Here is a 144,179-nt window from a genome sequence, read left to right as displayed (position 1 = left end):
CGATAACTCAGCCTGTTCAGGAATTTAATCCATGTTGACCTCCCCGCCCACTCCCCCCCACCCAGCCGTGTTCTGAGGGTGGGGTAAAGGTGGGGGTGCGTGAAAAGTTATGGACAGGATTTCTTCCGGGTTCATGTCTCCTTCGCCCGGGAGGTAGGAAGAGACCAGGGAGTGCACAATTAATCAATAGAAGCAAATACGTCCAGTGACTGCAGGAGTGATTTAAAAAAGTTACGGGTTCTGTCACTGAATAATACATTTGTAACAAAATGGATGAATTGCTAGCACAAATAGAAATGAAAATGTATGACATTATAGCCATTTCAGAAAAATATCTCCAAGAGAGGCAAAAATAGACATTGGACCACTGGAAAATGTGGCTGGAGAAGTAATAATAGGAAACAAAGAAATGGCAGACCAACTGAATAGTTACTTTGCATCAGTTTTCACAGTGGAAGACACCAGTGGGATACCAGAGCCCCAGAACCTGGGGTCAGAGGTGAGTGCAGTGATCATTACTAAGGAGAAGATGCTGGGGAAACTGAAAGATCTTAAGGTGGATAAGTCACCTGGACCAGATCGATTACACCCCAGGGTCCTAAAAGAGATAGCTGAGGAAATTATAGAGGCATTCGTGATGATCTTTCAGGAATAACTGGAGGCAGGAAGGGTCCCAGAGGACTGGAAAGTGGCTAATGTAACACCACTGTTTAAGAAGGGAGGGAGGCAGAAGACGGGAAATCATAGGCTGGTTAGCCTGACTTCGGTCATTGGTAAGATTTTACAGTGTGTTATTAAAGATGAGATCGCAAAGTACTTGGAGGTGCATGGTGAAATAGGACTGAGTCAGCATGGTTTTGTCAAAGGGAGGTCGTGTCTGACAAAACTGTTAGAGTTCATTGAGGAGGTAACAAGGAAGTTAGACAAAGGAGAACCAGTGGACGTGATTTATTTAGATTTCCTAAAGGCCTTTGACAATGTGCCGCATAGGAGACTGTTAATTAAGTTAAAAGCCCATGGTGTTAAGGGTAAGATCCTGGCATGAATAGACGATTAGCTGACTGGCAGAAGGCAGAGAATGGGGATAAAGGTATCTTTTTCAGGATGGCTACCGGTAAGTAACGGTGTGCCTCAGGGGTCTGTGCTGGGACCACAACTTTTCACAATATACATTAATGAACTGGAAGAAGGAACTTAAGGCACTGTTGCTAAGTTTGCAGATAATACAAAGATCTGTAGAGAAACAGGTATTCTTGAGGAAGCAAGGGGGCTGCAGGAGGACTTGGACAAGCTAGGAGAGTGGGCAATGAAATGGCAAATTAAATACAATGTGGAAAAATGTGAGGTTATGCACTTTAGAATGAGGAATTTAGGTATAGACTATTTTCTAAAAGGGGAAATGCTTAGGATATCAGAAGTACAAAGGCACTTGGGCATCCTTGTTCACGATTCTCTTATGGTTAATGCGCAGGTTCAGTTAGCAGTTAAGAAGACAAATGCAATGTTAGCATTCATGTCACGGGGGCTAGAATACAAGACCAGGGATGTACTTCTGAGACTGTATCAGGCTCTGGTCAGACCCCATTTGGAGTATTATGAGCAGTTTTGGGCTCCGTATCTAAGGAAGGATATGTTGGCCTTGGAAAGGGTCCAGAGGAGCTTCACAAGAATGATCCCTGGAATGAAGAACTTGGTGTATGAGGAACGCTTGAGGACTCTGGGTCTGTACTCATTGGAGTTTAGAAGGATGAGAGGGGATCGTATTGGAACTTACAAGATACTGCGAGGCCTGGATAGAGTGGACGTGGAGAGGATGTTTCCACTTGTAGGAAAAACTAGAACCAGAGGACACCATCTCAGACTAAAGGGGCGATCCTTTAAAACAGAGATCAGGAGGAATTTCTTCAGCCAGAGGGTGGTGAATCTGTGGAACTCTTTACCGCACAAGGCTATGGAGACCAATTCACTGAGTGTCTTTAAGACAGAGATAGATAGATTCTTGATCAATAAGGGGATCAATGGTTATGGGGAGAAGGCAGGAGAATGGGGATGAGAAATATCAGCCGTGATTGAATGGCAGAGCAGACTCGATGGGTCGAGTGGCCTAATTCTGCTCCTATGTCTTATGGTCTCATGGTCTTATGGCTGGTACCAGAATACTGAATGATACCTGACATTTTGAAAAGAGAGTAATCTAGCAAAATGTGATGGGGTAGCTGTGTTAATTATGAATGCTATTAGGACAGCAGTGAGAGTGAGAGCAAAATGTAAAATCAGAGCAGAAACAAGTAATAATGAAATAGGTCCTGTGTGGGTTTGGTTTACATTCCCATTCTTTACCCCCCCCCCCCCCCCCCCCCCACTCCCCAGCAGTTGTTATACTGTAGAACAGCACATACAGGAAGAGTGTGAGAAGAAAGACAACAATAATTATGGGTGATTTTAATCCACAGGTACGTGCCTACCAGGCTAATCAAACTACAAGATTACATAGGGTTTAATACGAACATAAGAACTGGGAGCAGGAGTAGGCCATCTGGCCCCTCGAGCCTGCTCCACCCTTCAATGAGATCATGGCTGATCTTTTGTGGACTCAGCTCGACTTTCCGGCCCAAACACCATAACCCTTAATCCCTTTATTCTTCAAAAAACGATCTATTTTTATCTTTAAAACATTTAATGAAGCAGCCTCAACTGCTTCACTGGGCAAGGAAGTCCATGGATTCACAACCCTTTGGGTGAAGAAGTTCCTCCTAAGCTCAGTCCTAAATCTACTTCCCCTTATATTGAGGCTATGCCCCCTAGTTCTGCTTTCACCCGCCAGTGGAAACAACCTGCCCGCTTCTATCCTATCTATTCCCTTCATAATATTATATGTTTCCATAAGATCCCCCCTCATCCTTCTAAATTCCAATGAGTACAGTCCCAGTCCACTCAACCTCTCCTCGTAATTCAACCCCTTCAGCTCTGGGATTAACCTAATGAATCTCCTCTGCACACCCTCCAGCGCCAGTATGTCCTTTCTCAGGTAAGGAGACCAAAACTGAACAGGTGTGGCCTCACTAATTACAGCACAACCTCCCTAGTCTTAAACTCCATCCCTCTAGCAATGAAGGACAAAATTCCATTCACCTTCTTAATCACCTGATGCACCTGTAAACCAACCTTTTGCGACTCATGCACTAGCACACCCAGGTCTTTCTGCACAGCAGTATGTTTTAATATTTTATCATTTAAATAATAATCCCTTTTGCTGTCATTCCTACCAAAATGGTAACCTCACATTTGTCAACATTGTATTCCATCTGCCAGACCCTAGCCCATTCACTTAGCCTATCCAAATCCCTCTGCAGACTTCCAGTATCCTCTGCACTTTTTGCTTTACCACTCATCTTAGTGTCTACTGCAAACTTGGACACATTGCCCTTGGTCCCCAACTCCAAATCATCTATGTAAATTGTGAACAATTGTGGGCCCAACACTGATCCCTGAGGGACACCACTAGCTACTGATTGCCAACCAGAGAAACGCCCATTAATCCCCACTCTTTGCTTTCTATTAATTAACCAGTCCTCTATCCATGCTGCTACTTTACCCTTAATGTCATGCATCTTTATCTTATGCAGCAACCTTATGTGTGGCACCTTGTCAAAGGCTTTCCGGAAATCCAGATATAAAACATCCATTGGCTCCCCGTTATCTACTGCACTGGTAATGTCCTCACAAAATTCCACTAAATTAGTTCGGCACGACCTGCCCTTTATGAACCCATGCTGCGTCTGCCCAATGGGACAATTTCCATCCAGATGCCTCGCTATTTCTTCCTTGACGATAGATTCCAGCATCTTCCCTACTACTGAAGTTGAGCTCACTGGCCTATAATTACTCGCTTTCTGCCGACCTCCTTTTTTAAACAGTGGTATCACGTTTGCTAATTTCCAATCCGCCGGGACCACCCCAGAGTCTAGTGAATTTTGGTAGAGTATGTATCTTATATTGTAACATTTAGGGTACGTATGAGGCATATGTGAATTAAAGGCAAACTATGATCAGACACACCAAACTACAAAATAGATGACAGATGCGACTAAAACAGATTCCATGGATTTCTCAACAACCCACTGAGATGGTTTTCACATTGTGAACCAACCAATCTCACTGAAGTTCCATCTTTCTCATGATCAGTTCAAGGGTCAAAGAGCAACAGAGTTCAGATTCAGTCAGTTTGAGCACATCAGCCAGCAAGTGGCACAGAGCCAGGAACAGGCGGAGGTTCCGTTAAGCTAAGTTAAAAGAAAGGAGGGAAGAAACAGGTTCCAAGTTAGAGAAAGATCTGTGAGGAGCAGACCTTAAGTAAAGAGGAGCAGTGGTGTTTTGATTGCCACAGGGAAATTTGAAAATGTGCTTGGAACTTCAACATGAGTGTTCAAGGTGGCTCACAGCGCACAAATGACCAAGGCGAGGATGTGTCTGTTTTCTCGGAGGTGCAGGATAGTTCCGAGCATTGTTCAGAGGGGCCAGCAAATCATACTCATGTTCTGGTTGTGTCCTAAGCTTGAAGGCTTCTGGGTCTCCTTCTTCAACACCATGTCAGAGATTTTTGATATCAACCTGGAGCCTTGTCCTCTTGTGGCCATTTCAGGGTTTTGGACACACCGGTGCTGCAGCGTGGGGTGAAGGCAGATGTCCTCGCCTTTGCCTCGTTGATATCCCGGAGGAGATGTCTGCTTGGGTGGAGATCTCCTACTCCAGCCAGTGCCTCAGCCTGGTTGGGTGACTTATGGAGTTCTTATATCTGGAGAAGGTCAATTACATTTGTCAGGGGTCGATAGAAGTGTTCTATTTTCGATGACAGCCATTCATTTCCGCTGTTAGTCTTTTTTTTTAGTTATTTGTTTGAAGGGCTTTGTGGAGTTGTTCAGCATTGATTACGTTATTTTTGAAATGTACCTCCATGCATTGGTGGTAAGGCGTGGTGTTATTTTGTCATAATGAAAAATTTCTTCTTTAAAAATATTTTTTCAAAAATACCGTTCAGAATTGTGTGTGTTTAACTGAGATTATCTCTCATTCTTCTAAACTCCAGAAAGTTTGGCCCAATTTGAAAAGTCTTTCATCATTGGAAAGCTGTCCAAACACAGAAGTGAATCCAGTGAACATTTGCTGCTTCACCTCCAGCAAAAGTATATCCTTCTTTATATGGACACCAAAACTGCACACAGTACTCCAGGTCTGGTCTCATCAAAGTCCTGTACAATTTATTAAGACTTTGTTGTTCTTGCATAAGATCGCTAGGCAACAAAAACAAATGTGCCATTTGCCCTTCCTCAGTGCTCGCTGTAGCTGCATGCCACCTTCCTGTGTTCCTTGTCTGAATTATTCTGAAAATCAAGATTTACAAAGTTGATGTCTTTTGTTGCAGAGAAAATACAATGACTCGACCGTAGTGTACTTCACTCATACACTCATGAGAAATCAGACAAAGACTCTTGTAGTAAAGGATTCAGTTCTATTACAAGCTATAGCTAGGGCTCCTGGCATTCCAAGTGGGACATCAGAGAAGTGCATATTTAATCAGAATACAGACAGTTATCCTTCAGGATTCAATTACAAGAAATTAGCATACACCAATAATTTGTTACTAGTTATGTATGTCCAATCACGACTATTGATTAAGGTTATATCATGATTAGTATGTCGAAGTAAATAACCAATCATATTTAAGGTCTGCATGCTTAATTAAACTATCCAATCATTACAAAGGCATGTATGTTGTCTTGAAATTAGAGATATCGGTAGTCCAATATCTGGGGTTCACCATCATTCATTTCCCTCCTTATTTCTATCAGCAGACATACTGGGGTCTTTACAATGGTACCTTGTTACACATCATAGAATAGACTTTGAATTGTAACATATGCAGTTTCTCTGCCTGATAACTGGTTTCTCACAGACGCATTGTGTCCCTGCAATATCTGTTATACTTGGCAATTCCATAGTCTGAATTGAAGAATTCAACTTCCCTCGTAAAGTGGTGGAACTGTCGGTTTTAAGATGGTTGTAGTATACTATCTAATATTTAAGGATGCCCAAATTGTGATCTTCACTCGCCAAAAAGCCTGCTGCAGATGCATCTCCATGATAGTATCAGTAGAAGCGACCACCTTGTGGAGACAAACTCCCATCTTTACATTGAAGATTGGTTCAATTGTGCACAAAAGAGCTGAATGCCAGAGGTGAGAGTGACTGTCCTTGAACCCACCCCTGTCAGCATCAACGGGGCCGAGGTGGAGATGGTTAGCAGTTTCAAATTCCTAGGGGTGCACATCTCCAAAAATCTGTCCTGGTCCACCCACGTCGACGCTACCACCAAGAAAGCACAACAGCGCCTGTACTTCCTCAGGAAACTAAGGAAATTCGGCATGTCCACATTAACCCTTACCAACTTTTACAGGTGCACCATAGAAAGCATCCTATCGGGCTGCATCACAGCCTGGTATGGTAACTGCTCGGCCCAGGACCGCAAGAAACTTCAGAGAGTCGTGAACACAGCCCAGTCCATCACACGAACCTGCCTCCCATCCATTGACTCCATCTACATCCCCCGCTGCCTGGGGAAAGCGGGCAGCTCACTCACTCTTCCAACTTCTTCCATTGGGCAGGAGATACAGTAGTCTGAGAACACGCACGAACAGACTCAAAAACAGCTTCTTCCCCACTGTCACCAGACTCCTAAATGACCCTCTTATGGACTAACCTCATTAACACTACACCCTGTATGCTTCATCCGATGTCAGTGCTTATGTAGTTACATTGTATATGTTGTGTTGCCCTATTATGTATTTTCTTTTATTCCCTTTTCTTTCCATGTATTTAATGATCTGTTGAACTGCTCGCAGAAAAATATTTTTCACTGTACCTCGGTACACGTGACAATAAACAAATCCAATCCAATCCAATCCAATTCAACATTTGACCGAATATGGCATCAAGAATCCCTAGCTAAACTGGAGTCAATGGAAAACAGGTGGGAAACTCTCAGCTTGTTGAAGTCCTATCTAGCATAAAGGAAGATGGTTGCGGCTGTCAAGGTCATTCATCTCAGCAACAGGACAGCACTGCAGGAGTTCCCCAGGGTATTGTCTGAGGCCCAACCATCTTCAGCTGCTTCATCAATGAACTCCCTTTTCATCACAAGGTCAAGAAGTGTGGAAGTTTGCAGATGACTGCACAATGTTCAGTGCCATTCGCGACTCCTCAGACAATGAAGCAGTCCATGTCCAAATGCAGCAAGACCTGGATAATATCCAGGCTTGGGCTGTCAAGTGGCAAGTTACATTTGCACCACACAAGTGCCAGGCAATCACGATCTCCTACAAGAGAGGATCTAACCATCGGCTCATGGCATTACCATTGCTGAATCCCCACAATCAGCATCCTGCGGGTTATCATTGACCAGGAACTGAGCTAGACTAGCCATACTAATACTGTGGCTACTAGGCTAGGAATACTACAGCGGGTAATTCATCTCCTGACCCACAAAGCCTGTCCACCATCTACAAGGCACAAGTCAGGAGTGTAATTGAACACACTTCACTTTCCTGGATGAGTACAGCTCCAACACTTAAGAAGCTCGACAACATCCAGGTTATTCAGGAACGGCCGCCTTCTCAACCTGACCTACGGTCACCTGGGACTATGATAGCGTTACCTTTCCTTGAAACATAGTCTATAGAAGTGGGTAAATATAAATTTTTGAACCTTTCAAAAAGAGCAGAGAGGGCACTGAGGACACAGGAACACAGTGAAGTTCAAAGCAGCAAGAATGCTGATGAAAAAAGGAGGAAACAAACACACACATGTTTCAAGTGAAATTACTGGCCGCAGAGCAATAAAAGGCAAAGGAAACTGAGTATGAGTCTGCAAGTTAATTACTGAGTGAGTAAAAATGGTTGCAGTAAATTTTCCAATCTGCCCCTCAGTGCATGCCTGCAATGCTGCAAAAACCCTCTAACAGTTTGACAATGTAAGATCCCATCACACAGACATCTGTATATTATTTAAAAAACAATTCAAAATATTCAACAGAAATACAATCCATTAAAATACAAAAAATCAGCAATAAACATCCACCTTGCCCTAATCGGAAGGTAATAATAGTATTAGATTAAAAGAAGAATTTTATAATGTTGCAAAGAATAGTAGTGAGAATGAGGATGGGGTGTTATGCAAACCAACAAAGTTGATCGAAAGAGGAAAATCGAATATGAAATAAACTATTCAAGCATACAAAAACAGATTATAAACTTTTAAAGTATTTAAGAAGGAGAGTAGCTGAAGTAAATGTCGGTTCCTCAAAGGCAGAAATGAAAACTTATGAGGAATAAGAAAATAGCTGAGAAGTGGAACAAATATTCACATCTGCCTTCACAGTAGAAGACACAAATGGCATGCCTGACATAGCGGGTGACAAAGGGGTTAATAAGAGAGAGGAGCACAGATCCAGGCTCCCGGGTTCAATTCCGGCCTCAGGTGACTGTCTGTGTGGAGTCTGCACCTTCTCCCCATGTCTGCGTGGGTTTCATCCGGGTGCTCCAGTTTCCTCCCACAGTCCAAAGATATGCAGGCTAGGTGGATTGGCCATGATAAATTGCCCTTTAGTGTCCAAAACGTTAGATTGGGTTACGGGGATAGGGTGGAGACGTGGGGTTATGTAAATGCTCTTTCCAAGGGCCAGTGCAGACACGGTGGGCCAAATGGCCTCCTTCTGCACAGTAAATGGGCAGCACGGTAGCATTGTGGATAGCACAAATGCTTCACAGCTCCAGGGTCCCAGGTTCAATTCCGGCTTGGGTCACTGTCTGTGCGGAGTCTGCACATCCTCCCCGTGTGTGCGTGGGTTTCCTCCGGGTGCTCCGGTTTCCTCCCACAGTCCAAAGATGTGCGGGTTAGGTGGATTAGCCATGCTAAATTGCCCATAGTGTCCAAAATTGCCCTTAGTGTAGGGTGGGGTTACTGGGTTATGGGGATAGGGTGGAGGTGTGGATCATGGGTAGGGGGCTCTTTCCAAGAGCCGGTGCAGACTCGATGGGCCGAATGGCCTCCTTCTGCACTGTAAATTCTATGATAAATTCTATAATAACAAAAGAGGAAAAGTAATAGAAAAGCTTAAACTTCACTCAAAGGGTTTTAAATCTTTGGAATTTTATATCCCAGAGCTGAATACATTTTAGGCAGATTTTTGACCTCTCAGGCAATTAAATGATGCAGGAACAAGGAGGGAAAATGGAATTGAAGCCCAATATCAGCCATTTAAGAGCGGAGCAAGTTTGACAGTCTGAGAGTCATATAGGGCAAAAAAGGCCCATCGAGTCTGCACCGACAATAACTACCTGTAATCTTTCACTAATCCCATTTAACAACACTTGTCCCAAACCCTTGAATGCCCATCCAAGTGTTTTTTAAAGGTTGTGAGGTTTCCAGCCTCCATTACCTTCCCAGGCAGTGCGTTCCAGATTCTCACCACCCTAAAGTGAAAACATTTTCTCCCAAATCCCCTTGGAATCTTCTGTCCCTCACCCTAACACTATACCCCCTTGTGAGTGACCACTCAACATGGGGGGGGGGAAACAGCTATTTCCTATTTATCCTGTCCAAACCCCTCATAATCGTGTACACCTCAATCATATCCCCCTCAACCTTCTCTTCTCTAAAGAAAACAGTCCAAGCCTATCCAGCCTCCCGTTATAGCTCAGATGCTCCATCCCAGGCAACATCCTTGTCAATCTCCTCTGTACCCACTCCAGTGCAATCACAGTGAGATGACCAGAGCTGCAAACAGTACTCCAGCTATAACCTAACAAACGTTCTGTACAGCTCCAACATAACCTCCATGCTCTCATATTCTATGCTATGACTGATAAAGGCAACTGTCCCATATGCCTTCTTAACTACCCTATTCATCTGCTCTGCCATCTTCAGGGATCTGTGAACCTGTTTCTTCGAGCTTCCTAATGTCCTAGCATTCATTACACACTCCCTGTCCTGTTTCTTCTACCAAAGTGCATCACCTCGCACTTATCAGCGTTAAATATCATCTCCAACTGCTCTGTCCATGTGACCACCTATCTACATCTTCCTGTAAGCTATGACCCTCCTCTTCACTGTTAACCACCCTGCCATTCTTGATGCTAATGTGGTCTATTCCTGCTCCTATTTCCTGTGTTCTTATTTAAAGGTCAACACTTCCCCAGGACATGATGGATATGCAAACATTCTAAAAGAGGTAAATGCATAATTACTGTTGCATTCCTTATAGTTTTCAAAATGTCTTGTTTCTAGAATGGACGCAGCAACTTTAAAGTGAGAAAATATAACATCATTATTGAGGAAAGGAGGGAGAGAGAAAGCAGGAATCTACACAACAGGTTTCTTGACACCAGTCATTGGGAAATGCTTGAATCTGTTATTAAGCAAATACTAATACTCCACTTAGCAAACCATGGAATGATGAGACAACACCAACATGCTTTTACGAAAAGAAAAGCATGTTAGACAAATTTATCATAGTGTTTTGATGATGTAGAATAGTGAATAAAGAGGAGACAGTGGATACTGGCATTTTCAAAAGCCATTCAATAAGATGCCACACAAAATGGGTGATACACAAGATAAAGGCTCATGAAATCGTTACTGTCTTCCTGCTGGTGGTCCCTTCTGCCTATTGACAGTTAATCGACCAGCTACCACTTAATTCCACTTGGAAACCTGCAAGTTCTGCAGATCATTTCAGTTCCCGGTTCCAGCACCATGGGCAGCACTGAGAAATTCATGCTTCAGAGCTCAAAGTTTGATTATCACTGGCTGCAAATGACCAGAAGGGGAGGTTTTTTTACAATGGGAAAATGATTGCGTGTGGCTTCCCCTTGGCCTGAGCCTGCCTGCAACCTTTCCCATGTAAATAAAACAGCAGGCAGGAAACCTTGGATACTTAGCACAATTTCTTTGTTTTAATTGCTGTGTTTATTCTTGTCAAATCTGTTAACCCATTTCAATTCTTGGGGAACTTCTCAGATAAAAACTAATTATTTCATTTACTTACTGAATTCATTCTTTCTTTTCTCAATTACTTTCTCAATATTAAACCAGTTCTAATCTCATGAATTTCAGAATTGAAGAGCGGAAAGAGACAGGTTTCGATCTTCACAGATTCAGATCAATTTCCAAGTTGAATTCTGGGAGCTAATTATTTAGATTCCCACAGATCCAGATGTAAACTGAGTTACATTATTAAATGATTTTGACCTCCATAAATGTTGACATGTTGGTAACGCTCAAAAAACTTGCCCCATACGTATTAAGAGCCTATCAGCATCTACACTTCAGCTCTGGTGAAAGCAACTTCACCCTGCGTTACTATGATTTTATATGTGATGTCATGTGACATCACCTCTGTTGTTATAATGTGGAGGTATAATGCGGTTTGTGGGTTGGGAGACCATATTACGGACTGCAAAATGTTTGATGCTGGTAAGGGTTCAGCACAGACCTTACTAACATTTGCAAATTAAGCTGTGGGATCAGCTGTAAAATTGGTTTTGCACCCCATTGGAGACATTGTCAGGTGCCTAAATATTGGTGTAAATCTGATGAATCAAATTACCTATTTCTGTGTTATTCGTTCTATGCAGTCATACCTAGCACAAAGGAAGATGGCTGTGGTTGTTGAAGGTCAACCAACTGAGTTCCGCAACATTGCTGCAGGAGTTTCTCAGATTGGTGTCCAAGGCTCAACCACCTTGAGCCGTTTCATCAATGACATCACATAATAATGTCAGGAGTGTGTATGGTTGCTGATTGCACAATATTCAGCAGCATTCGTTACTCCTCAGATACTGACTCAGCCTACGTCCATATGCAGCAGGATCCGAACAATATTCAGGTTTTGGCTGATATGTTTTAGGAAGCATTCACACCACTCAAGGGCCAGGCAATGACCATCTCCATCAAGAGAGGTTCGAACTATCACTCCTTGACAGTGAGTGACAAACCATCACTGAATCCCCCACTACCAACATCCTGGGGTTACCATTGAACAGACAATGAACCGGAGCAGCTAAAAATATACCGCGGCTACAAGAACAGATCAGAGGCTGAGAAAGTACAGAGAGCAACTTACATCCTGATATCTCAAAGCCTATCTCTCATCTACAAGGCTCAAGCCAGTTGTATGGTGGAAAGCTCTCCACTTTTCTGGATTTCCAGCAACACTCATGAAGCCCGACTCCCTCCAGGACAAAGCAGCCCCGCTTGAACGGCACCCCTTTCTCCACCTTTAAATATGCACTCCCTCCACCACCGATGCACAGTGGCAGCCACATGCACCATCTACAACACACACTGTGGCAACTCACCATGGCTCCTTCAATACCACCTTCCAAACCAGCGACCTCTACCACCTTGAAGGAAAAGGGAAAAAAACGCGTTGAAAGACCTCCAAGTGAAACTAGTGTTGAACAGTTTTGAACGAGAACATCGAGTGCTGGATTCTCCATTTCTGAGACTTTGCGCTAGATTCTCCGATTCTGTGACTATGTCCGCAGGATCCATCTGGTCTTACGACAAAAGAGCCGGTGCTGCCCCCGCACCGATCTATCCCCGGTGGAGGGCTGGCAGGTGCACAGTGTAAAGCCCCCGGCTTAACCTGCAAATACAGCCGCAGAATGGCTGGGTCCGTGGCCGCGCATGCACACGCTGTGTAGCATGGCACCGGCCGTGCGTGGACCCAGTCTGCAAAAAACTGGCCCCCTGTAACTCCCCTTGGCCCTCCTGGACCACTACCACCAGTCCCCCCAACCCCCGCTGCCAGCGGAATGGCTCTCCCCTGACTGACACAGTCCGCAGCCGCCACGCTCGGTCCCCGAACGTTGTGAGGGCACGCGCCCTACACCCAAGCCGTCGGGGACTCGGTCCATCGGGGGAGGAGCATCTAGAAGAGCCTCAGGTGATATCCTCGGGAATGTGGCATACTCCCCGAGTATGCCATTTTTGAGGGGGTGGAGCATTGCCCCGATTCCAGCGTAAACATGGATTCTCCGGCCGATCGTTGAACATGATTTCGGCGATCGGAGAATCCCACCCTAAGAATTGAAGCCAATCCAGACTTCGTGGACTTTCACCACAGAAACTCTGCCGCCACACCTTGATCGATTCTGTTACTATTAATGGGATGCCGCATGGAACACAATCAAAAATGGTGCGGAATAAGCCAGGACCGTGATTGACACTTGGGAGGCTGACAAGCTCCAGCTGCACATGTACAGTACACTCCCCACACACAGTCATCCCTGGAGTGCAAATTGAACCAGAAACGTCTGATTCAGACGAGAGTGTGGCAGAAACTGAGCAATACTAACTTGTAGTTTCCCGATGAAATGTATTAAATCTAAGTGCCTGGGAGTGTTATAGATGCAATGCAAACACGTAATTCAAATGGGAATTAGATCATGATCTGAAGAGGGAAAATGTGTAGGTTGGAAGTGGAGGCAGGGTGAGCTTCAGAGTGCCACTCGGGAAATTGCACACAGGCTCCCACAAACAATAGCCAACTCAGCTCTTTCAGTCATGTTGGTTGGGGATTAATGTTGGGTCGTGAATGTCGGCCCAGATGAGTCCCGAAGGTGGGCCGGCGTGGGTCCCGAAGGTCGGCTGGCGTGGGTCCCGAAGGTTGGCCTGTTGGCAAAACTGGGACCCGGAAAAAAAGTTTGAAAAACACTGGAATAGACCAATCCTGGATCCGCAGACTCTGCCACAGGTATGGCAGCTGGTGTTTGATGAGCTGGGTGGGTGGGACGCACTGGATTCTGGGCAGTTGACGCTTCGCCTCCGCGTGCTCCATGCTGTGACACTCAAGGTGATTGTCGTCTTTGCAGATACTTTTTGTCCAGCTTGTGCGTTCTAAGGCAAGCAATTCTCATGTGGTCAGTGAGTTGTTGCATTTATTTAGGGAGGCTTTCAGAGTGCCCTTGTAGCGTTTCCTCTGCCCTCCTAGTGATCACTTGCCATTGCAAAGCTCGGAGTAAAGCACTTATTTTTGGAGTCTTGAGTCAGGCATGTGGCCCACCCATTGCAGCTGGTCGAGCGTAACCAGTGCCTCGATACTGAGGATATTGGCCTGGTAAGAGGGCACTCACGTTGGTAGGACTATCCTGTTGCAAAGGCAACATTGGTGCTCTCTCCAAGAATTTGAGGTGTAGGTGTAGATTGTCCATGTTTCTGATGCATACATCGAGGATCATGACTGCTCTGTAGACTATGAGCTTGGTGCTGGATTTAGGCCTTAGTCTTTGAAGTCTCTGTTCCTATGGCGCCCAAAGACTGCACTGGTGCATTGGAGCTGATACTGGATTTCATCCTTGTGGTCTGCTGTCGCCGAGAGGTGACTCCTGAGGTATGGGAAATGATTCACATTGTCCAGAGGCTCACGGTGGATCTTAATGGTTGGGAGGCAGTTTCGTGTGACAGGAGTGGGCTGGTAGAGCGGGGGGAGTTGGCGTAACCCCGTTTTGCCGGGGTGGGGGGAGTTGGCGTGACCCCATTTTGCCGGGGCTGCAACTCATCAACAATAGAGGCAGGAAGAGACCTTTCATTGGCCGCTCAAGCAGCTCAATTGAGCTCTTGCAAGGTAGCTTGGTGGCGGGAAAATTTCAGGTATGCCTCCACCGCCCCCCCCCCCCCCCCCCCCGCACCACCCCCCCCCCCCCCCCCCCGCGCAAATGTGCATCCTTCCCGCCTCCTTATATCAAAGAACAAAGAAAGAACAAAGAAAAGTACAGCACCTGAACAGGCCCTTCGGCCCTCCAAGCCCGTGCCGACAATGCTGCCCGTCTAAACTACAATCTTCTACACTTCCTGGGTCCGTATCCCTCTATTCCCATCCTATTCATGCACTTGTCAAGAGCTCCCTTAAATGTCACTATCGTCCCTGCTTCCACCACCTCCTCCGGTAGCGAGTTCCAGGCACCCACTACCCTCTGTGTAAAAAACTTGCCTCATACGTCTACTCTAAACTTTGCCCCTCTCACCTTAAACCTATGCCCCCTAGTAATTGACCCCTCTACCCTGGGGAAAAGCCTCTGACTATCCACTCTGTCTATGCCCCTCATAATTTTGTAGACCTCTATCAGGTCGCCCCTCAACCTCCGTTGTTCCAGAGAAAATAAACCGAGTTTATTCAACCGCTCCTCATAGCGAATGCCCTCCATAACAGGCAACATGCTGGTAAATCTCTTCTGCACCCTCTCTAAAGCCTCCACATCCTTCTGGTAGTGTGGCGACCAGAATTGAACACTATACTCCAAGTGTGGCCTAACTAAGGTTCTATACAGCTGCAACATGACTTGCCAATTCTTATACTCAATGCCCCGGCCAATGAAGGCAAGCATGCCGTATGCCTTCTTGACTACCTTCTCCACCTGTGTTGCCCCTTTCAGTGACCTGTGGACCTGTACTCCTAGATCTCTTTGACTTTCAATACTCTTGAGGGTTCTACCATTCACTGTATATTCCTTACCTGCATTAGACCTTCCAAAATGCATTACCTCACATTTGTCCGGATTAAACTCCATCTGCCATCTCTCCGCCCAAGTCTCCAAACAATCTAAATCCTGCTGTATCCTCCTACAGTCCTCATCGCTATCCGCAATTCCACTAACTTTTGTGTCATCTGCAAACTTACTAATCAGACCAGTTACATTTTCCTCAAAATCATTTATATATACTACAAACAGCAAAGGTCCCAGCACTGATCCCTGCGGAACACCACCGGTCACAGCCCTCCAATTAGAAAAGCATCCTTCCATTGCTACTCTCTGCCTTCTATGACCTAGCCAGTTCTGTATCCACCTTGCCAGCTCACCCCTGATCCCGTGTGACTTCACCTTTTGTACTAGTCTACCATGAGGGACCTTGTCAAAGGCCTTACCGAAGTCTATATAGACAACATCCACTGCCCTACCTGCATCAATCATCTTTGTGACCTCCTCGAAAAACTCTATCAAGTTAGGGAGACATGACCTCCCCTTCACAAAACCATGCTGCCTCTCACTAATACGTCCATTTGCTTCCAAATGGGAGTAGATCCTGTCTCGAAGAATTCTCTCCAGTAATTTCCCTACCACTGAAGTAAGGCTCACCGGCCTGTAGTTCCCTGGATTATCCTTGCTACCCTTCTTAAACAGAGTAACAACATTGGCTATTCTCCAGTCCTCCGGGACATCACCTGAAGACAGGGAGGATCCAAAGATTTCTGTCAAGGCCTCAGCAATTTCCTCTCCAGCCTCCTTCAGTATTCTGGGGTAGATCCCATCAGGCCCTGGGGACTTATCTACCTTAATATTTTTTAAGACGCCCAACACCTCGGGCGAAATTCTCCGTTATCGGCGGAAACTCCGCCGATCGGCGCAAAAAACGGCGCAAATCCCACTTGCGTCACGTCATAAAAATGGGCCGATAGTCTGCGGCCCGAAATGGGCTAGCAGCGACGTAACGAGATCCGCGCTTGCGCAGTGGTTCACGCCGTGCAGCGTCATACGCGCTGCACGGCGTGACGGCTCATAAGGCCGCGCAGCTCCCCCCCACCCGACCGGAACAGCCGACCGCAACACCCAACTTGATGGCTGGCCGTCGCTCAGCCCCGAGGTTCGAGTCACGCGATGTGGAGGCGCTCCTGGATGCGGTGGAGCAGAGGAGGGACGCCCTGTATCCCGGGCACGGCCGCAGAGTTGCCCCACGCCACAGCCGGCGTCTGTGGAGGGAGGTGGCAGAGGCCGTCACCGCTGTGGCCCTAACACCACGGACAGGCACCCAGTGCCACAAGAAGGTGAACGACCTCGTCAGAGCAGGCAGGGTGAGCGTCCCCCATATCCCCTCTCCCCCAAATCCCCCCTCCCCCATATCCCCCCCTCCCCCATATCCCCCCTCCCCCATATCCCCCCTCCCCCATATCCCCCCCTCCCCCATATCCCCCCTCCCCCATATCCCCCCTCCCCCATATCCCCCATATCCCCCCTCCCCCATATCCCCCTCCCCCATATCCCCCTCCCCCATATCCCCCATATCCCCCCTCCCCCATATTCCCCCCTCCCCCATATCCCCCTCCCCCATATCCCCCCTCCCCCATATTCCCCATATCCCCCCCTCCCCCATATCCCCCCTCCCACATATCCCCCCCCATATCCCCCATATCCCCCCCTCCCCCATATCCCCCCTCCACCATATCCCCCATATTTCCCCCTCCCCCATATCCCCCCTCCCCCATATCCCCCATATCCCCCTCCCCCATATCCCCCCTCCCCCATATCCCCCCTCCCCCATATCCCCCATATTCCCCCCTCCCCCATATCCCCCCTCCCCCATATCCCCCCTCCCCCATATCCCCCCTCCCCCATATCCCCCATATCCCCCCTCCCCCATATCCCCCATATTCCCCCCTCCCCCATATCCCCCATATCCCCCCTCCCCCATATTCCCCATATCCCCCCCTCCCCCATATCCCCCCTCCCACATATCCCCCTCCCCATATCCCCCCTCCCCCATATCCCCCATATCCCCCTCCCCCATATCCCCCCTCCACCATATCCCCCATATTCCCCCCTCCCCATATCCTCCCTCCCCCATATCCCCAAGTGAATCCAGCCCTAACCTTAACCTCTGCAATGCACGCGCAACCGATGGCGTGCATTCATATACCTGCCTAACACTGTTGCCTTTTACCCCTGCCACCACCCCCCCCCCCCCCAGGAGAAGCGCGCACACAACAATAGGGAGCATGTGAGGACTGGAGGAGGGCCCGCTGATGAGAGGCCACTGACCGTACACGAGGAAAGGGCCCTGGAACTGGCTGGCGGACCTGAGGACCGGGAGGTTGCTGATGCAGAGGTCGGGGCCCCACGAGCAAGTGAGCCACCAACAGCCCGTCCCCATATCCCCCCTCCCCTATATCCCCCTCTCCCGTATCACCTGATCACTGCCTGATGTCTAACCATGCATGCTTCATTGTGTATCGCAGGACCAAACGTCCAGGCACCCATCCCCGCAGATGCAGACCGCCCGCAGGATGCCCCTCGGAAACCACGGGAGACGGAGAGACCCGCACCCTCCAGCATGCGACGCCCGCAGGATGCCCCTCGCACACCACGGGAGACGGAGAGACCCGCACCCTCCAGCATGCGACGCCCGCAGGATGCCCCTCGGAGACCACGGGAGACGGAGAGACCCGAACCCTCCAGCATGCGACGCCCGCAGGATGCCCCTCGGAGACCACGGGAGACGGAGAGACCCGAACCCTCCAGCATGCGACGCCCGCAGGATGCCCCTCGGAGACCACGGGAGACGGAGAGACCCGAACCCTCCAGCATGCGACGCCCGCAGGATGCCCCTCGGAGACCACGGGAGACGGAGAGACCCGAACCCTCCAGCATGCGACGCCCGCAGGATGCCCCTCGGAGACCACGGGAGACGGAGAGACCTGGAGCAACAGGGAGACGACACCCCCGTCACGTGCGGGAACGACCACCCAGCGATGAGGGGGGCAGCCACAGGCCCCCGTCACATCCGAGCCAGGACACCACTACCCAGGACACCACTATCCAGGACACCCCTACCCGGGACACCACTACCCAGGACACCCCTACCCGGGACACCACTACCCGGGACAGCACTACCCGGGACAGCACTACCCGGGACAGCACTACCCGGGACAGCACTACCCGGGACAGCACTACCCAGGACACCCCTACCCGGGAAGACGAAATACCGGACAGTGACTCAGAGTGGATGGGTGGAGACGAACCCCCACCCCAAAGTGCCATGGACTCAGAGTGGGATGAAGAGCACGACACAACGCCACTGCTGTCACCAACACCCTCCACCATCGCAGAAACACTCACCACGGTTGGGCACTTTAGTGATGAGGCGTCTGGTACACTCACTGGTGCGCACAACACAGCCGTCCCGGTACAGCAGGTGGAGGTAGGAGCAGCAGAGGGACCGGGCGTTCGGAGGGCAGCCCAGGCCAAGCGAACATCTGCCGCCCAGATGGATCCCGGGTTCCTGCAGTTACCACACCCACACATAGATCCGATGCAACCACCGACACGGAGACGAGCGAATAGGGTGACGGGTGGCTTGCGGCGGCTGCGGTCGCAGGTGGAGGAGTCCACCCGCGTCCAGGAGCTGGGAGTGGTCCCGGTCATGCGTGCCACCCAGGCTGACACCGCACGGGTGGCGTCCGCGGTGGAGGCAATGGGTGCGACGGTGTCAGACATGGGGAACGGTTTGCGAGGCCTGGGGCCTTCCGTGCAGGCGGCGTCTGTGGCCCAGGAAATGGCTGCCCTCTCACAGGAGGCCATGAGCCAGTGCCAGCGCCAGATGGCAGAGGCGCTCAACGCCATAGCCCAGTCTCAGCAGGCCATGGCCCAGTCTCAGCAGGCCATAGCCCAGTCTCTGCAGGCCATGGCCCAGTCTCTGCAGGCCATGGCCCAGTCTCAGCAGGCCATCGCTGAGGGCATCGGCGCCAGTGGCCATGTGCGAGCTGGCGTCGCACTGTCGCAGACAGGGTTCGACAACCCCCTGGGCTCCATGGCTGCAAACCTGCAGACCCCTGTCGATACCAGCACGGGCCTCCAGGACTGGCAGCGCCAGATGTCGGGGGCGCGTCGGATGGCCAGTCCGTTCGCATCCCCCACCCATGTAGGGGCCTGGGGGCCATCGGGCACCCCGAGGGAGGAGGAGGTGGTGTGGTCCGTCCCGGCTCCCTCTGTAGGGGAGGTCCCGGTACACCGCGACACCTCGGACTCCCCCCCTTCCGTCCCAGGTGCATCGGGTGGGCAACGGGCAGGACAGGCTGGCAGCTCGCCATCCCAGTCGCCCGGGCCGCAGCCTGGCCCATCTAGGCCAGGACGCCCCAGGAAACGGCCGCCAAAGGGATCCAGTGTCAGAGGGCAGGAATCACAGGAGTCCACCTCCAGTTCTGCTGTACCGTCTGGGGAACCACGTAGACGTAGTCAAAGGGCCCGTAAGGCCAAACAATTAGACACTGAGTAAGTTGGCACGGGTGCAGGGCACAGATGAGTTTTAGGCGCTAGGGCACGTGCATGAACTCCTTTGGTTATTAAAGTCAATGTTACACCTACCGAAGCTGCCTTTGTGCTCTGTCCAAAGTGTGCGGGGGTGTCATGTACGTTGAGCGCAAGTGTGTGTGTGAGGGGTGGTCTTACCTCAGCCCCAGGTGAGTCTGCCCCCTTCCCCCTGGGCCGCCATCAACATCCCCCGGGCAGAGGACGGGACCGTGTGCTGCAGTGTCACAGCCGCATGCAGGGATGGTCCGGGTGGATGGTGGTACTGTGGCCATGGGTCAGACATAGTCCAACGATGTAGAGCCAGGAGCTCATCGGAGGCGGGTTGTCATCATTCTCCATGGCCTGCGATAGACACGCGTCCACCCGCAACTGGGTGAGCCCGGCCCGTTGTGCCGCCGGTGGATCGGCAATTGGGAGTGGGGGGGTGGTGTGCATGCGGGTGGGGTGTGTGGGGTTGGGGAGGGGGGTGAGGGTGCTGGGTGGGTGGATGGGTGGGGGGTGTGGGTGGTCGGCTGTTGTCATGGTGTGCGGTCTGTGGCCATACTACCCGATTCCCACGCCCATCTAGTCAGTGAAGCGGGCGTCTATCAGTCTGTCCCGTGCCCGCTGGGCCAGCCGGTAACGGTGGACAGCCACCCGTCTGTGTCTACCCCGTCTGCCCTGACCATTGCCCCCATCCCCCTCATCTGGGGAGGACTGGGCCTCTTCCTGCTGCTCCTCCACTCCGCCCTCCTCTGCCTGCGGCACATCGCCCCTCTGCTGGGCTATGTTGTGCAGGACGCAGCACACCACAATGATGCGGCCGACCCTATCTGACCGATACTGGAGGGCGCCCCCAGAGAGGTCCAGGCACCTGAAACGCATCTTCAGCACGCCAAACCACCTCTCGATCACTCCCCTTGTCGCTACATGGGCATCATTGTAGCGGTTCTCCGCCTCATTGCGTGGCCTCCGTATAGGCGTCATCAGCCACGATCGCAATGGGTAGCCCCTGTCGCCCAGCAACCAGCCCGTCAGCCGGGGATGGCGTCCCTCGTACATGCCGGGGATGGATGACCGCGACAACACGAATGAGTCGTGTACACTGCCTGGGTGACGGGCGCAGACGTGCAGGATCATCATGCGGTGGTCGCAGACCACCCGTACGTTCATCGAATAGGTCCCCTTCCTATTAGTGAACACGGCCCTGTTATCTGCAGGTGGCCGCACGGCGACGTGCATCCCATCGATCGCGCCCTGGACCATGGGGAACCCGGCAATGGCAGAGAAGCCCACGGCCCGGGCATCTTGGCTGGCCCGGTCCACGGGGAAGCGGATGTAGCGGTGCGCCATGGCATAAAGGGCATCTGTCACTGCCCGGATGCACCGATGCACCGATGTCTGCGATATGCCGGACAGGTCCCCACTCGGTGCCTGGAATGACCCCGTTGCATAAAGGTTCAGGGCCACCGTAACCTTGACGGACACGGGGAGAGGGTGTCCCCCGCCAGTGCCACGCGGTGACAGGTGTGCCAGCAGGTGGCAGATGTGTGCCACGGTTTCCCGGCTCATCCGGAGTCTCCTCCTGCATTCCCGGTCCGTGAGGTCCTGGTATGACTGCCGGGGCCGGTACACACGGGGCGCCTGGTGCCTCCGTTGCCGTGGGGCCGCGACATCCTCCTCCCCCTCCTCGTCCTGTCGGTCAGGTGTCCCTCCAGCCTGGGCGGCTGCCGCCTGCCCCTCTGCGGCAGCCTGCGCTGCCTCTCTGGCACGCTCCTCCTCCTCCTCCTCCTCCTCCTCCTCCTCATCCAGGGCAACATAGACATGAGCGGCTGCCACCACGGCGGCCAACATCGCTGGATGATCTGAAAACATGACGACCTGGTGGGGGGGAGGGGAACGACGACATGTCATCATTGCCCATATCCCCTCCTCCCCCCAGCCAGGTGGCATGGACCGCATGGGTCCAACTGTTGGAGGCTGGCACCTGGCCAGGTGGACCAACTCATTTGCCCTCCCATCACCCACCCCGGCACGGACCCCCCCCCCCCCAACCTCCACCCCGGCACGGACCCCCTCCCCAACCCCCAACCTCCACCCCAGCACGGACCCCCTCCCCAACCTCCACCCCGGCACGGACCCCCTCCCCAACCTCCACCCCGGCACGGACCCCCTCCCCAACCCCCAACCTCCACCCCAGCACAGACCCCCCCCAACCTCCACCCCGGCACGGACCCCCTCCCCAACCCCCAACCTCCACCCCGGCACGGACCCCCTCCCCAACCCCCAACCTCCACCCCAGCACGGACCCCCCCCAACCTCCACCCCGGCACGGACACCCTCCGCAACCTCCACCCCGGCACGGACCCCCTCCCCAACCCCCAACCTCCACCCCAGCACGGACCCCCCCCAGCCTCCACCCCGGCACGGACCCCCTCCTCAACCCCCAACCTCCACCCCAGCACGGACCCCCCCCCAACCTCCACCCCGGCACGGAACCCCTCCCCAACCCCCAACCTCCACCCCGGCACGGACCCCCTCCCCAACCCCCAACCTCCACCCCAGCACGGACCCCCCCCCCCCAACCTCCACCCCGGCACGGACCCCCTCCCCAACCTCCACCCCGGCACGGACCCCCTCCCCAACCTCCACCCCGGCACGGACCCCCTCCCCAACCTCCACCCCGGCACGGACCCCCTCCCCAACCCCCAACCTCCACCCCAGCACGGACCCCCCCCCCAACCTCCACCCCGGCACGGACCCCCTCCCCAACCCTCAACCTCCACCCCGGCACGGACCCCCTCCCCAACCCCCAACCTCCACCCTAGCACGGACCCCCCCCAACCTCCACCCCGGCACGGACCCCCTCCCCAACCTCCACCCCGGCACGGACCCCCTCCCCAACCTCCACCCCGGCACGGACCCCCTCCCCAACCTCCACCCCGGCACGGACCCCCTCCCCAACTCCCAACCTCCACCCCAGCACGGACCCCCCCCCAACCTCCACCCCGGCACGGACCCCCTCCCCAACCCCCAACCTCCACCCCAGCACGGACACCCCCCAACCTCCACCCCGGCATGGAACCCCTCCCCAACCCCCAACCTCCACCCCGGCACGGACCCCCTCCCCAACCCCCAACCTCCACCCCAGCACGGACCCCCCCCCCAACCTCCACCCCGGCACGGACCCCCTCCCCAACCTCCACCCCGGCACGGACCCCCTCCCCAACCCCCAACCTCCACCCCAGCACGGACCCCCCCCCAACCTCCACCCCGGCACGGACCCCCTCCCCAACCCCCAACCTCCACCCCAGCACGGACCCCCCCCCCAACCTCCACCCCGGCACGGACCCCCTCCCCAACCTCCACCCCGGCACGGACCCCCTCCCCAACCCCCAACCTCCACCCCAGCACGGACCCCCCCCAACCTCCACCCCGGCACGGACCCCCTCCCCAACCTCCACCCCGGCACGGATCCCCTCCCCAACCTCCACCCCGGCACGGACCCCCTCCCCAACCCCCAACCTCCACCCCAGCACGGACCCCCCCCCCCAACCTCCACCCCGGCACGGACCCCCTCCACAACCCCCAACCTCCACCCCGGCACGGACCCCCTCCCGGCACTCCCCCGGAGCCCAGCCTACTCTAACCACCCCCCCCCCCCCCCCGCCGCACACACACACAAGCCGAGACACACCTCTCCTCAGGCAATCAGTCTGCGGCCACGCCATTTCCTGCCCAGAGCCAACCCCCCAGGCCGTCACTCACCTCCTCGCTGGTCGGCGTGAGCCTGGTGCACCGGGTCACGCCGATGAAAAGGAGGTTTGATTCACGTCGACGTGAACGGTCATCACGTCGACGGGACTTCGGCCCATCCGGAAGGGAGAATATCGGCAGGCCGAAAATCGGCTGCCTTGCGCAGACCTGTGACATTCTCCGCGGCAGCGGCGCCATTAACGCCCGCCGACTTTTCTCCCTTCGGAGACTTCGGCGGGGGCGGGGGCGGGATTCACGGCGGCCAACGGCCATTCTCCGACCCGGCGGGGGGTCGGAGAATGACGCCCCTCGTCTTTTTGGATCTCAATGTGATCCAGGCTATCTACACACACTTCTCCAGACTCAACATCTACCAATTCCTTCTCTTTGGTGAATACTGATGCAAAGTATTCATTTAGTACCTCGCCCATTTCCTCTGGCTCCACACATAGATTGCCTTGCCTATCCTTCAGTGGGCCAACCCTTTCCCTGGCTACCCTCTTGCTTTTTATGTACGTGTAAAAAGCCTTGGGATTTTCCTTAACCCTATTCGCCAATGACTTTTCGTGACCCCTTCTAGCCCTCCTGACTCCTTGCTTAAGTTCCTTCCTACTTTCCTTATATTCCACACAGGCTTCGTCTGTTCCCAGCCTTTTAGCCCTGACAAATGCCTCCTTTTTCTTTTTGACGAGGCCTACAATATCTCTCGTTATCCATGGTTCCCGAAAATTGCCGTCTTTATCCTTCTTCCTCACAGGAACATGCCGGTCCTGAATTCCTTTCAACTGACACTTGAAAGCCTCCCACATGTCAGATGTTGATTTGCCCTCAAACATCCGCCCCCAATCTAGGTTCTTCAGTTCCCGCCTAATATTGTTATAATTAGCCTTCCCCCAATTTAGCACATTCACCCTCGGACCACTCTTATCCTTGTCCACCAGCACTTTAAAACTTACTGAATTGTGGTCCCTGTTTCCGAAATGCTCCCCTACTGAAACTTCTACCACCTGGCCGGGCTCATTCCCCAATACCAGGTCCAGTACCGCCCCTTCCCTAGTTGGACTGTCTACATATTGTTTTAAGAAGCCCGCCTGGATGCTCCTTACAAACTCTGCCCCGTCTAAACCCCTGGCACGAAGTGAGTCCCAGTCAATATTGGGGAAGTTGAAGTCTCCCATCACCACAACCTTGTTGTTTTTGCTCTTTTCCAAAATCTGTCAACCTATCTGCTCCTCTATCTCCCACTGGCTGTTGGGAGGCCTGTAGTAAACCTCCAACATTGTGACTGCACCCTTCTTATTCCTGATCTCTACCCATATAGCCTCACTGCCCTCTGAGGTGTCCTCCCGTAGTACAGCTGTGATATTGCCCTTAGTGTTGGTTGGGGTTACTGGGTTAATGGGGATAGGGTGGAGGTGTTGACCTTGGGTAGGGTGCTCGTTCCAAGAGCTGGTGCAGACCCGATGAACCGAATGGCCTCCTTCTGCACTGTAAATTCTATGATAATCTATGATATCCTCCCTAACCAGTAGCGCAACTCCGCCAACCGTTTTGCATCCCCCTCTATCCCGCCTGAAACATCTAAATCCTGGAACGTTTAGCTGCCAATCCTGCCCTTCCCTCAACCAGGTCTCTGTAATGGCAACAACATCATAGTTCCAAGTATTTATCCAAGCTCTATGTTCATCTGCCTTACCCGTAATACTTCTTGCATTAAAACATATGCACTTCAGGCCACCAGCCCCGCTGTGTTCAGCAACTTCTCCCTGTCTGCTCTGCCTCAGAGCCACAGTCCCTATTCCCTAGTTCTCCCTCAATGCTCTCACCTTCTGACCTATTGCTCCCCTGCCCACCCCCCTGCCATACTAGTTTAAACCCTCCCGTGTGACACTAGCAAACCTCGCGGCCAGGATATTTTACGTCCACAGAAGCGCCTATCTGTGCCCCTGACTATAGAGTCCCCTATTACTATTGCTCCTCTGCGCTTTGACCCTCCCTTCTGAACATCAGAGTCAGCCGTGGTGCCACTGCTCTGGCTGCTGCTGTTTTCCCCTGATAGGCTATCCCCCCCAACAGTATCCAAAGGGGTATACCTGTTCGAGAGGGGTACAACCACAGGGGATTCCTGCACTCACTGCCTGCCCTTTCTGGTGGTCACCCATTTCTCTGCCTGCACCTTGGGTGTGACCACATTTATATAACTGCTATCTATGACGCTTTCCTCCACCTGCATGCTCCTAAGTGCATCCAATTGCTGCTGCAACCGAACCATGCGGTCTGTGAGGAGCTCCAGTTGGGTGCACTTTCTGCAGATGAGATCATCCGGGACGCTGAAAGCCTCCCGGACCTGCCACATCTCAGTCAGAGCACTGCACCCCTCTAACTGACATTCTATGGGCCACCTTTCCTCCCAGCCCATCTCCAGCTGCATGATAAAAGCCAGTGTAATGAGGTTACTTCCCACAATCAATTAAAATTTCTTGTCTTGTGAGTTCAATAAGCTTAGAGGAAAAACCTACCCAACAAGCAGTTACAAGGCATAAACACCCACAATGCATATCAAAGTGTTTTATTAGAATACAGGTTAAGAACGTGATTATGCGCATGCGCACCGATGAGCGGGCACAGATGCGCAGTGCGTCCGCATTTATTTTATTGTCGCGGCCGTCATTTTGAAGGCCGCTCGAAGCCGGGATTATCAAAAGCCGGCTGCTGCGGCTGTTGCGCGCGAATATGCGCAATTGGGAGCCCCGCAATGGACGGCTCCGCGACGCTCCCAACACCCGCCAGACTTTGAAAATGCCTGGTCTCTTCTGTCACTCCCCGCAATGGAAACAAGTCACCCTGGGCCCTGCCCAGGACAAGAGTCAACAGCGTCAGCCAATGAAATGGCGGTATCCATGGCTGACGTCAGACACACGCTACGCAGTCGGGTGGTGCGGTTGGGTATGGGAATGCTATGACCCCCTAGCCGGGGATCAGGGACTTTTTGCTTGCCCTCCGAAAAATGTGCCTCGTCGACAGCAGGTCTTGCTCAAAGAACCGGGGTGGTGTGACGGGAGAGAAGGTCTCATGCGCGGTGGACAATGAGTGCAGGAGTCCCGCATGCGCAGTGAGCATTGTGAACGTGAGAGGAACGCATGCGCAGTGAACATTGGGAACAACGTGAGAGGACCGCATGCGCATTGGGCAGTATGAGCGAAGAGAGAGTCGCATGCGCAGTGGGCAATGTGAGCGGAGAAGGTCGCATGCGCAGTGGATATTGTGAACGATGTGAGAAGACCGCATGCGCATTGGCAGTAAGCGATTGGCATGCGCAGTTTGGTCGGAGTCAGTAACAACATTAATACTATTTCAATGTAATACTAAATATTGCAGAACCGGGGACTGAACAAAGCTCTGGAATGCTGCACTTCTCTCTATAATCGCTCCAGTATATAGAACATAGAACATTACAGCGCAGTACAGGGCCTTTGGCCCTCGATGTTGCGCCGACCTGTGAAACCACTCTAAAGCCCATCTACACTATTTCCTTATCGTCCATATGTCTATCCAATGACCATTTGAATGCCCTTAGTGTTGGCGAGTCCACTACTGTTGCAGGCAGGGCATTCCACGTCCTTACTACTCTGAGAAAACCTACCTCTGACATCTGTCCTATATCTATCTCCCCTCAATTTAAAGTTATGTCCCCTCGTGCTAGACATCTCCATCCGAGGAAAAAGGCTCTCACTGTCCACCCTATCTAATCCTCTGATCATCTTGTATCTCCGAACCCTGAAAATAATTCTGTTATTGCAGCATTGAGGACTATCTGGAGGAATGTGTTGAATGTATCTCTTATTGCAATGTCAGGATCTGACTCTATTTAAGAGCCAATTACTGCGGATGCTGGAATCTGAAACAAAAACAGAAAATACTCGACAATCTCAACAGGTCTGACAGCATCTGTGGAGGAAGAACTCAAAACGTTAGCTCCCTTCTCTCTCCACACATGCTGTCAGATCTGCTGAGATTGTCCAGCATTTTCTGTTTTTGACTCTGTTCAATAATAATCTTTATTAGTGTCACAAGTAGGCTTACATTAACACTGCAATGAAGTTACTGTGAAAATCCCCTAGTCGCCAGTTTGGATACACTGAGGCAGAATTCAGAATGTCCAATTCACCTAACAAGCACGTATTTTGGGACTTGTGAAACCATTGCAAGCAGCTTGCTGTCCCGAGTACTTGTGGGAGGAAACCAGAGCACCCGGAGGAAACCCACGCAGACACGGGGAGAAAGTGCAGAGTCCGGACACACTGACCCAAGGCGGGAATTGAACCTGGGTCCCTGGTGCTGTGAAGCAACAGTGCGAACCACAGTCCTGCCGTGCCGCCCAGCCAGGAATGTACTGCGATCTATCGCATCTGTAATGCATGGAACACTCTGCTCAGCAGTTTCAGATATGAATGGTGCCCTTACTATATAGAATCCTGCAGTACTGAAATGGATCTTTTAAAAAATTGAATATTTGGGATGTGGATGTCGCTGGCTCGGCCAGCATTTACTGCTCATCCAAATTGCCCTTGAAAAGATCTGGACATGTTCCATAGAAGCTACTCTCAAATTTACCTCATCTGTGCTGTTTATTTTTCATTCTGTTTTTATTGTGTAGTTTTGTACTTTATTTAAATTGATTATAAAACTTACTTGTAGCCTGTCAGTGACAGGACTTGACATTAATAAACCATTACTATATTTAACCCAAACTTTCATTATTTTCTCCCTCTGTTTCTCTAACTTGTGGCGAAAAGAGCCTGAGATGTTCTATTTTCCGCGATGTTTATGCTCTCTCAATATCAGCCTTGTAAGTCTTTGTTTACACTTCTCTTTTTTTGTTTTATGTCGACCACAACATAAGAACATAAGAACTAGGAACAGGAGTAGGCCATCTGGCCCCTCGAGCCTGCTCCGCCATTTAATGAGATCATGGCTGATATTTGTGGACTCAGCTCCACTCTCCGGCCCGTACACCATATCCCCGAATCCCTTTATTCTTTAGACAACACTGCACTATGCGTGCACATGGTGTGCCGTTCTATTCAGAATATATAACAGTGGAACAGAACGTCTCTGCTTTGGAATTCTGTTCTCTGGAGATGAACTCCAGTGTTTGTCTTTCTTTTTTATGGCATTATTGCCCTGCGATGTTACTTTTAGTGGTTTGTGTCTTCAGCACGATGGCACAATGGGTAGCACTACTGCCTCAGAGCACCAGGTACCCGGGTTCATATTCCGCCCTTGGGTGGCTGTGTGGCGTTTACACTTTCTCCCCATGTCTGCGTGGGTGCTCCAGTTTCCTGCCGCAGTCCAAAGATGTGCAGGTGGGTTTATGAGGATAATGTGGGGGCTGAACCTAGGTAGGATGATCTTTCGAAGAGCCAAATGGTCTACTTCTGCACTGTAGGAATTCTATCATAGAATTTACAGTGCAGAGGGAGGCCATTCGGGCCATTGAGTCTGCACCGGCCCTTGGAAAGAGCACCCTACTTAAGCCCACACCTCCATCCTATCCCCGTAACCCAGTAACTCCACCTAACCTTTTTGGACACTAAGGACAATTTAGCATGGCAAATTCACCTAACCTGCACATCTTTGGACAGCGGGAGGAAAACGGAGCACCCGGACGGAACTCATGCAGACACGGAGAGAACGTGCAGACTCCGCACATGGCCCTAATAAAAGCATACTCCAATTCCTTTGCAACAACTGATAATGTTCTATTTGTTTTTCTAATTGCTTCTCTGATTCATATACAAGGATAATTCTGAACTGTACTGAATTCTCCCCTCAATTTAAAGCTATGTCCCCTCATGCTAAACATCACCATCCGAGGAAAAAGGCTCTATCCACCCTATCTAATCCTCTGATCATCTTGTATGCCTCAATTAAGTCACCTCTTAACCTTCTTCTCTCTAACGAAAACAGCCTCAAGTCTCTCAGCCTTCCCTCATAAGATCTTCCCTCCATACCAGGCAACATTCTGGTAAATCTCCTCTGCACCCTTTCCAATGCTTCCACATCCTTCCTATAATGCGGCGACCAGAAATGCACGCAATACTCCAAATGCGGCCGCACCAGAGTTTTGTACACCTGCAACATGACCTCATGGCTCCGAAACTCAATCTCTCTACCAATAAAAGCTAACACACCGTACACCTTCTTAACAATCCTCTCAACCTGGGTGGCAACTTTCAGGGATCTATGTACATGGACACCGAGATCTCTCTGCACATCCACACTACCAAGAATCTTACCATTAGCCCAGTACTCTGTCTTCCTGTTATTTCTTCAAAATGAATCACCTCACACTTTTCTGCATAAAACTCCATTTGCCACCTCTCAACCCAGCGCTGCAGCTTATCTATGTCCCTCTGTAACTTGTAACATCCTTCCGCACTGTCCACAACTCCACCGACTTTAGAGTCATCTGCAAATTTGCTCACCCATCCTTCTACGCCCACCTCCAGGTCATTTATATAAATGACAAACAGCGGTGGCCCCAAACAGATCCTTGTGGTACACCACTAGTAACTGGACTCCAGTCTGAACATTTCCCATCAACCACCACCCTTTGTCTTCTTCCAGCTAGCCAATTTCTGATCCAAACTGCTAAATCACCCTGAATCCCATGCCTCCATATTTTCTGCAGTAGCCTACCGTGGGGAACCTTATCAAACGCTTTACTGAAATCCATATACACCACATCAACTGCTTTATCCTCATCCTCCTGTTTGGTCACCTTCTCAAAGAACTCAATAAGGTTTGTGAGGCATGACCTACCCTTCACAAAACGGTGTTGACTATCTCGAATCAAATTATTCCTTTCCAGATGATCATACATCCTATCTCTTATAAATCTTTCCAAGACTTTGCCCACAACAGAAGTAAGGCTCACTGGTCTATAGGTACCCTCTACTCCCCTTCTTGAACAAGGGAACAACATTTGCTATCCTCCAGTCTTCTGGCACTATTTCTGTAGACAAAGGTGACTTAAAGATCAAAGCCAAAGGCTCAGCAATCTCCTCCCTAGCTTCCCAGAGAATCCGGGATAAATCCCATCCGGCCCAGGGGACTTATCTATTTTCACACTTTCCAGAATTGCTAACACCTCCTCCTTATGAACCTCAAGCCCTTCTAGTCTGGTAGCCTGAATCTCAGTATTCTCCTCGACAATATTTTCTTATTCCTGTGTGAATACTGACGAAAAATATTCATTTAGCACCTCTCCTATCTCCTCGGACTCCATGCACAACTTCCCACTACTGTCCTTGACTGGCCCTACTCTTACCCTAGTCATTCTTTTATTCCTGACATATCTATAGAAAGCTTTAGGGTTATCCTTGATCCTACCTGCCAAAGACTTCGCATGTCCCCTCCTGGTTCTTCTTAGCTCTCTCTTTAGGTCCTTCCTAGCTAACTTGTAGCTCTCGAGCGCCCTAACTGAACCTTCATGTCTCATCTTTACATAAGCCTCCTTCTTCCTCTTGACAAGTGTTTCGACTGCTTTAGTAAACCATGGTTCCCTCGCTCGACCACTTCCTCCATGCCTGACAGGTACATACATATCAAGGACACGCAGTAGCTGTTCCTTGAACAAGCTCCACATTTCTATTGTGCCCATCCCCTGCAGTTTTCCTCTCCATCTGATGCATCCTAAGTCTTGCCTCATCGCATCATAATTGCCTTTCCCCCAGATATAGCTCTTGCCCTGCGGTATATACCTATCCCTTTCCATCACTAAAGTAAACGTAATCGAATTGTTGTCACTATCACCAAAGTGCTCACGTACCTCCAAATCTAACACCTGTCCTGGTTCATTACCCAGTACCAAATCCAATATGGCCTCGTCTCTCATTGGCCTATCTACATACTGTGTTGCAGCTGTATAGAACCTTAGTTAGGCCACACTTGGAGTATAGTGTTCAATTCTGGTCGCCACACTACCAGAAGGATGTGGAGGCTTTAGAGAGGGTGCAGAAGAGATTTACCAGAATGTTGCCTGGTATGGAGGGCATAAGCTATGAGGAGCGATTGAATAAACTCGGTTTGTTCTCACTGGAACGAAGGAGGTTGAGGGGCGACCTGATAGAGGTATACAAAATTATGAGGGGCATAGACAGAGTGGATAGTCAGAGGCTTTTCCCCAGGGTAGAGGGGTCAATTACTAGGGGGCATAGGTTTAAGGTGAGAGGGGCAAAGTTTAGAGTAGATGTACGAGGCAAGTTTTTTACGCAGAGGGTAGTGGGTGCCTGGAACTCACTACCGGAGGAGGTAGTGGAGGCAGGGACGATAGGGACATTTAAGGGGCATCTTGACAAATATATGAATAGGATGGGAATAGAAGGATACGGACCCAGGAAGTGTAGAAGATTGTAGTTTAGTCGGGCAGTATGGTCGGCACGGGCTTGGAGGGCCGAAGGGCCTGTTCCTGTGCTGTACATTTCTTTGTTCTTTGTTCTTTGAAATCCTCCTGCACACATTGGACAAAAACAGACCCATCTAATGTCTCGAACTACAGTGTTTCCAGTCAATATTTGGAAAGTTAAAATCCCCCATAACAACTACCCTGTTGCTTTCGCTCCTATCCAGAATCATATTTGCAATCCTTTCCTCTACATCTCTGGAACTTTTCGGAGGCCTATAGAAAATCCCTAACAGGGTGACCTCTCCTTTCCTGTTTCTAACCTCAGCCCATACTACCTCAGTAGACGAGTCCTCATCAAACATCCTTTCTGCCACCGTAATACTGCCCTTGACTAACAATGCCACCCCTCCCCCTCATTTACCACCTCCCTGAGCTTACTGAAATATCTAAACTCTGCACCTGCAACAACCAGTCCTGTCCCTGCTCTATCCATGTCTCCGAAATGGCCACAACATCGAAGTCGCAGGTACTAACCCATGCCGCCACAAGTTCACCCACCTAATTCCGGATGCTCCTGGCATTGAAGAAGACACACTTTAAACCACCTTCCTGCCTGCCGGTACACTCCTGCAACTTTGAAACCTTACTCATGACCTCACTACTCTCAACCTTCTGTATACTGGAGCTACAATTCAGGTTCCCAATCCCCTGCTGAACTAGTTTAAACCCTCCCGAAGAGCATTAGCCAATCCCCCCCCCCCCCCAAAGGATATTGGTATCCCTCTGGTCCAGGTGTAGACCATCCCGTTTGTAGAGGTGCCACTGACTCCAGAATGAGTCCTAATTATCCAGAAAACTGAAACCCTCCCTCCTGCACCATCCCTGTAGCCATGTGTTCAACTCTTCTCTCTCCTTATTCCTCGTCTCGCTAGCACGTGGCACGGGTAACAACCCAGACTTAATAACTCTGTTTGTCCTAGATCTAAGTTTCCACCCTAGCTCCCTGAATTCCTGCCTTACATCCCTATCCCTTTTCCTACACTCCCTCACAATCCCCTCAATTCCCAACAATCACTTCATTCATTGAATTATCCCATCTTACTGTACAGAATGTGCCATTTGGGTCATCACGCCTGCATTGCATCATAGAATTCCTACAGTGCAGAAGGAAGCCATTTTCCACCTTGCATCTGCACCGACCCTCTGAAGGAGCACCTTATCTAGGCCCACTCCTCGACCCTATAATCCCACCTAACCTGTACATCTTTGGACACTAAAGTGCAATTTAGCATGGCCAACTCACCTAACCTGTACTTCTTTGGACAGTGGGAGGAAACCGGAGCACCTGGATGAAACCCACGCAGACATGGGGAGAACGTGCAAACTACCCACAGTCACCCAAGGTCAGAATTGAACCCGGATCCCTGGCTCTGTGAGGCAGCAGTGCTATTTACTGTGCCATCGTGCTCTTTGAAAATAACAGGGATTTTAGTTCCACACTCCTACTTTTTCTCCCTAAGCTTTCAAACACACTCACTTTGAATACATGATCAATTGCTATTTTAAAGTTCCTATGGAATATGATTTCACCACATTTTCAGCTAGTGCATCAAATTCTTAATCATGAAGAAATTTCTTCTCATTACCCAGTTATTTTGCCAATTATTTTTAATCTCTGGCTTTTGGTCGTCAACCCGAAGCCAAAGTTTGTCATTCTCACAGGGAAAGAGTGCAAAGTCAGAAAGGAAATGGGTGACCACCACACAGAGTAAAAACATTCGGCAGATAGTTCAGGAAACCTGTGGGTCCCTCTCCAATAGATTTTCTATTTGGTTACTCCTGGGGGAGATTGATTCTCAGGGGAATGCAGCAAGAGCCAGGCTTGTGGGAGCTGGTTTAGGAGCTGGTTTAGCTCAGTACTAAATCGCTGGCTTTGAAAGCAGACCAAGGCAGGCCAGCAACACGGTTCAATTCCCATACCAGCCTCCCCGAACAGGCGCTGGAATGTGGTGACTAGGGGCTTTTCACAGCAACTTCATTTGAAGCCTACTTGTGACAATGAACAATTTTCATTTCAAATTACTTCATGGTAGCAGTGGTTCACACACCTGCCTCAGTTAAGAGGCATCCAGGTTCAAGTACAGCCTTGGGTGACTGTGTGGAGTTTGCATATTCTCCCCATGTCAGCATGGGTTTCCACCTACAGCTAAAGATGTGCAGGTTAGGTGGAGTAACAGGGATAGGGCCCGGGAGTAGGCCTAGGTAGGGTGCTCTTTTCTTGACAGAAATCTTTGGATCCTCGCTGTCTTCAGGGGATGTCCCGGAGGACTGGAGAATAGCCAATGTTGTTCCTCTGTTTAAGAAGGGTGGCAGGGATAATCCCGGGAACTACAGGCCGGTGAGCCTTACTTCAGTGGTAGGGAAATTACTGGAGAGAATTCTTCGAGACAGGATCTACTCCCATTTGGAAGCAAATGGACGTATTAGTGAGAGGCAGCACGGTTTTGTGAAGGGGAGGTCGTGTCTCACTAACTTGATAGAGTTTTTCGAGGAGGTCACTAAGATGATTGATGCAGGTAGGGCAGTAGATGTTGTCTATATGGACTTCAGTAAGGCCTTTGATAAGGTCCCTCATGGTAGACTAGTACAAAAGGTGAAGTCACACGGGATCAGGGGTGAACTGGCAAGGTGGATACAGAACTGGCTAGGCCATAGAAGGCAGAGGGTAGCAATGGAAGGATGCTTTTCTAATTGGAGGGCTGTGACCAGTGGTGTTCCACAGGGATCAGTGCTGGGACCTTTGCTTTTTGTAGTATATATAAATGATTTGGAGGAAAATGTAACTCGTCTGATTAGTAAGTTTGCAGACGACACAAAGGTTGGTGGAATTGCGGATAGCGATGAGGACTGTCTGAGGATACAGCAGGATTTAGATTGTCTGGAGACTTGGGCGGAGAGATGGCAGATGGAGTTTAACCTGGACAAATGTGAGGTAATGCATTTTGGAAGGGCTAATGCAGGTAGGGAATATACAGTGAATGGTAGAACCCTCAAGAGTATTGAAAGTCAAAGAGATCTAGGAGTACAGGTCCACAGATCACTGAAAGGGGCTACACAGGTGGAGAAGGTAGTCAAGAAGGCATACGGCATGCTTGCCTTCATTGGCCGGGGCATTGAGTATAAGAATTGGCAAGTCATGTTGCAGCTGTATAGAACCTTAGTTAGGCCACACTTGGAGTATAGTGTTCAATTCTGGTCGCCACACTACCAGAAGGATGTGGAGGCTTTAGAGAGGGTGCAGAAGAGATTTACCAGAATGTTGCCTGGTATGGAGGGCATAAGCTATGAGGAGCGATTGAATAAACTCGGTTTGTTCTCACTGGAACGAAGGAGGTTGAGGGGCGACCTGATAGAGGTATACAAAATTATGAGGGGCATAGACAGAGTGGATAGTCAGAGGCTTTTCCCCAGGGTAGAGGGGTCAATTACTAGGGGGCATAGGTTTAAGGTGAGAGGGGCAAAGTTTAGAGTAGATGTACGAGGCAAGTTTTTTACGCAGAGGGTAGTGGGTGCCTGGAACTCACTACCGGAGGAGGTAGTGGAAGCAGGGACGATAGGGACATTTAAGGGGCATCTTGACAAATATATGAATAGGATGGGAATAGAAGGATACGGACCCAGGAAGTGTAGAAGATTGTAGTTTAGTCGGGCAGTATGGTCGGCACGGGCTTGGAGGGCCGAAGGGCCTGTTCCTGTGCTGTACATTTCTTTGTTCTTTGTTCTTTGTTCTTTGTGGTACAAGTGGCTCAGCTACACAGGAGAGGTTTGCGGGGGAGGAGGAGAAAAAGAGTGGAAGAGCAATAGTGTTCGGGGATTCTATCGTAAGGGGAACAGATAGATGTCTCTGTGGCCACAGACGTGACAACAGAATAGAATGAACCCAGGGTCAAGGATGCCACTGAGTGGCTGCAGGGTATTCTGAAGGGGGGTGAGGAGGTGAAATGCCAGAATTTGTGGTCTACATCGGTAGCACCAAGATGGGTAAAAAGAAAGCTGGAATCCATGAATCCCAACAGTGTAGTAGGAGGCCACTCAGCCCATCGAGTCTCCAATGACTGAAACAGCCCAGCCCCCGCCCTATCTCAGTAACCCCACCTAAACTGTACATCTTTGGACACTAAGGGGCAATTTAGCTTGGCCAATCCACCTAACCTGCACATCTTTGGACTGCGGAAGGAAACCGAAGCACCCAGAGGAAACCCATGCAGACACAGGGAGAGCATGGAAACTCCACACAAACAATCACCCAAGGCCAGAATTGAACTCTGGTGCTGTGAGAGAGCAGTGCTAACCACTGTGCCACCGTGCCTCCCAGGATGAGTTGCTCAAAGCAGAATGTGGGGAGCTTGGAAAGAAATTAAAAAGCAGGGCCTCAAAAGTAGTAGGAACATAGGAACAGGAGTAGGCCAGTCAGCCCATCTTTGGACAGCGGGAGGAAACCGGAGCACCCGGAGGGAACCCATGCAGACACGGAGAGAACGTGCAGACTCCGCACGTGGTCCTAATAAAAGCATACTCCAATTCCTTTGCAACAACTGATAATGTTCTATTTGTTTTCCTAATTGCTTCTCTGATTCATATACAAGGATCATTCTGAACTGTAATTGTTTTTAAATAGTCTCCTTTTCAATTTTTTTTTGCTAGTTGGATAAATCCACGTTTCTCTGCATTATATTCTGCCAGGTTCTTGTGTGCTCAATCTCTTTTCATCATTGTGGCTTACTATCCCATCTTGGTTTTGCATTGTCAGCAAACTTGAATGCATATAAGTCATAAAATCATGTATCATTTACAGCTATTTTGACCTTTGTGGCTGTGCTGGTCCTATGAAGGAGCATTTCACCTAGTGCCTTTATCTTCTCCCTCCCCCCCCTCCCCATTAGCCTTTCAAGGAAGTCTTGTGGCATATTGGTAGCGCCCCTACGTCCGGACCAGAAGCTCCGGGTACAAGTGCACTGCCAGGACTTACTGGTCATGAAGGAACCTCCATAACAAAACTGAATGGATTTTAAACAGTTCAGGAATCCTTCCACCACTACCGCCCTATTCCCCAAAAGGAAAATCAGTGTGGATGTAAAGGTACGTTTAAAATAAAGCCTTGCAGTTTTTGTTGTTTTTTAAATAATGATTCAGTTCCCTTTGAAAGCGTCAGGTAACCCTGTTTGCATCAGACTGCCAGACAGTGCATTCCAGATTCAAATAAGTGGCTGCGTGAAAAAGCTTTTCCTCATGTTGTCATTGCTTTTTTCGTTTTTCAGTTCCCTTAAGTCTGAGCCCACTGGTTCTTGTTCCTTCGACCAATGGGAACAGTTTCTCCCTATTTGTCCTGTCCACATTCCTCATGATTTTGAATACCATCATCAAATATCCTCTTAAACTTCCCTTGTCCAAGAAAAACAGTCCCCACTTCACCAATCTTACTATGTAACTGAAGTTCCTCATCCCTGGAAACATTTTGTTGAATCTTGTCTTTATTTTTTAATAAACATTTTATTGAATCTTACTATGTAACTTAAGTTCCTCATCCCTGGAAACATTTTGTTGAATCTTTTCTTTATTTTTTAATAAACATTTTATTGAGGTATTTTTGGTATAGTAACAACAACAAAATAAACAATATACATGAAACCATAAACATAGTGCAAAAGTCATTTACCTCTCGTACAGGTCCCACCTTTATTGACCCCCTACTCTAATCTAAACTACTCCCCCCCCCCCCCCCCCCCCCCCCGTCTGCTGGCGATTAATTTCCTGCAAAGTAGTCGACGAACGGTTGCCACCTCCGGGTGATCCGTAACAGTGACCCTCTTAAGGCAAACTTGATTTTCTCCAAACAGAGAAAGCTAGCCATGTCCGATAGCCAGGACTCCGAATTCGGGGGCTTTAAGTCCCTCCATGATAATAGTATCCGTCTCCGGGCTACCGGGGAAGCAAAGGCCAGAACGTCTGCCTCTTTCTCCTCCTGGATTTCCAGGTCTTCTGACACCCCGAAAATCGCCACCTCTGGACTCAGCGCCACCCTTGTTTTTAACACCGTGGACATGACGTCCGCAAACCCCTGCCAAAATCCCCTAAGCTTTGGATATGTCCAAAACATGTGGACATGGTTCGCCGGTCCTCCCGCACATTTTGCGCACCTGTCCTCCACCCCAAAGAATTTGCTCATCTGGGACACTGTCATTGTTGAATCTTTTCTGATATGTTTTCATTTCCAGTGAGAGATAGAAGGGCAGATATGTCAGCAAATCTCTGAGAATTGGAAGAAAAATTGGATATTAATAGTAGGGGATTGTAACTTCCCCAATATTAACTGGGATAGTCAAAGTGTCACAGGCTTCGAGGGGGCGGAATTCTTAAAATGCACCCAGGAGAGCCTTTTATGCCAATACATACAAAGTCCGACAAGGAAGAGGGCGGTGTTGAATCTAGTTTTGGGGAATGAAGCCGGGCAAGTGGATGACGTTTCAGTGGGGGAACATTTTGGAAACAGTGACCATAACTCAGTAACATTTAAGGTAATTACGGAAAGGGACAAAGATAGATCGGAAATTATGGTTCTTAATTGGAGGAGGGCCAATTAAAAAAAAAAAATTTTTTTTAGAGTATCCAATTATTTATTTTTCCAATTAAGAGGCAATTTAGCATGGTCAATCCACCTAACCTGCACATCTTTGGGTTGTGGGTGTGAAACCCACATAGATATGGGGAGAATGTGCAAACTCCACACGGACAATGACCCAAGGCCGGGATTCGAACCTGGGTCCTCAGCGCACCAGTCCCAGTCTTAACCCCTGTGCCACATGCCGCACTGAAGAGGGCCAATTTTAATACAATATGATAGGATGTCCAAAGTTAACTGGGAGCAGCTACTTGTAGGCCAATCTACATCAGAGCAGTGGGATTCATCCAAAAAGGAAATAGAGTACAGGGCCAATATGTTCCCCTGATAGTGAAGGGTGGGAGCAAAAGTCCAGAGAACCCTGGATGCCAAGGGTTTCCTATCAGGGTTGGATAAGGAAAAAAAGGAGGCTTGTGGCAGATACCGAGGGCTCAAAACAGCAGAAGCTCTAGAAGAATATAGAAAGTGCAGGGGATTATTTAAGAAATAAATTAGGGAGCGAAGTGGGGTGTGTGAAAAAGCATTGGCAGGTAAAATAAAGGAAAGTCCAAAGGTGTTTTAGAAGTATATTAAGGTTGAGCAGGTTAAGAGTAGGGCCCATTGGGGACCAACATGGCAATTCGTGTGTGGAACAGGAAGATATTGGTAAAGTTTTAAATGAGTATTTTGCACATGTTCACTATGGAGAAGGATGATGTCAGCATAGAAATCAGGGAGGCGCATTGTGATTTACTTGAATGACTTAACATTGAGAGGGAGGAGGTATTAACAGCTTTAGTGGGCCTAAAAGTGGATAAATCCCTGGGGCCAGATGAGATGTAACCCAGGTTGCTGTGGGAGGCATGGAAGGAGATTGCAGTGGCTCTGACAAACATTTTCAATTTTTTTCTGGCCACAGGAGGAGTTCCAGAGGACTGGAGGACAGCTAATATGGTGCCATTATTCAACAAGGGAAGTAGGGACAAACCAGGAAATTACAGGCAAGTGAGTGTCACTTCAGTGGTAGGGAGACAACTGGAAAAAAAATCGGAAGACAGAATTATTTTGCACTTGGAGAGTCAAGGATAGTCAGCATGGTTTTCTCAAGGGTAGATCATATTTTACAAATTTGATTGAAATTTTTGAGGTGAGTAGGTGTGTAGATAAGGATAGTATGGTTGATGCACACTACATGAACTTTAGTGTGGATTTTGACAAGGTCCCGCATGGGAGGCTGGTGAAGAAGGTAAGAGCACATGAGATCCAGGGCAATTTGGCAAACTGGATCCAAAACTGGCTTAATGGTAGGAGGCAGAAGGTGATGGTTGAAGGTTGTTTTTGACTGTGAGTGGTGTTCTGCAGGGATCGGTGCTGGGTCCCTTGTTGTTTGTAATGTACATTAATGATCTGGATGTGAATGTAGGAGGTACGATAAGTAAGTTCGCAGATGAGATAAAAATTGGTGGTGTAAATAGTGAGGAGCAAGGCCTCAGATTACAGGATGATATAGATGGGCAGAAGAGTGGAAAATGTAATTTAACCATGAAAAGATGTAATGCATTTTGGGAGGACTGGCAAGGGAATATACAAGGCTGAGGAGGGTTCGGATTGAGGTGAATAAAATTATGAGGGTCAGAAAGGGTGGATAGGAAGATACTTTTCCTCTTGTGGTGGAGTCAATAACCAGGGACTTAGATTGAAAGTAATGGGCAGGAGGTTTAGAGGAGATGTGAAGAAATACTAGGGGGAAGGGTATTCGAGACAGCAAGCTGCTTGAAACGGTTTCCCAAAAAGCACATTGGGTTTTGTTTGGTTTTGTGATCTAAGAATAATTCTGATGATATTTTAATGGTGATGTGTTTTGTGGGACGCAGTGGTTGAAAGTTGAATGTTTCAGAGTCTTTGGGAAGATACCAGTCGGGCTTTCTCCTTTGAGTCCCAAATACAAATTCAGCACCACGTGGCGATTGGTCAACCTCTGTTCACCTGTTACTTGAACTGAATTTGAGTCGTTCCCCCAGTGCTTGTGAAGTCACAGCTCAAAGTCAGGTGAATTTTACAGAACTGATTTTACACAATTAGTCTTTCAGGATGCAGTCATACTGAAAAACAGCATCTGTGCACATCAGCTTGAGCAACACTCCGATGCCAAGCTTTGTAATATAAATTGGAGATTATGACCCAAACTGACTTTGAAGCACAGCTGAATGAGACTCTATTCTCTCAGGTGTCTTAGCTCTCAGGTGAACCGTGACTCCAGCTTCAGGTATTGCTTCACACATAACCTACAATTACAGCACCGGTTTAGCTCAGTTGGCTAGACAGCTGGTTCATGATGCAGAGCGAGGCCAACAGCATGGTTTTAATTCCCATACCAGCTGAGGTTATTCATGAAGGCCCTGCCTTATCTTGCCCCTCGCCTGAAGTGTGGTGATCCTCAGGTTATAAATCACCACCAGTTAGCTCTCTCCATGAAAAGGGGAAACATCCTTTGGTCATCTGGGACTGTGGCAACTTTGCCTTACATTTGGAGTGTGAGTAAAGCCCTTGGATTGTCTCCAAGAGCTGTTCAGTAATAACAATAAATGCTGATTTGAGCCCGGTGTCAACAGTGTTGGGGCTTTGTGGTACTGGAGAACCAGAAAGGTGATTATTAATTCCCATGTTCTGTGTGTTCAGTTAGCAAGATGGAGATTGTCCAGATACTCTGGGACTAAGACCCAAAATGGATATGATGAAAGAAACTGAATTATTGGTAGATGATCACCGTGGATCAGTGGAGACTCCAGGATCCAGACCAGCTGAGAATCTTGGACCCAGTCAGCAAGGGGTTGTCTCTGGAAGGAAGAGCCTTTCAGTGTTTTGTCTGTGAGAAGAGCTTCAAGTAGCCTCATCTTTTGAAAATGCACCTTCTCATTCATACTGGAGAGAAGCCATTTGAATGCAAACAATGTAAAAAAAAGATATAAGAAAGCCAGTTATTTAACAGTGCATCAACAATATCACATAAGACAAAAACCATTTGAGTGTATAGAGTGTAAGAAGCAATTTTGCACAACTCGTGGTCTGAAAACGCATCAGCGAACTCACACTGGGGAGAAGCCATTTGAGTGCATAGTGTGTAAGAAATGGTTTGGACAATCCGCTAACTTAAAGCATCATCAGTGAACTCACACTGGCGAGAAACCCTTTGAATGTTTAGTATGTAAAAAGTGTTTCAGCAAATCCAGTAACTTAATCCAACATGAACGATATCACACTGGAGAGAAGTCATTCGAGTGCACTGCCTGTAAAAGACAATTTTATATATCTGACCAATTAACACAGCATTACCAAACTCACACCGGAAAGAAACCATTTGAGTGCAGAGTGTGTGGAAAGCATTTTTATTCTTCGGGCTGCTTGAACAGGCATCGACGAATTCACACTGGTCAGAAATCACCATAATGTTTATTCTCTGCACAGGAGAGTGACTTGGTCAGAAATTTGTTGAATGTAATGGATTAGGTTGGAGATTCTGGAATCTCTTGCATTAATTATTCTCTAAACTGTTTTCTCCCTGTGATGTAAGCATTTTGATAGTCACAATTGGTTCCTTTCCTGCAGTGACTCTCCCCAGAACGGGATCCAGGACAAACATTTCCCCTGGTGATAATTGTATAAATGTTACATGTATACAGATGGAGAGCATTGATTTGATAATTACTAGGGCACAGATAAACATAGAACATACAGAACATACAGTGCAGAAGGAGGCCATTCAGCCCATCGAGTCTACACCAACCCACTTAAGCCCTCACTTCCACCCTATCCCCATAATCCAATAACCCCTCCTAACCTTTTTGGTCACTAAGGACAATTTATCATGGCCAATCCACCTAACCTGCACGTCTTTGGACTGTGGGAGGAAACCGGAGCCCGCAGACACGGGGAGAACGTGCAGACTCCGCACAGACAGTGATTCTGGGACCCTGGTGATGTGATGCCACAGTGCTAACCACTTGCGCTACCATGCTGCCCAATAAAGACATACTTACGACTCTGCTGTTGGGTTGTAGATTCAGAAGCTATATTGTTGTAAGATTTTGCTTTGTGAACAAATGCAAAACAGAATAAAAATGACTTCTGGTCTCCTCCTTCACCAACTGGCTGTCGGGACTGTAGCACCTGGTCTGTGCTCCTGTCGCTCACTATGTCCAGGATGAGTTCCAGAATTTATCAATGAAAAGTACAGCACAGGAACGAGGCCCTTTCGGCTCTCCAACCCTGCACCGACCATGCTGCCCATCTAACCTAAACCCTTCTACACTTCCGGGGTCCGTGTCCTTCTGTTCCCATCCTATTCATGTATTTGTCAAGACGCCCCTTAAATGTCACGATCCTACCTGCTTCCACTACCAACAGCAGCGAGTTCCAGGCACCATACGGAAATCTTCATATTGTCTGTAGTCCAAAAGGCAAAGGCAGAATCCATCTGGTCCCACAATGAACGAAGCATTGCTGGATCTACTGCTGTAAAATGAGGTGGACCAAGTCGGTCTGTGGGGAAACATTTGGGTAAGAGTGATAATTGTATCATACAGTTTAGATTAGTGACTGAGAAGAGCATGGAACAATCCAAAGTCGGCAGAAAGTCCTGGGGTTGTTCTCCTTAGCAGGGAAGGCAAAGAGATGATTTAACTGAAGTGTTTGAAACTATGAATAGTTTAGACAAAATAAATGAAAATCAATTACCTCCAATGGTGAGAAACGTAACTAGTGCACACAGATTCAAGCATATTTGCAAAAGAATCATAAACAGCAAGTGCGGCCAGGATTTGGAATGTGATGCCTGGTAGGATGGTGAATGCAGATTCACTAATAGCCTTCAAAAGACAAGTTGAATAAGCATTTAAGAGAAAACAAAATTGTAGTGAAAGAGCGCGAGCAGAGCGGCGGAGACACATTGAAAGAGCGGGAGGAGAGCGGCGGAGACTCAGTGAAAGAGCGCGAGGAGAGCGGAGGGGACACAGTGAAAGAGCGCGAGGAGAGCGGCGGAGACTCAGTGAAAGAGCGTGAGGAGAGCGGTGGGGACACAGTGAAAGAGGGCTAGGAGAGCGGCAGGGACACAGTGAAAGAGCGCGAGGAGAGCGGCAGGGACACAGTGAAAGAGCACGAGGAGAGGGGCGGGGGCACAGGATAAAAGCGCGAGGAGAGCGGCGGAGACACAGTGAAAGAGCGCGAGGAGAGTGGCGGAGACACAGTGAAAGAGCGCGAGGAGAGCGGCGGGGACACAGTGAAAGAGCGCGAGGAGAGCGGCGGAGACTCAGTGAAAGAGCGCGAGGAGAGCGGCGGGGACACAGTGAAACAGCATGAGGAGAGCGGCAGGAACACAGTGAAAGAGCACGAAGAGAGCGGCGGGGGCACAGGATAAAAGTGCGAGGAGAGTGGCGGAGACTCAGTGAAAGAGCGCAAGGAGAGCGGTGGGGACACAGGATAAAAGAGCACGAGGCGAGCGGCAGAGACTCAGTGAAAGAGCACGAGGAGAGCAGCGGAGACTCAGTGAAAGAGCGCGAGGAGAGCGGCGGAGACACAGTGAAAGAATGCGAGGAGAGTGGCGGGGACACAGTGAAAGAGCGCGAGGAGAGCGGCGGAGACACAGTGAAAGAGCGCGAGGAGAGCGGCGGGGACACAGGATAAAAGAGCGCGAGGAGAGCGGCGGTGACTCAGTGAAAGAGCGCGAGGAGAGCGGCGGGGACACAGTGAAAGAGTGCGAGGAGAGCGGTGGGGACACAGGATAAAAAAGCGTGATGAGAGCGGCGGGGACACAGCTGCCGGAGAAGCGGCCTTCAGATTTTCGGCGGGACCAGTGGCCAGGGGTCTGTCGGGAAGGTAAATTTACCTCTTTAAAAACTTACGTTGAAGAGTGACATCACAGCATAGCAGTGACCTGATTGGCTGGTGAGGAAAGTTCTCCAATTAGCAGTAGCTGGGAGAAATTTAACTCTTCGTGTGTTGGTAAGTATTGTGATTGTTAAGTAAAATCTTTAATCCTTTCACTTATTCATTATTTGATATTATATTTGTAATCAGTTAAGGTAAAGTGTAAAAATGGCAGGGGATCCCAGACCCATGTTATGCTCCTCTTGCTCAATGTGGGAGTTCCGGGACCCGGTCGATACCCCTGACACCTTCATGTGCGGGAAGAGTGTCCAGCTGCAGCTCCTGTTAGACCGCATTATGGCTCTGGAGCTGCGGATGGACTCACTTTGGAGCATTCGCGATGCTGAGGAGGTCGTGGATAGCACGTTCAGTGAGTTGGTCATACCGCAGATTAGGATTGGTGAGGGAGACAGGGAATGGGTGACCAGAAGGCAGAGAAAGAGCAGGAAGGCAGTGCAGGTGCCCACATGCGGTGATCTCCCTCCAAAACAGGTATACCGTTTTGGATACTGTTGGGGGAGATGACTCACCAGGGGAGGGCAGTAGTAGCCAGGTTCATGGCACCGTGGCTGGCTCTGCTGCACAGAAGGGCGGGAAAAAGACTGGCAGGGCTATAGTCATAGGGGATTCAATCGTAAGGGGAGTAGACAGGCGTTTCTGTGGTCGGAAACGAGACTCCCGAATGGTATGTTGCCTCCCGGGTGCACGGGTCAGGGATGTCTCAGATCGGCTGCAGGACATACTGAAGGGGGAGGGTGAACAGCCAGTTGTCGTGGTGCATATAGGCACCAACGATATAGGTAAAACTGGGTGAGGTCCTACAATCAGAATTTAGGGAGTTTGGAGATAAGTTAAAAAGTAGGACCTCAAAGGTAGTAATCTCAGGATTGCTACCAGTGCCACAAGACAGTCAGAGTAGAAATTCAAGAATAGTCAGAATGAATACGTGGCTTGAGAGACGGTGCAGGAGGGAGGGGTTCAGATTTTTGGGACATTGGAACCGGTTCTGGGGGCGGTGGGACCATTACAAATCGGATGGTCTACACCTATGCAGGACTGGAACCAATGTCCGAGGGGGTGCTTTTGCAAACACTGTTGGGAAGGTTTTTAAATAATGTGGCAGGGGGATGGGAACCAGATTAGGAAGTTAGAGGTCAGTAAAGAGGCAGCAACTAAAGCCAGTAAGGTACCAGAAAATAAACTCAATGTGACTAAGGGGAAGAGTAGACAGGGAAGAGATGATGAATGCAAAGGGACAGGTGGTCTGAGGTGCATTTGTTTTAATGCGAGAAGTGTAGCAGGTAAGGCAGATGAACTTAGGACTTGGATTAGTACCTGGGAATATGATGTTATTGATATTACTAAGACTTGGTTGAGGGAAGGGCAAGACTGGCAACTAAATATCCCAGGGTATAGATGCTTCAGGAGGGATAGAGAGGGAGGTAAAAGGGGTGGAGGAGTTGCATTACTGGTCAGAGATGATATCACAGCTGTGATTAATGAGGGGACAATGGAGGATTCGAGCACTGAGGCAATATGGGTAGAGCTAAGAAATAGGAAGGGTGCATTAACATTGTTGGGACTTTACTACAGGCCTCCCAAAAGCGAGCGTGAAGTAGAGGTACAAATATGTAGACAGATTATCGAAAAATATAGGAGGAATAGGGTGGTCGTGATGGGAGATTTTAACTTCACCAACATTGAATGGGACTCATGTAGCGTTGGAGGCGTAGATGGAGCAGAATTTGTAAATTCCCCAACTCGGGAAGGGGCCATACTGGACCTCGTATTGGGGAATGATCCCGGCCAGCTGGTTGAAGTTTCAGTCGGTGATTACTTTGGGAATAGCGATTTAAGTTTTAGAATACTCATGGACAAAGATGAGAGTGGTCCTAAAGGAAGAGTGCTAAATTGGGGAAAGGCCAAGTATAACAAAATTCGGCAGGAGCTAGGGAATGAGGATTGGGAGTTGTTGTTTGAGGGTAAATCCACATTTGAAATGTGGGAGTCTTTTAAGGAAAGGTTGATTAGAGTGCAGGACAGACATGTCCCTGTGAAAATGAGTGATAGAAATGGCAAGATTAGGGAACCATGGATGACGGGTGGAATTGTGAGACTAGCTAAGATGAAAAAGGAAGCATACATAAGATCTAGGCGACTTCAAACTGATGAAGCTTTGGAGGAACATCGGGAAAGTAGGACAAATCTCAAACGTGCAATAAAGAGGGCTAAAAGGGGTCATGAAATACCTTTGGCAAACAGGGTTAAGGAAAATCCCAAAGCCTTTTATTCGTATATAAGGAGCAAGAGGGTAACTACAGAAAGGACTGGCCCACTCAAAGACAAAAGAGGGAATTTATGCGTGGCATCATTAACAAGATGAAATGGGTGAGATTCTGAATGAGTAGTTTGCATTGGTATTCACCAAGGAGAGGGACATGACGGATGTTGAGGCTAGGGATGGATGTTTAAATACTCTAGGTCAAGTCAGCATAAGGAAGGGGGAAGTGTTGGGATTTCTAAAAGGCATTAAGGTGGACAAGTCCCCAGGTCCAGATGGGATCTGTCCCAGGTTACTGAGGGAAGCGAGGGACGAAATAGCTGGGGCCTTAAGAGATATCTTTGCAGCATCCTTGAGCACGGGTGAGGTCCCGGAGGAATGGAGAATTGCTAATGTTGTCCCTTTGTTTAAGAAGGGTAGCAGGGATAATCCATGGAATTATAGACCTGTTAGTTTGACGTCAGCGGTAGGCAAACTGTTGGAGAAGATACTGAGGGATAGGATCTATTCACATTTGGAAGAAAATAGACATCAGTGATAGGCAGCATGGTTTTGTGCCGGGAAGGTCATGTCTTACAAACCTAATAGAATTCTTTGAGGAAGTGACAAAGTTAATTGATGAGGGAAGGGCTGTAGATGTCATATACATGGACTTCAGTAAGGCGTTTGATAAAGTTTCCCATGGCAGGTTGATGGAAAAAGTGAAGTCGTATGGGGTTCAGGGTGTACTAGCTAGATGGATGAAGAATTGGCTGGGCAACAGGAGACAGAATGTAGTGGTGGAAGGGAGTGTCTCAAAATGGAGAAAAGTGACTCGTGGTGTTCCACAGGGATCCGTGCTCGGACCATTGTTGTTTGTGATATACATAAATCATCTGGACGAAGGTATAGGTGGTCTGATTAGCAAGTTTGCAGATGATACTAAGATTGGTGGAGTTGCAGATAGCGAGGAGGACTGTCAGAGAATACAGCAAAATATAGATAGATTGGAGAGTTGGGCAGAGAAATGGCAGATGGAGTTCAATCCAGGCAAATGCGAGGTGATGCATTTTGGAAGATCTAATTCAAGAGCGGACTATATGGTCAATGGAAGAGTCCTGGGGAAAATTGATGTACAGAGAGATCTGGGAGTTGAGGTCCATTGTACCCTGAAGGTGACAACGCAGGTCGATAGAGTGGTCAAGAAGGCATACAGCATGCTTGCCTTCACCGGACGAGGTATTGAGTACAAGAGTCGGCAGGTCATGTTACAGTTGTATAGAACTTTGGTTAGGCCACATTTGGAATACTGCGTGCAGTTCTGGTCGGCACACTACCAGAAGGATGTGGATGCTTTAGAGAGGGTGCAGAGGAGGTTCACCAGGATGTTACCTGGTAAGGAGGGTGCTAGCTATGAAGAAAGATTGAGTAGATTAGGATTGTTTTCGTTGGAAAGAAGGAGGTTGAGGGGGGACCTGATTGAGGTCTACAAAATTGAGAGGTATGTACAGGGTGGATAGCAACAAGCTTTTACCAAGAGTGGGGGTGTCAATTACAAGGGGGTCACGATTTCAAGGTGAGAGGGGGAAAGTTTAAGGGATATGTGCGTAGAAAGTTTTTTACGCAGAGTGTGTTGGGTGCCTGGAATGCTTTGCCAGCGGAGGTGATAGAGGTGGGCACGATAGCATCATTCAAGATGCATCTGGACAGATATATGAACGGACGGGGAACAGGGGGAAGTAGATCCTTGGAAAGTAGGCGACAGGTTTAGATAAAGGATCTGGATCGGCTTAATTTGCTTTGTTCTTTGTAGGGATATGGGGAAAGTGCAAGGGAACAGACTGGATTGCTCTTTGAAAGAGCAGGTGCAGACTTGATGGGCCGAATGCCTCCTTCTGTCCTGTGATAATGATTGAGACTCTGACTCTATAATATCCAGATGCACTGAGGGGAAGATTGTTCTCATGACTCATAGATTATCATAGAATTTACAGTGCAGAAGGAGGCCATTCGGCCCATCGAGTCTGCAACGGCTCTTGGAAAGAGCACCCTACCCAAGCCCACACCTCCACCATAACCCAGTAACCCAACCCAACACTAAGGGCAATTTTGGACACTAAGGGCAATCTAGCATGGCCAATCCACCTAACCTGCACATCTTTGGACTGTGGGAGGAAACCGGAGCACCCGGAGGAAACCCACGCACACACGGGGAGGATGTGCAGACTCCGCACAGACAGTGACCCAAGCCGGAATCGAACCTGGGACCCTGGAGCTGTGAAGCAATTGTGCTATCCACAATGCTACCGTGCTGCCCGTCTGGAAGAGACAAAAAAAAACATTCAGCCACGAGAGCACCTGCTGAGAATAGTCCAGATAACCTAAAATACTTTTACCTGTATCCTGTGGTGCCATTTTATCAGTGAAAAGATAACACTGTTTGATTTTCTACTTTCCAGGACAATCAAGAATGGGCAGTAAACATCGGCCTAGCCAGCGAAGCTCACATTCACTGAATGAACAGGAAAAAAACCACCCTTATTAAAATACACCTCTATCTTAGCCAGAATCTGATCACTCACTCCTGGTACCTGCCTGTGTATTTCCTCAACATGTACAATCAACACTGCCTCCCGTAGTTGAATACTGGTTGTACACTGGGAGCCATATTATTCAGCCTGTCACTGCCTCAAAATGTGTTATATCCCTATACTTGAGGCGACATTCACCCAGCCCAGATTACAACTTTGATCAGGGATACCTTTCAATCATCATTTTTTCCTGATTTCTGTCATCTCTAAACTAGAAAGAGCGCAGAAAAGATTTACTAGGATGTTGCCGGGACTTGATGGTTTGAGTTATAAGGAGAGGCTGGATAGACTGGGACTTTTTTCCCTGGAGCGTAGGAGGCTTAGGGGTGATCTTATAGAGGTCTATAAAATAATGAGGGGCATAGATAAGGTAGATAGTCAACATCTTTTCCCAAAGGTAGGGGAGTCTAAAACTAGAGGGCATAGGTTTAAGGTGAGAGGGGAGAGATTCAGAAGGGCCCAGAGGGGCAATTTCTTCACTCAGAGGGTAGTGAGTGTCTGGAATGGGCTGCCAGAGGTAGTAGTAGAAGCGGGTACAATTGTGTCTTTCAAAAAGCATTTAGATGGTTACATGGGTAAGATGGGTATAGAGGGTTATGGGCCAAGTGCGGGCAACTGGGACTAGCTTAATGGTAAAAAACTGGGCGGCATGGACTGGTTGGGCCGAAGGGCCTGTTTCTATGCTGTAAACTTCTATGATTCTATGATTCTATGATCTCCTCACCCAAAGTGGTTTTAACAGTGCTACTTTCTCTCTCCACCTTTCCGGATTCCTGTGCCCACTACAGAATGTGAATTATTTTGGCTTACACTCAAAATCGTGGTAGGGCGGCAAGGTTGCAGTGGTTAGCCCTGTTGCTTCTCGGTGCCAGGGTCGCAGGTTCGATTCCCGCTTGGGTAACTGTGCGGAGTCTGCACGTTCTCCCCGAGTCTGCGTGTGTTTCCCCTGGGTGCTGCGGTTTCCTCCCACAAGTCCCCAAAGATGTTCTTTAAAGAGGCTGGTTTAGCACAGTGGGCTAAACAGCTGGCTTGTAATGCAGAACAAGGCCAGCAGTGTGGGTTCAATTCCCGTACCGGCTCCCCGAACAGGCATCAGAATGTGGCGTCTGGGGGCTGTAGCTAACTTTTGGTTGGTTCAATTGGTTCTGTTTTATAACCTTTGCTCTCGAGTCACCAGGTATCTTTATGATACCGCCACGAGGTTCAAGTTCAAGTAATGGTCAATAACTCAATACACCGATTAGTAAGATTCAAATCAAAGCCCATTTATTATACACAGTAATCGCTACTCATGCACAAATTTTACTTCTAAGCTACTTCTACAACTGACAGGCCTATACTTAGCTTCGGACTGGCCCACCAGGTCAGGGGAACAAATGGCCTTTCGTTCGGGTTCTGAGTCTGCGGGATTCGAAGTTCATACAATCATAGAATTTACAGTGCAGAAGGAGGCCATTTGGCCCATTGAGTCTGCACCGGCTCTTGGAAAGAGCACCCTACCCAAGGTCAACACCTCCACCCTATCTCCACAACCCAGCAACCCCACCCAACACTAAGGTCAATTTTGGACACTAAGGGCAATTTATCATGGCCAATCCACCTAACCTGCACATCTTTGGACTGTGGGATGAAACCGGAGCACCCGGAGGAAACCCACGCACACACGGGGAGGATATGCAGACTCCGCACAGACAATAACCCAAGCCGGAATTGAACATGGAACCCTGGAGCTGTGAAGCAATTGTGCTATCCACAATGCTACCATTGGTACGGATTGGTAGCTAGGAGCACCTATCTCGTAGCGAGCGTTGACTTAAGACTTAGGGATATCGGCGGCAGTTGAACCGGTCACTGTCGAGAGTTGGTTTGCGTTGTTGAGTGACCCGGTCAAGAAGAACGATTTGAACTTGAGGGCTTAACTTTATAGTCCCCAGGGGCTTCCTGCCTTTCGGGGCGGACCCTGTACCTGGTTCTAGGTGATTGGACTTCGTTCCAATCACTTGGTTCGATTTCTCCAATACTGGAGTGGTTCCCTGATCGATGGGCGGTCTTGAGGTGTCCGTTAACCTCTTTTGTGTAGGCTTCTGCTGGCGCCAGGGAGTCTGGCTTTGCTTTGTTTATCCCAAATGTTGCGATTGTTCCCGGGGATTGCTTATTAGTATGTAGATGGCTGCTACGTTATTATGCAGATGGCTGCTTGTATCGATGCTGTCTGGGCTTTTGCAGAGTTTAATACACAGTAACTTGCACCTGCTGGCTTCTGCCTGTGTTGGCTGAATTTCCCTTCAGCCTTTGCTGTTCTCCATTTTAAATCGGGACTTGGCCAACTCAGTTGTCTACACACCCTCCTTGTGATCCTAACGCGAAGCGTGAAGGATCTATTAACTGCGTTGTTTTTCATTCCCTGACCCGGTGAGCACTCTTCTATGGCCTCTACACTGACCATAACTATGCAAAAAATTTTCACTGACAATTCTAAGGGGCGCTATGTCAAACAGGGACATGCATTACAAAACAAGAAAATCGGAACCTCTAACTATCCTTAAACATACACTCACTTAAACATTTAATCACACTAACTTCCTAAACCATACAAACAAAATCATAGCAGTATTATACACATTTTTCTGGCTTGGCAGCCAAGCTCAGGATTGTACAATTGCTCTTGAACATTTCTTTATTTACAACAAATCGCAAAAAATGCTCTTTATTATAGATTGTGGGGGTCGGATGTCTGGTCATATCCGAAGATAGGGGATCTGATCCTATATACCGGGGTGCGAGCGCGGTAGGCTCGCCTTCTCCATTTTCTCAGACAAATAGTCTGCACGATGCAGCAGAGTATCGCCAACACCAATAGGGATTCTATCATGTAGGACAGGGAGTACCAGGTTATAAACCTGTCACATCAAGATGGTGTGGTGTTGCTTGTAACTGGGCTCTGGGTACTGTGGGAAAGTGAATCATTAACAGCTGGGGAGTTGAAGTCAGGGGGTTCGTGTTCGCGCGCAACCAAATGTCCATTATAACGATAAGCAACACAGAGGATGTCCTCATGGTTCTTCTTCTTTCACTTCTCTTCTCTTCTCTGGTCCTGGAGCTTCTGGAGTTCTGTGTGATCAAGCATAGTGTCTGTTACTACCTTGTTTTAATATCTCGTACGATAGCCTGTCTGTCCTTTAGTGCCAATTACTCCCTTTATAATTGGTCACTATGTGTGACTCCCTCATTTTCTTTTTCAAAAACCGAATTTCAGGACAAGACACATTTACAAATAATGAACCAGTGCGAGCCCTCTCGCAGGCTGTGCGGTTTACCATCCAAATGTTTGAGGATGTAAATAGCATAAGGTTGGCAACCTAAGGGTTACCTGCAACAAAACAAAACTTTTTGAACCAAAAATTTCCGAAATGAGGTGCGTATGGCCGCGACGGGTAAGAGTTGGACGGAGTCCCCGGGTAGGACGGCGACCAATGTCATGTGTTCCCTACCCGAGCGTAGCTGACCAGAGGGGAGTTCCCAGGCAGGGCGGGTCCCAATGCCGTTTCTCCACTGCCTGAGCAATCGACAAGAACGGGCAAGAAATCTAGTCATCGTGGGGAGTTGCTGTATTGGTTCTTCCTTCGAACCAGAAGGGCAGTTACGAACGGGGGTCTGTGTATCTGTCGACGAGTTCCTCTGAACTGGCGTCTGGAACATTACCAAGTCTCTGCGGGCAAGTTCTCAGAGGTTTCGGCTGAAAGGGCGTGGGGCTGTGGAAATTTTTTTTCCCCGGTCTGACATACAACATTTAACAGTACAAGTACAAACAACATCAAACATGCTGCAGGTTCCATCAGAAAGGACACCGTTTCTCCCAAGCGGTTCCTTTTAAAACATCATCTGGACACCTCAGTTATCGGTTGCAAACAGGTTCGCAAAGGGGTTCTCGTTTTGGGAGTCAGACTCAAAGTCGTCATCTTGTCCCGGATGCCAAATTCTCGAGTGTATCAGGGCGGATAGGGCTGCATGGTGTGATTTTGGATCGCTCTCGTCGTTCCGGACGAGTCTGTACGAATTATCTCGGTGCCAATAGGTGGTGTCTAGTTCTGTGGGGATGGAATCGGGGTCGTCATTGTAGGTCGGTGGTCGGTGGTGGGGTTTGTTTAGGAAAGTGATCGTGAAGGGATCACTCGAATCGTGGTCAGATTCGCTGGGTGTGGGTCCTGGTTGCATGGGGATAGTAGGAGGCGTGCTGTGGCTATCGTCCGAGTCACAGTCACTGTCTCTGCTGCTGCAGTCTGTGGGCATTCCGGGGCGGAGTCTATAGTTCGGGGGTGGAGTCGGGGTTGAGTCCGTGGCTGGGCTGGACGTGTTGGGGGAGGGTAGAGTTACGTTGGCTGTGGGTGGGGTGTGGTCTGCTGCGTCGAGCATGACGTGGTGTGAGTGGTTAGACTGTGTTCCATATGCCTTCAGCTGGTTGATATGGAACCACGCAGTCTTTCCATTGGGATACTTTATCTTGTAGACGGAAGGGCTTACTTTGTCCGTAATGGAGTACGGATATTTAGGTGACAGGAATGTGATGAGGTTGTATACGGAGAGCATGACTTGCTGTCCTTCACTGAACTCAGACGCATGCACTGTCTTATCGAAACAGGCCTTGCTCTGTTTCTTTCTTGTGCCCAATTTCACTGCGGCTGCTAGCTGAGCCGTTTTAACATTCGCCACTAATTGTTCCACTGCTTTCTCGTGTGTGAGGGCCGTCACTTCGGGGCTGGTGAAATCAAAACCTAATAAAAATTCTGTGCCTTTCATGGGGCGTCCGGTCATGAGGGTGTGTGGGGTGTAACCTGTAGAAGTTGAAACTGAATATTTTTCGTCAGTATTCACTCAGGAAAAAGATAATGTTGTGGAGGAGAATGCTGAGCTCCAGGTAAATAGATTAGATGGCATTGAGGTACGTAGGGAAGAGGTGTTGGCAATTCTGGACAGGCTGAAAATAGATAAGTCCCCGGGACCTGATGGGATTTATCCTAGGATTCTCTGGGAGGCCAGGGAAGAGATTGCTGGACCATTGGCTTTGATTTTTATGTCATCATTGGCTACAGGAATAGTGCCAGAGGACTGGAGGATAGCAAATGTGGTCCCTTTGTTCAAAAAGGGGAGCAGAGACAACCCCGGCAACTATAGACCGGTGAGCCTCACGTCTGTAGTGGGTAAAGTCTTGGAGGGGATTATAAGAGACAAGATTTATAATCATCTAGATAGGAATAATATGATCAGGGATAGTCAGCATGGCTTTGTGAAGGGTAGGTCATGCCTCACAAACCTTATCGAGTTCTTTGAGAAGGTGACTGAACAGGTAGACGAGGGTAGAGCAGTTGATGTGGTGTATATGGATTTCAGCAAAGCGTTTGATAAGGTTCCCCACGGTAGGCTATTGCAGAAAATACGGAGGCTGGGGATTGAGGGTGATTTAGAGATGTGGATCAGAAATTGGCTAGCTGAAAGAAGACAGAGGGTGGTGGTTGATGGGAAATGTTCAGAATGGAGTTCAGTCACAAGTGGAGTACCACAAGGATCTGTTCTGGGGCCGTTGCTGTTTGTCATTTTTATCAATGACCTAGAGGAAGGCGCAGAAGGGTGGGTGAGTAAATTTGCAGACGATACTAAAGTCGGTGGTGTTGTCGATAGTGTGGAAGGAAGTAGCAGGTTACAGAGGCATATAGATAAGCTGCAGAGCTGGGCTGAGAGGTGGCAAATGGAGTTTAATGTAGAGAAGTGTGAGGTGATTCACTTTGGAAGGAATAACAGGAATGTAGAATATTTGGCTAATGGAAAAGTTCTTGAAAGTGTGGATGAGCAGAGGGATCTAGGTGTCCATGTACATAGATCCCTGAAAGTTGCCACCCAGGTTGATAGGGTGGTGAAGAAGGCCTATGGAGTGTTGGCCTTTATTGGTAGAGGGATTGAGTTCCGGAGTCAGGAGGTCATGTTGCAGCTGTACAGAACTCTGGTACGGCCGCATTTTGAGTATTGCGTACAGTTCTGGTCACCGCATTATAGGAAGGACGTGGAGGCTTTGGAGCGGGTGCAGAGGAGATTTACCAGGATGTTGCCTGGTATGGAGGGAAAATCTTATGAGGAAAGGCTGATGGACTCGAGGTTGTTTTTGTTGGAGAGAAGAAGGTTAAGAGGAGACTTAATAGAGGCATACAAAATGATTAGGGGGTTGGATAGGGTGGACAGTGAGAGCCTTCTCCCGCGGATGGAAATGGCTGGCACGAGGGGACATAACTTTAAACTGAGGGGTAATAGATATAGGACAGAGGTCAGAGGTAGGTTCTTTACGCAAAGAGTAGTGAGGCCGTGGAATGCCCTACCTGCTACAGTAGTGAACTCGCCAACATTGAGGGCATTTAAAAGTTTATTGGATAAACATATGGATGATAATGGTATAGTGTAGGTTAGATGGCTTTTGTTTCGGTGCAACATTGTGGGCCGAAGGGCCTGTACTGCGCTGTATTGTTCTATGTTCTATGTTCTATGTATTTCGCAAAAACATCAGCGCAAAAGGGAGGACTGAGTCCCAAGAGGTGTTGTTTTGCTGGACAGGAAATTCGGGATTTTTACGGGAAATTTACGGGATAGGAATTCCGTAAGGCTGTTGCAGACATAGAGGCTGTCCGAATATATGTCTGCTGGGCTGGGGAACGAATCTGGGTGTTCCACTATGTATGCGATGGCCGCAAGTTCTGCTTCCTGCGCGCCTAAGTGTCCTGGAAGTTTTATTGCTATTTCTTCTAGGGCGCGTCCCTGTGCGTCCTCGAAATAAATACCGCATCCTGTTATGCGCTTCCCTTCTAATATTGTGGAAGATCCATCCACATATATCCTAATGGGTTCGCACGTGTCTGTGTGCTTGGGGCTCTGGGTTGAACTACCTATCTTTCTGGGGGGTGTTTTCGCAATAAAGGGGCCTGTGTTGTGGTGTGGATAGATAATTTCACATTCATGTGGTGTTCCGGGGTACTGTAGGTTGTCGGCTAAAAAGGTGTGGGTCTTTGCCCTTTTAACAGTGATGTCCCGTCCCTGCAAAAGAAGGGTCCATCTAGCTGCTCTAATCTGACTAACTGTACCGTCCTTGAGTCGTCCGTCCAGTAAAAGTTGGGTGGGGGTGTGTTCTGTGAGGATTGTGATGGGGTTCAGTCCGGTGATGTATGAAAAATACTGTACTGCCCAAAATACTGTGAGCAGGTGCCTCTCACAGGCTGAAAATCCCTGCTCCACAGCATCTAAAACTCTGGGGGCGTAAGCCACGGACCTTAATTGTTCGTGCCATTCCTGAAGGAGCACGGCCGAAAGGGTGCGGTCTGTGCTTGCTACCTCTATCGCATAGGGGGAAAGCAGGTCTGGAACTTGTAGTGCGGGGGCTGCTATGAGTGCCTGTTTTAAAGAGTCCACAGCATCCGTATGCTGCGGAAGCGATTCCCAGGGGGCTCCTTTCTTTAGGAGGTCTGAGAGGGGCGCTGCCTTGCTGGCAAAACCGTCCATGTGGTTTCGGCAGTAGCCAACCAGTACTAAAAACGGCCGGAGGAAGGGGAAGGGGCAATTTAGCAATCGAGTCAATCCTTTTATGCTCGATCTCGCGTTTACCGTGCGTGATAATTGTACCCAAATATATCACTTTGTGTTCCAAAATCTGGGCCTTTTTGGGGTTAACTTTACAACCAATTGAATGTAAGAGTTCCAGGAGTTCGGACAGAAGCTCGATGTGCTCTTCCTTGGTGTCTGTCTGCAGTAGTCGGTCGTCTATGTACTGGACCAGACATTCGGGGCGAGAATATTTGGCTAAACCATTCGCCAGCTGTCGGTGGAAAATGGTGTGGGAGTTGTGGAATCCTTGAGGCAGGCATGTCCACGTGTACTGCTGGTTTTTAAAGGTGAAGGCAAATTTGTACTGGCACGCCTCAGCCAATGGAATGGACCAGAATCCATTACTGATATCCAAAACTGTAAAGTATCGTGAATTGAGTCCCTGCTTAAGTCTTGGGACTTGTGGCTACTGTGGGGGCTGCTGCGGGGGTGATTTTGTTGCGTTCCCGGTAATCGATCGTCAGTCGCCATGATCCATCGGGCTTTCTCACTGGCCAAATCGGGGCATTATTAGTGGAGGCTACTGATCTAAGTACGCCCTGCTCTAATAAGTTGTCTATTACCTTTGAGATTTCTCCCTCTGCCTCTTGGGGAAATCCATACTGTTTTTGGGGTCTAGGGTCAGGTCCTGTGATTTGTACTGAACCAGTCGTCCGGCCACAGTCATGTTTGTGGGTCGCGAATGCTGTCCTGTTCTTTTGCAGAACTGCCCTAACCTGCTTGTCCGTGCTAAGCGTGGTCGGGATAAACCAAAATTCGCCTACTGCGCTAATTTTGTTTGCATATGCATCTATGTTGAGCGTTGCGGGGGCTCTTGCAGATTTTGCCATTCTCCAGACACACTCGTTGACTGGATCAAATGATAGGTTGTGGGAATTCATAAAGTCAATTCCCAAAATGTGTTCTGCTGTGTGGGGTAGATCGACTAAGACAACGGGGTGCTTGGTGGTGATGTTGCCGATTTGAATAGTACAGGGGCTGTGACGTGTCCCTGCTGTGAGTGGCCTGTAAAGCCGCTGAAGGTGATGGTGGCTGTAGTGGGCCACGTGTCCTTTTGGAACATGGTGGAGGAATTTATTGTGGTGCGGGACCCTCCTGTGTCCCAGAGAAACTCGATGGGCTGTCCCCATATCTTTGCTGCAACTACCGGTCGTCCGGACCTATCCCAAAGGGTGTCACAGACCCAACTGGGGGAGCCCGAACACCGTCAGTCCGTTCCGTTCAGGTCCGTCTGATCTGAACGGGTGCTCACACTATGTATGGGCTCTGTCTTATTCTTACTTACAGTGCCCGTCTGCTGGGCTCTCTGTGGCTTTTGTGGGGCATTGCACTCTCGTGCAAAGTGTCCCAACTGTCCACAGTTGTAACACTCCTGTGACTTTTGTGGGGGGCTGTTCTTTCCTTCATTTACCCATGCGGGTCCTGGTGTGATTTAACTGCTTGTATGTCTGCTTCTGCCTGCTTTTCTTCGGCATTTTTAACTGCGGGTTTGTTCTGTACAGACTGCTCCCAAGTGCGGGACAATCTTTTTACGACCCATTTCTCGTTATGAGCCTCCTCTGAGGGATCATAATTTGTTCAAGCTTTTTGTCCTGTTTCTGTGGCATGGGAGATCAGGGTGCGGGTCCATTTGGCCATGTTGTCTGGGGACAAATTGGTGCGGTCTAAGTCTCCAAAAACTGCTGCAAAATGGATCCACAGGTGTCCAGCAAACGCTGTGGGGTGCTCGGTTTTCTTTTGCCTGCATTTATTGAGTCCATCTAAGGGGTCACCCCTGTTATACCCAATCGCGTCTAGGACAGACAAGACTGGTGTGCATTTCTGCAAGGGTGTCTCCTCCTACATTCTGTGGGTCGGGAAGGGCTGCTACGACTGGAGGGTCTAGACTCAAATCTGTGAGCTTTACGTGCTCAAGCTCATCCAGGCCGTACATGGTCGCCTGCTGCTTTACTCTGGCAAAGTGGCGGGGGTCTGAGGTGGGGAGGAATGGTGTGATTTTCTCGCACGCGTCCCATAATTGGGTCACTGTTAAGGGGGTGGTGTGCAGAAATTCTGTGTTGTCCGATGTGGCTGTGCGGTGGGTGGTTACAGGGTTCATTGGAGCCTGAACTATCTGCTCTATGGGGGGTTGGGGCACTTTCCTCTTTTGGGGCTTTCCCTGCGCACATGTTCCCTGAACATATCTCTGCGCTGTCTCATTTAACTCTTCCCAATCAGGGCCATATTCCTCATCTAATTTTGCTCTGAAGGTTTCCTGGAATCCCTTTTGAACTGAAAGCAGAGATTACAGTTGTGCAATCTGCTTCCGGCACCTTGCGTGGTCTAGTGAGCTTTGTCTTTGCTCCGTGATGGCAGCATGGAGTGCTCTTAACGCTGCCTTCAGGTCACTACACTGCCTCTGCAATGCTTGTACCAGCTTCTCGGTTTCTTGTCGTACCAGGACTGCACGTTGCATGTCCTGATAGGCCTTTTCATACTGGGACTGGAAGCTTCTTAAGTGCGCCAGACAAGACTGGTGTGCCCGCTTGGCATCATCCACCTCTCCGTCTTTTGTTGCCAACGTCCTCCTCAACTCTACGTTCTCTCTCTACCTCACTAACATCAGCCTTGCTCATTCGATGTATGCCTTCTATCTCTTTCTGGAGCGTCCTAACGACCTCCTCTGTGCCTCGCAATTGTGCCAAGCAGGACACGATTGCCATCGGCTGGCGAGCTTTTCCTAAGCTGTTCTTGTGAATCTCACTCAGGTTCTCCCACCAAGGAAGTCCTATACTCCCGGGACCTGTTTCCTCTTTGCTACAGAATTCGCTCCAAAGGGGCCATCCTTTCCCTTTGAGATACTTCCTGATTTCTTCTTCCCATACGGGACATTGTCCTACTCTACTGCTTCTGGTTGCTGCGACCGCAAATTCCTCTGGGTTCATGAGGCGTTGCATTGCCTGAATTGCCATCTTTCCTATCTGAATGCTTCTTTAAATTTGGAACAAGGGGGACTAAGGCGGTGCTGTAAATACGGGTACGGCTTTCGCTAATTTCCGAAATACAAACTCCTGACAGTTTTGTCGCAACAAAAATCTATCAGTATTACCTTATCGCCCTGTTAGTTACGCATGCACACACACTTCCGAATTATGAGGATTGATCAGAACTGCTTGAACACTTGTGGTTTTCTATTCCCAATTGGATCTCTAATTCAGATTTTTGGGTTCTCCCGGAGTGGTTAAGCCACTTCGAGATCCGGTCCCGTCAGATTGTCGCCAGTAATATGTTGCTAACCTTTGGTTGGTTCAATTGGCTCGGTTTTATAACCTTTGCTCTCGAGTCGCCAGGTATCTTTATACCGCCACGAGGTTCAAGTTCAAGTAATGATCAATAACTCAACACACCAATTAGTAAGATTCAAATCAAAGCACATTTATTATACACAGTAATCGCTACTCATGCACAAATTCTACTTCTAAGCTACTTCTACAACTGACAGGCCTATACTTAGCTTTGGACTGGCCCACCAGGTCAGGGGAACAAATGGCCTTTCGTTTGGGTTCTGAGTCTGCGGGATTCGAAGTTGGTATGGATTGGTAGCTAGGACTGCCGATCTCGTAGCGAGCGTTGACTTAAGACTTACGGGATATCGGCGGCTTTGAACCAGTCACTGTCGAGGGTTGGTTCGCGTTGTTGAGTGACCCGGTCAAGAAGAACGATTTGAACTTGGGGGCTTAACTTTATAGTCCCCAGGGGCTTCCCGCCTTTCGGGGCGGACCCTGTGCCTGATTCTAGGTGATTGGACTTTGTTCCAATCGCTTGGTTCGATATCCCCAATACTGGAGTGGTTCCCTGATTGATGGGTGGTCTTGAGGTGTCCGTTAACTTCTGTTGTGTTGGCTCCTGCTGGCGCCGGAGAGTCTGGCTTGGCTTTGTTTATCCCAAACGTTGCGATTGTTCCCGGGGATTGCTTATTAGTATGTAGGTGGCTGCTACATTATTATGCAGATGGCTGCTTGTATCAATGCTGTCTGGGCTTTTGCAGAGTTTAATACACAGTAACTGGCACCTGCTGGTTTCTGCCTGTGTTGGCTGAATTTCCATTCAGTCTTTGCTGTTCTCCATTTTAAATTGGGACTTGGCCAACTCAGGTGGCTATAGGGCTTTTCACAGTAACTTCATTGAAGCCTGCTTGTGACAATGAGCGATTATTATTATTATTGTGAGGTGAATTGGACATTCTGAATTCTCCCTCTGTGTACCCGAACAGGCGCCCGAGTGTGGCGACGAGATGCTTTTCAGAGTAACTTCATTGTAGTGTTAATGTAAGCCTACTTGTGACACTAATAAAAAAAAAATTAAGTGTACCCGAACAGGTGCCAGAGTATGGCAACTATATGCTTTTCACAGTAACTTCATTGTATTGTTAATGTAAGCCTACTTGTGAAAACAATAACGATTATTATTAAGTATTATTTTTTTTATTGCTTGATCTTTGTATTCTGCTCAATTGCCTTGATCTATCACCTGTGACATATCGAAACACGAAAGAATTGTTCAACAGTATTTTTGCAATCGTTAATGAAGTACTGTGAGGAGTAACTTTGACCACTTAGAAACATACATAAAAAATAGAAGCAGAAGGATGTCATCCAGCCCTCTGAGCATTATGATAATGGCTGATTGGACGGCATGGTGGTTAGCGCTGCTGCTTCACGGTGCCAAGGACCCGGGTTCGATCCTGACCCCGGGTCACTGTCCGTGTGGAGTTTGCACATTCTCCCTGTGTCTGCGTGGATCTCACCCCCACAACCCAAAGGTGTGCAGGGTAGGTGGATTGGCCACTCTAAATTGCCCCTTATTTGGAAACATTTTAATAAAAAGATAATGACTGATCAAGTTCAATACCCTGATCCCTCCTGCCTCCATATCCCTTTAGCCCCAAAAGCTACATCTAATTCCTTCTTGAAATTACACATTTTTGCGTCAACTATCTGTGGTAGTAAATTCCACAGATTCACCACTCTCTGGGTGAAGAAATATCTCCTTACCTCAGTCCTAAAAGGTCCCTTATGCTCGAACTATGACCCCCTGGTTCTGGACCACCCCACCATCGGGAACATTCTTTCTGAATCTACCCTACCTAATCCTGTTAAGAGTTTTGTAAATTTCTATGAGATCCTTCATGAAAGATTTGAAGTACTGTGAGGAATAACTTTCACCAATTTCTTGAAAGGTTTGACAGCAAAAAATATTTATTTGACCATACCATTGGAGGCAGTTTTCCTGTGTAGTTCGTCTGCAATGGTTCCCAAGGTCCAATCGGGGATTGACTAAGGAATAAAGCAGTCTCCCTTCAGAAGGGAGGATTACTGTGTCCAGGAGAGACAATTGTCAAGGCCTTGACTGAGTCCACCTTGTCTCAGTTTTGAGATGCACAGGAGAATCTTGTGAACTTAAACGACCAGCTGAATGTACATTATGGACTGCACAAATCAGTTCTTGATGCAGAGCGTTTGGAGCCACAAACATTTAGGGGTTCAATGATCAGTCTGGGTGAAAGACAGCATTTTCGAGATGAAGTGACAATGGGACAGTTTTCAGTGATGGTCTAGCCCAGCTGCAACAGACCGTTACACATGTGCATCATAGATTCAGAGGTGCGACTGCTGCCAACTTAGCCACAGCTGACCCAGAGCTCACTATTAACTGCCCATGTTTAATTCTAAATCCTCTGATTGTATCATCTGGGAGATGGTGTGCTGGTAATGTGATTGGATGAATAATCTAAAGGACCAAGCTACTACCCTGGGGACATGGGTTTGAATTGCACCATTGCAGCTGGTAGAATTCAAATACAATTAGTAAACAATTCAATTGATTAATACAAAATCTGGAATTAGAAGCTATTCTTCGTGAATGAAATCATTATCGATTATCATTAAAACTCGTGTGGTTCAATAATGTCCTTATTGGGAAGGAAATGTGCTATCCATATCTGGTCTTGCCTACATGTGACTCAAGACCCGCGAAAATGTAATAAGGGTGTAACTGCCTTCAAAATTGGCCTGGCAATTAGAGGCAATTAGTTAAGGCAACAAGTGCTGGCCTTGCCAATGACGCTCATATCCTATGACAAAATAAAATAAAGCTTGGCTGCGGTGATCGGTCACTAACGCCACAAAAGGACTTGTGGGAGGAAACCGGTACACCCGGAGGAAACCCACGCAGACATGGGGTAAACATGCAGACTCCACACAGACAATGACGCAAGCCGGGAATCGAACCTGGCACCCTGGCACTGTGAAGCAGTAGTGCTAACCACTGTGCTACTGTGCAGCCCTCGTTTCCAATGTCACCACTGGAGACGACTGGGGTCTTTCTGATCAACAAACTCCACGGTCCTCTGAAGTTGCAACATGTTACTGAGCAACACCGACTATTCATTTTTCAAAATTACATTGTGATAGCCCAGCTGGACTGCAATCTCCCAGTCTGACCCCTACAATCAGCCCAGCCCCAGAACCCACTGCTTCAACCTTGACCGTTCTCAAAAACCCTTGGAGATCTAATTGTTTCCATTTGTGAAATGCCTCTGTTCATTGTTAGTGGCAATGCATCATTTATATGATAAGAATGTGCACTATGTTCAGAAAAAAAATCTACATTCCATATCACCTGTAAAAAGTCAGTCTCAGGAAGTGCAAATAGAAAGTTAAGATATGCTGGTACTAAAAGGTTCCTCATAGAAATTATTGAATTTGCTTGAAAAACAAAATAATCAGAAAACTAAAGTAGAAATAAGTTTGCGAGGCTACATAAACATCTTTTATTGAAAATAACATGAAAATGTGACAATATTGATATATTTTTACATTACCTTTATTTCTAATGAAGGGTACAGAATAAAAACACTAATTTAGAAAGAACTGGTTTAAATTGTGTTCTTTTGAAAAGCTATGCTGCTGCAGAGATAAACTTTTGAAACACAGGCTTTTCATTATAGTGGGAATCATGTAACGGCTCGAAGAACATCAAAGATACACTAAAATCAAAGCTTGGGGTAAAAGGTGCACACACCATTGAAGGTCCACAGGATTGGTTGAGAAAACAGTGAATAAGGAACATGGAATCCTGAGTTTTTTAAACAGAGACATGGGGCTGGATTCTCCGCCCCCCCTACGTCGAAACTGTGTTCGCCGATGGGGCGGAGAATCCGTTTCCACGCACGAAATCGGGACCGGTGCCCCCCCCCCCGCCAAAATCGGCGTACTTGGGGAGTACGCCGCGCTGGGTATCCACCGCCTCAAGCCATTGCCTGAGGCCCGTCCCGCTATTCTCCGTCCCTCACTGGCTGAATTCCTGACGGTGTGGTTTTAACGTGGTCCTGCCATTCGGGAACCTTGCGTGGCAGCTGCGGACTCAGTCCGGGGCCACCTCAGTTGGAGGAGGGCTGATCGGCGAGCAGGGGTGGCTTCATTCGGGACTGGGGGCTATGTCCGCGGGTGGTCCAGGGCGGGCAAGCGACCGATGCGGGGCACCATTTCGGCATTCGTGGTCCGCCGGCTGAGTCCGCCATGGAGTACGGCGCAGCTGCTGGAGGCCGCCACCGTGCGCATGCACGACCTTTAACCCGGAAGTGCGGGGGTCCGTATTGACAGCTAGAGCTGAGAGCTCCACAAAAGATGCCTGCTAGCCCCCTGCAAGATGGTGAATCTGTGGCCTTTTGACGCCAGTTTTCCTGGCATAAAAACCATAGTTTTCACGATGGCGTGGAGACATAATCCCAAAAACGGAGGATCCAGCCCCTGGAGTACAAAAGCAAGCAATGTATAATGAACCTTTATAAAACACTTATTGACCTTCCCTGGACTATTATGTCCAATTCCAGGACTGACACTTTAGGATGTGAAAGCATTGGTCGAGGATTGAAGAAAAGATTCAGAAAAGTGGTTGCGGGATTGAGGGACCTCAGTTATGTAGATTGATTGGAGAATCTCAGGCTGTTCTCCTTTGAGAAGGAAAGGCTGGGACTTCCGGTTGCGGCTATGCGGAGCTAAGCCGCACATTTCGGCGGCTCCCGCTAGAATGGACTTTTGGGCTCTCCTGAGGAGCCCCAACGGCAATTTTTTGAAGACTTCCCGTGTGGGAAGGTGAGAGCAAGGTCTCCCTTCCATAGTATATAGAGTGGACCAGAAGCGGAGCGGTAAAAAAAACGGTTTTGGAGCAGCGAAAGAAGCGAGGGAGAAAAAACAAGATGGCGGAGGGCGGAGATCGAGCGGCATGGGGACCGGAGCAGCAGGCGTTTCTCAGGCGCTGCGTGGAGGAGCTTAAGAAAGAGGTGCTGGTGCCACTGCTGATGGTGATCGAGGGGCTAAAGGTGACACAGAAGGCCCACGAGGTAGAGATCTGGGTGGTGCGGGAAAAAGCCGCAGAGAACGAGGACGAGATCTTGGGCCTGGCGGTGAAGATGGAGGCGCACGAGGCGCTGCACAAGAGGTGGGCAGAAAGATTCGAAGACCTGGAGAACAGGTCGAGGAGGAAGAATCTTCGGATTCTGGGTCTCCCTGAAGGGGTGGAGGGGGCCGATGTCTGGGCATATGTGAGCACGGTGCTCAATTCGCTGATGGGTGCGGAGGCCTCTCCGAGTCCCCTGGAGCTAGATGGGGCTCATCGGGTCCTGGCGAGGAGACCCAAGGCCAACGAGCCGCCAAGGGCGGTAGTGGTGAGGTTTCATCGTTTCGTGGACAGAGAGTGTGTCTTGAGATGGGCCAAGAAAGAGCGGAGCAGCAGGTGGGAGAATACGGTGATCCGAATCTATCAGGACTGGAGTACGGAGGTGGCGAAGAAGAGAGCTGGTTTTAATTGGGCCAAGGCAGTGCTGCATAGGAAGGGGGTGAGATTCGGAATGCTGCAGTGTGATGAACTGTTACTGCCTTATCATCATGTAAGGTGATGTCCCCTTTAAGACCAGGCTTGGAACCCTGGGGACTCCGCCTCTGGCTCCGCCCATCTGGGAGCCATACATAAAGGCTTGCCTCATGGTCTGTATAGCAGTCAGCTCTCGTCCAAATCTGTAGCATAGTTATTAGCCTAATAAAGCCTTCTTTACAGCTTAATCTCTAGCATCATTATTGAGGGTACCTCATGCAGTCAGCGCGATTGTGGGTCACATTTCAAGATCGACACCACTACTTTGAAACGCCTGAAGAGGCTTGGACCTTTATACAATCCGAAAGGTTGTACTCAAACTGAGGGTCTGTGGTCGTGGGGGGATGTCGGTTGTATATAGGGTTTTAACTATGCGTAAGGAATGTTCTACGGGTTATGAGGAGGCTGTGAGAGAATGTGGGCGTCGGTGCTGGAGGGAGGGGAGGCCCGGGGATGGGGGAATTGGGATAAGGCCGCAACAGGAGCTGCGCCAGAGGGGGCGGGGCTGGCTCAGGAAAGCGCGGGCTTTTTCCCACGCTCGGGAGGGGGGAGGGGGGGATGGAGGAGTGCGCACTGATTGCTGGGGAGGAGGAGGAGGAGGGATTTCCACACCGGGGGGGGGGGTCAATGGGATGGCGGGGGAGGCCGGGGTCAGCAGGAGTCAGCTGACTTACGGGAGTGTTATGGGGGGAGCAAAAGAGCTAGATAAGGATCTAGCGGGGGGAGGGGGAAGGGGGGGGGGAAATAGGGTTGCTGCTGCATTGGCCGAGGGGGAACTGGAAGCTGAAGAGGTGGTCGGGGCGGGGTTCCCCCATCTGGGGGACTGGAGGGTGCGGGAGGCGCGGGCACGGGACTGGCCTAGAAAAGGAGATGGCTAGTCGGCAGACGGGTGGGGGTGGGGGGGAAGCCCCCCAATCCGGCTGATAACGTGGAATGTGAGGGGCCTGAATGGGCCGGTTAAGAGGGCCCGAGTGTTCGCGCACTTAAAGGGACTCAAGGTTGACGTGGTCATGCTTCAAGAGACACATTTGAAGGTGGCAGACCAGGTCAGGTTAAGAAAGGGATGGGTAGGACAGGTATTCCAGTCGGGGCTGGATGCGAAGAATAGACGGGTGGCAATACTGGTGGGGAAGTGGGTGTCGTTTGAGGCCAAGAATATAGTAGTGGACAATGGAGGTCGGTACGTGATGGTGAGTGGTAGGCTGCAGGGGGCGTGGGTGGTATTGGTAAACGTATACCCCTGAACTGGGATGATGCTGGATTTATGAAGCGTATGTTGGGGCGCATTCCGGACCTGGAGGTAGGAAGCTTGATAATGGGAGGGGATTTCAACACTGTTTTGGACCCAGCATTTGATCGTTCCAGATCTAGGACGGGGTAGAGGCCGGCTGCGGCCAAGGTGCTTAGGGGGTTTATGGACCAGATGGGGGGAGTAGATCCATGGAGATTTGCTAGGCCCCTGGCCAGGAAAATTTCTTTTTTTTCTCATGTACACAAAGCCTACTCCCGGATAGATTTTTTTGTCTTGAGCAGGGCGCTGATCCCGAAAGTGGAGGGAATGGAGTACTCGGCCGTAGCCATCTCAGCCCACGCCCCGCACTGGGTGGAACTGGAGTTGGGAGAGGAGAGGGACCAACGTCCGCTGTGGTGTCTGGATGTGCGATTACTGGCAGATGAGGAGGTGTGCGGGAGGGCACGGGGATGCATTGAACAGTATTTGGAGGCCAACGACAACGGGGAGGTCCAGGTGGGGGTAGTGTGGGAGGTGCTGAAGGCGGTGGTCAGGGGAGAGTTAATCTCCATCAGGGCTCACAGGGAGAAGAGAGAGGGCAGGGAAAGGGAGAGGTTAGTGGGGGAGATCCTAAGGGTGGACAGGAGATATGCAGAGGCCCCTGAAGAGGGATTACTTAGGGAGAGGCGAAGTCTCCAGACGGAATTCGACCTGTTGACCACAGGGAAGGCAGAGGCACAGTGGAGGAAAGCACAGGGGGCGACGTACGAGTATGGGGAGAAGGCGAGCCAGATGTTGGCACACCAGCTCCGTAAGAGGATGATCCGCAGCGAGGGAGATAGGTGGAGTCAAGGATGGCAGGGGAACTACGGTACGGAGTGCGGTGAAAGTAAATGAGGCATTTAAGGCCTTTTATGAGGAGCTGTACAGATCTCAGCCCCCAGCGGGGGAAGAGGGGATGCGTCGATTTCTGGATCAACTGAGGTTCCCAAGGGTGGAGGAGCAGGAGGTGACTGGTTTGGGGGCGCCAATTGGGTTGGAGGAGGTGGTTAAAGGACTGGGGAGCATGCAGGCAGAGAAGGCCCCGGGACCAGATGGGTTCCCAGTTGAGTTTTACAGGACGTATGCGGACTTGTTAGCCCCGTTGCTGGTGAGGACTTTCAATGAGGCAAGGGAGGGGGGGACCCTGCCCCCGACAATGTCCGGGGCGCTGATTTCTCTGACCCTGAAGCGGACAAGGACCCACTGCAATGTGAGTCGTATAGGCTGATTTCGCTCCTTAATGTGGATGCTAAGTTGCTGGCAAAAGTGCTGGCTGCGAAGATTGAGGACTGTGTCCCGGGGGTGATTCACGAGGACCAGACGGGATTTGTAAAGGGCAGGCAGCTAAATACCAATGTGCGGAGGCTCCGAAATGTGATTATGATGCCATCGGTGGAGGGAGAGGCGGAGATAGTGGCAGCTATGGATGCGGAGAAGGCCTTTGACCGAGTGGAGTGGGAGTATCTCTGGGAAGTGTTGCGGAGGTTTGGGTTTGGGGAGGGGTTTATCAGTTGGGTTAAGCTCCTATATAGAGCCCCGGTGGCGAGTGTGGTTACGAATCGGCGGAGGTCGGAGTATTTCCGACTGTATCGAGGGACGAGGCAGGGGTGCCCCCTGTCCCCCCTGTTGTTTGCATTAGCAATTCAGCCTTTGGCCATGGCATTAAGGAAGTCCAGGAAATGGAAGGGGGTGGTCCGAGGCCGAGAGGAGCATCGGATGTCGCTGTATGCGGACGACCTGTTGCTGTATGTGGCAGATCCAGTGGAGGGGATGGTGGAGGTCATGCAGATCCTAAGGGAGTTTGGGGATTTCTCGGGCTATAAGCTCAATGTAGGGAAAAGTGAGCTCTTCATGGTACATCCAGGGGACCAGGGAAGAGGGATAGACGACCTACCGGTGAGGAGGGCGGAAAGGAGCTTTCGGTACTTGGGGATCCAGGTAGCTAGGAGTTGGGGTGCCCTGCACAAACTTAATTTGACGCGGTTGGTGGAGCAGATGGCGGAGGATTTCAAACGATGGGATGTGTTGCCGCTCTCGCTAGCGGGCAGGGTACAGCCGATTAAAATGATGGTCCTCCTGAGGTTTCTTGTTGTGTTCCAGTGCCTTCCTATTATGATTACCAAGGCCTTTTTTAAACGGGTAGGCAGAAGCATCATGGGCTTTGTGTGGGCAAACAAGACCCCGAGGGTAAGGAGGGGGTTTCTGGAGCGTAGTAGGGACAGAGGAGGGCTGGCGTTGCCGAATCTGGGTGGCTACTATTGGGCAGGCAATGTGGCGATGATCCATAAGTGGGTAATAGAGGGAGAGGGGGCGGCATGGAAGAGGTTGGAGATGGCGTCCTACAAAGGAACGAGCCTGAGTGCGCTGGTGACGGCACTGCTGCCGCTCTCGCCGACAAGGCGAGTCCGGTGGTAGCGGCAACGCTAAGGATCTGGGGGCAGTGGAGACGACATAGGGGTGAGATGGGAGCATCGGTGTGGTCCCCGATCAGAGATAACCATCGGTTTGTCCCAGGAAGGATGGACAGGGGGTTTCAGAGCTGGCATCGGGCAGGGATCAGAAGGATGGGGGATCTGTTTATAGATGGGACGTTTGCGAGCCTAGGGGCGCTGGAGGAGAAGTTTGGGATACCCCCGGGGAATGAGTTCAGGTACATGCAGGTGAGGGCGTTTGTGAGGCGGCAGGTGAGGGAATTCCCACTGCTCCCGGCACAGGGGATTCAGGACAGGGTGATTTTGGGTGCATGGGTTGGAGAAGGCAAGGTTTCGGCGATATATCAGGAGATGAAAGAAGAGGAGGAGGCCTCGGTAGAGGAGCTGAAGGGCAAATGGGAGGAGGAGTTGGGGGAGGAGATTGAAGAGGGTCTGTGGGCTGATGGGTTAATTCCTCTTCCTCCTGAGAAGGGTTAATTCCTCTTCCTCCTGTGCCAGGCTTAGCCTGATACAGTTTCAGGTTATCCACAGAGCGCATATGACAGGGGCGAGGCTGAGTAGGTTCTTTGGGGTGGAGGACAGATGTGGGAGGTGCTCAGGAAGCCCGGCGAATCATGCCCATATGTTCTGGTCGTGCCCGGCACTGGATGGGTTCTGGAGGGGTTTCGCGAGGACTATGTCTAAGGTGGTGAAAGTCCAGGTCAAGCCAAGTTGGGGGCTGGCACTATTTTTGGTGGCAGACGAGCCGGGAGTGCAGGAGGCGAAAGCGGCCGGTATTCTGGCCTTTGCGTTCCTGGTAGCCCGGCGGAGGATCTTGCTATTATGGAAAGAAGCGAAGCCCCCCAGTGTGGAAGCCTGGATAAAAGACATGGCAGGGTTCATCAAGTTAGAGAGGATAAAGTTTGCCTTGAGAGGGTCTGCGCAGGGGTTCTACAGGCGGTGGCAACCGTTCCTAGACTATCTCGCGGAGCTCTAGGAGATCGGTCAGCAGCAGCAACCCAGGGAGGGAGGGGAGGGGAGGGGGGGGGGGGGGTGTCTATTTCAGGGGGAGTATATGGGTGGGCGGGGAAGAGGGTTTTCCTAGGGGCACTTGAAAAAGGAAAAACATAAACATATGGGAGAGTCAATATGTGCGGGAGGAACCCAATGTACAAGATCTGTATTATGTTGGACTGATATGTTTATGTTATGTTCTGTTCCTTCCCTTTTTCTTTTATGTTACGGGTGGGGGGGGGGGGGGGGGGGGTTTAAATGGTTCAAAATTTTTGTTGGAAACTTTGAACAAACATATTTTTTTAAAAAAGAGAAGGAAAGGCTGAGAGCAGATTTGTTGGAGGTGTCAAAAGTCATGAATGGTCTGAATGCTGTAGGTAGGGAGAAACTGTTCTCACTGGCAGCAATCAGAACCAGAGGTTCCCTATTTAATGTGAGCGGCAAAAGAACCAAGATGACACAAGGAAGAATCTTTTTTAACCAACAAGTGGTTACAATCTGGAGTGCACTACCTGAGAATATGGTCGAGGAAGATTCAGGCATGGCTTTCGAAAGGGTATTGGAAAACTATATGAAGAGAAAGAAATAGCAGGGCTATGAGGAAAAGCGGGATGAGCTCTTGCAGGGAGTAGGGACAGACTTGAAGGACCAAATAGCCTCCTTCTCTGTTGTCATAATTCTATGTCTCTGCTCCTGTTTTTAGATGTTTCTCATTTTCAGATAATCCTGTGGATTCTGTTTGAATTCATTACTACCTTGCAAACTGTGGTTTGGGTATGTTTAACATTATCTAAACAGGGGCTGTTTAGCACAGGGCTAAATTGCTGGCTTTGAAAGCAGACCAAGGCAGGCCAGCAGCATGGTTCGATTCCCGTAACAGCCTCCCCGAACAAGCGCCGGAACAGGCGACTAGGGGCTTTTCATAGTAACTTCATTTGAAGCCGACTTGTGACAATAAGTGAAATGATTTTCATTTCATCTCATTTCATCTGTGGACATTTGGAATCTGCTTATTTCAGGTCAATGTTTTCTGTCTTCTTCAGGTTTACTTATGCAAATCTTTGGCAACTAAACAGATTAAGACACTTATCTTGATGAAAAAGTAACTAGGTGATATGAATGAAAGAAGTTATGTTTGAGTAGAGGTGCTAATTCCGAAGAGATTATTATATTTTTCCCCCACTTAAGGGGCAATTTAGCATGGCCAATCCACCTACCCTGCACATCTTTGGGTTCTGGGGGTGAGACCCACACAAACACGGGGAGAATGTGCAAACTTTACACGACAGTGACCCGGGAACGGGATCAAACCCGGGTCCTCTACGCCGTGAGGTAGCAGTGCTATCTACTGCACCACCGTACCGCTTGAGAATTCTGAAGAGATGCTGAGGACAAATGCTATCAGCCTTATAACAGAACACCAAACATCCAGGGCTACATGAACTCAGCTACCACGCCAAATTCATTCCCCACTGCTGCTGATTTGGGGGCCCCCGAGTCACTGAGAACCAGTCCTGTCTGAAAGAGCAAATTCAATCACCTCTTCCCATTTAGCAGGAATATTTAAATAAAACCTAACAACAAAGAGAACATAAAATGATAATTTTCAATATCAATTTTATTGACTGCATTTTTTGAAATTTGGAAATCAAAGTATGTACAAAAAAAACTGATTGGTGAAATGCAACACTGGGCCACTGTTGTAATATTAAGATTTCTTGTCAATCATTCACTACTGTAGTTCCCAGAAAGCTGAGTTGGCAGAGCTGAAACTCTCCTTCAGAGTCTCTCCTTCAATATATATGAAGGTCGAATGTTTTTCTGCCTAGGCGTGCGATTTATGAGTTTTTATTTGGCAACTTTCAAGGACAGGCCAAGTGTCTAGTTGGCAGAATTGAATAAATTGAGAGTGGCTTGCATCTGGTACACTGTGCAATGACACTGCAGTCACCCAGAAACTGTAAATCATGTGTGTTTATGAAGGTCAGTTTCATTTGGCATGAAGGAACTGAGGTTAAAGAATTTTTCTTCTTGTCAGTATTTAATATTCACACCAGAGGCAGAAGATCTCTGAAAGGCAACAAAGGTCTTTTGTGTACAGAGCAGTTGTAACCAGCACAATGAGACTTTGACTGTGTATCAGCGCTGGACAATCCCACCAGCAATGCCTCCACCGCATTCTCCAGGTACAATGGAAGTACTGCCAAATAAATGCTAGCGTCCCTCTTGAAGGAAGTTCCATGAACAAAATCCATGCAAAGTCAACTACTTTTAAGATGTGGAGATGCCGGTGTTGGACTGGAGTGAGCACAGTAAGAAGTCTTACAACACCAGGTTAAAGTCCAACAGGCTTGTTTCAAATCATTAGCTTTCAGAGCATTGCTCCTTCCTCAGGTGAATGAAGAGGTGGGTTCCAGAAACATATATATGGACATATATATGGAATGTGTTCAAAGTATCGTATTGCATCTTTGACTTTGTCTGTATATATGTTTCTGGAACACACCTCTTCATTCACCCGAGGAAGGACCAGTGCTCCGAAAGCTAGTCACTACTTTTAAGGCTGACATTAAGACTGAAAAGCATCTCCCTCCCTCCAGGTTTTGTTTGCTCAACTCTCAAATGGCCAGCATTCCAGGGAAGGACAAAGAAAACAGTACAAAGACTCTCTAAAGTTCTTGAAAAGTGCAGCAGAATTGACATTAATGATTGGGAGGAGGGGAGGAGCTTGCCACAAATTACTGAAAATGATGACAACTTCTACATAATGCTTCGAGTCCAAATGCTTTTGTGATGAGACAGAAGTGGCAAAGAAAGAAAGAAAAAGCACATTCTGCACTCCAGTATCTCTTGGGACATTTAGCCCAATGTGCAGAAAGACCTGCAAGCTGAGAATCAGCATGTTCACTCACATGAAGACCCATGGCAGAACCTCACGACCCCGAGTAGACATTATTCTCAAATCAATAGACAACCACCGCCACCAAGCAATGGTGGAAGTTCTGGGGATGGATTTAACTGCAGCTGGAAGGCAAAACCAGCAAGAGCAGATTGGCATTCCGATGTTCATCCTCCCAAACACAAAGGAACAGAAAATTGGTGAGATGGGGAGCTAAAAGACATCTCCATTTTCCAGGAAAATGAACAGAATCCTGCTACTTCCCAACACAGACAGTAACCCCCACTAAAAAAATTAAAATCTGACTGGGCACAACATGGAGCCAGAACCTCTATCACGCATTGACAACGTAAGGTGAATTCCACCATCAATAGGCTCAGTTTTCAGCTTTGCCTTGCATTGCAGTCACACCTGAAAGCAGGAGGGGTAAACGTACCACTCATTGATGCCATAACCACAGTTATGATAATGCTGACCATGGTCCACTACACATCACTTGAGTTAGGCCCATTTAAAATGGAAGTTTGTGGGATTGTTTGTCTTGCGCATTATTGAATAATAGTTTCAATTTGTGTATTGAACTCTCTGACCAGCATTAGGTGATCCAGAGGGAAGGCCAGTAATGGTTTCCACTGAAGCAGTGGGAGTTACGATGTAAACCCAGCTTTGGACACTGCCATTCAGCTGCACACCTGAAATCAACTCCAAACTTTCCCTTTGCCAAAGTTCTGAACACAAATCCAGACCGCCATCAATATCAGCTACATATTCTTTCTGATGTAGCATCAAAATCACCTCACTACCAGAGGAGACTGTTTGTAATCAAATAGTCTAGCAGTGTCAATATCATCTTCCTGGAATTTGTGACATATTTCAATTTGTAAGTGACAAACCTGCTGCTGCAACACAACTGAGCATGAACACAAAGGTTGGAAAAATCCAAGCCAATCTAATCCAGTAAATTCAACAGTATCTTTCCAGTGGGAATTCACACATTCACCCAATGTGTCAAGTTGAGTTTCCTATATAGTACAATTCTCAGTTTCTCCAGTGTGAATCTGCTAGTGTTGCATCAAATGAATGGGTGTGTGAAAATGTTCTGAAAACTTAAATGGTTCCTCTCCGGCCTGAATTCATTCATGAAATGTCAATGAACTAGATTGACTCGGGTGCATTTTACACACTGCACTCAAACGCTTTCTCCCCAGTGTGAGTTCGCTGATATACAGTCAGATCACGTGATGTGAAAAAACGCTTCTTACACTATGTACAAGTGAACAGTTTCTCTCCCGTGTGAAGCCGCTGATGCCGCATCAAGTGACCCGATGTGTAAAATGTCTTTGCACAGGCAGAGCATTGGAATGGTTTCTCCCCAGTGTGAATTCTCTGATGAACTAACAATGTGTTGGATTGGGCAAAGCTCTTTTTACATACCGAACATTGAAATGGTTTCTCTCCAGTGTGGTTTCGCTGGTGCAACTTCAGGTGCCTGGCTAAACAAAATCGTTTTTTACAAACCGAGCATTCAAACGGTTTCTCTCCAGTGTGAATCCTCTCGTGTTGTAACAAGTTGCTGGATGTGTAAAACCGCTTTTTACATTCTGTACACTCAAATGGCTTATCTCCTGTGTGAGTTCGTTGATGTACCGTCAAGTGACTGGATGTGTAAAACTGCATTTTACAAACTGCACAGGTGAATGGCTTCTCTCCAGTGTGAATTCGTTGATGCACTCTTAGGTCATTGGATGTGCAGAACTGTTTTGTACACACAGTGCATTTGAATGGTTTCTGTCTGGTGTGAATTCTCTTATGTACGGTCAGGCCACTGGATGCACTGAATCTTTTTTTACACACTGGACATTCAAATGGTTTTTCTCCTGTATGAATTCGTTGATGGATTTTCAATACACTGCACAAGGAGAACCGCTTTTGACACACAGAGCATGCAAATGGTTTCTCCCCAGTATGAATGCGTTGGTGCTGGATCAGGTCACTGGATGTGTAAAATCGTTTATTGCACACGGTACACTCAAATGGTTTCTCTCCAGTGTGAATGCGCTCATGCCTTTTTAAGCGGCTTGCCCACCTGAAGCTGCTCCCACACACCTGACATTGAAAACCTCCAACTTCCTCATCGGATAATCCCTGATGGCTGGGTCCAGGCATCTCTGCTGTTCCAGGTGTAGGAATCTCTGCTGTTCCAGGTGTAGGAATCTCTGCTGTTCCAGAGCCAAGATAATCATTCACTCCCACTTCTGTTTCTTTCCATGCCATGTCGATTTAGTCCGAGAGTATTTGAACAATTTTCGACTTGCAAAACTGCACAAAAAACACATGAATGAGCGAACATCCAATGGGTTCCCCTCAGTTACAGTATCCAGGGGCAGGCACCCTTTCCAGCCCTATCCCTCTCCCAGGCCAGCCCAGAGCACTAAACCAGCCAGGTAACAATAACAGAGCAACAAGACTTAACTGCAGCTTTGTCCCAGTCCCAGGTCCCGGCACACTCACTCCCCAGATCCTGTTTGCCTTCAGCACCGTGTCTCATCCCGGATCCACATCACGGGAATGTGATCAACACAAAAGGAACTCTTTGCCCACTCTGCACGGAGCCTCACATTCTTGCTCACCGTTGCACCCATCAGCGAAGCGAGTCCGGTCTGCGGCGGTAAAGCGGCCGATCCCCGAGCTTCACCGTGCCCGAGGCCAGGGCCCGATACAACTTGAAGCCTCGGAATCAACAACAAAATTAACCGCACACAAAGAACTCCTTCCGAATTCAATAGTCCACACACGGCATCAAATCAGCATCGACTCGGCAGCTGAAAGGCTGAAAGCACCGATTGCCACATCAACACCCACTGTGACATTACAAGCAGCCATTGTTACATTACCAACACCCACTGTTACATCACCAGCAATCAGTGACATCACCAGCACCCATTGTTACATCACTAGCGCCCATTGTTATTACCAACATCTACTGTTACATTACCAACACCCACTGTTACATCACCAGCACACACAGTTACATCACCAGCACACACTGACACATCACCAGCAATCAGTGACATCACCAGCACCCATTGTGACATAACCAGCACCCACTGTGACATCACGAACAGCCATTGTTACATCACTAGCACCTATTGTTACTACACCAGCGCCCATGGTACATCATCAGCACCCACTGTGACATCACCAACACCAGCTTTTAACATCATTAACACCCATTGTTACATCATCAACAGCCACTGTGATATCACCAGCATCCACTGCGACATAATTAACACCAATTGTTACATCACTAGCACCTACTGTGACATTATCAGCACCCACTGTCATATCATCAGCACCCATGTTACATCATCAGTACCCATGTTACATCATCAGCGCACATGTTACATCATCAGCACCCACTGTTACATCATGAGCATCCACTATTACATCGTGAACACCTATTGTTACATAATCAGAAACCAATTTTACATCAGGAGTACCCACTATTACATCTTGTGTACCCATTGTTACATTGTGACATCACCAGCACCCATTGTTACAACATCAACACCCACTGTGACTTCACCAGCACCCATTGTTACAATACCTGCGCTCACTGGGACACCATCAGCACTCACTGTGAGATCACCCACACCTAATGCGACATTATCAGCACCCATTGTTACATCACAAGCATCCATTGTGACATAGAACCATAGATTTACTACAGGGCATAAGGAGGCCATTTGTCTCAAAGAGTCTACACCGACTCTCTGAAAGAGTACACTACCTAGGCTCACTCTCGCAGCCTATCCCTGTAAACCTGTAACCCCACCTAACCCGCACATCACTGAAACACTAAGGGGCAATTTAGCATGGCCAATCCACCTAACCTGCATACCTTTTGACTGTGGAAGGAAACTGGAGCACCCTGAGGAAACCCACGCAAACACAGGGAGTAAGTGCAAATTCCACACATATCGTCAACTAAGAGCTGAATTGATCCTGGGTCCCTGGCGCTGTGAGGCAGCAGTGCTAACCACAATGCTACCGAGCTGCCTGCATCGCCAGTATCCACTGTGATATCACTTGCACCCATTGTTACATCACCAGCAATCAGTGACATCACTAGCACCCTTACATCACCAGCATCCATTGTTACATCACTAGCACCCATTGTTACATTACCAGCACCCATTGTTACATTACCAACACCCCTTGTTACATCACCAGCAACCATTGTTACATCACGAGCACCCATTGTTACATTATAAACACCCACTGTTACATCACCAGCACCCATTGTTACATCACTAGCACCCATTGTTACATTACCAACACCCACTGTTACATCACCAGCACAGACAGTTACATCACCAGCACACACTAACACATCACCAGCAATCAGTGACATCACCAGCACTCACTGTGCCATCACCAGCACCCTTGTTACATCTCTGTTCCTTGGTGTCAGGCCGCAGCATAATCCAGCACTCACAAGTCGGGATGTCATATATGCTGGGCTGAAGATTCCATTCCGAAGAACTCATCGTCGGGGTCTTCACGGTACAACATCTCTAGTTGCGGTTCGGATTTGTTACTGGGGTAGCCATCTCCCAAGATGAAATCTTCGTCTGAGTCGTAGTCTACAAGGACCATATCATCTTCTAGGGCGGTGCTAACTGCTTGTTCCCGGGTGTTGTGAAAGATATTTTCAACTGCTGGTGTAAGTTCGGGCATTGTTCTGTCTTTCGAGGCACGAAAATGGGGTTTTGCAGCTTTAAATTTATTTTTGTTCATTTTCGTGCATTTCCCTTTTAAGTGGGCGTGGTCCTGGTCATCTGACATGATGACACGCATGACGTCATGCGTAGGACTCGATTGCATTTGCGCATACCAAGTTTCCTGTACTGTGCCCTCTTTTCGCAATTGAGCATGTGCGGCTCCTTTCTCAAGATGGCTGCCGCTCAGAACCTCCGTCTTTCTCCGATTCAACCCTGCCTCCGCCTCGTGGTGAGTGTTCGCACCATTTTTACAGATTTTGTTTTCTAAATGATGATTCTGTGTTTGTAGAGACTCAAAGTACTGATTTTGTTTTTGTTCATAAGCAAGGCATTTTTGTATAGTGATTTCTAGAGTTAGATACTTATTTTATGAAAGTTCTTCCCTCAAATTTGTATCAGATAGTCCAGAAATTAATTGATTCATTATCACAGTGTCTCTGAAATCAGCATACTCACAGCCTTGTGGTATTAACTGAGATTTGTAATAAAATCAGATATGGGCCTTCCGTTTCTCTGACAAGAGTTAAATCTTTCCAGCATCTCACCAGACTGACTGTTACAGCGTTGAGCAATTTTTTGGAGTATGACGTCTACTTTGGTGTTGTCATCACCTTCTAAGTAATTATAGATTTCTCTAGCTTCATGCCCTCCTGTTGAGAGTAGTAGGACTATTTTTGTTGCGTCAGAGACAATGCTTAAATCATTAACTATGATAAATATTTGGAACAGCTGTTCAAACATTTTCCAGTTATAACTTAAATTACCAGTTGTTTCCAACTGCCACAGAGTTCCAACAAGTTCCATCGAATCAGTTAGTCGTCGAGGATCCATTTGCGGTGAAGTCTTCTCTTATCAGGTTTAAATTTTTCTTCTCTTGCTGGTGTCTAGCTAACTTTCTGAAATCACTCCAGGTATCATGTTATTCTCTAAGTCTGAATAAAGATTGTAGACTTCCAGTTAACACAAATACTTTATTCAGTAGGTTTGTTCTGTTTCCAGAGCTTAACTAGATATAATACAGTAAGAGGTATGACCAGTGAAGCTAAGGTAAACTGCCTATGCTGAGCTGTCTCTGTCAGCTGCTGCTCACTAACCCTGTGCTTCTGAAAGATGGGCTGGACCCTTTACAACCGTCTCTGATGCTGCCCTCTAGTGATGCTGTGGCTGTTACATCTGTCTGGTGTAGTCCCTGGTGTATGTGCAGATGTATGTAGAGATGTACAGATCACTACAACCTGCACCCATTGTTACATCGCCAACACTCATTGTTACATTACCAGCACCCATTGGTACATCACCAACACCCATTGTTACATCATCAGCACCCATTGTTACATCACCAACACCCACTGTTACATCACCAGCACCCATTTTGATATCCATTGGTCGAAAAGATGCAACATCTGGAGGCAGAGGTTCCTGAATGAGAAAAGAAAAAGGAGTTAAAATAAAACAGGAAGGTTTGTTTGTGAAAATTGTAAGATACACAGTAAAGTAGAAAAAAAGCAAAATTGATGTGGATGCTGGAAATCTGAAATTAAAACTGAAAATTCTGGATAAACTCAGCAGGTCTGACAGCATCTTTGGAGAGAGAAACAGAGTTAACATTTAGGATCTAAATGATCGTTCTACAGAAATAGAAAACCAGGCAGAATATAAAGTATGGATATGTGGAAAGATTAATGTGTAACTTCAAATTAATGCAAACATCTGTATGAGGTGTTAAAAATTTTAATAGAGGACATTTTACTGTGACAGATTTCCATTTGCCCTCGCTATAGTTGTGACCTCACCAGTGCCCACTCAGTGCTTCATATTCTTCTTTATCTTTCATTGTCTAGTGCTACTTTTAGGTATGTCCCCAGGATGCACATAAGAGGTGGAGGCAGCCTGGTGCTTTCCGCACCCTGTGACGTTTGATGCCCATGGCGAACAACCTTTGATGGGTCTGGTGCCAGCCGAGTTACTGTTATTGGTAGCATCACTGTGCCACCCTGTTCTGCCTGCTGTACTTGAGATGCGCCGGTGTCAGGAGGGAGAGATTTGGAAGAACTGGAGACCGCCGTTGTCTCCTTGATGACCGTCCCTGGGTAGGCCTCCAGCACTCTTTCCTCCCTGACGGTGCCCTTAGGACCCAGGGGTTTCCAAGGAATCGTGGGCGTCCAGAGGCCTCCATTCATCGAGCGCTGCCAGTCCTGGAAGCTCCTCATTGTCTGCACCATGGTGTTAACACCCTCAGCGATGGGTCTCAGTGACTGGTGTTGCTCGTTGCTCTTGTTTCTTAATTTGGCTCTGTTTAATTACGTTTGCTCAAGAGTCGCCAGGTATCTTCCGATACCGCCACAAGGTTCAAAACGAATATTGATCAAAGACTCGATACACCAGTTAGTCAGTTCAAACTCAATGCTCATTTATTCACACACACAGTCAAATATACTCATGCATAAAACTCTACAACCTAAACTATCACTACTACTAAAAGCCTATCCTTAGCTTTCAGTGCCCACTCAGTCAGAGGAACAATGGCTGTTGCTTGGTTCTGAGGCTGCTGGGTTGAGCTGTTTACAGGATAGCAACGAGGAGCGTCTATCTCGTAGCGTGCGTTGACATGGAACTTACTTGGTCTGGAGCAGCTTTGGCAGGTCCCTCCTTGCTGAGCGCCAAGGCCAAGAGAGCAATTCTCTCTTGGAGAATCCTTTTTATACCCAAAAGGGGCTTTGCGCGCTTTTGGGCGGGCCTTGAACTTGGCCCCAATTAATTGGGCCGTTTCCCAATCGTTCTTATCGATTTTCCTCCAATAGAGGGGTGGGTTCCCTGGTTGCTGGGCGTGTCCTAGGTGGCCGTTGGTTTGCTTTGTTTTAGTCTCTGGCGCCAGGGTATCTGACTTAGCATTGTTTACCTAAATGTTGCCTTTTTGTTACCGGGAATGGCTCATTAGTATGTAGATGGTTCTGCAGTCTTGGTCCTGTCTGGGAGCTATAGCTCCAATCAACAGACAAACCTTGCACCTGCTTGCTTTCTTGGTTTTGTCCAATTTGCCCTGCATTCTTTGCAAAGTGTCCATTTTGTAATCGGGACATGGCCATCCCAGATGGCTACACTGGACCATGCTCCGCAGAGCCTCGGCAATGTCACCTGTGCCTGGGACACATCCCTCAGCGACTGGGACATAATGTTGAGGCCCTCAGCCATGGTCGCCACAAGTTAAGCCATGCCTTGGACACCACCACTCAAGATACGGACGTCGTCATTCTAGCAGTATTGGCCTCGATGCCATGCATTGTCGCCACCATCTCCTGTACCTGAAGCTTTTAGGACTCCTCCAATCAGCCTTGCAGTTGCTGGAATGTCAGTGAGACCACTTCCTGAACCTCCCAGCCGTGTCCATCATCTACATCAGCTCTGTGAGAACTTTGTCCAGAGGCTCGGCATCTTGCTGGGACTCAGCTGTGTCCTGGGATCCAGAAGACTTCTGACTGCTGTCTCCCCTGGATGTTCCTGCCTCCACCTCATATGTATCAGCAACTTTGTGGTGCTCACCAGATTACCGTGCGGAGCTCCCTCGCCGGGGACAGCGGTGGTCAGGGTCCAAGTAGGTGGCGCTGGCAGGTCAGGCGTGGGGCGCGGGACGGGGGTTAGGGTGGCGTTAGGGACTCGAAAAACCCCCTCCTCTCCGTGGGGAGTGTTGGCCGGGACCCAAAGCGGTAGCGCCGGCGGCGGGTCATACGTGGGCTGCGGGAAGGGGGGTTGGGGAGCGTAGGCGGCGTGCAGGGCTCCCAGTTCTCCCGGGACCACGGTGGTCGCGACCCAGAGCGGCTGCGCCTGCGGGGCGTCCGGGAGGGGGGGTAGGGGGTTTGCCGCGACGGGTACGTACGGGGCCCAATGGCCTGCCGCGCGGTCGGGGCCGTAGGCGTGGGTATTACGCGCGGCTACGTCTAGGGAGGCTGCTAGGGCCCGTGCCTCTGAGAGTCCTAGCGACTCTTTTTCTAGAAGTCTTTGGCGGATTTGGGGGGATTGAATACCTGCCACAAAAGTGTCGCGCATTAACATGTCCGTGTGTTCATTTGCGTTCACCGACGGGCAGCTGCAGGCTCGTCCCAAAATCAGCAGCGCGGCGTAGAACTCGTCCATCGATTCTCCGGGAGCTTGCCGTCTCGTCGCGAGCTGGTAGCGAGCGTAGATTTGGTTAACTGGGCGAACGTAGAGACTTCTCAGTGCCGTCTGGAAATCGTCGGTGTCTTCAATGAGGGTGAAAATCTCCGTGCTCACCCTCGAGTGCAGGACCTGCAGTTTTTGTTCGTCTGAGACTCGGCCGGTGGTCGTCCTGATGTAGGCCTCGAAGCAAGTCTGCCAGTGTTTGAAGGCTGCTGCCGCATTCACTGCGTGGGGGCTGATCCTCAGGCATTCTGGAATGATCCTGAGCTCCATAGTCCTTTTTAGACACGCTTAATAAATTGTAGCGCACAAAGACTCCATGAGACGAATATAGTGAAGTCGATGAGGCTTTATTAAGCGTGTCTGTTCCCCAGCAGCCCGATAGTAAACTGGCATGCGGGGGAAGACACCGGCTTCTTATACTTCGCCTTCAGGGCGGAGCTTGAGGTCAACGGCCAACCAGGACCCGGGATCTGTCAGCCAATGACATTAGGGCTTCCAGTCCCACATGACCCCCAATACATACTACCACAGTGCCCCAGACGCCTGTCCACTAATGTTGCACACCGAGTTGTCTGTCTCTGTGCTGGTGGAAGGTGCATGAGACACTTGTGATGTCTCGCTGGTGTTCTCCTCAGAGCTCTCCTTCAGTTCTCTCTTGGCTGTAGGGCAGGGAGTGGGAAGTACGACTCCGGGTGGCACGGCCTCATCAGACGGTGATCCTCAAGACAATGGGCATGTAATCAGTGAGAAGGATGGATCATTTTGTCTGACATGAACAACTCACTTGAGACAGGTCATCTGGATGAAGGGGCAGAGGATCCTAACCTCTCTGGTGCAGGCCAACGTCACCATGAGTGTCTGCTCTTTCCTCAGGAACCCCCCCCCCCCCCACCCCCCCCACCCCTGCCCCCCGATTTCCAGGGCCCGTTCCTCATTAGTGGTTAGGACTCAAAATCCTGGGATTCCTCTGCCCATCTTGACTTTTTCCCATTTATCTCCCACGGGGACAAATAAAGAGCATTGTGAGCTGCTCACTTGATGGCTCGGGGGGTCTATTGCAGGGTACATGTGTGGACACCATATGAGGGCATCAAGAGATTGTGCTGGTGGGTGCCCGAGATTTCTGAGGAACAAGGTTGAAGATCGGATGTTGGGAGAGTGCGAGGTACCAGCCAGTGGATTGATGGGGGCAGGCAGAACTGGTGCCAGGAGAGAGGTGGTATCTTATCAGTGCAGCTCATTGGAGAACATTGGTCTTCTTCTGACATTGGACCCCAGTTCTACTTGTCATGATGCCCGCACTGACAGCTGCTGCCACTGCCTCCCTGGTGGCAGTGCTCACCCTGCTGCTGCTCCTCCAACCCACACGGGGGAACAGGGTGTCCGACTCTCACCTACAGCATCGAGAAGACTTGTGAGGTCAGCATCCCCAAAGAGAGGAATAGGTCTGCGCTTTGCCAAGCTTGTGTTTTGACTGGGAGTGAGTGGTGGAGGAGCACTTAAAAAGAGTTCCCCCTTGTAAGCGGTGAGCAGCTGATGTGCGAGTCGGACAAATCAGATGGCCAGGGAGCCAGTAATGTTGAGAAACTCGTGGGGGTTTATTTTTGTCAGTATATGCTGTTGAATACGGGCCATGATCTCGGCAATGCAAAATTCCCCACTAAATGTGCCCAAAACCAGATTTTAACTTTGGACCGCTGAATCCAAGGAGTCTCATTTTCCTTATTTTGCAACCCACTATTCCACAGATCACCCTCAACCATTTCCATCACCTCCAGTTTGATGCCACGATCAAACACATCTCCTTTGCCATCAACGTTCAGGAGTCTGAAGGACCTGTTCCCTGCACAATTCCGTGGTCCACTCCACAATCTTACCAACAGACTTCCCACATTTCCATGTGCAGCATTTACAATACCTGCTCTTTTACGTCCTCTCTTCTCAACTTCTGGGTCCAAAGAACCATTCCAGGTCAAACAGTGATTCATCTGTAATTCCTTCAATTTAGCATACTGTGCTCATGATGCAGTCTACTATGCACTGGGAGGGGCAAACACAGATTGGGTGATTGCTTTGCATAATACCTCCATTCATTCTGCAAGCATTACAGAATCACAGAATAATACAGTGCAGAAAAGGTCCTTTGGTTCATCAAGTTGGCACCGATGCATGGAAAACACCTGACCTAATGCCATTTCCCAGCACTTGGCCCATAGCCTTGAATGATATGATGTGCTAAGTGCTTATCCAGGTACTTTTAAAAGGATGTGAGGCAACCCGCCTCGACCACCCTCCCAGGCAGTGCATTCCAGACCACCATCACACTCTGGGTAAAAATGCTTTTCCTCAAATCTGCCCTAAACCTCCTGCCCCTCACCTGGAACTTGTGTCCCCTCGTGACTGACCCTTCAAGTCGTACAGCTACTCCCTAGTCACCCTGTCCCTGCCTCTCATAATCTTGTACATGTCGATCAAGTCACCCCTTAGCCTTCTCTGCTCCAGCAAAAACATCTTAAACCTACCTAACCTCTCTTCATAACTTAAATATTCCACCCCCTGGGCAGCACGGTAACAAAGTGGTTTGCAGTGTTGCTTCACAGCTCCAGGGTCCCAGTTTCAATTCCCGGCTTGGATCACTGCCTGTGCGGAGTCTGCACGTTTTCCTCATGTTTGTGTGGGTTTCCTCAGGGTGCTCCGGTTTTCTCCCATCGTCCAAAGATCTGCAGGTTAGTTGGATTGGCGATGCTAAATTGCCCCTTAGTGTCCAAAAAGGTTAGGTGGGGTTACTGGGTTACGGGGACAGGGTGGAGGTGTGGGCTTAAGTAGGGTGCTCTTTCCAAGGGCTGGTGCAGACTCGATGGGCTGAATGGCCTCCTTCTGCACTGTAAATTCTATGATTCTATGATCCCAGACAACATCCTGATGAACCTCCGCGTTGGAAAACAGCGCGGGAGCTGAGGGAGCCGGGACTCTGAAAACAGCGCGGGAGCTGAGTGAGCCGGGACTCTGAAAACAGCGCGAGAGGTGAGTGAGCCTGGACTCTGAAAACAGCGCGGGAGCTGAGTGAGCCGGGACTTTGAAAACAGCGCGGGAGCTGAGTGAGCCGGGACTTTGAAAACAGCGCGGGAGCTGAGGGAGCCGGGACTTTGAAAACAGCGCGGGAGCTGAGTGAGCCGGGACTTTGAAAACAGCGCGGGAGCTGAGTGAGCCGGGACTCTGAAAACAGCGCGGGAGCTGAGGGAGCCGGGACTCTGAAAAACAGCGCGGGAGCTGAGTGAGCCGGGACTTTGAAAACAGCGCGGGAGCTGAGTGAGCCGGGACTTTGAAAACAGCGCGGGAGCTGAGTGAGCCGGGACTTTGAAAACAGCGCGGGAGCTGAGTGAGCCGGGACTTTGAAAACAGCGCGGGAGCTGAGTGAGCCGGGACTTTGAAAACAGCGCGAGAGCTGAGTGAACCGGGACTCTGAAAACAGCGCGGGAGCTGAGTGAGCCGGGACTCTGAAAACAGCGCGAGAGGTGAGTGAGCCGGGACTTTGAAAACAGCGCGGGAGCTGAGGGAGCCGGGACTTTGAAAACAGCGCGGGAGCTGAGTGAGCCGGGACAGTGAAAACAGCGCGGGAGCTGAGGGAGCCGGGACTTTGAAAACAGCGCGGGAGCTGAGGGAGCCAGGACTCTGAAAACAGCGCGAGAGGTGAGTGAGCCAGGACTCTGAAAACAGCGCGGGAGCTGAGTGAGCCGGGACTTTGAAAACAGCGCGGGAGCTGAGTGAGCCGGGACAGTGAAAACAGCGCGGGAGATTTAAAAAGCGTGGGAGCTGAGGGAGCCAGGACTCTGAAAACAGCGCGGTAGCTGAGTGAGCCGGGACTCTGAAAACAGCGCGAGAGGTGAGTGAGCCAGGACTCTGAAAACAGCGCGGGAGCTGAGGGAGCCAGGACTCTGAAAACAGCGCGGGAGCTGAGTGAGCCGGGACTCTGAAAACAGCGCGGGAGCTGAGGGCGCCAGGACTCTGAAAACAGCGCGGGAGCTGAGTGAGCCGGGACTCTGAAAACAGCGCGAGAGGTGAGTGAGCCAGGACTCTGAAAACAGCGCGGGAGCTGAGTGAGCCGGGACTCTGAAAACAGCGCGGGAGCTGAGTGAGCCGGGACTCTGAAAAAAGCGCGGGAGCTGAGTGAGCCGGGACTTTGAAAACAGCGCGGGAGCTGAGGGAGCCGGGACTCTGAAAACAGCGCGGGAGGTGAGTGAGCCGGGACAGTGAAAACAGCGCGGGAGCTGAGGGAGCCTGGACTCTGAAAACAGCGCGGGAGCCGGGACTCTGAAAACAGCGTGGGAGCTGAGTGAGCCGGGACTCTGAAAACAGCGCGGGAGCTGAGTGAGCCGGGACTTTGAAAACAGCGCGGGAGCTGAATGAGCCGGGACTTTGAAAACAGCGCGGGAGCTGAGTGAGCCGGGACTTTGAAAACAGCGCGGGAGCTGAGTGAGCCGGGACTTTGAAAACAGCGCGGGAGCTGAGTGAGCCGGGACAGTGAAAACAGCGCGGGAGATTTAGAAAGCGCGGGAGCTGAGGGAGCCAGGACTCTGAAAACAGCGCGAGAGCTGAGTGAGCCGGGACTTTGAAAACAGCGCGGGAGCTGAGTGAGCCGGGACAGTGAAAACAGCGCGGGAGATTTAAAAAGCGCGGGAGCTGCGAGTCGGAGCGGAGATTTTAAAAGATCACGGCCTAGTTTCGGGAGCCGTTCGGAGGAGGAGGAGCAGTCTCCGTCAAGGAGAGAACCTGAGAACATCTAAGACACTCAGAGGGTAAGAAGGTAAGTAAGTGATTTTTACTCATTTTTAATTTTATACCTTTTTCAAATTGTGTGTGTCGAGGGAAACTGAAGTGACATCACAGAAAAGCTGTGGCCTGAGTGGCTGGTTGGGAATCTACACTAAATTAAAAAAATTAAGCATTGGTAACTAATTAAACATAATTACTTAATTATAATTTGGAGGGATATCTAAGCCAGAGATCGGAGAGTACTATATTTAGCTTTCGCATTTCTATTAGAAATCTAGTGCTAGGAAACAGATAGTTAACAGTAACTTTGAAATTTAAAAAAATATATATATTTTTTTAAAATTGTTAATTTTAATTTTAATTAATTGACGCAATGTCAGTTAGAGGGGTGCAGTGCTCTAACTGTGCGATGTGGCAGGTCCGGGAGGCTTCCAGCGTCCCGGATGGCTTCATCTGCAGAAAGTGCACCCAACTGGAGCTCCTCACAGACCGCATGGTTCGGTTGGAGCAGCAATTGGATGCACTTAGGAGCATGCAGGTGGTGGAAAGCGTCATAGATCGCAGTTATGTAAATGTGGTCACACCCAAGGTGCAGGCAGAGAAATGGGTGACCACCAGAAAGGGCAGGCAGTCAGTGCAGGAATCCCCTGTAGTTGTCCCCCTCTCGAACAGGTATACCCCTTTGGATACTGTCGGGGGGGATAGCCTATCAGGGGAAAACAGCAGCAGCCAGAGCAGTGGCACCACGGCTGATGTTAAGAAGGGAGGGTCAAAGCGCAGAAGAGTAATAGTAATAGGGGACTCTACAGTCAGGGGCACAGATAGGCGCTTCTGTAGACGTGAAAGAGACTCCAGGATGGTATGTTGCCTCCCTGGCGCCAGGGTCCAGGATGTCTCCGAACGGGTAGAGGGCATCCTGAAGGGGGAGGGCAAACAGGCAGAGGTCGTTGTACATATTGGTACTAACGACATAGGCAGGAAGGGGGCATGAGGTCCTGCAGCAGGAGTTCAGGGAGCTAGGCAGAAAGTTAAAAGACAGGACCTCGAGGGTTGTAATTTTGGGATTACTCCCTGTGCCACGTGCCAGTGAGGCTAGAAATAGGAAGATAGAGCAGCTAAACACGTGGCTAAATAGCTGGTGTAGGAGGGAGGGTTTCCGTTATCTGGACCACTGGGAGCTCTTCAGGGGCAGGTGTGACCTGTATAAGAAGGACGGGTTGCATCTAAACCTGAGAGGCATAAATATCCTGGCCGCGAGGTTTGCTCGTGTCACACGGGAGGGTTTAAACTAGTATGGCAGGGGGGTGGGCACGGGAGCAATAGGTCAGAAGGTGAGAGCATTGAGGGAGAACTAGGGAATAAGGACAGTGTGGCTCTGAGGCAGAGCAGACAGGGAGAAGTTGCTGAACACAGCGGGTCTGGTGGCCTGAAGTGCATATGTTTTAATGCAAGAAGTATTACGGGTAAGGCAGATGGACTTAGAGCTTGGATTAGTACTTGGAACTATGATGTTGTTGCCATTACAGAGACCTGGTTGAGGGAAGGGCAGGATTGGCAGCTAAACGTTCCAGGATTTAGATGTTTCAGGCGGGATAGAGGGGGATGTAAAAGGGGAGGCGGAGTTGCGCTACTGGTCCGGGAGAATATCACAGCTGTACTGCGGGAGGACACCTCAGAGGGCAGTGAGGCTATATGGGTAGAGATCACGAATAAGAAGGGTGCAGTCACAATGTTGGGGGTTTACTACAGGCCTCCCAACAGCCAGTGGGAGATAGAGGAGCAGATAGGTAGACAGATTTTGGAAAAGAGTAAAAACAACAGGGTTGTGGTGATGGGAGACTTCAACTTCCCCAATATTGACTGGGACTCACTTAGTGCCAGGGGCTCAGACGGGGCGGAGTTTGTAAGGAGCATCCAGGAGGGCTTCTTAAAACAATATGTAGACAGTCCAACTAGGGAAGGGGCGGTACTGGACCTGGTATTGGGGAATGAGCCCGGCCAGGTGGTAGATGTTTCAGTAGGGGAGCATTTCGGTAACAGTGACCACAATTCAGTAAGTTTCAAAGTACTGGTGGACAAGGATAAGAGTGGTCCTAGGATGAATGTGCTAAATTGGGGGAAGGCTAATTATAACAATATTAGGCGGGAACTGAAGCACATAGATTGGGGGCGGATGTTGGAGGGCAAATCAACATCTGACATGTGGGAGGCTTTCAAGTGGCAGTTGAAAGGAATTCAGGACCGGCATGTTCCTGTGAGGAAGAAGGATAAATATGGCAATTTTCGGGAACCTTGGATGACGAGAGATATTGTAGGCCTCGTCAAAAAGAAAAAGGAGGCATTTGTCAGGGCTAAAAGGCTGGGAACAGACGAAGCCTGCGTGGAATATAAGGAAAGTAGGAAGGAACTTAAGCAAGGAGTCAGGAGGGCTAGAAGGGGTCACGAAAAGTCATTGGCAAATAGGGTTAAGGAAAATCCCAAGGCTTTTTACACGTACATAAAAAGCAAGAGGGTAGCCAGGGAAAGGGTTGGCCCACTGAAGGATAGGCAAGGGAATCTATGTGTGGAGCCAGAGGAAATGGGCGAGGTACTAAATGAATACTTTGGTAGATGTTGAGTCTGGAGAAGGGTGTGTCGATAGCCTGGGTCACATTGAGATCCAAAAAGACGAGGTGTTGGGTGTCTTAAAAAATATTAAGGTAGATAAGTCCCCAGGGCCTGATGGGATCTTCCCCAGAATACTGAAGGAGGCTGGAGGGGAAATTGCTGAGGCCTTGACAGAAATCTTTGGATCCTCGCTGTCTTCAGGGGATGTCCCGGAGGACTGGAGAATAGCCAATGTTGTTCCTCTGTTTAAGAAGGGTAGCAAGGATAATCCCGGGAACTACAGGCCGGTGAGCCTTACTTCAGTGGTAGGGAAATTACTGGAGAGAATTCTTCGAGACAGGATCTACTCCCATTTGGAAGCAAATGGACGTATTAGTGAGAGGCAGCACTGTTTTGTGAAGGGAAGGTCGTGTCTCACTAACTTGATAGAGTTTTTCGAGGAGGTCACTAAGATGATTGATGCAGGTAGGGCAGTGGATGTTGTCTATATGGACTTCAGTAAGGCCTTTGACAAGGTCCCTCATGGTAGACTAGTACAAACGGTGAAGTCACACGGGATCAGGGGTGAGCTGGCAAGGTGGATACAGAACTGGCTAGGTCATAGAAGGCAGAGAGTAGCAATGGAAGGATGCTTTTCTAATTGGAGGGCTGTGACCAGTGGTGTTCCACAGGGATCAGTGCTGGGACCTTTGCTCTTTGTAGTATATATAAATGATTTGGAGGAAAATGTAACTGGTCTGATTAGTAAGTTTGCAGACGACACAAAGGTTGGTGGAATTGCGGATAGCAATGAGGACTGTCGGAGGATACAGCAGGATTTAGATTGTTTGGAGACTTGGGCGGAGAGATGGCAGATGGAGTTTAATCCGGACAATTGTGAGGTAATGCATTTTGGAAGGTCTAATACAGGTAGGGAATATACAGTGAATGGTAGAACCCTCAAGAGTATTGAAAGTCAAAGAGATTTACGAGTACAGGTCCACAGGTCATTGAAAGGGGCAACACAGGTGGAGAAGGTAGTCAAGAAGGCATACGGCATGCTTGCCTTCATTGGCCGGGGCATTGAGTATAAGAATTGGCAAGTCATGTTGCAGCTGTATAGAACCTTAGTTAGGCCACACTTGGAGTATAGTGTTCAATTCTGGTCGCCACACTACCAGAAGGATGTGGAGGCTTTAGAGAGGGTGCAGAAGAGATTTACCAGAATGTTGCCTGGTATGGAGGGCATTAGCTATTAGGAGCGGTTGAATAAACTCGGTTTGTCCTCACTGGAACGAAGGAGGTTGAGGGGAGTCCTGATAGAGGTATACAAAATTATGAGGGGCATAGACAGAGTGAATAGTCAGAGGCTTTTCCCCAGGGTAGAGGAGTCAATTACTAGGGGGCATAGGTTTAAGGTGAGAGGGGCAAGCTTTAGAGTAGATGTACGAGGCAAGTTTTTTACGGAGAGGGTAGTGGGTGTCTGGAACCCGCTACCGGAGGAGGGGGTGGAAGCAGGTACGATAGTGACATTTAAGGGGCATCTTGACAAATACATGAATAGGATGGGAATAGAGGGATACGGACCCAGGAAGTGTAGAAGATTGTAGTTTAGTCGGGCAGCATGGTCGGCACTGGCTTGGAGGGCCGAAGGGCCTGTTCCTGTGCTGTACATTTCTTTGTTCTTTGTTCTTTGAACCGCCTCTGCATGACCCTGAGTTTCCTGGAATGTCAATTCAGTTATCCACCTCCTTCCATTCTGACCTCTCTGTCATCAGCCTGCTATTCAAGTGAAGTTCAATATAAACTTGATCTATTGCACTTCATCTATTTTTTGGTCACTTTACGGTCTTTTGGACTAAACTGAATTCGACAATTTCATTTCATATCCATTGTGCCATCTGTTCAGACAGCAATTACTGGTAATTACCTGCAGTGCTCATTTAAAAATCCTCCGCAGCTCTTTATTTCCTTTCTCATCCCATTCCTGTCATGTTCTGTAGACTTGCGTGGTAAAGATAACTGGAATAAATAAATAATAAACTACTAACACTAACTAACTATTATAGAGCTACTGCAAAATACATCTATCCACCAACACGACTTACTCCCAACTCCCCAGACACAGAGTCACGTGGTCGGTTTACACTGCCACCTGGTGATCGGCCATTCTTTTTAATGCTCTTCAGGACCCTGAGAAGTCTTTTGTCATGCTCTTCCCATGTTGCTCTCCAGATGATTATGTCATCCATATAAGCTCGGACCCCTAGAATCCTTTCAACTTTGTGCCATGGCACAATGAAAAATATCTGAAGCAGAAATTATGCCAAATGGCATCCTTAAGCAATATCTTCCAAAGTGTGTGTTGAACAGACATAACTTTGTGCGTTCTTTATCTAATTTAACTTTCCAAAGCCTTGTGATGTGTCTAATATACTGAAACAAGTTGCTCCTGCCACCTTGCATGTTATTTCCTCCCTTTTTGGCATATTCTCCCTGAATATTGAGGTTCAGATCTTTCGGGTCCATACAGATTCGTAGGTCTCCATTACGCTTCTTGACACAAATTATAGAGTTGACCCAGTCTGTAGGTTCTTCTTTGGCCTTAATTATGCCTAAAGCTGTCATCCTCTGTAGTTCAGCCTTCAATTTGTCATCTAATGGAGCTGGTACATGTATCGGTGCGTGAATCACTGGCTTCAAGTTCTCCTTTTAATTGGATTTTGTACGTGTATGGTAAAGTGCCAAAACCTTGGAAAATCTCAGGAAAACCATTGAATATGCAGTTTTCTGAGGCTTGTAGGCTTGTTGCAGAGCTGTCTGCACTGTAAACCCGTTAAACTAGCTGCAGTTCCTCACACATTTCCACTCCTATCAGAGATCCACATTCCACCACCACGAGGGCAGCACGGTAGCTTAGTGGTTAGCACAGTTACTTCACAGCTCCAGGGTCCCAGGTTCGATTCCCGGTTGGGTCACTGTCTGTGTGGAGTCTGCACGTTCTCCCCGTGTCTGCGGGGTTTCCTCCGGGTGCTCCGGTTTCCTCCCACAGTCCAAAGATGTGTGGGATAGGTGGGTTGGCCATGCTAAATTGCCCTTAGTGTCCAAAAAGGTTAAATGGTAGTTACTGGGTTACACAGATAGAGTAGGTACGTGGGCTTGAGTAGGGTGCTCTTTGGAAGGCCGGTGCAGACTCAATGGGCTGAATGGCCTCCTTCTGCACTGTAAATTTTATGAAATACAATGGAAAATTTCAACGTGTGAATTCTATTTTTCACATTTATATCGAGCTCACATGCTCCTAACGTTGTGATTTCATTTCCATTGTAATCTCTTAACAATACTGTTTTGTTTACTACTTGCGGTTCAATTCGCAGCTTTTTGACATCGGATAAATTGTTGAGGTTGGCCCTCGCACCTGTGTCAAGCTTAAATGCTATTAGTGGGTTATTTATCATTATTGGCACTGTCCATTTATCTTTTTGATTATTTGCCTTTAATTCACTGTTGCTGCAAATTGTTAAGAACGCATTGTTGTTTGGCATGACTTGAGTATCGTTGTCTTTATTGGAAATCATGTTGACAAAAAATGTGTCCACGAAACACACTTAAACAACTGTATTGATAACTTTTGTTTGTTCCCCTCTTTTCCTGGAAAAGCATTGTGTCACAAAATGATTTCTGCCTTTACAGTTGGAGCATATCTTTACAGACGCTGGACATTGTTGTGGCAAATGCCATTTGCCGTATTGTGGGCATAAAATGGAGGATTGGGTCGGCCATACAAAATGGCACTGGGTGCAAGTTTTTTATTGGAGAATATCACCACACTAATGGCGTCGGCTGTCTCTTCTACCTTCATGCCAAAATACCAGAGATTCAATGTGCTGATCTGTTTTGCTGCAAGCTCGCTAGCGTGACATACTTGGATAGCATTTTCGAGTTGGAGCTCTGTTTCTCTTAGAAGCCTCTCACGTACCTTATTGTTGGAGATCGTGAACACAATCTGATCGTGGATCATTGATGACTGGAGGTACTAAAATTAATGATTGCACCTTCAACCGCATGTCGATGAGAAAAATATCAAGTGCCTCGCCTGCCCTCTGGGTGCGCGTGCAAAATATATAGCGCTCGAAGCATTTAATTTTTTTTAGGAGAGCTTGAGAACTTGGTCGAAGTTCTTGCCATCTGCCTCACTTTCGAAGGCAAACGTGTTGAAAATTTCAATTGCTTGGGGACCTGCTACAGTGAGCAGAAACACAATATGCCTCTTGTCAGGCTGTGCCTGCTGTCCAATGGCACATAGAGTTTGAACTGCTGCTTAAACACAACACCCTCCAATTCACGTCTACGTTACCGGTAATCCAAAGCTGTTGAGGTGCCTTGATTCCTTCTATCCTGGGCTTCGAAGTTTTGCCGCGCGTTGAGCACCAGTTGCCAGTAGCTTGCAAGGTTAGTAGAAAAAATAGAAAAAAGTTATCTTTAATTGTTCGTATCTTTGCAGAATCTTCTTGTTCTTCGTCAATCATCAAGCCTGGTACCGTGTCATGTTCTGTAGATTGGCCGATGTGAATGATGCACTACTGAACATCTAGTTTAAATAACTTATTACAAAACAACTGCGTGGTAAAGATAACTGGAATAAATAAATAATAAACTACTAACACTAATTAACTATTACAGAGCTACTGCAAAACACGTCTATCCACCAACATGACTTACTCCCAACTCCCCAAACACAGAGTCACGTGGTAGGTTTACACTGCCACTTGGTGATCGGAGGTCATGTATAATATTATTTACAGAATTGCTTTATGCATTTCATCACAATTCCCACTTCCAGCATCCACAGTAATTTGCTTTTTTCGTACTTCCTACTTCCTGACACCAGAATGCTTTTGTTCTTTCATTTGTCCTACCTACCCTCTAGCACAGGCCTTCCCTTTTGTTCTTCCCCCACTCCTCCCTTTCCCTCAACTGTATTTCCTTCAAACCTTTCACATTCTCTAACCTAGTCCAATTTTGACCAGAGGTCATTGACCTGAAATATTAACACTGCTTCTCATTCCACAAAACAAAAGCAAAATACAGCAGATACTCAGATCTGAATTGCATCAGAGGAGACAGAAACAGCTTTAACATTTCAAGTTGAACATGAAAGTTTTTTCAGAACTGAAGGGAGTAGAAATGTGATGAGTTTTTGTGCTGCTTGTTATAACCCCCACAAGGCCCACAGGAGACACCATTATTGATTCTCCCATATTGATATTGTGGATCACGAGCTCCCAGGTAGGGGGTGGAGGTCAACCAACTGGAGCTCGTTATGAGTAGGAAATAAACAGGCCCAACTCGCAGTGAGGTTTGCTCCGGGAGTGAGATGCTGCGATAAGCATGTACTTGTAAATATGTAAATAAATTCATCTTCGTCAATGACAGCTTCCTTGTGAGTTATCATACTCTTGAAAGTGCGAGTGGGGGAAATGAAAAACCAAAGGGAAGGTTTGGGATTTAATAAGAGATTTAATAAGTGACAAAAATGTCAATCCCCAACCTGACCCGACTCCCCCTCACCCTGACCCGAGCACCCAGTTCCCCCCAATCCTAGTACCCACTCCTGCCTGACCTGACCACACACTACCCCGGCCCAACGTCAGACACACCATGATTTTTTAAAAATATAAATTTAGAGTACCCAATTATTTTTTTTTCCAATTCAGGGGCAATTTAGCGTGGCCAATCCACCTCCCTGCACATCTTTGTGTTGTGTGGGTGAAACCCATGCAGACACGTGGAGAATGTGCAAACTCCACACGGACAGTGACCCAGGGCCGGGATTCGAACCCGGGTCCTCAGCGCCGTAGGCTGCAGTGCTAACCCCTGAGCCACGTGCTCCCAGACACACCATGATCACCCACTCCCACCTATCCTGACCAGCCAATCCCTCTGACCAGATCATCCACTCTCACCCGACCAGACCACCCACACCCACCCACCCCAACTACCCACACACCCCAACCCATCTACACAACTCCCACCCTGACTACCCACTCCCACCGACCCGACCACCCAATCCCCCTAACCTGACTACCCCTCCAACGGACGCTATTACCCATTCCCCTGACCAGACCACCAACACCCCCCCACCCAACTACCCAACCCCCAGACCCTGCTACCCAGTACCCCGACCACACCATCCACGCCCCCCCACCCAACTACCCAATCCCCGGACCCTGCTACCCAGTACCCCGACTAGACCATCCATGCCCCCCCACCCAACTACCCAACCTCCAGACCCTGCTACCCAGTCCCCCGACGAGACCATCCACGCCCCTCCCACCCAACTCCCGTACCCTGCTACCCAGTACCCCGACTAGACCATCCATGCCCCCCCACCCAACTACCCAACCTCCAGACCCTGCTACCCAGTCCCCCGACTAGACCATCCACGCCCCCCCACCCAACTACCCAACCTCCGGACCCTGCTACCCAGTCCCCCGACGAGACCATCCACGCCCCCCCCCCCACCCAACTCCCGTACCCTGCTACCCAGTCCCCCGACTAGACCATCCACGCCCCCCCACCCAACTACCCAACCTACGGACCCTGCTACCCAGTCCCCCGACTAGACCAGTCACGCCCTCCCACCCAACTACCCAACTCCCATACCCTGCTACCCAGTCCCCCAATAAAGACCAACCACACAGAATACCCACACCCCAACAACCCCATTACCAACACCACCTGACCCAAAGCCCCTGACCCGACTACGCACTCCCCATGACCCAACTAGCCACTCCCGCCGACTCAACTACCTACTCCCTCAACGCGACTACCCACTACCCCAACCCGACCACCCACTCCACCAACCCAACCATCCATACACCCTGAGATGATGGCACCCGACCCCCCCCCTCCGACCCAACTACGAATATCGCCTGACGCAACTACTCTCTCTTGCCAACTCGACTACCCACCCCCTGGACCAGACTATTCACTTACCCCGACCTGACTACCCAACCCCTGATCAGACTGCTCCCTCCCCCAAACAGAGCCACCACAGCCCTGAAGGGACTACCCAACCCCTGACTCAACTACCCACTTCCACTGATCAGACCATCCACTCCCTACGACCTGACTATCCAGCCCCAGACCGGACTACTCACTAATCCTCCAACCCCCACTATAAACTCCCCCCACCCTGATTACCCATCCCCCCGACCTGATTACCCACTCATCCCAACCCATCTACCCACTCCCTCCTACCCAAAAACCCACCTCCCGAACTGACAATGCATCCCCACTTACCTAACTGTGTATCCCCCCCCCCCGACCACCCACTTCCCACTGACAAGCTTACCCAGCGACCGACATGAGTTACCTACCTCTGTCGTTCTGACTACCCACTTACCCGTACCCAACTATCCATCTCCCTCCTTGACTACTCACCCACTCTGATGTTGCTACCCAGCCACCAACCTGGGTTTCTACCCCTCGACTCAGCTGCCCACTCTCCCCCGACCAGACTGCCCACTCTCCTCCGACACAACTACTCATTTCCCACTGACCAACTACCCACTCCCCCTGACTCGGAGACTCACCCCTCCCCACCCGGCCTTGACTACCCATCCCCCCCCGACATGTTTACCCAGCCACCGACCCGGATACCACTCAACTCATCCCAACTACCCATCACCTGCCCTGATTACCAACTCCCTACAGCGCGGTTACACAGCCGCCAACCTGGGTACGCCCCTCCTCCACCCGCCGCCCATTCTGACTACCCACTCCCCCGGGATCCGGTTTTCCACTTCCCCCTGAAATGACTACTCGCTCGCCCCAACCACCTGCCCATTCCCCCCAACAGACTACCCACTCCCCTCATTCTGATTACCCACTTCGCCCCAACTCGACTACCCCTCCCTGTAACCTGAGTATTCATAAACCCCGACACGAGGACTCTTCGCAGACCAGACTACCCATTCCCCTCCCCAACTACACATTCCCACTGACCAGGCTACCCACTCTCCCCCCTGACACGTCAACCAGCCACCGACTCGGGTAGCTCCTTCCACACTGTCCCAAATACTCGCTCCCCCGACCCGCCTACTCATCACCCCAAACCACTACTCATCCCCCTCCAGCATATGTACTCCCCCCAATACAATTCTCCCCCCACCCCCCCCCCCCCCGCCGACACATTGCCCACCACCCTACCTCCTCACCGGACTACCCACTAGCGCCCGGGCCTACTATGCACTCCCCCGACCCGACTACCCACGTCCGTCCCGACCTGACAACCATACCCCACCGACCCGACTGCCCACTGCCCCCCCCGACCCGACTACCCACTTCCCCCTGACCTAAGTGCCCACTCCCCGACCCAACTGCCCACTCTGCCCCCCCAAACTCAACTACACACTCAGTCTGATCTGACTACCCACTTCCCCTGACCCGACTACCCACTCGTCCCGACCCTTCTACGAACTCTCCCGACCCGACTATGCGCTCCCCCGACCCAACTATCAACTGCCCCGACCTGATGATGCACTCCTCTGACCCGACTATGCACACCCCCGGCCCGACTTCGCACTCCCCCGGCCCGTCTTCCCACTCATCCAGACCCGACTACCCATCTCCCTGATCTGACAATGCATTCCCGCTTACCTGACTGTGCATCGCCCCCACCCGAATAACCACTTCTCCCGACACGGTTACCCAGCCACCGACGTGGATTACTCGCCCCGCCATTGTGACTCCCACTCCCCATCTCATGTTGTTACCCAGCCACCAACCTGGGTACCTACCCCTCAACCCTGCTACCCTGTCAGTCCTCTTTAGTATCTTGTGAACCTCCAACACAACTTACTGCCAACTCCCCAGGCACAGAGTTTCTTAGGTAAGGAGGCCAAAATTGCACCAACAGCTCCAAGTGTGGTCTCACCAAACCCCTGGACAGCTGCAGTAAGACATCCTTGCCCCTATACTCAAGTCCTCTTGTAATGAAGGCAATCATACATTTGCCTTCTTAACTGCTGGTTTCATCAATGCCTGCTTTCAATGAATGGTGTACAAGGATACTTATTTCCCTTTGTACATAAAATCATAGAATCATAGAATTTACAGTGCAGAAGGAGACCATTCGGCCCATCGAGTCTGCACCGGCTCTTGGAAAGAGCACCCTACCCAAGCCCACAACTCCACCCTATCCCCATAACCCAGTAACCTCATCCAACACTAAGGTCAATTTAGCATGGCCAATCCACCTAACCTGCACATCTTTGGACTGTGGGAGGAAACCGGAGCACCCGGAGGAAACCCATGCACACACGGGGAGAATGTGCAGACAGTGAGCCAAGCCGGGAATCGAACGTGGGACCCTGGAACTGTGAAGCAATGGTGCTAACCACTATGCTACAGTGCTGCCATCACCATTCTTTTTCCCACCAAAGCGGATAACATTTATCCATGTTACACAGCATCTGCTACATTTCCCCATTCACTAAGCTTGACTAAATTACCTTGAAGCCTCTTTCCATCCTTCCCACATTCCCACTAAGTTAGGTGTAATCACAAACCTGAAAAAATTACAAAATCAGAAAATACTGCACAATCTCAGCAGGTCTGACAGCATCTGTGGGGAGAGAACAGAGCTAATGTTTCGAGATTGGATGATTCTTTGTCAAAGAACTATTGGAATATTGGAAATATTACATTTGGTTTCCCCATCCAAGTCATTGATGTATACTATGGAAAGCTGGGGCCCAGGCACAGATCCATGCGGTACCTCACTAGATACCGCCTGACACTCTGAAAAACACCTATTTATTCCAACAACTTGTTTCATGTCTGCTAACCAATTCTCAATCCATGCCAATATATTAACAATTCCATGTGCTTTAACTGTTCACACTAACCTCTGTTGAACTATATCAAAAGCTCGCTGAAAATCCAAATGCACCACATTCACTGGTTCTCCCTCCCTGCTAGTTCGATCCCAAAAAACTCCCTTTCATAAATCCATGTTGAATTTGTCGTATCCCATTGATAGTTTCTGAGTGTCCTGTTAGCACATCCATTTTAATAGACCTATTTTCCCCATCTGCTGTCGTCAGGCTAACCTGTCCGTAATTCTCAGTTTTTTCCTCTCTCCTTTTTTCAAGGTTGGGTTGCTTTACCTGTTGTGTTTCACACAAGGAAGGAATCTTTAAATGTTTCAATGCATACATTCATTCCCGAAATATTAACTATTGTCTATCCACCGTCATATCTTTTAATGAAGTTTCCCAATCTATCTTAGCCAACTTATACCTCGTACTTTTATAGTTTCCTTTGTTCAGACTTAGAACCCCAGTTTTAGATCATACTACTTCACTTTCCATCCTAATGAAGAATTTCATCATGTTATGATCACTGTTCACTAAAAGACTATGCACAACAAGATTTTTATTAACCTCTTCTCATTGCACAATACCAAATCTAGAATAGAAGATTCCTCAATGTGACTGGTCTAAAATATCTCACCGAATTCGTACAACACAGCATGATTGCTAATTTGGTATGTCAGTCTATATGTAGATTAAAATGGCCCATGATTGCTGGAGCACCCTTGTTACATGCATCTCTAATTTCCTGTCTAATGCAATCCAAAATTGTTTGGAGGCCTAGAGATAACTCCCACTAATGTTTTACATCACTTCTTGCTTCTGATTTCCATCCAGACTCATTCTACATCTAAATTTTCAGAGACAATATTGTCTCACAAATACACTGATTTCATTCTTAACTAACAATGCCAACCCATCTCCTTTTCCTTTTTGCCTGTACTTGCAAAATATCAATATCCTTGGATATTTACTTCCCAGCCTTGGTTAGCCTGCAGCCATGTCTCCATAATTGTCATCATATTGTACCAATGTACATCAATTTGCTCTGTTAATTTGTCCATCTTAGAACAAAGAACAATACAGCACAGGAACAGGCCCATACAGCCCTCCAAACCTGCGCCGACCATGGTACCTGCCTAAACTAAAACCGTATGCACTTACGATGTCCGTATCCTTCCATTCCCACCCTATTCATATATTTGTCTCAATGTCCCTTAAATGCCGCTAACGTACCAGCTCCCACCACCTCCCCAGGCAGCCCGTTCCATATATTTACCACCCTCTGTGTAAAAAACTTGGCTCGCACATCTGTTCTAAACTTTTCTCCATGCACATTAAATATATGTCCCCTAGTACTTGACTCTCCATCCCAGGAAAGAGCACCTGACTATCCACTCTGTACAGGCCACTCATAATCTTGTCAACCTCTATCAGGTTGCCTCTCAACCTCCGTCTTTCCAGTGTGAACAGTCCGAGTTTATCTAACTTCTCCTCATAGCTAATGCCCTCCATACCAGGCAACATCCTAGTAAACCGCTTCTGTACCCTCTCCAAAGCATCCACATCCTTCTGGGAGTGTGGCGACCAGAATTGTACACAATATTCTAAATGAGGCCTAACTAAGGTCCTGTACAGCTGCAACAAGACTTGCCAAATTATATTCAATGCCCCGACCGATGAAGGCCAGCATGCCGTATGCCTTCTTGACCATTTTATCCACATGACGAATGTGATATAAAATAGTTAGTTTAAATATTAGTTACAGTAATGTAGATGTAGGCCAGTTTAATTCCAGTGAGTTCACAAAAGACAAAGCACAAAGGATTTCAGAAAGCATGGCAAGGAAGGGGGGAGGGATGTCTGGTAGAGGAGAGGAAAAGGATGCTGGGTAACAAGAGGCCCAGGGTTAAGGAATGAGAAGTGAGCCAATTAGGATGTAGGGCCAGGTCAGGAGGGGTATAGGATGACCTATGGGAATTGTGTATATGAAGCTTGATGCCATTTGAATGTATTTGTAAAGATTCCTTTGTCTCCAATAGCACTCGGTTCAGAAGACCCCAGGAGTCAGCTTGTGTTCTGGGTCTTGTGAAGCGAGTCAGACTTGCAAGTTGGGTAAAAATAAATAATACAATGCCTACAAATCCAACTCGAGTTTTATTGAGGCCAGACTGACGGGTAAAGAATTCAACATTTGTCATTTGGTGCCGAAACCCGGGATTTCTCCAGACGCTTACCGACCAACTGCGAAATCAGAATTAGACTGATTTTGGACAAGGAAAGTGGAAAAGGGCCCACAATGGGTAGCTGGAAAATGACCACGCATTGATTTCCCCCTCTTCTTATGGTCTGGTTGGTCTGGTCACTCGCGGTTGGTACGGAAAAATCGTCTCGACGAAATCAAAGGTCAGTCTGGGGATTAGAAAATTCAACTGGCAGGATATCATAAATTGATAGTTCGGTTTTGGGTTAATTTTGGAATTGATGGGACATCGAATTGATGGTTTAATTTCATATGTGTGTAGTTTTGGGATTGATGTGACATCGGATGGTGGTTTAACTCCAGGTGTGTATGTTTTGGGATTGATTTAATTCCACGTGTGAGTGTTTTAGAAACTATTGTTGATTAAGCTAAAATTGTATCCTTGGACTATAGTGGCGAGAAATGCAGTCTTAAGGATTATTTCGAGATTATGGGGAATTGCTTGGATAACACGAGTGATCCAGGCACTCCATTGCAAATATTCTGTGATATTTATCCAGATAAAGCGAGAGATTTTAGGAAAATGTCAGCAACCTTAAGGAAGAAATTGGGTGACAAATGGCCACTAGGGGGCACTAAAGACCTGGACATCATTAAGAAAATTCAGGGAGAAATCTGGAAAAAGAGCCAAAGTATGAAAGCAAAAGAATTAATTGGATTATGGAGGCAATATTGTCAAGAAGAAAGGGATAAGATCATGTTATCAAGTTGGCAAGAAAATGCCCTTAAAATGGGGATTCCAATTAGTGAAGGGGGAACCAGAAAACTCTGGAGATCTTGAAAAAGGAGTGTGCATTCAAAAAATGCGCAAGTAAAGAGAGGGTGGACTCGAGTTTAAAAAATGGGCTACGTAGTTCAATGGCTGGCCTTGCATTGACAGAAGGAGATGAGGACCCAGAGAATTGGACCATGTCGGCCAGAGTCCCGACTGCACCAGTAGCATTGTCTGCACTAATTCCGGAACCACCAGGGTATCACAATTTATATCCAGTCACTGCTCCCCAGATTCAAATCATGCCAGCCTCTCCAGCCCCTTCGGTTGATAGCTTGAGTCCTATTTCAGCATCTTCACCGTCTGTTAGAGAAGGGGAGCTCTGTTCAACAAGCCCAGTTAGCTCTAGAACCCGATCTCGGACAATGAGAGAAGGGCCTGATCCTATCCAGAAACAATCACGCATACCACCTAGATCCCTTCAGACCGATCTGGTAGGACAGAAAAGTATGAGAACATAGAAAGAGGATGGGAATAGTTCTGAGGAGCTGGAGCTCCCCCTAGTGGAAGGAAAGGACGTCAAAGTCTTTGAAGAGCCAGAGGAATCCGCCAGAGCGCCCCCTAGTGAGACTCTGAGAAAGTTGCCGATTAGGAAAATACCAATCCCTGATGCTGTAACGGTGGCCGCCCAACTCACAATAGACGTTTATTTCCCATGGAGACCCAGTGAGATGATAGCTATTCTGGCTGCAATGCCAGACAAGAAGAAATCTCCTGCTGCTTTCGTGGATTATCTGAGAACTACCATCTCAGTTTATCAAGCTGATTCAAGGGACCTCTGGGCCCTCGTCCAGCAGGTTTTAACCCCAGCAGAGTACCGCAATCATCTCAATCACTTGAATTATGCTAGCCACGCCGCACTTCAGCAAGCCCATGTTTTGGATGATGATAGACGGGCACAAATCCTGAATGCGTTGAATGTCACATTTCAAAAGCCCATAAACATTTCTGCTATCTTAGACCTCAAACCGAAAAAGACTGAAGAGCCAGAGGAATTTCTGGAACGTTTTAATGAAATCTACTGTGGGCAGTCAGTCAACTTGCCGTACCAAAATGGTCAGAATTCCCCTCAATATTGTGCTATGTTAATGCATTGCCTACCACTTTCCTTGGCTGCTGCCGTGAAATGTAATAACATGAATTGGACAGAGAACGACCCTTCTCAGATGGCCAGGGCAGTCAGATTTTATTGGACGGAGGGTGGAGGCCAGGAAGGAGGCTCAGTTACAAAGATTAAGACTGAGTATGTAATGAAAAAGGATGATCTGAGACCCCAACCAGCGGCAGATACGGTGGCTTACCAGCTGGAACTCCAATATTGTGACCTTGGGTGGGTGGACCAACACGGGGGAGGATATCAAACCCACCCGTATGCACCAACAGGTTTACAACTGCCGCCCCCTCTGAGGGTCCATTGGTCTACTGGGAAAAGAGGACGGGGCAGATATAGAGGGAACAACACATGTTTTAATTACGGCCGTGCAAATCACTGGTAATAGGAATGCCCCTTTAAAAGACGGGCAGCAGAAGGAGACTACCCGACCCAAAGGGGGGGTACCCACCAAGGGGAGGACAGACGAGGTACACTGACTTCTCACAGGCAAACCCTTTCCCAACACATGATTGACTAGCTAATTTAGTCATAAGGACTCTCCAATCGGACAGGAAACCTATTATTTCTCTGCAGATAGGAGATCAACACTGCCCATTTGTAATCGACACTGGAGCAGCCATGTCTTCGTTGCAATCAGAACTTTGACTACCACTATCCAACCACACCCAGCATTTGTCGGGGTTCCAAGGACAGGTGTGTGAGTTTCCTATTTCTGAACCTGTGACAGTCACTTATGAGAATAAGTCTGTGGATCATCAGTTTGTGGTGACTACTGGATTGGACTGTAACTTGTTGGCCCGAGATTTACTGTGTATCTTCCAGCTACAGCTAGAGTGCGGAGACGAAGGGGTAACGGTTCAATCATGGAGGATGAGACAACAGTGCGATATTTCTATCACTCCCCAGTGGTGGACGTTAGACATTGAACATTCACTGCACCACGTTACCCTGGCCTATGACAGAACCGGACAAAACAGGGAGTTGGAGGGCAAATACCGGCCGTTAATTGGGACCGAATGGCCAGTCAAGATTACAGCCACAGTCACGGGAAAAGAAGGTACAGCCGATTTTGTTACAATACCACCACATTTATGGCCACAGTCAGCTTCTGTAGGCCCTCATATTACACGTCAGGTCCACGACCAGTACCATGCCAAGGATCTGGGCCCGATGGTAAGGCGGGCAGTGGATCATTCATATCCAAAAGAGTACGCACTTCAAGTCATGCCAGACGGCACTTCCATAAAATATTTTGAGGTCCCTGAAACGATTAACACTCGACTTCAGCATCACCTGGGACGTGACGTTTTGGAACATGTCAACCCACAGGTCTGGGCGGAATACCCATCACAAGCGGGACAGACAAATGTTACACCCATTAAGGTAATGATTAAGGACCATTCGGCAATACCCCCTGATACCCCAAGCTGCCCCGTCTATAGACAAATTAATCTGAGAGCTTTTGCAACAGGGTATTTTGGTCCCTTGCCAATCAGAATGTAACACCCCCATACTTGCTGTGCCTAAACCAGCCAAAACAGATCAGTACCGATTAGCACAGGACTTACTTTTAATCAATGCCATCGCACAGCAGTTACATGCTCTCGTCCCTAGTCCTTCCCACATACTGGCTCAAATTCCAGCTCGAGCCCGGGTCTTCGCCATAATTGACCTTCAGGACACTTTCTTTGCCCTTCCACTCGCATCTGAAAGCCAATATTTGTGTGCCTTCACTTACAATGGACAGCAGTATACCTGGACCCGACTGCCTCAGCGGTTCGTCAACTCACCTACGCTCTTCTCCAGATGTCTGCAGACCCAACTCCAGGCCTTGACATTGGAGCATGGTTCCACTCTAGTGCAGTATGTAGATGACATATTGGTAGCGAGTCCTGACGAGCCCAGGAACAGAGATGATGTGTGATCCAGTTATTAAACCACCTATCCTCGTTGGGTTATGCTGTTTCACAATCAAAGGTCCTGGTGGCTCAGACAAAGGTCAAGTTCTTAGGAGTTTTACTTACAGCCACAGAAAGAAGTCTCGAACCCAGTAGGATTGAACCAATATGCCAATTCCCCACCCCTACCACAGCCAAGGAGGTCCGTCATTGGCTGGGTATGGTGAATTATTGTAGGCAGTGGATACCAAACATCACTGTCTATACAAAGCTGCTGACGCCTTACACTAGTGAAGGGGGGAACTTTACTCTCATCACCGAGGCACTCGAAGCCTTCCGATGACTGAAGCAGGCCTTGTTACAAGCACCGGCCCTCGGTAGGCCCCTGTACGACCAACCATTCCAGATATACTGTACTGTTCTGGAAGGATGTTCAACAGCGGTACTCACCCAGCAACATGGAGATAAGCACCGGCCCGTAGCATATTACTCTTCCAAACTTGATCCAGTGGCGTTGGGCCACCCTGCTTGCACCCAGATCTTGGCAGCGATATACAATAGTTTGCAGGCTGCTGCCAATATAACTCTCCAACAGGATATTATGGTGTATAGCTCCCACTCAGTCATCGCACTACTGGGGCAACTGCAAACTCAGCATCTTACCGCAGCTCGTCAGAATAGGTGTGAAATATACCTTTTAAACAATCCACGTCTGACATTTAAATACTGTACCACTATCAATCCAGCCTGTTTTCTTAGCGATCCCCCTGTCCATGAAGACGCACATGGCCACGACTGTTTAGCCTTGAGTGGGAGCTATACACCTATATCCCTCCAATATCCTTGACTGGACCAACCTTTCTCTGGCTACCCTCTTGCTCTTTACATATATATAAAACGCCTGAGGATTTTCCTTAATCCTGTTTGCCAATGACATTTTATAACCCCTTTTAGCCTTCCTAACTCCTGCCATAAGTTCCTTCCTTCTTGCTTTATATTCTGCAAGGGCTTTGTCTGTACTAAGCCTTTTAGACCTTACGAAAGCTTCCTTTTTCTTTTAGACAAGGTTCATAGTATCCCTCGTTATCCAGGGTTCCCTATACTTGCCACCCTTATCTTTTGTTGTCACAGGTACATTCCGGTCCTGAATTCTAATCAATGGACATTTGAAAGCCTCCCAGATGCCGGATGTTGATTTTCTCTCAAACAGGCATGCCCAATCAACACTCTCCAGACCCTGCCTAATGTTGTTGTAATTAGCCTTCCCCCAGTCTAACACCTTTACCTGAGGATCACTCTTGTCCTTTTCCATAAGCAGCTTAAAGTTACAGAATTATGATCACTGTTCCCGAAATGCTCTCCTACTGAAACTTCGATCACCTGGCCGGGCTCATTTCCCAGCAAAAGGTATAATATGGTCCCTTCCCATATGCGGAGCAGACCCGAGTGGCCTAATTCTGCTCCTATGTCTTATGGTCTTCCCGAGTTGGGCTGTTTACATATTGTTTTAATCTTATTATGAATGCTCCATGCATTCTGAAACAGTACCTTTAAAATTGTCTTTTTAAACATTTTTACACACTTCTTTTACACTATGGTTTCCTCTGCCTTCCATTTTTGCTTTTTATTTTTCTGTCTTTCCTTTATATCTTTGTTTTCCTCCCTTGTGTATCCCCACTTAGGTTACCATCCCCCCTACCACTCTCGTGTGAACCCTCACGCACAGTATTAGTAAATTCTCGAGGATATTGGTCCCTGGTCCACCTGGGGGGCAACCTGTCCAGCTTGTACAGATCCTATCTCCCTCAGAACTGGTCCCAATGCCTCAGGATATGAAACCGCTTCCCCCTGCGCCATCCCTGCAGCTATGCATTCATCTGGTCTATTCTCCTATTCCTGATCTTGCTCACAATTGGCACTGGGAGCAATCCTGAGCTTACTATGGTAAAATCCCCCACAGAATGTTGATTAATAAAATAAAACCACATGGGATAGGAGGCAATATACTGAGATGGATTGAGGATAGGCTAACAGGCAGAAAACAGAGATTAGGAATAAACACGTCACTCTTGCAGTGGCTCGTGGTGTACCGCAAGGATCAGTATTTGGGTCCTAGCTGTTCATAATGATTTGGATGTAGGGATCAAATATAATATTTTCAAGTTTGTAGGTGCTACAAAGTTGGTGGGAATGTGTGTTGTGAGGTAGATATAACTGGAAGATTTGGACAGACTTGGTGAGTGGGCAAGAACATGGCAGATGAGGGTAGCACGGTGGCATAGTGGGTTAGCCCTGTTGCCTCACAGCGCCGAGGTCCCAGGTTCGATCCAGGCTCTGGGTCACTGTCTGTGTGGTGTTTGCACATTCTCCCCGTGTTTTTGTGGGTTTCGCCCCCACAACCCAAAGATGTGCAGAGTAGGTGGATTGGCCACGGTAAGTTGCCCCTTATTTGGAAAAAAAAATGAATTAGATACTCTAAATATAAAAAAAAAGAACATGGCAGATGAAATGCAATATGGAAAAATGTGAGGTAATCCACTTTGGTAGAAGGAACCGATACGCAGACTATTTCCTACATGGTAAGAAATTAGAAAGTGCAGATGTACAAAGGGACCTGGGTGTCCTTGTCCATAAGTCACTGAAGGTAACCTGTAGGTTCAGCAGGTTATTAGGAAGGCTAATGGAATGTTAGCCTTTATTCCAAGAGGATTTGAGTATAGAAGTAGTGAACTCTTGCTTCAGTTATATAGGACTTTGGTTAGGCCGCATCTGGAGAACTTTTTAGTCCCCTTACCTCAGAAAGGATATTATTGCCAAAGAAGGAGTGCAACAAAGGTTCACCAGACTTGTTCCCGGGATGGCGGGACTGTCTTATGAAGAGATATTGGGCAAACCGGACCTGTATATTCTAGAGTTTCAAAGAATGAGAGATGATCTGATTGAAACCTACAAAATACTGTCATGGGAGTGTATCTTTAAGCAATGGGTGTTTATCACATAGCTTCAGTGATGTCAGTGTGTGGGTAGAGCTGGGCTGTCTGTCTGGTTTTTACTTTCGTTTTTGAGCTGGCAGCTGCAGTTGGAGAGCTGCATTCACAGCAAGAAGATGTTATGATCTCTCTCTCTCTACAAGCTAAAGAATGTCTTCAGCTCATTGATGATTTCAAAGTAATACCTGTTTCTGGAGAGATTTTAAACCTGCTGTCTTTATTTAAAAAGTGTTTAACTTATGGATGTTGTTAGGGAAGTTATTAAGGATTACTTATAGAGTACTGTATCTTTTTTTTTGGGGGGGGGGGTTATCAGGGTTGGTAGTTGATATTCTGTTTACTGTGTGTTTATAAAATGTTACAGAATAAACATTGTTTTTGTTAAAAAATACTTTTAGTTCTCTGTTGCATCACACCTGTAAAGTGGGCCCTTGTGCTCCCTATAACCAAAAGCTATTAAAAGTTGTGGGTCAGTTGAACTCCATGGTATACTTTGGTGTTCTCTAAACCCTGGCCCATAATAATACTTAAAGGAACAGGCAGGGTTGGATGCAGGTATGATGTTTCCCTTGGTTGGGGAGTCTAGAATCAGGGGCGCAATTTCAAAATATGAAATTTGATGCCACTTCAGACAGAGATGAGGAGAAATTGTTTTATACAGATGGTTGAGAATCTCTGGATCTCTACCTAAGTGGGTTTTCACTAACTATGTTTGAAGCAGAAATTGCTAGATTTCTGATTAACAATAATGGGACTGGTAATGGGGATAGTGGTTGTAAAAGGTTTTGAAGTGTCTGATCAGCCATGTATACAAGATGATAAAAGGTATCGATAAAGTAGACATGGAGTGGATGCTTCCTCTTGTGAGGCATTCTAGAACGAGAGGTTATAGTCATAGGGTAAGAGGTAGCTAATTTAAAATAGAGTTGAGGAGAAACTACCTCTCTCGAAGGGTTGTGAATCTGTGGAATTTGCTACCCCAGAGTGCAGTGGATGCTGGGACAGTGAGTAAATTTAAGGAGTTAGACAGATTTTTAATTGGTAATGGGTTGAAGGGTTAAGGAGAACTTTGAAGGTGGAGTAAAGGGCCGGATGAGTTCAGCTATGATCGAATGGCAGAGCAAATCAATGGGCCAACTGTCCTAAATCTACTCCGATATCTTATGATCGTATCAAATGGTGGAGCAGGCTTGATGGGCTGACTGGCCTACTCCTGTTCCTATGTTCCTACTACTTTTGAGGCCCTGCTTTTTAATTTGTTTCCAAGCTCCCCACATTCTGCTTTGAGCAACTCATCCTGGGAGGCACGGTGGCACAGTGGTTAGCACTGCTCTCTCACAGCACCAGAGTTCAATTCTGGCCTTGGGTGATTGTTTGTGTGGAGTTTCCATGCTCTCCCTGTGTCTGCATGGGTTTCCTCCGGGTGCTTCGGTTTCCTTCCGCAGTCCAAAGATGTGCAGGTTAGGTGGATTGGCCAAGCTAAATTGCCCCTTAGTGTCCAAAGATGTACAGTTTAGGTGGGGTTACTGAGATAGGGCGGGGGCTGGGCTGTTTCAGTCATTGGAGACTCGATGGGCTGAGTGGCCTCCTACTACACTGTTGGGATTCATGGATTCCAGCTTTCTTTTTACCCATCTTGGTGCTACCGATGTAGACCACAAATTCTGGCATTTCACCTCCTCACCCCCCTTCAGAATACCCTGCAGCCACTCAGTGGCATCCTTGACCCTGGGTTCATTCTATTCTGTTGTCACGTCTGTGGCCACAGAAACATCTATCTGTTCCCCTTACGATAGAATCCCCGAACACTATTGCTCTTCCACTCTTTTTCTCCTCCTCCCCCCCAAACCTCTCCTGTGTAGCTGAGCCACTTGTACCACAAGCCTGGCTCTTGCTGCATTCCCCTGAGAATCAATCTCCCCCAGGAGTAACCAAATAGAAAATCTATTGGAGAGGGACCCACAGGTTTCCTGAACTATCTGCCGAATGTTTTTACTCTGTGTGGTGGTCACCCATTTCCTTTCTGACTTTGCACTCTTTCCCTGTGAGAATGACAAACTTTGGCTTCGGGTTGACGACCAAAAGCCAGAGATTAAAAATAATTGGCAAAATAACTGGGTAATGAGAAGAAATTTCTTCATGTAGAGGGTGATTAAGAATTTGATGCACTAGCTGAAAATGTGGTGAAATCATATTCCATAGGAACTTTAAAATAGCAATTGATCATGTATTCAAAGTGAGTGTGTTTGAAAGCTTAGGGAGAAAAAGTAGGAGTGTGGAACTAAAATCCCTGTTATTTTCAAAGAGCACGATGGCACAGTAAATAGCACTGCTGCCTCACAGAGCCAGGGATCCGGGTTCAATTCTGACCTTGGGTGACTGTGGGTAGTTTGCACGTTCTCCCCATGTCTGCGTGGGTTTCATCCAGGTGCTCCGGTTTCCTCCCACTGTCCAAAGAAGTACAGGTTAGGTGAGTTGGCCATGCTAAATTGCACTTTAGTGTCCAAAGATGTACAGGTTAGGTGGGATTATAGGGTCGAGGAGTGGGCCTAGATAAGGTGCTCCTTCAGAGGGTCGGTGCAGATGCAAGGTGGAAAATGGCTTCCTTCTGCACTGTAGGAATTCTATGATGCAATGCAGGCGTGATGACCCAAATGGCACATTCTGTACAGTAAGATGGGATAATTCAATGAATGAAGTGATTGTTGGGAATTGAGGGGATTGTGAGGGAGTGTAGGAAAAGGGATAGGGATGTAAGGCAGGAATTCAGGGAGCTAGGGTGGAAACTTAGATCTAGGACAAACAGAGTTATGATCTCTGGGTTGTTACCTGTGCCACGTGCTAGCGAGACGAGGAATAAGAGTTGAACACATGGCTCAGGGATGGTGCAGGAGGGAGGGTTTCAGTTTTCTGGATAATTGGGGCTCATTCTGGGGTCAGTGGCACCTCTACAAACGGGATGGTCTACACCTGGACCAGAGGGATACCAATATCCTTGGAAGGGGGGGGGAATTGGCTAATGCTCTTCGGGAGGGTTTAAACTAGTTCAGCAGGGGATTGGGAACCTGAATTGTAGCTCCAGTATACAGGAGGTTGAGAGTAGTGAGGTCATGAGTAAGGTTTTAAAGTTGCAGGAGTGTACCGGCAGGCAGGAAGGTGGTTTAAAGTGTGTCTTCTTCAATGCCAGGAGCATCCGGAATAAGGTGGGTGAACTTGCGGCGGCATGGGTTAGTACCTGCGACTTCGATGTTGTGGCCATTTCGGAGACATGGATAGAGCAGGGATTGGAATGGTTGTGCAGGTGCAGAGTTTAGATATTTCAGTAAGCTCAGGGAGGTGGTAAATGAGGGGGAGGGGTGGCATTGTTAGTCAAGGGCAGTATTACGGTGGCAGAAAGGATGTTTGATGAGGACTCGTCTACTGAGGTAGTATGGGCTAAGGTTAGAAACAGGAAAGGAGAGGTCACCCTGTTAGGGATTTTCTATAGGCCTCCGAAAAGTTCCAGAGATGTAGAGGAAAGGATTGCAAATATGGGGCGTCATTCTCCGACCCCCCGCCGGGTCGGAGAATGGCCGTAGGCCGCCGTGAATCCCGCCCCCGCCGAAGATTGGGCGGGGGCGGGAATTGGGCCGCGCCGGTTGGCGGGCCCCCCCGCTGGATTCTCCGGCCCGGATGGGCCGAAGACCCGCCCAGAAATTGCCTGTCCCGCCGGCGTAAATCAAACCTGGTATTTACCGGTGGGACCAGGCGGCGTGGGCGGGCTCCGGGGTCCTGGGGGGGGGCGCGGGGCGATCTGACCCCGGGGGGTGCCCCCACGGTGGCCTGGCCCGCGATCGGGGCCCACCGATCCGCGGGCGGGCCTGTGCCGTGAGGGCACTCTTTCCCTTCCGCCTCCGCTACGGCCTCCACCATGGCGGAGGCGGAAGAGACTCTCCCCACTGCGCATGCGCGGGAAACTGACAGCGGCCGCTTACGCTCCCGCGCATGCGCCGGGAAACTGTCAGCGGCCGCTGACGCTCCCGCGCATTCGCCGCATTTCCGCCCCAGCTGGCGGGGCAACAAACGCCATTTCCGCCAGCTGGCGGGGCGGAAATCCCTCCGGCGCCGGCCTAGCCCTGAATGTTGGGGCTAGGCCGCCAAAGATGCGGAGCATTCCGCACCTTTGGGCCGGCGCGATGCCCGTCTGATTGGCGCTGTGTTTGGCGCCAGTCGGCGGACATCGCGCCGTTGGGGGAGAATTTCGCCCATGATTCTGGATAGGAGCGAAAGCAACAGGGTAGTTGTTATGGGGGATTTTAACTTTCCAAATATTGACTGGAAACGCTGTAGTTCGAGACATTAGATGGGTCTGTTTTTGTCCAATGTGTGCAGGAGGGTTTCCTGACACAGTATGTAGATAGGCCAATGAGAGGCGAGGCCATATTGGATTTGGTACTGGGTAATGAACCAGGACAGGTGTTAGATTTGGAGGTACGTGAGCACTTTGGTGATAGTGACCACAATTCGATTACGTTTACTTTAGTGATGGAAAGGGATAGGTATATACCGCAGGGCAAGAGTTATATCTGGGGGCAAGGCAATTATGATGCGTTGAGGCAAGACTTAGGATGCATCAGATGGAGAGGAATACTGCAGGGGATGGGCACAATAGAAATGTGGAGCTTGTTCAAGGAACAGCTACTGTGTGTTCTTGATATGTATGTACCTGTCAGGCATGGAGGAAGTGGTCGAGCGAGGGAACCATGGTTTACTAAAGCAGTCGAAACACTTGTCAAGAGGAAGAAGGAGGCTTATGTAAAGATGAGACATGAAGGTTCAGTTAGGGCGCTCGAGAGCTACAAGTTAGCTAGGAAGGACCTAAAGAGAGAGCTAAGAAGAACCAGGAGGGGACATGAGAAGTCTTTGGCAGGTAGGATCAAGGATAACCCTAAAGCTTTCTATAGATATGTCAGGAATAAAAGAATGACTAGGGTAAGAGTAGGGCCAGTCAAGGACAGTAGTGGGAAGTTGTGCGTGGAGTCCGAGGAGATAGGAGAGGTGCTAAATTAATATTTTTCGTCAGTATTCACACAGGAATAAGACAATATTGTCGAGGAGAATACTGAGATTCAGGCTACCAGACTAGAAGGGCTTGAGGTTCATAAGGAGGAGGTGTAGCAATTCTGGAAAGTGTGAAAATAGATAAGTCCCCTGGGCCGGATGGGATTTATCCCCGGATTCTCTGGGAAGCTAGGGAGGAGATTGCTGAGCCTTTGGCTTTGATCTTTAAGTCATCTTTGTCTACAGGAATAGTGCCAGAAGACTGGAGGATAGCAAATGTTGTTCCCTTGTTCAAGAAGGGGAGTAGAGGGTAACTATAGACCAGTGAGCCTTACGTCTGTTGTGGGCAAAGTCTTGGAAAGATTTATAAGAGATAGGATGTATGATCATCTGGAAAGGAATAATTTGATTAGAGATAGTCAACACCATTTTGTGAAGGGTAGGTCATGCCTCACAAACCTTATTGAGTTCTTTGAGAAGGTGACCAAACAGGAGGATGAGGGTAAAGCAGTTGATGTGGTGTATATGGATTTCAGTAAAGCATTTGATAAGGTTCCCCACGGTAGGCTACTGCAGAAAATATGGAGGCATGGGATTCAGGGTGATTTAGCAGTTTGGATCAGAAATTGGCTAGCTGGAAGAAGACAAAGGGTGGTGGTTGATGGGAAATGTTCAGACTGGAGTCCAGTTACTAGTGGTGTACCACAAGGATCTGTTTGGGGCCACCGCTGTTTGTCATTTATATAAATGACCTGGAGGTGGGCGTAGAAGGATGGGTGAGTAAATTTGCAGATGACTCTAAAGTCAGTGGAGTTGTGGACAGTGCGGAAGGATGTTACAAGTTACAGAGGAACATAGATAAGCTGCAGCGCTGGGTTGAGAGGTGGCAAATGGAGTTTTATGCAGAAAAGTGTGAGGTGATTCATTTTGAAGAAATAACAGGAAGACAGAGTACTGGGCTAATGGTAAGATTCTTGGTAGTGTGGATGTGCAGAGAGATCTCGGTGTCCATGTTCATAGATCCCTGAAAGTTGCCACCCAGGTTGAGAGGATTGTTAAGAAGGTGTACGGTGTGTTAGCTTTTATTGGTAGAGAGATTGAGTTTCGGAGCCATGAGGTCATGTTGCAGGTGTCCAAAACTCTGGTGCGGCGCATTTGGAGTATTGCGTGCATTTCTGGTCGCCGCATTATAGGAAGGATGTGGAAGCATTGGAAAGGGTGCAGAGGAGATTTACCAGAATGTTGCCTGGTATGGAGGGAAGATCTTATGAGGGAAGGCTGAGAGACTTGAGGCTGTTTTCGTTAGAGAGAAGAAGGTTAAGAGGTGACTTAATTGAGGCATACAAGATGATCAGAGGATTAGATAGGGTGGATAGTGAGAGCCTTTTTCCTCGGATGGTGATGTTTAGCACGAGGGGACATAGCTTTAAATTGAGGGGAGATAGATATAGGACAGATGTCAGAGGTAGGTTCTTTACTCAGAGAGTAGTAAGGGTGTGGAATGCCCTGCCTGCAACAGTAGTGGACTCGCCAACACGAAGGGCATTCAAATGGTCATTGGATAGACATATGGACGATAAGGGAATAGTGTAGATGGGCTTTAGAGTGGTTTCACAGGTCGGCGCAACATCGAGGGCCGAAGGGCCTGAACTGCTCTGTAATGTTCTATGTTCTATGTAGGTGTAGGAGAGTGACTGAAATGTGTGATGGACTGAAGGGAATAAAACTTAGTTTTGGAATATATGATGGACAGGGTGTAAGCGAGAAAGTGTCTTTGCAGGAGTAACATGTCCAGCAGCAGTGCCCAAATCCAATATTAGACCATAAGACCATAAGACATAGGAGCAGAATTAGACCACTCAACCCATCGAGTCTGCTCCGCCATTCAATCATGGCTGATATTTTCTCATCCCCATTCTCCTGCCTTCTCCCCATTGCCCCTAATCCCCTTATTAATCAAGAACCTATCTATCTCTGTCTTAAAGACACTTAGTGATTTGGCCTCCACAGCCTTCTGCGGCAAAGAGTTCCACAGATTCACCACCCTCTTGCTGAAAAGATTCCTCCTGATCTCTTTTAAAGGATTGTCCCTTTTGTCTAAGATGGTGTCCTCTGGTTCTAGTTTTTCCTACAAGTGGAAACATTCTCTCCACATCTACTCTGTCCAGGCCTCGCAGTATCCTGTCAGTTTCAAAAAGATCCCCCCTCATCCTTCTAAACTCCAACGAGTACAGACCCAGAGTCCTCGACCATTCCTCATACGACAAGTTCTTCATCCCAGGGATCATTCTTGTGAACCTCCTCTGGACCCTTTCCAAGGCCAGCACATCCGTCCTTAGATAAGGAGTCCAAAACGGCTCACAATACTCCAAATGGCGTCTGACCAGAACCTGATACAGTCTCAGAAGTACATCCCTGGTCTTGTATTCCTGCCCTCTTGACATGAATGCCAACATTGCATTTGCCTTCTTAACTGCCGACTGAACCTGCACATTAACCTTAAGAGAATCGTGAACAAGGACTCCCAACTCACTTTGTACTTCTGATTTCCTAAGCATTTCCCCATTTAGAAAATAGTTTATGCCTAAATTCCTCCTTCCAAAGTGCATAACCTCACACTTCACCACATTGTATTTCATTGCCCGCTCTCCGAGCTTGTCCAAATCCTTCTGCAGCCCCCTTGCTTCCTCAATATTACTTGTCCCTCTACAGATCTTTATATCATCTGCAAACTTAGCAACAGTGCCTTAAGTTCCTTCTTCCAGATCATTAATGTATATTGTGAAAAGTTGAGGTCCCAGCACAGATCCCTTCCGCACACCACTCGTCACCGGCTGCCATCCTGAAAAAGACCCCTTTATCCCCACTCTCTGCCTTCTGCCAGTCAGCCAATTCTCTATACATGCCAAGTTCTTACCCTTAACATCATGGGCTTTTAACTTATTTAACTGTCTCATATTAGGCACCTTGTCAAAGGTCTTCTGGAAGCCTAAATAAATTACTTCCACTGCTTCTTCTTTGTCTAACTTCCTTGTTACCTCCTCAAAGAGCTCTAACAGATTTGTCAGACACGACCTCTCTTTGACAAAGCCGTGCAGACTCAGTCCAATTTTACCATGCACTTACAAGTACTTTGCGATCTCATCTTTAATAACAGACTCTAAAATCTTACCAATGACTGAAGCCAGGCTTGATGTGGAGATGCCGGCGTTGGACTGGGGTGAACACAGTAAGACGTCTGACAACACCAGGTTATAGTCCATTTTTGTATAATAAAACTGTATTTACCATTGATATTTCCAGTACCTCAGTCGATGCCAGGTGGTCAGTCTGGTTAATCCCCTTAAACACGGATCTGTAAAGACTTAATTACCTGCAAATGCTCGCATTCATAGCATTATCTTGTATCTTTGACTTTGTCTATATATATGTCTCTGGAACCTACCTCTTCATTCACCTGAGGAAGGAGCAGTGCTCTGAAAGATAGTGATTTGAAACAAAACTGTTGGACTTTAACCTGCTGTTGTAAGACTTCTTACTGAAGTCAGGCTAACCGGCCTATAATTTATAATGGTGTTATAAATCTATAATTTATAAATTGGGTTGTCATGGGACCAAGGGCCAGAAAAAAATTGGCATGGAGTATATGATGGACAGGGAGTACAGACCTGAGTGAGGAAATGTCTTTGCAGCAGCATCATGTACAGTAGCAGCACTTAGAATCCAGTATTAAATAGTTGGAACCAGTTTCTCAAGCAGGAAGTGATTTGAATTGAAAATGAGTAACCATCTGTATTCTGACAGTAGGGGGCAGTGTTGCACCATGTTAAAAACCTACAATCCTTCATTGGCTGAGAGACAACAGCGAACAGGCAGTTTATTACTTAAACAAATAAAATAACTCTTGCTTAAAGGGGAAGAACATGGGCCGCCAGTCTACTTCGAATCCCTGGCCTCACTTTAATTTCCTGGAAGGTTTCCTGTTTTCAGATTATCGTTGCAGTGAAGCCTTCCTATTTCTCCCTTTAGATACCTCACAGTTTCCTGGACTGAGGAAGGAGAATCTTGCCCCAGGGCATTCCCACTGGCACATTTGAAACCCTGCTGGAGAAGATCCTGAGGCCCAAAAAGTATCACTAGGACCAGGTAATAGTTTTATTGTACAGAAATAGACCCAGATATACAAACACAGGTAGACCTGTCAGAAAGACCTACAGATACATAGAGGCATATGCAGAGAAAATAACATACACATATACACATACAGAGAGTCAAACACACAGACATACTGTTGTCCTTTCGAGAAGGAAATCAGTAGAAATCAACTGGCCTGACCTAAATGTAACTCCAGATCTACAGCAATGTGGTTGACTCTAAAATGCCCTTTGAAATGGCCTAACTTGTATTAAACTGCTACAAAATCAATAAAAAGGGGATTAACCAGACCGACCACCTGGCATCGCTGAGGTACTGGAAATACCACTGGTAAACACAGCCCTGTCCACCCTACAAAGTCCTCCTTACTAACATCTGGGGGCTTGTGTTAAAATTGGGAGAGCTGCCTCACGGACTGACCAAGCAACAACCTGACATAGTCACACTCACTTGTACTCAGCCACAATCTAACCTCATTCCCCACTCTACCATTACCACCAAGCTAGGGGATCAATCCTGGTTCAATGAAGACTGCAGAAGGGCATGCAGGAGCTACAGCAGGCATACCTAAAAATAAGGTGTCAACCTGGTGAAGCTGAAAACACAGGACTACTTGTGTGCAAAGAACATAAGCAGCAAGTAATAGACAGAGCTAAGCGATTCCACATCCAATGGATCAGATCTAAGCTCTGCAGTCCTGCCTCATCCAATCGTGGTGGACAATTAAAAAATTCACGGGCGGAGGAAGCTCCTCAAATGTCCCCATCCTCAATGTTGGAGGAGCCCAGCACATGAGTGCAAAAGATAATGCTGAAGCATTTGCAATAATCTTCAGCCCGAAATGCCAAGTGGGTTATCCATCTCGGTCTCATCCAGACAACTCAGTTTTCAGCCAATTCGATTCACCCCATGTGCTATCAAAAAATAGCTGAAGGCACTGGACACCAGAAAGGCTATGGGCCCTGACAATATTCTGGCAATTGTACTTGTACTCCAGAACTTGCCGTGCCCCTAGCCAAACTATTCCAATGCAGCTACAAAACTGGCATCTACCCAGCAATGTGTACAATTGCCTAGGTATGTTCTGGACACAAAAGGCAGGACAAATCCAACCCAGCCATTTACCACCTATCAGTCTACTCTCAGTCATCAGTAAAGTGATGGAAGGGGTCATCATCAGTGCAATCAAGTGGCACTTACTTAGCAATAACCTGCTCGCGGACACTCAGTTGGGGTTCCGCCAGGTCATTCAGCTGCTGCCTTGGATTAAACATGGACAAAAGAGCTGAATTTCAGACATGAGGTGAATGATTGCCCTTGACATCAAGGCGGCATTCCATCAAGTATGGCATCAAGGAGCTTAAGCAAAACTGGAGGGGAGAAACTCTCCACTGGTTGGAGTCAGGCTAAGCACAAAGGAAGATGGTTGTGGTTGTTGGAAGTCAGTCATCTCAGTCCCAGGACATCACTGCAGGAGTTCCTCAGGGGAGTGTCCCAGGCCCAACGATCTTTAGCTGCTTCACTAATGACCTTCCTTTGTTCCAACATAAGGTCAGATGGGGGGTGCTCGCTGATGACTGCATAATGTTCAGCACCATTCGCGACTCCTCAGATAATTAAACAGTCCATGTGCAAATGCAGCAAAACCTAGTCAATATCCAGTCTAGGGTAGTGATGGATTTAACCATTCGGTCATCAGCAGCACTTTGGGATTACTGGAACTCAGTAGAAATTTAAGTTAAAACTTCTCAGGTGCAAGAGTTCTAAGAGTTGAAATTACACGAGTACCTAGCATGATAGTCAGAATTTGTACTCCATCAAATGGGTGGAGACTGTAAACGGATTGTAGTTTGTGAATTCCATCCCATGTGGTTATACCACCTTTTTTAGGGTGTGGAAGATCTTTGGACCATTCGTCAATTTTTGTAGGATCTGCTGGTTAATGAATCCACTGATGATCAAATATGTTTCTAGTGATAGTTTCACCTTCTTCTTCTATTATTTTGCTTCCAACTCTAACCTGTTTGCGTTTTAAAGGGGCTAGTCAAATTAATTTAGTATTTTGCATTGTAGGAACACTATCTTCGTCTGATTCATCTGGCAGAGGAACTAATTTATTTCTGACACTTGATCTCGGTTGTGCAGTTGCCGATTGTGTTATTAGGTGAGTGCTTGGGCTGCTTGCTGAGTTTGTGCTGTTTGTTCAGCTGCTGGTTGGTTCTGAGCTGTGCTTTGCTTTAAATTCTGAACTGCTATACCGTCAGGATTTTGCAGTGTTCAGTGACGTTGTTTATATCTCTTTCTAAAACACATCTTTCTTCGATTAACTTGCAATTTTCAAGTTCAATTTGCTCAGTTTTTAATTGCAACTATTGGTATTTTGACTCCACTTCAAAAACTTGATTTTGGAATTCTGCTATTTGAAAAGATAACTGCTGGAGTTCAGAGGTTTTGTTTTGCAATTCTGTTCTAATTTCATCATAATGTTCAAGTTTGGATTTTGCATCTCGCAATTCTCCAACAACTGCAATTAGTTGGTCTTTAGTGGACCGGTACTCATTATCACTTTTATTTTTAATAATTATCTCTTGTTGTCTGCGTATCTGTCCCATAATTGCCAGGGACCATTTTACACGTTCTGCACCGTGCAATCATGTGCATTTTCCCCATGCTCTCTTGATATTATCGAAGGACCACTGTCCTCTGGGGATATCATACTTTGATTCAATTTTTCTTGAGGTTTCACATAGGTCAAATTGTCTACGAATAAAAGACCCAAAATCCCCCAACATATCTTCAATAGAAACGTCTGGTACCCCATATTCTCCCGTTATCGTCGTAGGGAGTAATTTTCTGCCTGCTAAAGGCTCTGAATCTATACTTTGATCTGGATCAGCCATACATTCAACCTTTCACCTAACTTTTTCTAGGTCACTGACTGTGTGTAGGCTGTGTTAGTCTCAACGACCGGCACCTGATTGATTTAACACAGCCTATAAAAATGTCCTTTTCAGGGGTTGAAGTACTGATTGATGCAGCTGTAAGACCTTTAATGGGTGAAAAAGATATTTCTTACCCTCGTCTAGCCGTGTGTTCCCGCTGTCTTACGGGCCTCCTCCGATCATTCTCAAAGTTTTCCGAACCTCTCTGAAGGTCGTATCAGAACTCCTTCCATCCTGCCGTCTACGCCAGTTGATGGATTCAACCATTCGGTTACCAGCAGCACTTTGCGATTACTGGAACTCAGTAGAAATTTAAGTTAAAACTTCTCAGGTGCAAATAAGAATTGTTTTATTTGTCTTACAATTGAAAGTCATTTTAAAGTCCCGCCATCATATGGCTCACCAAGAGGCAATTTGTAGACAATTGAACTTTCAAACAATCATAGAAAATGTACTTGCTTAGGCAAACAGCTCGACAATAACTTTTAAAGTCAAAGTCTGAAAATTAAATATGAATACAGGGAGACAGATAACGAATAGTAAGTCGAAAAAGAGAGAGAGAGAGAGAATCCTCAGCTTCAAACCAACACCACCAACTAACCAATTAACTAAAATGGCGGAACGCAACTTACAGCTATACTGTTTCGTATCTGTCTTAAGCCATCTGATCACACCCCAATATAATCCTAATTGGTTTGGGTTAGACTCAAACACATTTGATTTGACGGCAAGCCGTCCATCTTTAATGTGTAACATTACTTCTAATTGTTTTGTCTCTGCATACTTGTGTATGTTAAAGAATGCGATATTGTGCTTTATCAAGGCCAGCAGAAACTGTTTTTCTGATGACTTAGCTATTGTAACAATGGAGACTTCATGCTATCTTGTCATGCAATGCTGGACAATGACTTGAAAATGTAAATCAAACTGTCTGTTTTAATCTAGTAAAGTGAATTATGCTGCTTCTATGAAATTGTTATGTTTTGAGAATGTTGGAATCAAATATATTTGATTCGATGTTCTAACTGTCCATTTTTAAAAAACAAACCAGCAATAGTCTAGAATGTTTCAGCCTGTATAAGTTGTGGAATGTGATTCAGGCTGTAATCACTAATGGCCCGAAATGAGAAAAATAGAGCCTGTAAATTAGAACAAACAAAGAACAAAGAAATGTACAGCACAGGAACAGGCCCTTCGGCCCTCCAAGCCCGTGCCGACCATGCTGCCCGACTAAACTACAATCTTCTACACTTCCTGGGTCCGTATCCCTCTATTCCCATCCTATTCATGTATTTGTCAAGATGCCCCTTAAATGTCACTATCGTCCCTGCTTCCACCACCTCCTCCAGTAGCGAGTTCCAGGCACCCACTACCCTCTGCGTAAAAAACTTGCCTCGTACATCTACTCTAAACCTTGCCCCTCTCACCTTAAACCTATGCCCCCTAGTAATTGACCCCTCTACCCTGGGGAAAAGCCTCTGACTATCCACTCTGTCTATGCCCCTCATAATTTTGTAGACCTCTGTCAGGTCTCCCCTCAACCTCCTTCGTTCCAGTGAGAACAAACCGAGTTTATTCAACCGCTCCTCATAGCTAATGCCCTCCATACCAGGCAACATTCTGGTAAATCTCTTATGCACCCTCTCTAAAGCCTCCACATCCTTCTGGTAGTGTGGCGACCAGAATTAAACACTATACTCCAGGTGTGGCCTAACTAAGGTTCTATACAGCTGCAACATGACTTGCCAATTCTTATACTCAATGCCCCGGCCAATGAAGGCAAGCATGCCGTATGCCTTCTTGACTACCTTCTCCACCTGTGTTGCCCCTTTCAATTACCTGTGGACCTGTACTCTTGGATCTCTTTGACTTTCAATACTCTTGAGGGTTCTACCATTCACTGTATATTCCCTACCTTCCAAAATGCATTACCTCACATTTGTCCGGATTAAACTCCATCTGCCATCTCTCCGCCCAAGTCTCCAAACAATCTAAATCCTGCTGTATCCTCTGACAGTCCTCATCGCTATCCGCAATTCCACCAACCTTTGTGTCGTCTGCAAACTTACTAATCAAACCAGTTACATTTTCCTCCAAATCATTTATATATACTACAAAGAGCAAAGGTCCCAGCACTGATCCCTGTGGAACACCACTGGTCACAGCCCTCCAATTAGAAAAGCATCCTTCCATTGCTACTCTCTGCCTTCTATGACCTAGCCAGTTCTGTATCCACCTTGCCAGCTCACCCCTGATCCCGTGTGACTTCACCTTTTGTACTAGTCTACCATGAGGGACCTTGTCAAAGGCCTTACTGAAGTCCATATAGACAACATCCACTGCCCTACCTGTATCAATCACCTTAGTGACCTCCTCGAAAAACTCTATCAAGTTAGTGAGACACGACCTCCCCTTCACAAAACCATGCTGCCTCTCACTAATACGTCCATTTGCTTCCAAATGGGAGTAGATCCTGTCTCGAAGAATTCTCTCCAGTAATTTCCCTACCACTGAAGTAAGGCTCACCGGCCTGTAGTTCCCTGGATTATCCTTGCTACCCTTCTTAAACAGAGGAACAACATTGGCTATTCTCCAGTCCTCCGGGACATCCCCTGAAGACAGTGAGGATCCAAAGATTTCTGTCAAGGCCTCAGCAATTTCCTCTCCAGCCTCCTTCAGTATTCTGGGGTAGATCCCATCAGGCCCTGGGGACTTATCTACCTTAATATTTTTTAAGACACCCAACACCTCGTCTTTTTGGATCTCAATGTGACCCAGGCTATCTACACACCCTTCTCCACACTCAACATCTACCAATTTCTTCTCTTTGGTGAATACTGATGCAAAGTATTCATTTAGTACCTCGCCCATTTCCTCTGGCTCCACACATAGATTCCCTTGCCTATCCTTCAGTGGGCCGACCCTTTGCCTGGCTACCCTCTTGCTTTTTATGTACGTGTAAAAAGCCTTGGGATTTTCCTTAACGCTATTTGCCAATGACTTTTCGTGACCCCTTCTAGCCCTCCTGACTCCTTGCTTAAGTTCCTTCCTACTTTCCTTATATTCCACGCAGGCTTCGTCTATTCCCAGCCTTTTAGCCCTGACAAATGCCTCCTTTTTCTTTTTGACGAGGCCTACAATATCTCTCGTTATCCAAGGTTCCCGAAAATTGCCGTATTTATCCTTCTTCCTCACAGGAACATGCCGGTCCTGAATTCCTTTCAACTGACACTTGAAAGCCTCCCACATGTCAGATGTTGATTTGCCCTCAAACATCTGCCCCCAATCTATGTTCTTCAGTTCCCACCTAACATTGTTGTAATTATCCTTCCCCCAATTTCGCACATTCATCCTAGGACCACTCTTATCCTTGTCCACCAGTACTTTAAAACTTACTGAATTGTGGTCACTGTTACCGAAATGCTCCCCTACTGAAACATCTACCACCTGGCCGGGCTCATTCCCCAATACCAGGTCCATTACCGCCCCTTCCCTAGTTGGCACTACTGGGCTCTTGTCACCTCGTTGCCATGGATTCAGCCCTTGTCCTTGGAGAAATGTAGTGAAGAGTGCTTGTTTTATCAGACTTCTATGTTTCTTTAAAACTATGTTTCTAAAAGTTGTGTTGGAGGAAATTATTAAATGAATTTGCAGAATATGTGTTTTTAATCCTTAACTTAAAACTGGGGCTTAATATTTATGCTGAAACAGCTATCTTTTACCTATATTAGGTGTATTAGAAATACCTGGCTTCTGTAGGCAGACAAGTGGCATTCACACTACGCAAGAGCCAGGCAATGACCATCTCCAATTGGAGAGAATCATGCTATCGGCCCTTGACATTCAATGGCATTGCCATCACTGAATTCCCCACTCTCAACATCCTTAGGGCTACCATTTACTGGAAACTTAACTGAACTTACCATACAAATACTGTGGCTACAAGCGCAGGTCAGAGGCTATGAATCCTGCAGCTCCTGACTCCCAAAAGCCTGTCCACCACCTACGAGGCACTGTGACAGTTTAGGTTATTCCGGACCTGATAATACTTTATTAATAATCTATTCTCCAGGTTAACCCACCAAAAGAGGGAAAGCTGTTTCTCTGCTAAGACTCAAAATAGATCTCACGAAGGGAGAATGCTTTTCCGGGTCTCAGACAGTTAAACAGGATCTCAGTTACCTTTTATGGGAAACGTTCAGATACGTCACTCATTACTAAATCCTTACCTCGATCGTCGTGGGTCCTAGCTATTTAAGACTTCCTAAATGAGTGTCTAGGATTTTAGCGGTTGAATAAACTCGGTTTGTTCTCACTGGAACGAAGGAGGTTGAGGGGCGACCTGATAGAGGTCTACAGAATTATGAGGGGCATAGACAGAGTGGATAGTCAGAGGCTTTTTCCCAGGGTAGAGTGGTCAATTACTAGGGGGCATAGGTTTAAGGTGCGAGGGGCAAGATTTAGAGGAGATGTACAAGGCAGGTTTTCTACACAGAGAGTAGTGGGTACCTGGAACTCGATGCCGGAGGAGGTGGTGGAAGCAGGGACGATAGTGACATTTAAGGGGCATCTTGACAAATACATGAATAGGATGGGAATAGAGGGATACGGACCCAGGAAGTGTAGAAAATTTTAGTTTAGATGGGCAGCATGGTCGGCGCAGGCTTGGTGTACTTTTCCTGTGCTGTACTTTTCTTTGTTCTTTGTTCTAAACTTTGAGAGTAAGTCTGCAGAGTATAATTTTAATCAAAGTATTTTTATTGTAAAAATACTCCCAATTGATACATACAGAATTGCAGAGCTAAAAATATAAGTTGACTAACTTATCTGTTAATAATATAAAACCGTTAACAGTCCTATGTTATCTGCTAACACACTAACTTCTCTTAAGAGAATGAGATATCTGAAACATGGAAAATCCTAAAGTATCTCTTATCAATTTCTAATACATTTCTAAGAAGTTTAACAGAAACAGACTTACAAAATCTGAGGTTTTGTCTGACGAGGCAAGCCTGAAGATCAGAACTGATCTCCCTTCAGTAATACTGAAGAGGAGAGAGAGTGTAACTTTCGCTAAAGTGCCTCTTCTTTATATGCATAAAATTCTCTTATCGATCAAGGACTGCATCTGTTATCTTGTCACTTATTGTTGGTGAATTACCTTTAGCCAAATGGCTAATTGGATGTATTATCATCAACAGATGTTTTAATGATCTTAGTGTCTGTGTGAATGTCAGGTGTCTTAAGATATATTGGCAAAGAGGGACTTGTCTCGAGATCTGTCTCTTTTCAATGTTGCCGTGTTTCTTAGATCTATAGATTGTCAAACAAATACTTATTTGAGGGTGTTATTCTAAGTGTCAAGAGTTATATAGTTAAGGAAGGATTTGTGTATTTATTTATCTGAAGAATTTCCTGTCCTCATGGTTTTAATACTTATAGGTGCAGAGGAGTGATCCCAAAGAATTTATGGTGTATCAAAGGAAGGTCTTTCTTATCCTGTAATTGTTTGTATTAATGATCCTTTGAAACCTAGCTAGGAGTTTCTCCCAGCAGGTGGTAACCTCTCCATGACCTTTAGCTGAAGTGGTTTTATTCCACTTTGAATTAAAATGCTGATTGTGTTAATTTCTGTTGCCTTATTTCAAACCGAATTCTGCGGCGAACGTGATATCCATCACAGCACAAGTCAGAAGTGTGATGGAATACTCTCCACTTGTATGGATGAGTGCAGCTCCAACAACACTCAACAAGTTTGACACCATTCAGGACAAAGCAGCTGCTTGATTGGCATCTCTTCCACAAACATTCAAACCCTCCTCCACCGACAGAAGATGCACTGCAGTAACTCACCAAGGCTCCTTAGGCAGCAAATGCCAAACGCATGACCACTACCATCTAGAAGAACAAGGGTGGCAGATACCTGGGAACACCACCCCCTGGAAGTTCCCCTCCAAGTCATTCATGAGCACAACTTAGAAATATAAGAACATAAGAACTAGGAGCTGGAGTAGGCCATCTGGCCCCTCGAGCCTGCTCCACCATTCAATGAGATCATGGCTGATCTTTTTTGGACTCAGCTCCACTTTTCGGCCCGAACACCATAACCCTTAATCCCTTTATTCTTCAAAAAACTATCTATCTTTATCTTAAAAACATTCAATGAAGGTGCCTCAACTGCTTCACTGGACAAGGAATTCCATCGATTCACAACCCTTTGGGTGAAGATGTTCCACCTAAGCTCAGTCCTATATCTACTGCCCCTTATTTTGAGGCTATGCCCCCTAGTCCTGCTTACACCCGCGAGTGGAAAAAACCTGCCCGCATCTATCCTATCTATTCCCTTCATAATTTTATACGTTTCTATAAGATCCCCTCGCATCCTTCTAAATTCCAACGAGTACAGTCCCAGTCTACTCAACCTCTCCTCGTAATCCAACCCCTTCAGCTCTGGGATTAACCTAGTGAATCTCCTCTGCACACCCTCCAGCGCCAGTGCGTCCTTTCTCAGATAAGGAGACTAAAACTGAACACAATACTCCAGGTGTGGCCTTTTTAACACCTTAAGTATTGTGTTCAGTTATCTCTCTTCCTTCAATGTTGCTGTGTCAAAATCCTGGAACTCCCTCCCTAACAGCGCTGTTTGTATACCTACACCTCATGGACTGCAGTGGTTCAAGAATGCCGCTCACTCCCACCTTCTCAAGGGAAATTAGGGATGGCCAACAAATGTTGGCCTAGCCAGCGAAGCCCACATTCCATAAAAATGAATGAATAAAACCACATTTTCTGTCAGAGCTGCAGCATGCAAATCAGAAGCAGGATTCCTGGCTGACTTCATAATGATCGATTTTAAGACTTGAGTGTTTGTGTAATTCTTTAAAAATTCAGTTCCTTGTCGGTGTGGGTAGAAAAGAGAACAGGCTGGAGGATTGGGAGAGGTTGAATATGTATTCACAGGAACGTTGTCTCGGCCATGTGCAAAATCCCCTGTCCTTTACCAGTGCCTGGCTTGGGAAAGCGAGAGGTGCCTGGGTGACATCTGTTGTTTTTAAATTTAGAATACCCAATTCATTATTTTTTTCCTATTAAGGGGCAATTTAGCATGGCCAATCCACCTACCCTGCACATCTTTTGGGTTGTGGGGGCGAAACCCACGCAAACACGGGGAGAATATGCAAACTCCACACGGACAATGACCCAGAGTCGGGATCGAACCTGGGACCTTGGCACTGTGAGGGCGCAGTGCTAACCCACTGCACCACTGTGCTGCCCTCGGGTGACATGTGTTTTAATCCCGCAACTGGACCTGAGCAGTTCTCGCTCTCTGGGTTAAGAGATCTCACCCCCGCACCACTGCCGCCTTCCACCCCGCTACGAAGAAAATCACCACCTGAGTAATCATGGGAAACTGCAACCCTATAGCACCACCCTTCTCCCCCCACTCCTGCCCTCCTCAGCAACCCCAGCCTGAGTTTGTGTGGCGACCATACTCTCTTTCAATAACCTTTTGTGGAGATTAAGGTTGCCATCAGGAACATCAGTCCTGAGACTTTGGGGTGTGTGTAATTCACACTGTTTCATGGTGATGTGTATTTGCTGGTGGTATGGTCTGTGATGACCTACATGGGAATGGCTGCCTCCGATATTCATAAGAGCGTAGGAACAGGAATAGGCCGTTCAGCCCCTTGGGCTGTCCCACCATTTAATGAGATCATGGGTGATCTGTGGCCTAACTCCATAAACTTGCCTTTGGTCCATATCCCTCCATATCTACCTGTCTGAGGTTTAAAATTGACAACTGTTCTGGCTTCAACTTATGTTGGTGCGAGAGAGTCCCAAACCTCTACCACTCGTTGAGTGAAGAAGTGCTTGCTAACGTCTCTCCTGAACGGTCTGGCCATAATTCTTTTCACTATGCCCTTTAGTTTTAGAATCTCCAACCAGTGGAAATAGTTTATCTTTATCTACCCTGTCATTTCCTGTTATTGTTTTGAAGACTTCGATCAGATCAACCCTTAACCTTCTAAATTCTAGTGAAAACAGGCCTAATTTGAGTCACCTCCTCTTGTAGTCGAAGGTATCATTTTTGTAATCCGACATTACACTCCGTCCAAGGCCAATGTATCCTTGCAAGGTTATGGTGCCCAGAACTGCTCACAGTACTCCAAGTGGGATCTAACCAGGGTTTTGTATACTCCTGCAGCTCTGCAGGCCCTTCACCAATTGCAACAATGACAAACAAAACATGGAGTGAAGATCGACACTCATCCCAACAGGACAGTCAAGGTGTGTGTCACGCCTTGGCTGGGGATTCTCAACACTTCAGCATTCATAGCTCTTTCGAAAATGTATGGGGTGGCTGCGTTCCTCCTGAAAACTGAGCTGAAGATGCTCCTGGTCCTCGAGACCAGGTTGACGGTGAGCTGGACTCACCAATGCTGGTCTCTCTTGAGGCCAGCATTTGTGGTTCCTTATCTCCAATGTCCCACCTTTCACCCTGGGTCCTCTCCTCTTCCCTCACATTCGTTAACGGGGAAAGTGATATCGGGGATAGTGCCAATCCCCCTTTTCCTTCCAATGTCAGTCTTTGTGAAGATGTTAGTCAAAGTGAGTGAATCATCTGCACACCACATCTCAGACCCACCACACCACCCATCTCTTACACTGCTCCATGCACCACTTCCAGGACCATACCCTCACTGAAGATTCACTATGTGCTGTGATGGAATGAACTGCTCCACTATTCTAATCAGTGTCTGTCGGCTATCGATGCACCAAGAATCTCTGGGTGTTCATCAACATTTTCCTATTAACCACCCCATTGAGGTGTTTATCTGAATTACCTTCAGGCCGACTAGTCTGAGACATCACTCTCCAACGAGGTGACACATGGGCTGACCTATGCCAACCTGTACAGGCGGCAGTACAATAGTCCCCAATGATTCAGCACAGATAGATCCGGATTCCAGCATCAAATACACACTGTGCAAATGGGCTGGAGTCTCCGTTTCTGAGACTAAGTGCTGACGCCGGCATGGGAACAGTGGTGTTTTGTGACAGGATAAATGGCGCAACAACTGCTCCGATTCAGCTACTCAAAATGAACGAGCACCATCGCCACATGGAACTCAACCGGTTGCATGCAAAACTGCGCCGGATTCGCCGGGTCCATGATTGGCTCACATGAGGCTCACACGCTTCAGCTGCACTTAAATGGTCCTTCCCCCCCAGCCAACAAGATGGCTGGAAGGGGAGCAGCGCCACTGTCAGGGACACAGAACTGGAGATCCTCCTGGACGCCGTGGAGGAGCGAAGGATGGTCCTGTACCCCGGCCTGGGAGAAAGGCCGCCAGGCGCCGCCGTTTGCCATGCCTGGGCGCAGGTGGCAGAGGCAGTCAGCACCATGGGCAACGTCGCCCGGACTGGTATGCAGTGCCGGAAGAACATCCACGACCTCCTCAGGGCGGCCAGGGTGAGTCGGCAGCGCTGTGCTCCAGGCACTAACCCCGTCCCTCCCAAACACCCACAGCCCGGCCCCTCACCCCCCGGGGACAGCCAAACCCCCACCCTGCCCCACATGCCAGCACCCATGCCAGTCGCAATGGCCGGGTGCCCTGGCTACTGATACCATCATCTGCCCAATCATTGGACTGCATGCGTTGGAACTTCTAACAGTGTCGTTGCTTGTGTTTGCCCCTGCCCCCAGGAGAAGGCCACGCACAACCGCCCGGAACGGGAGAAGACTGGAGGGGTCCACCAGACCTGTGGCCTCTCACCATGCCCGAGCAGAAGGCACTGGACGTGGTCGGTGGCCCAGAGGAAAGGGAGGTCACCGTGGTGCAGGCCAGTGGTGAGCAAGCAAGTGAGACCCCGCTTAGTTGCGGATACCATTGACACATGCGTGGACACCCCCACATCCCCTTAACCCCCCTCACCCTCTCACACCTCACCCCCCTCACCCTGCCCCCAACCCGCACCCCCTCAGCCCACACCCCCCTCAACCCCCTCACCCCCAACCTGCACTCCCCTCAACCCACACCCCCTATAACAGCACCCCCTTACACCCTCACCCAGGCAGCACGGTAGCACAGTGGTTAGAACAGTTGCTTCACAGCTCCAGGGTTCCAGGTTCGATTCCCGGCTTGGGTCACTGTCTGTGTGGAGTCTGCAAGTTCTCCCCGTGTCTGAGTGGACACCCCAGAGCTCGGCACGGAGGAGGACACTGACTTTCCGTCACTGCTATCTCCAACACCCTCCACCATCCCAGAGACTCTCACCTCGGTGGGCATATTGGTGAAGAGGCTCCTGGGACACTATCTGATGCGCACCACACATTGCATCTGGTAAAGCAAGAAGAGGTAGGAGCAGCTGAGGGGCCGGATGGTCGGAGGGCCGTCCAGCCCCAGGAACCTACTGCCGCCCAGTCGGGTCCCGGGCTTCTGGAATGTTCAGTCACAGCCACAGTGGAGGTGCAGTCAGAGACCCAGGGACAACCGGAGGGGATGACGGCCAGTGTCCGGCACCTGCGGGTGCAGGTGGAGGAGTCCATCCACGTGCAGGAGCAGGGGGTGGTGCCGGTCATGCGTGCCACCCAGGCCGACACCTCACGGGTGGCATCCACGGTGGAGTCTCCAGGGCCTGGGGCATTCTGTGCAGGTGGGGGCCGAGGCTCTCCCAGGCAGCCATGTGTCAGACCAACCTGGAAATTGCAGCGGTGCTCCTCAGCATGGTCCAGTAATAGCAGGCCATGGCTGAGATCGTCAGCTGCATTGCCCAGGTGCTGGCCAGCGTTGCGCAGACACAGAGGGAGGTGGCCCAATCACTGGCTAATGTGGCACAGCCCCTCAGCATGGTGGCGCAGTCGCAGCATGATGTGATGCAATCCCAGACGGCGATGGTCCACTCCCTGGGCTCCAGGGACGTTAACGTGCAGACTCTGGTCGCGACCAGAGTGGGCCTCCAGGATTGGCAGTGCCAGGTGGCGGGGGTCCCTCAGAAGATTGCTCCGCTCACACCCCCATCCCATGGAGTAGCCCGGGGGCCTTCGGGCACCCTGAGGGAGGAGGAGGTGACGGGGCATGCTGGGATCACCCAGGTGGAAGGTGCTACTGTGGGCATGAGTCAGACATTATCATTAGAAGCGGAGCACCGGAGCTCATGGGTTGTCATCATCTTCCATCCCATGGACCAGACCTGCTGATACTGCAAACCGAGGACCCCCAGCTCGTAGCGCCGCAGGTATGTATCACGGCATGGGTGTGCATGCGGGCGGTTTGGTGGTGTGCGAGGTGATTGGGTGTGGGTCTGGGATGTGTTGTCTGTGCCCCTGGTCAGCAACTCCCCCACCTCCTAGTTGGCGAACCGTGCCTCAATGAGGGTGTCCCGTGCGTGCTGGCCCTGGTGATGGCGTCGTGCGGCCTCCCCAGCCTGCCTGGGCCCCATTGCCTCCCTCCCCCGTATCCTCCTCGTCAGACGAGGCATGCCCTTCCTCCTAATACCCCTCTTCCAGCACATTGTCTCTCTGTACTATGTTGTGGAGGATGCAGCAGGCCACCACGATGCGGGCAACCCTCTCAGCCTCGTACTGGAGGGTCTGGGTAGTCCTCCCAGTGGGTGGCTACCGGTTGGGTGGGGTTTTTTGGACCGGGGGGGGGGCTGTGGCTGGAGGTGGGGTGCAGTGGTGGGCGCAGCCAAATGGCCAGTGCCACTGTGTAGAACCAGGTGCCGGGCTGGGTGGTCAGTGGGTTTTCAGCAAGATCGCCGCCGTAATGGCGGTCAGTGCCTGGGCTCCATCCCAGACCTGTGGGGGGGGGGGTGCCCTGGCTGCTTGGCCCCCCTCCCCCTCCCACTCCCCCGATCACCCCCCTCCCACAGCCCTGGCAGGGGTCCCCACGCTGTAGGTGTCCGGGCCGTCAGCCCGCAGTCACTCCACGCCATTTCCTACCTCCTCAGCAGCCAGGACACCAGGTTCACGATTTGTGCGACCACAAACGAATTAAGCCGTCGGGACCTCGGCCCATCGGAGGCAGTGAATCACAGAGGCCCCGGAGCACAGGGTGTCAGACCTGCTAACAATATGCCTACTGTCCTTCTATCCTGCACGGCGAGCAACGCACTTACGCCATTATCGGGGTGCTGGAGCATACAGATTTGGCGTCAAACTGGCACCGACCCCGATTTCGGGGTCTGGAGCTATGCTCCACCCAATCGCATTTTTCAGTTTCGGCATCGGGAAGCGGAGGATCCCGCCTGACATCTTTGCTGGTGGCTGGGAGGCTGAATGGCAGAACCTCGTCAAAATGATCTTCCACCTCTTGCCCCTCGACGTGCTTCTGCGGGCAAATCACCTTGCATGTTTGAAATCCACTTGGGGTGCAAATGAGTGAGGGAACGTGGGGAGGGTGTGGGGATAGTTGGTCAAAATGAAGAGATACACAGTCACTTCACCCTCAGTTTTTATTTCCACATTTCGTGATGAATCTGAGGAGTGTGTGGGAGTGTACATAAGGCAATAAATAACTATCATCCTTGATGGCCTCGAGGGTATAGGGTGCAACTGACTCGGCACCACTGTTTTGATCCACGTGCCCATCTATTCCAGGACACAGCAAACAATGTGGTCCTCCTCTGCTCCTCCTACCTTCCCTCCTGCTCTCCCCGAGCGGCTCCTGCAAGAGACAGGGCAGAATGTCACTGATGATGAGCATTGTTCATGATTGAGGCCTGCTATAGCTGAAGAGGTATATGTTTGCGCAGGAAGTTGTAGATGTGTGATTCTGGTCTGTGACGATCGTGCATTTAAGTATCTGGATGTGCGGACGTGGTCATGGTTAAATGAGGGGCATTTAATTGGAGGTGGATGATATGCGTCTGAAATGTGATATGCAGTCCCTTCACTTGCCTTAACCACCTGAGTGAGGTTATTAAACTCCTTCTGGCACTGCTGTCATGCCCTGACTGTGATGGTCTGGATATTGACTACCCTCACTACATGTGCCCACTCTGGTACACTGTGTGCACTACTTCTCACCCTTCTCCAGAAATATGGCCTCGGTCCTGGCTTCTACCCTCAGCAGAGTGAATCCCAGAACATTGCTGAGAGGGGACCACCCAGTGTCTTCCTGTGACAAGGCTTCTGTTGTGGCCAATAACAATTATCCAGCATCCACCCTCTGTGCCTTTCAACAGGATGGGCTACCTGGAACAAGAGCTTTGTAATCTGCATTCCTCAGAGGTAACCTGCACAGGAATGGAGACTAGGGGTGCCATTCTCTAGCCTTGTTGTACTCTCGCTCGAGCAGAACGAGGCTGGTGAATAGCGGGGGAGGCAGAAAACGAGAACTACGCCAGGCGCCAAACAGTTTGCGATGAAACCGGCCCTCTCCTCTATCTGGTACATTCATGTCGTTTAGCAAAGGAAATCTGTCGTCCTTACCCGGTCTGGCTTACATCTGACTTCAGATCCACAGCAGTGTGGTTGACTCTTAAATGCCCTCAGGGATGAACAATAAATGTTGGCCCAGCCAGTGACGGCCACATAATAATCGCTCATTGTCACAAGTAGGCTTCAGTGAAGTTACTGTGAAAAGCCCCCAGTCGCCACATTCTGGCGCCTGTTCGGGGAGGCTGGTACGGGAATTGAACCCACGCTGCTGACATTGTTCTGCATTGCAAGCCAGCTATTTAGCCCACTGTGCTAAACCAGCCCTTGGGATCCCATGAACAAATTAAAAAATAATAATTGGTAAACAACGTTTTGGTATCATTTGCACTCTGTTTACAAGAGGCATGGGTGAATTAATATTGTGTGCTCTCATTTGTCTGTGATTTAGAAAGATTTTCTAGCCTCATTTTACTGGGGTTCTCTATAATACCCTCATTGAAACTTTGTACCTATTTGTTAGTGCCTGGATTCCCTGTGGTGGGAGTCAGACACTCCAGCTGCTAGTCAATGAGATTCACTTTGTATTAATTACCTGGGTCAGTCCCATTGCAGTTCAAGATTATTCAATAAATTATTCTAAGATTCCCCCACGGGCTGAAGGCTGTGAATAATCTGGAGCCAATGGCTCTGGGCAGTATTCAGGGTACAGCCATTGTCCCTGGGCTGGGAGGGAAACAGTCCCTCAGCATTTCTTCTACTGATCGCTGGCCAGTGCCACAGAGAGGAACTTTTGAGGAAATGTGCAAAGATGTGCAGGTTAGGTGAATTGGCCGTGATAAATTGCCCGTTAGTGTTGTGGCGCACAAAGACTCCGTGAGACAAACAGAGTGAAGTCGATGAGGCTTTATTAAGCGTGTCTGTTCCCCAGCAGCCCGATAGTAAACTGGCATGCGGGGGAAGACACCGGCTTCTTATACTTCGCCTTCAGGGCGGAGTATGAGGTCAACGGCCAACCAGGACCCGGGATCTGTCAGCCAATGACATTAGGGCTTCCAGTCCCACATGACCCCCAATACATACTACCACAAGTGTCTGATGCGCGATCAATTACACTCAAGACGAAGTGATTTCATAACTGAAGGCTTTAATCGACTAGAACTTGTTCCCCAGCAGCTTCGGTACAGAAAGTGAAGGCTGCTGGGACGGCACCATCTCTTATACTCTGCCAATCAGGGCGGAGCTACGTAACAACAACAATGGTAGACTCCTGGGTCTAACCAATGGTCATCAGCCTCTTAGGTACCGCAATACCTGGTACTACCACATTCACCCCCTGTTAAAAAGGTGTCCGGCGGGGGTGGAGGCCAGTGGTAATTTTAACATGGTATGATCAGGTATGGAGGTACCGTGCAGTCGAGGATATTTACAACAGTTAAAGTCACAGTGAAGCAATCAGTCGATCGGGTGGCCTGGTCGTCCTTCTGGAGCGTCTGGGCTTCGGTGGTGATTCTGGTGGGGGTCCATGTGGTTGCGACTCCGGGAGCGTGGTTTTGGCCTCCCTGGCAGCTTCGTCACCCCTAGGCGGCGCTGTTGAGGAAAACGGTTGACACGAGCGGGGGGGCGCCTGTAGGGGACGTCGGTGGGTGGGCGGGCCAAGGCAGGAGCGGCGGGAGTACTGACCCCTCCCACTGCTGTGGGGGTGGGGATAATGGTTCGGGAGCACGTGGGGTTCCGGCAGGTGCCAGGTCCCAAAGGGAGACTGTATCTTGCCGGACGTCAGGGAACGCCACGTAGGCGTACTGGGGGTTAGTGTGCAGCAGGTGGACCCTCTCGACCAACAGGTCCGACTTGTGCGCCTGCACGTGCTTCCGAAGCAGGAATGGTCCGTGTGTCGCTAGCCAGGTTGGGAGCGAAGTCCCGGAGGAGGACCTCCTGGGGAAAACAAGGAGACGTACATGAGGTGTCTGATTTGTGGTTGTACAGAGCAGTGACCGGATGGGTGGAGGGCCATCGGGAGGACTTCTTGCCAGTGGAAGACTGGGAGATTCCTAGACCGTAGGGCCAGTAGACCGGTCTTCCAGACCGTTCCGTTCTTCCTCTCCATCTGTCCGTTTTCCCAGGCGTAGTAACTGGTCGTCCTGCTCGAGGTGATTCCCCTGCTGAGCAGGAATTGACGCAGTTCGTCGCTCATGAAGGAGGACCCCCTATCACTGTGTCTGTACGCGGGGAAACGGAACAGTGTAAAGATACCCTGGAGGGCCTTGGTGACGGTGGTTGTGGTCATGACTGGGCAGGGGATGGCGAATGGGAACCGGGAGTACTCGTCAATCACGTTCAGGAAATACGTGTTGCGGTCGGTGGAGTGGAGGGGGCCTTTGAAATCCATGCTGAGGCGCTCAAAGGGACGGGAAGCTTTTATCAGGTGTGCCCTCTCTGGCTGGTAGAAGTGCGGTTTGCACTCCGCGCAGATTTGGCAGTCCCTGGTGACTGTCCTGACCTCCTCGATGGAGTAGGGCAGGTTGCAGGTCTTGATGAAGTGGAAGAAATGAGTGACCCCCGGGTGGCAGAGGTCCTCGTGGAGGGCTCGGAAGCAGTCCACTTGTGCAGTGGCACAAGTGCCGCGGGACAGGGCATCAGGAGGCCCGTTTAGCTTCCCTGGACGGTACAAGATCTCGTAGTTGTAGGTGGAGAGTTCGATCCTCCACCGCAAGATCTTGTCGTTTTTAATCTTGCCCCGTTGTGCATTATCGAACATGAAGGCAACCGACCGTTGGTCCGTGAGGAGAGTGAATCTCCTGCCGGCCAGGTAATGCCTCCAATGTCGCACAGCTTCTACTGTGGCTTGTGCCTCTTTTTCGACCGAGGAATGGCGAATTTCGGAAGCATGGAGGGTCCGGGAGAAGAAAGCCACGGGCCTGCCGCTTGGTTGGGGGTGGCCGCCAGAGCTACGTCGGACGCATCGCTCTCGACCTGGAAGGGGAGGGACTCGTCGATGGCGCGCATCGTGGCCTTTGCAATGTCTGCTTTGATGCGGCTGAAGGCCTGGCGGGCCTCCGTCGATGGGGGGAAGGTTGTGGACTGGATTAGGGGTCAGGCTTTGTCTGTGTAGTTGGGGACCCACTGTGCATAATAGCTGAAGAACCCGAGGCAGCGCTTCAGGGCCTTGGGGCAGTGAGGGAGGGGGAACTCCATAAGGGGGCGCATGCGTTCGGGGTCGTGGCCTATAACTCCACTTCGCACTACGTTGCCTAGAATGGCTAGACGGTCGGTGCTGAACACGCATTTCTCCTTATTGTATGTCAGTTTAAGGATTTTCGCGGTCTGGAGGAATTTGTGGTGGTTGGTGCTGTGCTCCTGCTGGACATGGCCGCAGATGGTGACATTATCCAGATACGGGAACGTTGCGCGTAAGCCGTACCGGTCAACCATTCGCTCCATCTATCACTGGAAGACCGAGACCCCTTTAGTGACACCAAAGGGAACCCTTAAAAATTGGTAGAGCCGCCCATCTGCTTCGAAGGCAGTTTACTTGTGGTCACCATTACGGAGGGGTAGCTGGTGGTAGGCGGACTTGAGATCCACCGTGGAGAAGACCTTGTCTTGTGCGATCCTGTTTACCAGGTTGGCTATACGGGGGAGAGGGTACGCGTCCAGCTGCGTAAACCTGTTGATGGTCTGGCTGTAATCAATGACCATCCTATGCTTCTCCCCGGTCTTTACCATCACTACTTGAGCTCTCCAGGGACTGTTGCTCGCTTCGATAACCCCTTCCCCCAGCAGTCTTTGGACCTCGGACCTGATGAAGGTCCGGTCCTGGGCACTTTACCGCCTGCTTCTGGTGGCGACGGGTTTGAAATCCGGGGTGAGGTTCTCAAACAGGGAAGGTGGGTCGACCGCGAGGCCGCAGACAGTAAGGGAGGTATAGGGCCGCCGAATTTAAAGGTCAGGCTTTGCAAGTGGCATTGGAAGTCCAGCCCCAGGAGGGTAGCCGCGCAGAGGTGCGGCAGGACATACAGGCGGAAATTGCCGAATTTCCTGCCTTGGACAGTGAGGTTCGCTAGGCAGAACCCCTGTATCTCCACCGAGTGTGACCCGGAGGCCAGGGACATCCTTTGGTTTACAGGGTGGGTTACAAGTGAACAGCGCCTTACCGTGTTGGGGTGAACAAAGCTTTCCGTGCTCCCAGAGTCAATCAGGCAAGACGTCTCGTGGCCGTTGATGAAGACCGTCGTTGTAGCCGTTGCGAGTGTCTGGGGTCGACTTTGGTCCAGTGTCACCAAGGCCAGATGAAGCAGTTGCGAGTTCTGATCGGGCAGCGTGTAGTCGGCCGAGCTGGGGGCCTGGGGCCCCATCCAAGATGGCGTCACCCATGGGTCGCACATGGTGTCCGGGGATGAACAAGATGGCGGCGGGGATTGACAAAATGGCAGTGCGCACCCGTCCTGCGTGGTGTCCAGTGGGCAAGATGGCCGCGCCCGTGGGTCGCACGTGGCCCTAGGATAGGGGGGTGGCGGTGAGCCCTGGCCGGTCGGAGCCTGAAGGGGGTTGCCGCGGCGGTCCGGAGTTGCTGGAGACCGCGGCCACGGCGCAGGCCTGGCAGACCCCCACAAAGTGGCCCTTCTTGCCGCACCCTTTGCAGGTGGCGGTGCGGGCCGGGCAGCGCGGGTGGGGATGATTCGCCTGCCCGCAGAAGAAACAGCGGGGCCCGGCGGCGCTAGCGGGCCGTCTCGTAGCGCAGGCTTACGGGGTCAGGGGGAAGGTCTGCGGGGCTGCCGCTGCGAGGTGCCACGCAGCCCAGGGGGCCGCCGCACGGTCGGGCGCATAGGACTGCGCGTTTTTGTAGGCAATGTCCATGGACCCTGCCATGGCCGTGCCTCTCTAAGTCCCAGAGTGTACCTTTCTAGGAGTCTTCAGCAGATATCTGAGGAGCTCATACCTCCTATGAAAGCATCCCTGATTAAATGTTCCGTGTGCTCGCTCCCCGAAACTTGCAGGCAGTCACAGTTTCGGCCCAGCAGCAGTAGCGCCCGGCAGAAATCTTCCAACGATTCCCCGGGGCTTTGCCGTCTCGTAGCAAGAAGGTGACGTGCATAGACCTGATTTACAGGGCGGATATAATGTCCTTCCAACAGTTCGATCGCGGCATCATAGTTCTCTGCCTCCTCGATAAGGCTGTAGATCCCAGGGCTGACCCTTGAGCGCAGGAGATGCATTTTCTGTCCTTCTGTGGGGGTGCCTCCGGCCATCTCCAGGTAGTCTTTAAAGCACGCCAGCCAGTGTTTAAATATTGCAGCCGAGTTCTCCGCGTGGGGGCTGAGTTGAAGGCACACCGGTTTGATGCGGAGTTCCATCCTTCCAGCTTAAATCTAGTAGATTAAATTGATGCGCGATCAATTACACTCAAGACGAAGAGATTTCATAACTGAAGGCTTTAATCGACTAGAACTTGTTCCCCAGCAGCTTCGGTACAGAAAGTGAAGGCTGCTGGGACGGCACCATCTCTTATACTTCGCCTATCAGGGCGGAGCTACGTAACAACAACAATGGTAGACTCCTGGGTCTAACCAATGGTCATCAGCCTCTTAGGTACCGCAATACCTGGAACTACCACAGTGTCCACAGATCTGGAGGTTAGATGGGGTTACAGGGTTTCATGGATGTGGGTGTCGCAGGTTGTGCCAGCAGTTATTACCCACCCCTAATTGGCCTTGAGGGGACAGTTAAGAGTCAACCACATTGCTGTGGGTCTGGAGTCACATTTAGGATAGACCAGGTAAGGACGACAGGGCCTGGATTCTCTAAAAATCACGGCCATGTGTTGATGCCGGCGTAAACACCGGAGTGTTTCATGCCGGCGTCAACGGGCCTCTTGGCGCAGCGATTCTGTAGCCCACGGGAGGCCAGCACAGCGCCAGAGTGCTCCGTGCTGCACCAGCTGCCATATGCAGCCTTGCACTGCTCGCCGCTTCCGTGCCGGCGGAGCCACACAGCGGGCTGGTGCGGAAGAAGGTAGGCCCACCCCACACGCGGCGGCGATCGGTGGCCCCCGATCGCGGGCCTGGCTGTCGTGGAGTTGCCCCCCGAGATTGATCCCCCCGCCCCCCACCAGGACGGCCACCGCAGCTGCTACGCCGAGCTCCCGCTGTGTGTAACCATACGTGAACCACATCGGAGGGAACTCGGCTGGTGGGCTGCGGAGAGTCGGCGTGGGGCCTCTTTCAATGGCCCCCGACTGGCGCTGTGTCGACCGCGTGCGCATGTGCGCGACTGGCGCGATTGCCCGGTTGCCGAGTCCCAGCGTTGGACCCGATCGCGGGTCTGAGGCCCGATTCTCCGCCCCGGCGATGAGCGCCATTTCGGCGCGGCGGCTCGGAGAATCCAGGCCCAGATTTCCTTCCCTAAAGGACATGAGTAAATCAGATGGAATTTTACGTAGATCGACATGGTTTCATGGTCATCATTAGACTTGTAATTCCAGATTTTTGTTGAATTCAAATTTCACCATCTGCAGTGGCGGGATTGAACCCGAGCATTACTTTGGGCTTCTGGATTACTAGTCCAGTGATAATAGCAGTGCGTCACCACCTCCCATCAAAGATAGGGTAGGGCAGTGGCCGAGGTAGGCTGCCTTTTGATAGAGTCAATGTAGACTTGATGGACTGAATGGCCTCCTTCTGTACTGTAGGAATTATATGGTTCTGTTCTACGGAAATGATCAGACTCCCCTGTGCTGAATAGCTGATGAAAACGCAGCTCCCAGAGTTACCCATTGGTTTAATTAATCTCAGACTGTGTGTTATAACCTGCCTGCTTACCACTGGCTGGGTACTAATGGGAAGGGAAATTATGATGCCATTAGATGTGACTTGGGGGGGATAAGGTGGAGAAGTAGGCTGCAAGTGTTGGACACACTGGATAAGTGGAGCTTGTTCAAGGATCAGCTACTGCGTGTTCTTGATAAGTATGTACCGGTCAGGCAGGGAGGAAGGTGCCGAGCGAGGGAACCGTGGTTTACTAAAGAAGTGGAATCTCTTGTTAAGAGGAAGAAGGAGGCCTATGTGAAGATGATGTGTGAAGTTTCAGTTGGGGCGATGGATAGTTACAAGGTAGCGAGGAAGGATCTAAAGAGAGAGCTAAGACGAGCAAGGAGGGGACATGAGAAGTATTTGGCAGGAAGGATCAAGGAAAACCCAAAAGCTTTCTATAGGTATGTCAGGAATAAGCGAATGACTAGGGAAAGAGTAGGACCAGTCAAGGACAGGGATGGGAAGTTGTGTGTAGAGTCTGAAGAGATAGGCGAGATACTAAATGAATATTTTTTGTCAGTATTCACTCAGGAAAAAGATAATGTTGTGGAGGAGAATGCTGAGCTCCAGGTAAATAGATTAGATGGCATTGAGGTACGTAGGGAAGAGGTGTTGGCAATTCTGGACAGGCTGAAAATAGATAAGTCCCCGGGACCTGATGGGATTTATCCTAGGATTCTCTGGGAGGCCAGGGAAGAGATTGCTGGACCATTGGCTTTGATTTTTATGTCATCATTGGCTACAGGAATAGTGCCAGAGGACTGGAGGATAGCAAATGTGGTCCCTTTGTTCAAAAAGGGGAGCAGAGACAACCCCGGCATCTATAGACCGATGAGCCTCACGTCTGTAGTGGGTAAAGTCTTGGAGGGGATTATAAGAGACAAGATTTATAATCATCTAGATAGGAATAATATGATCAGGGATAGTCAGCATGGCTTTGTGAAGGGTAGGTCATGCCTCACAAACCTTATCGAGTTCTTTGAGAAGGTGACTGAACAGGTAGACGAGGGTAGAGCAGTTGATGTGGTGTATATGGATTTCAGCAAAGCGTTTGATAAGGTTCCCCATGGTAGGCTATTGCAGAAAATACGGAGGCTGGGGATTGAGGGTGATTTAGAGATGTGGATCAGAAATTGGCTAGCTGAAAGAAGACAGAGGGTGGTGGTTGATGGGAAATGTTCAGAATGGAGTTCAGTCACAAGTGGAGTACCACAAGGATCTGTTCTGGGGCCGTTGCTGTTTGTCATTTTTATCAATGACCTAGAGGAAGGCGCAGAAGGGTGGGTGAGTAAATTTGCAGACGATACTAAAGTCGGTGGTGTTGTCGATAGTGTGGAAGGAAGTAGCAGGTTACAGAGGGATATAGATAAGCTGCAGAGCTGGGCTGAGAGGTGGCAAATGGAGTTTAATGTACAGAAGTGTGATTCACTTTGGAAGGAATAACAGGAATGCGGAATATTTGGCTAATGGTAAAGTTCTTGGAAGTGTGGATGAGCAGAGGGATCTAGGTGTCCATGTACATAGATCCCTGAAAGTTGCCACCCAGGTTGATAGGGTGGTGAAGAAGGCCTATGGAGTGTTGGCCTTTATTGGTAGAGGGATTGAGTTCCGGAGTCAGGAGGTCGTGTTGCAGCTGTACAGAACTCTGGTACGGCCGCATTTGGAGTATTGCGTACAGTTCTGGTCACCGCATTATAGGAAGGACGTGGAGGCTTTGGAGCGGGTGCAGAGGAGATTTACCAGGATGTTGCCTGGTAGGGAGGGAAAATCTTATGAGGAAAGGCTGATGGACTTGAGGTTGTTTTCGTTGGAGAGAAGAAGGTTAAGAGGAGACTTAATAGAGGCATACAAAATGATCAGGGGGTTGGATAGGGTGGACAGTGAGAGCCTTCTCCCGCGGATGGAAATGGCTGGCACGAGGGGACATAGCTTTAAACTGAGGGGTAATAGATATAGGACAGAGGTCAGAGGTAGGTTCTTTACGCAAAGAGTAGTGAGGCCGTGGAATGCCCTACCTGCTACAGTAGTGAACTCGCCAACATTGAGGGCATTTAAAAGTTTATTGGATAAACATATGGATGATAATGGTATAGTGTAGGTTAGATGGCTTTTTGTTTCGGTGCAACATCGTGGGCCGAAGGGCCTGTACTGCGCTGTATTTTTCTATATCTATAATGGCAATCCCACAATCCTTAGGGAGTATGAGTTCCCCCAATGAGGGGGGGTGGGGGTGGGGGGTGGAGAAATCACAAGCAGATTCCCTCAGAGGACTGAGCAGCAAGGGAGTTGCTTATATATATATTATTGTTAATAAATGTTATTTCTTTCTATTCTACAACTCGTGCTGGATTCTTCGTGGCCCTCACCCTCGTGACGAGGGTTAAAGTGGCGAGCTGTCTACGCTGCTGAAGCCACCTCACTGGATTTTTTTTTCTGTTACACTATGCCTCTGTATGGACGTGTGGATGTCTTTGATGGTGCGCTGGAAAGTTGGAACCAGTATGTACAATGGATGCGGTACTATTTCCGGGCAAACAACATCACCGAAAACAAGTGCCAGGTGGTCATTTTGCTCATGCCTGCGGCCCGCATACTTTTGGGGTGATTAGGAGCCTTACGTACCCAGCTGCGCCGGACACCAAGGCGTTTGATGAACTTGTGACCTTAGTGGGGCAACATTTTAACCCAACCCCGTCCACGATAGTCCAGCGTTACCGGTTCAATACCGCTGTGAGGACCCCAGGAGAATCCCTTGCCGACTTTCTATC

General features: G+C 48.8%; 1 protein-coding gene and 1 long non-coding RNA gene across 2 annotated transcripts; one reads left to right on the top strand and one right to left on the bottom strand.

Moving 5' to 3' along the window:
* Nucleotides 1-37,241: 37,241 nt before the first annotated feature.
* LOC140384860 (uncharacterized) lies at nt 37,242-78,942 on the top strand. The gene is made up of 3 exons (XR_011933177.1): nt 37,242-37,422; nt 39,861-39,946; nt 78,685-78,942. It is a non-coding gene; the product is annotated as an uncharacterized lncRNA (long non-coding RNA).
* LOC140430887 (uncharacterized) lies at nt 72,564-76,782 on the bottom strand. The gene is made up of 2 exons (XM_072518665.1): nt 76,493-76,782; nt 72,564-76,181 (listed from the first exon to the last, which is right to left on the bottom strand). The coding sequence occupies exon 2, from the start codon at nt 76,134-76,136 to the stop codon at nt 75,126-75,128; it is 1,011 nt and encodes a 336-aa protein (XP_072374766.1). The 5' UTR covers nt 76,137-76,181; nt 76,493-76,782; the 3' UTR covers nt 72,564-75,125.
* Nucleotides 78,943-144,179: the final 65,237 nt, after the last annotated feature.

This window comes from Scyliorhinus torazame, chromosome 10 (assembly GCF_047496885.1).
Source record: "Scyliorhinus torazame isolate Kashiwa2021f chromosome 10, sScyTor2.1, whole genome shotgun sequence".
Taxonomy (NCBI): domain Eukaryota; kingdom Metazoa; phylum Chordata; class Chondrichthyes; order Carcharhiniformes; family Scyliorhinidae; genus Scyliorhinus; species Scyliorhinus torazame.
The sequence above is the reverse complement of the archived record's forward strand: the minus strand, read 5'-3'. Positions and strand labels throughout refer to the sequence as shown.

Bases quoted from the DNA above. Each gene is read 5' to 3' on its own strand.
- LOC140430887 (XM_072518665.1), bottom strand. From the start codon at position 76,136: ATGGCATGGAAAGAAACAGAAGTGGGAGTGAATGATTATCTTGGCTCT.